Genomic DNA, 144,179 nt, shown 5'->3' with positions numbered 1-144,179 from the left:
TATCAAAAAATTCCCAAATCATAAGAAGCTTAAATATATTTCATAGTTTTCAAAATTAAAGAATAAACACACCGTTAGAAAATTGTATGTAAACATCTCTTTCCTTCTCGCTTTCTGCACATGCGCACACACACACCACCTTTTCTTTGTAATTGTGATTGCCTACTTAAATTTAATCTGATCTCTCCCTTGTCATTAATTATATTTAATGTATTCATATATGCCATTTGTTCTAAGTACTTAAGTATTAACCTAGATTAAACACATTGTCTTTTTTTATAATAGCTACTCTAAATTAATGAGTTATCTATCACAAACATGTGAACTCAAGTTGGTACTGGAATTGATTTTATTAATTAATGGAACAAGATAGTTTTTCTTTTCCTCTGACACAAATAAAACCTGATTTTTCTCAATAACATGGCTCTGGCTAATGTGGGAGAGAAGGACTTCATTTTATCCTTGACTGATAGATGCTCCATAATAACAGTAGACATAGCAAAGAAAAGCAAAATTCTTCGTATAACTTTATTGTGAAAGCCCATGATTTAGAGACTAATACAGTAGAGCTTATTGTACAACTTATTGTGAAATTTCATGATTTATTATGCAGTTCTCAGCAGCTTATTGAGTGTCCCTATTGTCACACTTCATGATTTACTGAGCCACACAGAAGAGCTTATCACATAACTTGATAGTGAGATTCTGATTTACTGTGAAATAGTTGTTCCAATCTGTTTCTACAATGGGAGGTTTATCTAATGTTTCCTAATTATAGACAAGCCTCATCAGACACTTCATTTTCAAAGCAAGTAATATCTCTAAGAAAGCTTTGAAAACATCTTTTGCAAGTGGAAAATTTCTCCCCTCAAAATGATCATTTATTCTAATTTCTGGAAGCTTTCAAGTCTGTGAGCTGGCCCTAAGAAAATGAGAGGCTGTTTCAACTTTATTTAATAATGTAGCATGATAACACATCGATTGATTATACAGTCGTTTTTCAAAAGGCTAAAGCTCAATTTTTCTAAACACAACGAAGTCGTTATCTTCGAAAGAATTGTTTCTAATCATTTTTGTAAGGGTTGGTTTATCTGTTTCTCCCTCTTTTATTTATCATCAATCCAAGTCTTAAGAAATCATTCAATAGTAAGTAGAATTGTATGTTTACCAATTGCTACTAAAATGGCACTATGTTTTGGTAATATGTGTGTTGCTGTGTGTGTCATGTTTTGGTTTTGGTTTTGTTTTTTTTGCCTCAAATAGAAGAGGAAATGTTAAAACATGGAATGTTTTTCTGATTTGTAAACACTTTTTAAAGTTATTTTTCAACTTTCTATAAGCTCAATAGCCATTAATTATCTTTAATGAGGAACATGTGATTTAGAAAGAGTCTACAGTCTTGATGTTTCATTTCACTTATCTGAAAACTAAACTATGCAAACGTGGCTTATTTCAGTTAGGCGATGCATATGCATTGATGTAAAAGTCATTAAGTGAAGATGGTATCAAATTATGGAAATAAGTATATGCCCAAATATAATGTCATTCATAGTTTCTGGAATTCCCCCAGGCACCATGCAAGTACAGAGGCATATTTTTAAACGTTTATATGTCTACTAGGAGAAGTATTAGAACTTTGAGCAGTAGGGACTAAAGAGAAAGGTGAGATCTTTGAGGAAATTTTATAGCTCGGAATAAAAGAAGTAAAAACACTGACTAAACAAAACAGACAAATAAGTTATAGACTCAAAGGCAGAATCTAGAGGTTAGAGTCTTTGGCAACCATAAACCTAGGATAAATTAGCTGTTTTGTACCCTTCGACCCTGGTAGTCAGTGGGCAATTTTATGCAAAGCTCAAAGACTTGTTATAAAATACAGCTGATTGTCTGGCAGGTAATTTGAAAAAATTAAAATAAAATAAAATAAAATAAAATAAAATAAAATAAAATAAAAAGGAAACCAAAGCAATCAGATCCAAAGAACAGCATTACAAACAGCTAATGGAATATCCTCCCCCAAAACAGTCAGTAGACTAACTACATAAGATATAGACACTATTAATTAACAATGGTGTGGAATCTATAGTGTACAATAGGTAGTGGAAAGAGTTAGTATGTAAAATAAAAATGATATATTAAAGAAAGAGAGAGGAAATTTAGTTTGATTTTTAAGCATTTGAACACGAGAACCCTACCCAGTAAAACTTAGAGAGCTAAGTTGAAAACACAAGACGCAAACCCATTGAAATGCATGTGGGATAAGGCAGCCACCAAGAAACCAGATGGCAGGAACAGGGGTGAAATACTGACCAACACCACATCTGTGATCTTTTATCAATCCCTAATGATAATGTATGTGTGGCTACAACCCAATCATGACCACATATGATATGTAGGAGTTTTTCCTACTAAAATGCTTATCAAAGCCAATTAGAAGGCATATATATTTTTATTATTTTGAACTTTACTTTTTACTTGATATACCAATTAAGGGAAATTTCATTCCCTCAAAACATACACACATGCAAACATGCATATTAGCATACACTTTAACACACACACATTCACACACAGTTCCTCAAAGGGAAACATTTAAAATGTGAGTTTTGGTGGTTGAAATTCAAAACCTTTGTTAAATGTGGAAGCAGGGGGTGGGGCACCTGGGTGGCTCAGTTGGTCGAGTATCCGACTTTGGTTCAGGTCATGATCTCACAGCTGGTGGGTTCAAGCCCCGCTTCGGGCTCTGCGCTGACAGCTCAGAGCCCAGAGCCTGCTTCAGAATCTATGGCTCCCTCTCTCACTCTTTGTCCCTCCCCTGCTCATGCTCTCGCTCTCTCTCTCTCTCTCAAAAATAAATAAACATCATAAAAAAATTGAAAGAAAAAATATGGAAGCAGGGGTGGATGGACACTAATTTATTCTACTTCATTTCTCTACACTACCTGGAGCAGAAAGTCTGAAAAGAGCTGATATGCAGACTACTCTTTCTAGACTTGCTACAGTCTCTAATACAGAATCAAAGAACAATCTTAGGAGTGTTTTCAGCAAGGGATATATATGCTACACAGGTCAAACATTTTAAACCATCTAAAACATAATTGCTTTCGGAGTCTATCTAGTTTCCACTGTCTGGCTCATTTTACAGCATTGCATCCAATATGGATTCTGTCAGAGAACACCCCAACTCAATCTCCACATATGATTCATCCTTTGAATACTGTGCCTTGATGATATCGCTCATCCAATGTCAGTTATAGAAAAATGGCTTCAATGTAGGCTTGCTTGTACTGTGTTTCTTTAACAAAGCTTTCAGAAATTGTTTTATAATTTCAAATTATTGTGAATATAAAAGTAGGCTCAGTAGTAGGCTGTTTATAATGAAAATGAAGGCCCCAAGGGAATCATACTCTCAACACTCAAGTGGTATATTGGAAAACTAATGCCATTATTGCAATAGCAATCATAGTCAACTGCAGAAATATCTTCTTATCTCATTTGAAATATGCACAGTGCTCTATGTCATGGATTTTACAAGTGCATTGTTTTCTCTCACAGCAGAGAAACCATGTAAAGAGCTAAAACTTTAAAAGCCTTGTTAGGCTTGTACTGATAGGTTATGCATTATTAGATGTATATTAGAGAAACGTGTTTTCATGAAAAGAAGTATTCTATTCAGCAGAAATGTGCTCTGCTTCTTAGACTCTACAAGATGTTTGGCTTCCTGTGGTAAGCTTTTTAGCCAATTTGTTGGAGACTTTCCAAGAACAGTCAAAACGAAATCTGCGGTTGCAGCATTTTAATATCTCCTTGAACCTAAGCATTGCTGGAGTTCTGAGAAATCTGCAAATTTACCAGCCCTCATGCAGGCCTTTGCAGAGTGTTGGTAGTTAATAAATTATTCCCTAGCCATCAACTTTGGAGTATTATGGCAACTGTTTATTTTATTAACTTTATCAAATGTTGAAATAAATATTAACCCCCACTATGTGTCCAGTTCAGTTTTTAATTTTTATCTAATTTTAACAGAAATATGAAGACATGAGTCATAAAAAAATTCATCTTAATCTACCTCTGAGAAGAAGGAAGTTTAACCAATAGAGTAGTCAGAAGTACACATAAGGCTTTTTTTATGTATTAACTGAAAATCAGTAATAGAGTACATATTGAGAACCCTGGCTGCATGACATAATAAAATAACACATTTGTGAAGGAACAAATGTGTCTACAACTGTGTAAAGGGATATATTCTCTAATTTAAAAACATGTTTGCTCTTTTGGATCTTACTAATTCAATTCGATTGCAAAGAAATATGCTGCCACATGGTTTCTTCAGATATGGGAGTATCATACATATTGACTGTAATTAAATGGATAGGTGGATGATTGTGACCTTTGACATAGAAAATGAGGCAGGGTAGCAGATATATCCTCAAGCATTTACTAGTCATGTTCTGACCTAGACATTTCGCATGCACGTGTCTTCACTCCAGCAAAGGTAGTAGTTCCTCACTGAAGTGCTCTTCCTTTGTTTTGTTCATCACTCTAGCTTTATGATATGGACTGTTTCCTAGAATATATGAAAAAAGTAAATAATTATATGATAGGTAGGTAGACGTATATGTAGGTAATTGAACTAAATATTTCAGTGAATGAATGATTTACATTGTTTGGTCTTCACAAGACACCCCCCACCCCAGTCAAATATTTCATCAAAAATATTACAAATAAATCAAAACTGAATGTTTTGCTCCAGGACAGTATCACAATAAATGTCAATCCAAGTTATAGGTTATTAAGCCCAACCTTGGTAATATATGATCTTTTATTAAAACATACTTCTTTTTTATTATTATTTTTACACAAGTGGCATGTGAATATATTCTACTTTAATAAAATTTTTACAGATATGATTATAATTTATTTGGCAACATCTTTAGTCTTAGCCCCTCTCATATCTGTAAGCTGTATGTACGCCAAACTATGCTTTAAGTATTATTGTGTCATTTTATATCAGAGAGAGACAGACAGACTGGGGGGGGGGGGTGCAGAGATTGAGCCATGGAAAAGAAAACGTTCTAAAAGTTGTCAAGTTTATAAACTTATAAAGTAGTGAACCTGGGACTTGAACTTAATGAAATCTGTCCTAGAGTCTATGCTTTCAGTGACTATGGTCATTATGCTGTATTGCCTGTCTGTAAATTAGATTTTTAAGAAGTTTTGGTAAATAGCCAATAATGCAATTCTATTATAATAATGATTTACACCGAAGAGAGAGCCATGATTAGAATACACACACACACACACACACACACACACAGGGATCTGGACAGTGCTAAAAAAATAGTTATATAGTTTTTGAAAGAATGGTTAATTGATGAGAAAATCATCAACAAAATATTAGCAAATCAAATCCAGCAATGTATAAATAGAATTATACAATATGGCTGAGTGAGATTTTTTTCAGTTATGCAAGAGTTTTTCAACATTGGGAAACTGAAGTAACAATGGAGTAAAGAAGAATAATCATATATTCTTATCAAATCGCATAGAACAAATTATCACACACATTCATGATAAAAAATATTCCTGAGAATTAAAAGCCAATGGGAACTTCTTTAATTTCATGAAATGTATTTCCAAAACTGCGACGGCTAACATCATACATAATGGTGAACGTGAATGGCTTCCTCCTCAGCCAGGGAACGAGGCATGGGTGTGGGCTTTTGCCACTCTTCAGCATAGTACTAGAAATTCAAACCACTACAAGTAAAGAATGAAGAAATAAAATTTATACAGTTTGGACTGGAAGGAACAAAAACTCTCTTTTTGCGGATGATATAATTGTTTATGTAGATAATGCCAAAGAATTCACACACGTGCGCACGCACACATGCAATCTCCTAGAACTAGTAAATGAGGTAAGACACCAGATACATTGTTGAAAGGAAGGATTTCAAAGATTTTGCCCCTATCCCAGAATTCCAGCTATGCAATATGTTACTGGTGGAAGAAATTGGGTGAAGGATGTATGGATTGTCTTTGTATTATTTTTTACAACAGTATGCGAATGTATAATTATCTGCAAAAGAGGGATAAATAGGTAAACCTTACCCCCACCAATAATTTAAGTTCATTCAGTATTTGACCACCATATTTCAGATATCTGCTGCATTATTTTTCTCTAAAAAATGAACATTGCTGTATTTGGTGCCAACTTTTCTTTTTTCCTCTCAAATGTCTTTATGAATTGGTGTGCGTAGTAAAATTATCATAACTATGTGAGGTGAATGGCATCATTTTTTGTCTTTGGTCAAAATCAATTTTATCTTCCTGTTGAGTGGACCTTAAACTTTATTTACTTTCAGTCTAAAATAATTCTGAAATTAAGCCAAGTTTTGATGAGACGTTTTCTAAAGTAATTAGATACTACACTAACATTCATTCATCACAAAATATTGATAAAGTTTATATTCAGTACTCTTAGAAAATGTGAATTAAGTAATTCCAACTCTTAAAACATTGACAGTGGTGTTCGTGCTATGTTGTGTTATTTTAAGTAGTGATTCTAATACTGGATACAGTGTTAGGTAATACATAGCTTTGTATTATTTTATGAATGTGAGTGATTCACAGTCTGAGGCCATTAGTGTGCTTTGAAGGCAAATGATAAAGCTAATTTTAAATGCAAGAGGAAAATCATATGTGCAAAATATGCTTACTAGTTGTTAATTTTATTTGGGATCAGTTCTACCAAAGTAGTTGAAGTTTACTTATATCTGAATGAAATAAAGAAATTAGGTTTAAAAAATAAATTTTAAAATGCTACATGATTATAGTTTAGATCAAAATCATAAACCATTTGTTATTTTTTTGCTTCAAAGATATTCTATAATTCTATAATTATTCTATAATTTGTATTGCAATACTTTTATTGTGAATTGGAAAGTAGAATACATTTTTCTGTGTTATCATGTGCATATGTATGGAAATCAATTGTGACTTGCCATTAATACCTCATGTAACAAGTTTTTTGTTTTTTTTTAAATATATGAAATTTATTGTCAAATTGTTTTCCATACAACACCTAGTGCTCATCCCAAAAGATGCCCTCTTCAATACCCATCACCCACCCTCCGCTCCCTCCCACCCCCCATCAGCCCTCAGTTTGTTCTCAGTTTTTAAGAGTCTCTTATGATTTCATGTAACAAGTTTGAACAGGGTTTTATTTATGATGAGTTCTGTAATTGTCTGCATAGTTATATTTAAAATATGAAACTAATAAATAGTATAAAATAAATCATTATATTTTCTTAAATACCAGGTAAAACATTTCTCCCAGGTGTGAAAATAACCTTGAGTTTTAATGAAACTGCATTTTTCTTTTGCTCACATACTTATATCATGGTCCTTAAACTACAGAATTTCTAGTACATGAATCAATTTTAAGATATCTGTAGAAATTTTACAAACAAATACAAAGCAAAAAAAAAAATGATTATGCAATTGGAAGTTATTAACCTAATTCATTGAGCCAGTACAAAAACTATAGGTAGCTTATGTAATTTTAGAAACTTGAAAAGGCAGCTCACTTCCCCCAAATAGCTTCTCTTTTTCAGCAAATTCTAGTCCCTTGTATCTATTTGAAAGCAGAATTTTTATCTTTATTAAACTGGGTGCTTTTCTAGCTAGATACATTTTGCCATTATACTGCAAATACCAGAGCATTAGCATACATTAGACAAGGAAGGGCCTTTGGGGAAAAGCTAGGGCCCTCAGTTATGGTAGGAAGAGAGAGGTTCAAAGTTAACCCTTAGGACTCTTGTGTGCCAGGCATTGGCTGAGTGCTGGGCAATGTACCAGAGAAAGATAGGTCCTTTCATTAATCTGCTTAAACAAGATGGTCTGCTATTAAACAAATTCAAAAAAAGAAAAGAAAAGAAAAACAAATGTACAAAAAAGCCACTGAAGAATATGTAGAATTTAAGGCAGAATTTAAGTAAATTTACAAATTAATTGCTCTGATTTCTGTGAATTTTAAAATTAATTCTCACCAAAAAAATGAGGCTAGTGAATGGAAACTGTTATTGAAATTTTAGGTAATTAATTTCAGGTAGAGGAAGATCAATCACACTTGACAGGAACTGGCTATTTAGTGAATCAACTTAAATTATTTAAAATCATTATATTCACATAAAGCCCATGAAGTAAAATAAGCATGCGCATATTGCTCTGATCAATATAGAAAGAGGCAAGCTGACAAGTTTTCTCATGCATTTGGGCAATTATTACCAACCTTTGAGTAGACATCATGATGTAAGAAGGGATTTGTTGTTTTTTTTTTCAATCTGTGCTAAATTTTGTCTGTAAACATAATGCTTTTTTAATGTGGTGCTAAATTTCTGCTGTTTCAGCAATATATTCTAAATGGGGAATTAAAATAATACCAAAAAAAGCGCATCTTTTTGAAGTCCAAATCTCTAGGTTAAAGTGGAACCTAAACTAAGTGTTTCAGACAGCCCTGAGGTAAATCATTGTAGCAACAAAAATTTTCTGGTTGGAAGACTAGATTTAATCACTTGCAAGTGTTAGAGACACTCTTAAAGAAGACTAAAGGTAAGTCACAAAAAGTCAAAGGATATTTCATCCTGCCCCATTTCTCAGCTATTGTGTTTTTCTCAACTAATACAGACACATGTACAGCAAAAAGTTTCAATCTTATACTTGGCTTGGTAGGGCTGACAAGATGTTCACTTCCTCTGTGTGTAGTAACATCTCAAATCTCAGAACAGAATGGAAGCTCACAATAGCTTCCAGATCACTCCTCCCTGGGAATAATAGCTTATCATAGTCTTTTAGAAATTTGAGTTGATGAATCACTTATGTACATTCTACAACCAGCAGTTAAAGAATTGGATTATTGGGTATTATACTAGGTATGATCAGCACTCAAAAATAAGTCTTCTACTAGATACATGTTTTTCACCTGAATTCTTTAAATGTTTTATTGTGGGATTAAAGCACATGGAAAAGCTCATAGAATATAACTCTACAATTTAGCCAACAGATTATAAAGCACGCAGCCACGTAAGTACCCTTGGGTCAGAAGCTTACCTTTATGTGTCTTGTCAATTACAACTCATCTTTCCACTTGTTAGATAACTACTATGACAGATATATTTTTAACATGTAGTTCATCTTCTAAGAATAGTGTCACCTGGAGACATGTACTTTCAAACAATATATATAAATATGAATTGCAAATTAAACCCTAACAAGCTATTAGAGGCTACATTACCACTATCGTATCATTTTATAATCTAGACACATTCTAAAGAAAAGTATTATTTATCCCAATTGAACCATGATGAAACTTAAATTGTTTTCCATAAAATACTGTAATTTAAAGAGTAGTTAATTTTAGAACCACGTCTGGAACCTATTCTTCATGTCTTTCTCATCCATTTTTATTCCCTGACAAACTAGAAAGAAACATTTGTGTTGTAAAAAGAAACTGAATTCAGCATACAAAGGCATGGTAATCTTCCAAGGTAGGCTATCATTTCAGCCTTGTGTACTGGGCAAATCATGTAGCCTTCCTTTGATATAGACAGTGAGTATTAAATGTGATGACATATATGAAAGTACCTAGTAAATTAAGTAACTATATAGGGTACGAAATGGACCATTTTCTTTTTCTAAACTGGAATACTAATAATGACACAAAATAAATGCTAACAATTGTGATGATAATGGTGATAATAACTATCATTTATTAAATGGTTATTAATTGTCAAACACTAAATACTGTGTGTATAGTTTATGATTTAACTGTATTATTGATTTAGTGGTAGAGCCAATAATGAAATCCAAATGCACTTGATTCAGAGAACAAGCTCTGGGTCAGCTCCTCCAAATCCACACATGGAAACACACAAATATTCATAATAAAGTGAGAAAAACTCAATATGACTTAATTTTAAAGTTAAGATGATGATACACACTGTGTAGGTGCCCACAGATGTGAATTTTAATGTGAAAAGCCACCTTTTCTAGATTTTTACCTAAATTGAATATTTCTATTATATAAAATGTTGACACCTGGGTGGCATGTGGAAAAGTTTCATAAAACAAAAGAAATGGAAACAGATTAATTTCAATGATATGGTGCTAGATATCTTTATTAAGATAGATACTAAATATTACTCTGAAAGACATGCCATCTTTCATGTTGTTTTTATTTCAAAGACTTCTTTTTTCAATATTTCTATCTTTTCAATGCTTTAATTACATTCACATGTGCATTTTGTGTTTAGACTTATGCAAGGCTTTCATTGTTGATAAAGTATCAGAAAAACCTACACTACAGAGTAATTTACTCAAAATGGAAACATATGAAGCATATTCCTTGCATTTATATTTATAGAATGCTTAATCTTGATAAGGCTGATCTATATACATTCATATACAGAAATACTTATGTTTTATTTTATTAAAATGAAATAATGAGTCAAATGGAGTATTCAAAACTAATTATTGAAATTGTTTACTTATTGACTCATTTAGTTGCTTTTGTAGGCTATTTTAAACACAAATTGATAGTTTACAGTTGCCATAGTGAGTCTGTCTGCTAGTATACTTGTTTTTATATTACCCATAACCCTGTATTTTCCCCTTTCTGTTTTTATCCTCCTATCCTCTTTCTTCCTTTTTCCTTCTTTCCTGCCTTCCTTCCTCCCTCCCTACATCCTTCCCTTTCTTCCCGCCTGACTCCCTTCCTTCCTTCCTTCCCTCCTTCCTTCCTTCCTTCCTTTTTTCCTTCCTTTCTCTATATGGATAGAACATGATGGTCAAACTTAATTTGATTAGTGAGAATTGTAAAACCAGGTAATGTTAACTATCACAGTGATTTGACCTAACATTTATCAATATTGGACTATATAGAAAATAACTATAAAAATAAAGATATAAAAAATATATGACATTGATCTATTCTCAAAATATCATGATTACTTTATGAATTTAGAAATATCATTCCTTCAGGAATACTTAAAATTAGGGGAAATGTGTATAATTTATTTTTATTTTTCTCCATTATTTTTCTAGTGATAATGTTTTTATAACTCTTTTTTTTAATGTTTATTTATTTTTGAGAGAAAAAGAGACAGAGCGTGAGTGGGCGGAGAGGCAAAGAGGGAGGGAGATACATTATCTGAAGCAGGCTCCAGACTCTGAGCTGTCAGCACAAAGCCTGGCTCAGGGTTCAAACTTATGAACCGTGAGATCATGACTTAGGCTGAAGTCAGACGCTTAACCAACTGAGCCACCCAGATGCCCCTTTGGTGATAATGTTTGACCTTTCTTTTTATTATGTCAAATGAATATAATTAATTGTCTCTGGTTTTCTTATTAGAGAGTTAAATAGACAAACTGAGAAAAGGCAATTTGAAAGCATGCTTCAAAGCACTATTTATTGTGCTTCTCTGGATTTTGTGTAATTAACAATTGTCGAGTTTGAAAATTTCCTTACACATTTCTTCTAAGGACAAACTCGGCCAGCATGTTTGAAATAGATATGAAGATGGTCTCTTTCTATATGACTCTACCCTGCTGAGTGAGATGTGAGTGAAAAGAACATTCATCTTCTCTTTCTGGTCAAACCTGTTTTAAGTTGCTTGGACTGTTCTTTTTTGTATCTATTTGAACCATGGGACAGTGAAAGAGATATTGAACAATTTAGAATCTACACTTGGATTAAAATTAAGGATTTTTCCTAAGACTGTGAAGCTATACCCTCATCAACTAAGACCTATACCTTTTCTTGGTTTTCTTTTAAGTTTATTTATTTGTTTTTTATTTTGAGAGAAAGAGAGCAAGAGAGCAGGGGTGGGGCAGAGAGAGAGAGGGAGAAAGAGAAACTGAAGCAAGCTCTTCCCTGTCAGCACAGAGCCCAACTTGGAGCTTGAACTCACAAACTGTGAGATCATAACCTGAGCTGGAATCAAGAATCAGACTCAACCATCTGAGCCACACAGGCGCCCCAAGATCTTTACCTTTCTTTAATTTTTTATTTTATTTTTATTTTATTTATTTTTTATTTTTTTTTCAACGTTTTTTATTTATTTTTGGGACAGAGAGAGACAGAGCATGAACGGGGGAGGGGCAGAGAGAGAGAGGGAGACACAGAATCGGAAACAGGCTCCAGGCTCCGAGCCATCAGCCCAGAGCCTGATGCGGGGCTCGAACTCACGGACCGCGAGATCGTGGCCTGGCTGAAGTCGGACGCTTAACCGACTGCGCCACCCAGGCGCCCCTCTTTAATTTTTTAAAGATATGATAACAGTTAAGATTAAGAAGGAAAAATACAATGAGTAAATTTTGTCTTAAAGAAAAGCAAAAACAAGGAAAATAACTTCTGAATTCAAACCTGAATCCATTTGGTAGCTACATAGAAATTTCCAAATTACTCAGTTAGCAAAATAAAATGCAAAATTCCGTATAAGGTAGACTCATTTCAGGCCTTCCAAAATATCAGAAACTGAATTTTATAGAATTTTAATAAAATATTCCAAACATTCAGGTATAGTATTCAGAGACATATATCTTAGATCATCTTAAACATTATATTTACAATCTTAGATCATTTTACAAATAAAATATAATAAACTTTATAAATGTTGGCACATAAAGTTTTACCTAATTTATTTATACATTTAATACTTTTTTTGGATGTATACAGGTACACTATAAGTTCATAAAACATATAGTATTATATAGGATTTATTATATTAAGACATATAGGATTTAGAGGATTATAGAATTATAAAACAAGGGAAAGTGTAATCCCCCCAAACGCCAATTTTTCATTTAGGGCACATTTTGCCATTCAGAAGAAATTAAATACTCTCTCCATTTATTTGCATATTTATTCTCTTTGAGCAAGAATATTGTCCTGTGAAAGGATAAGTAATTTCTAGCTCAACTTATTTGAATAGGTATTTTTGAACATCGTATAGCAAAACATTTCGTTTCATTATTATCCTTTAAATCTATAAATCAATGTCTGTATTTTATAGTCTGCTGAGAAAATAACTCAGTTTAGTTAAAACTTCCACTAAATTTTGAGACTCTCCCAATAAAACCATCCCAAGAAGATGAGAGACAGACAGAGAGAGAGAGAGAGAGAGAGAGAGAGAGAGAGAGAAAGGAGGTGCATCAGTAAATAGAGATATGTAAATGTAGATATGTCAAATACTGCAAACCTACTTTCTGGAAATACACTGACTGGATGAAGGATTAATTTGTACATTGTGTCTTCTAATGAAAAATAGAAGAATTGATTAATAAGATTCCTGTATCATGTCTAAATGAAATTTAAATTCGTTTCGACATTGTACTTTGAACATTTTTCATTGAAGATATCAAAACCCTTTTTTTGTGAAACATTCTGGTGACACTTCTTTTTTTTTAATTATTTTTTAATTCCTGTGTACGTAACATACCGTTACATTAGTTTCAGGTGTACAACATAATGATTCAGTGATTCTATAAGTTATTCAGTGCTCATCATGATAAATGTCCTCTTAATCCCCTTCATCTATTTCCCCCATCTCCCCATCTACTTCCCCTCTGACAACCATCAATTTGTTCTCTCTAGCTAAAAAGTCTGTTTTTTATTTTATTTTTTTTAATATAGGAAATTTATTGTCAAGCTGGTTTCCATACAACACCTAGTGCTCATCTCAAAGGGTGCCCTCCTCAATTCCCATCACCCACCCTCCCCTCCCTCCCACCCCCCATCAACCCTCAGTTTGTTCTCAGTTTTTAAGAACCTCTTATGCATAGGCTCTCTCCCACTCTAACCTCTTTTTTTTTCCTTCCCCTCCCCCATGGGTTTCTGTTAAGTTTCTCAGAATCCACTAAGAGTGAAAACATATAGTATCTGTCTTTCTCTGTATGGCTTATTTCGCTTAGCATCACACTCTCCAGTTCCATCCACGTTGCTACAAAGGGCCATATTTCATTCTTTCTCATTGTCACGTAGTACTCCATTGTGTATATAAACCACAATTTCTTTATCCATTCATCAGTTGATGGACATTTAGGCTCTTTCCATAATTTGGCTATTGTTGAGAGTGCTGCTATAAACATTGGGGTACAAGTGCCCCTATGCATCAGTACTCCTGTATCCCTTGGGTAAATTCCCAGCAGTGCTATTGCTGGGTTGTAGGGTAGGTCTATTTTTAATTTTCTGAGGAACCTCCACACTATTTTCCAGAGTGGCTGCACCAATTTGTATTCCCACCAACAGTGCAAGAGGTTTCCCATTTCTCCACATCCTCTCCAGCATCTATAGTCTCCTGATTTGCTCATTTTGGCCACTCTGACTGGTGATATCTGAGTGTGGTTTTGATTTGTATTTCCCTGATGAGGAGGGACGTTGAGCATCTTTTCATGTGCCTGTTGGCCATCCGGATGTCTTCTTTAGAGAATCTTCTATTCATGTTTTCTGCCCATTTCTTCACTGGATTATTTGTTTTTCGGGTGTGGAGTTTGGTGAGCTCTTTGTAGATTTTGGATACTAGCCCTTTGTCTGATATGTCATTTGCAAATATCTTTTCCCATTCCGTTGGTTGCCTTTCAGTTTTGTTGGTTGTTTCCTTTGCTGTGCAGAAGTTTTTGATCTTCATAAGGTCCAAGCAGTTCATTTTTGCTTTTAATTCCCTTGCCTTTGGGGATGTGTCAAGTAAGAAATTGCTACGGCTGAGGTCAGAGAGGTCTTTTCCTGCTTTCTCCTCTAGGGTTTTGATGGTTTCCTGTTCTCACATTCAGGTCCTTTATCCATTTTGAGTTTATTTTTGTGAATGGTGTGAGAAAGTGGTCTAGTTTCAACCTTCTGCATGTTGCTGTCCAGTTCTTCCAGCACCATTTGTTAAAGAGACTGTCTTTTTTCCATTGGATATTCTTTCCTGCTTTGTCAAAGATTAGTCAGCCATACGTTTGTGGGTCTAGTTCTGGGGTTTCTATTCTATTCCATTGGTCTATATGTCTGTTTTTGTGCCAATACCATACTGTCTTGATGATGACAGCTTTGTAGTAGAGGCTAAAGTCTGGGATTGTGATGCCTCCAGCTTTGGTCTTCTTCAAAATCACTTTGGCTATTCGGGGCCTTTTGTGGTTCCATATGAATTTTAGGATTGCTTGCTCTAGTTTCGAGAAGAATGCTGGTGCAATTTTGATTGGGATTGCATTGAATGTGTAGATAGCTTTGGGTAGTATTGACATTTTGACAACATTTATTCTTCCAATCCATGAGCATGGAATGTTTTTCCATTTCTTTGTATCTTCTTCAATTTCCTTCATAAGCTTTCTATAGTTTTCAGCATACAGATCTTTTACATCTTTGGTTAGATTTATCCCTAGGTATTTTATGCTTCTTGGTGCAATTGTGAATGGGATCAGTTTCTTTATTTTCTGTCTTTCTGTTGCTTCATTGTTAGTGTATAAGAATGCAACTGATTTCTGTACATTGATTTTTGTATCCTGCAACTTTGCTGAATTCATGTATCAGTTCTAGCAGACTTTTGGTGGAGTCTATCGGATTTTCCATGTATAATATCATGTCATCTGCAAAAAGTGAAAGCTTGACTTCATCTTTGCCAATTTTGATACCTTTGATTTCCTTTTGTTTCTGATTGCTGATGCTAGAACTTCCAACACTATGTTAAACAACAGCGGTGAGAGTGGACATCCCTGTCGTGTTCCTGATCTCAGGGAAAAAGCTCTCAGTTTTTCCCCTTTGAGGATGATGTTAGCTGTGGGCTTTTCATAAATGGCTTTTATGATCTTTAAGTATGTTCCTTCTATCCCGACTTTCTGAAGGGTTTTTATTAAGAAAGGGTGCTGAATTTTGTCAAAGGCCTTTTCTGCATCAATTGACAGGGTCATATGGTTCTTATCTTTTCTTTTATTAATGTGATGTATCACATTGATTGATTTGCGAATGTTGAACCAGCCCTGCCTCCCAGGAATGAATCCCACTTGATCATGGTGAATAATTCTTTTAATATGCTGTTGAATTCGATTTGCTAGTATCTTATTGAGAATTTTTGATTCCATATTCATCAGGGATATTGGCCTGTAGTTCTCTTTGTTTACTGGGTCTCTGTCTGGTTTAGGAATCAAAGTAATACTGGCTTCATAGAATGAGTCTGGAAGTTTTCCTTCCCTTTTTATTTTTTAGAATAGCTTGAGAAAGATAGGTATTATCTCTGCTTTAAACGTCTGGTAGAACTCCCCTGGGAAGCCATCTGGTCCTGGACTCTTATTCGTTGGGAGATTTTTGATAACTTATTCAGTTTCCTTGCTGGTTATGGGTCTGTTCATGCTTTCTATTTCCTCCTGATTGAGTTTTGGAAGCATGTGGGTGTTTAGGAATTTATCCATTTCTTCCAGGTTGTCCAGTTTGTTGACATAATTTTGCATAGTATTCCCTAATAATTGCTTGTATCTCTAGGGATTTGTTGTAATAATTCCATTTTCATTCATGATTTTATCTATTTGGGTCATCTCCCTTTTCTTCTTGAGAAGCCTGGCTAGAGGTTTATCAATCTTGTTTATTTTTTCAAAAAACCAACTCTTGGTTTCATTGATCTGCTCTACAGTGTTTTTACATTCTATATTGTTTATTTCTGCTCTGATCTTTATTATTTCTCTTTTTCTGCTGGGATTAGGGTGTCTTTGCTGTTCTGCTTCTATTTCCTTTAGGTGTGCTGTTAGATTTTGTACTTGGGATTTTTCTTGTTTCTTGATAGGCCTGGATTGCAATGTATTTTCCTCTCAGGACTGCTTTTGCTGCATCCCAAAGCATTTGGATTGTTGTATTTTCATTTTCGTTTGTTTCCATATATTTTTTAATTTCTTCTCTAATTGCCTGGTTGACCCATTCATTCTTTAGTAGGGTGTTCTTTAACCTCCATGCTTTTGGAGGTTTTCCAGACTTTTTCCTGTGGTTGATTTCTGGCTTCATAGCATTGTGGTCTGAAAGTATGTATGGTATGATTTCAATTCTTGTATACTTATGAAGGGCTGTTTTGTGACCCAGTATGTGATCTATCTTGCAGAATGTTCCATGTGCACTCGAGAAGAAAGTATATTCTGTTGCTTTGGGATGCAGAGTTCTAAATATATCTGTCAAGTCCATCTGATCCAATGTATCATTCAGGGCCCTTGTTTCTTTATTGACCGTGTGTCTAGATGATCTATCCATTTCTGTAAGTGGGTGTTAAAGTCCCCTACAATTACCACATTCTTATCAATAAGGTTGCTTATGTTTATGAGTAATTGTTTTATATATTTGGGGGCTCCCATATTTGGCACATAGACATTTATAATTGTTAGCTCTTCCTGATGGATAGACCCTGTAATTATTATATAATGCCCTTCTTCATCTCTTGTTACAGCCTTTAATTTAAAGTCTAGTTTGTCTGATATAAGTATGGCTACTCCAGCTTTCTTTTGACTTCCAGTGGCATGATAAATAGTTCTCCATCCCCTCACTCTCAATCTGAAGGTGTCCTCAGATCTCAAATGAGTCTCTTGTAGACAGCAAATAGGTGGGTCTTGTTTTTTTATCCATTCTGATACCCTATGTCTTTTGGTTGGCGCATTTAGTCCATTCACATTCAGTGTTATTATAGAAAGATATGGGTTTAGCGTCATTGTGATGTCCGTAGGTTTCATGCTTGTAGCGATGTCTTTGGTACTTTGTCTCACAGGATCCCCCTTAGGATCTCTTGTAGGGCTGGTTTAGTGGTGACGAATTCCTTCAGTTTTTGTTTGTTTGGGAAGACCTTTATCTCTCCTTCTATTCTAAATGACAGACTTGCTGGATAAAGGATTCTTGGCTGCAGATTTTTTCTGTTCATCACATTGAAGATCTCCTGCCATGCCTTTCTGGCCTGCCTAGTTTCAGAAGAGAGATCAGTCACGAGTCTTATAGGTCTTCCTTTATATGTTAGGGCACGTTTATCCCTCGCTGCTTCCAGAATTTTCTCTTTATCCTTGTATTTTGCCAGTTTCGCTATGATATGTCGTGCAGAAGATCGATTCAAGTTACGTCTGAAGGGAGTTCTCTGTGCCTCTTAGCCTTTTTCCTTCCCCAGTTCAGGGAAGTTCTCAGCTATTATTTCTTCAAGTACACCTTCAGCACCTTTCCCTCTCTCTTCCTCCTCTGGAATACCAATTATGCGTATATTATTTCTCTTTCGTGCATCACTTAGTTCTCTAATTTTCCCCTCATACTCCTGGATTTTTTTATCTCTCTTTTTCTCAGCTTCCTCTTTTTCCTTAATTTTATCTTCTAGTTCACCTATTCTCTCCTCTACCTCTTCAATCTGAGCCCTGGGCGTTTCCATTTTATTTTGCAGCTCGTTTATTGCATTTTTTAGCTCCTCCTGACTAGTCCTTAGTCCCTTGATCTCTGTAGCAATAGATTCTCTGCTGTCCTCTATACTGTTTTCAAGCTCAACGATTAATTTTATGACTATTATTCTAAATTCACTTTCTGTTATATTGTTTAAATTCTTTTTGATCAGTTCGTTAGCTGTTGTTATTTCCTGGAGATTCTTCTGAGGGGAATTCTTCCATTTGGTCATTTTGGATAGTCCCTGGAGTGGTGCAGACCTGCAGGGTACTTCCCCTGTGCTGTCTTGAATAACTCGCATTGGCGGGCGGGGCCGCAGTCAGACCTGATGTCTGCCCCCAGCCCACTCCTGGGGCCACAGTCCCACTGGTGTGTACCTTCTCTTCCCCTCTCCTAGGGGCAGGATTCACTGTGGGGTGGCGTGGCCCATCTGGGCTACTTGCACACTGCCAGGCTTGTGGTGCTGGGGATCTGGCGTATTAGCTGGGGTGGTTAGGCAAGGTGCATGGGGGCAGGAGGGGCAGGCTTAGCTAGCTTCTCCTTCGGTGATCTGCTTCGGGAGGGACCCTGTGGCAGCGGGAGGGAGTCAGACCTGCCGCTGGAGGAATGGATCCACAGAAGCACACCTGGGTGTTTGCACGGTGCCAGCAAATTCCCTGGCAGGAACTGGTTCCCTTTGGGATTTTGGCTGGGGGATGGATGAGGGAGAGGGCGCTTGCGAGTGCCTTTGTTCCTTGCCAAACTGAGCTCTGTAGTCCTGGGGCTCAGCAACTCTCCCTCCCGTTGTCCTCCAGCCCTCTCGTTCTCCGAGCAGAGCTGTTAGCTTATAACCTTCCAGATGTCAAGTCCCGCTTGCTGTGGGAACACACTCTGTCCGGCCCCTCCGCTTTTGCAAGCCAGACTTGGGGGCTCTGCTTACCCGGGGGCCGCCCCTCCACCCTGGCTCCCACCCGCCAGTCCGTGTATTGCGCACTGCCTCGCCGCCCTTCCTACCCTCTTCCATGGGCCTCTCGTCTGTGCTTGGCTCCGGAGACTCCGTTCTCCTCGTCTTCTGGCGGTTTTCTGGGTTATTTAGGCAGGTGTGGGTGGAATCTAAGTGACCAGCAGGACGCGGTGAGCCTAGTGTCCTCCTATGCCACCATCTTCCCTCTGATCCTGGTGACACTTGTTTGATATCCCTCTAAGAAACATGTTTATTTTTTATATAGAATTTACTTACAGTGTTTTGTTTAACGTTTTTTAAAAAATTTTTTATCTATTTGTACCAGTTCAATGTATCAGTTGTGGATGTTGAAACTAACACGTAACTGTATCCCACACTTTATCAACATATGGCTTTACAGAAGCTGTGTGCTACCAGATGGAAAATTGCATGTTACAGACATGGTAATTAGGTCTGAACATTCTGATAAGGCAGACATTTTCTATAAGCAAAATTACTCATTGGCAGTCTCTTAAATAAGCCATAGAGGGCATTTGGGGCCATCTACCAATAAATTTTTCCCGCCTGTTTTTTTTGCCAGTAATAGAACAGATCACAACTGCTTGGTTGAGCCCACAAGGAAGTAGCTTGTATTTAGGAGGCGTGTGAAAAATAATTTCCACTGTCTTTAAACACAGACATCACACTCAGGAGAGTGAGAATGTCACATGATGAGAGACTCAAGGTACTGGATTGAACTAAGACAAAGCAATGTTAACATCTCCCATCTCATTTCCATTCCATGGCATGTTCTCATTGAATAAAATAATCCACCACTTTAAGGACATTTCTATTACTATGCGATTCCAGTTGTCTTCTTCCTTTTCTCCCTTTATTGCTTCTATCCTTCCTTTTCTTCTACCTTTCTTGTTTCTAGGTACATATCCTTTCTAGGTACATGTAAATTAAGTTTATAACTTATGTGGTGTTAAACTAAGCTTTTCTTCTTCTTTTTTATCTATGGCACGTACAAACCAACTTTTCATTAACTCTTCTTTTTATCTCTTCTACCTGGTACTTAACGTTGAATTCCTACAACATTGCCACGTGGTAAAATAGTTTCCCATTATCTAAAAGCTGCTTTCTAGAGCAACAAATTAATTTTTCTCCAATCAGCAGTTAACTTCAATTTTAGTGAACTAAAAAAGAACACATGGCTCATGTATCAGTATTTTCCCTCAGGGCTACTTCCTTTCCAACCAACACTCCCCACAATGGGCAAAGAGGCAGCTGGGATATAAACATTAAGGGATACAAAGAATGGTGAGAGACAATTAAAAACATTAGTTGCACAAACCATATCTTTAGTCAGGTCTGTGACGATTTCACAGAAGCTCCCTTATTGTTTCTCTCTCCACTAATTCCACTTCAAAGCTGTTTCAGCACATTTCGAAGCCTATGAGCTGACAGGAGATGATGAGACACAGGAGATACTCCCTTTTCCAGTTTTTGAAGCAGAAAGTTCAAAACTTGTTTGCTTGAGTTTTCTAGTGACAACAACCAGAAAAGGTTACCAAAATAGGTATTTGGGTATTTCATGGACAATTACTCAGGTTCCTAAGACTCTTGTGAAAAATCCAATTTTCATTAGCTCAGTAGCTTTCATGTCTGGGAAAGTATTTTTTCTCCATGTGAGAAGAAACAGAGTACATACATGGACCATCACTTCTACTTTGAAATGGGCTGATAAATTTGTCCAAACCGGAATGTGGAGGAAGGGCAAATCTATATTTCTTTAATTAGAATGGAGAGAGGTCCAGGTATGTTATGGTTCTATGCCTGTGGAGAATCTTCTTATGTCAGTAATTTCAATTTAGACTGCCCACTTGCCTTCTGTCTCCTCCAACAGATGTTTTAGTGTGCCTATATGATCAAAAAACTATGAGATTTTCTTTTAGTTTTGTTATTATGTCCATCTCTTGATCTTGAATTTGCTTAAGTTGCCTCTTGCTCATTCAGTATAAACCGTCTAATTTATCCACATTCAGAATTTATTTCCTCTCTTCTTTCATGTTTTTGTCAGCTACACTGACTTGCTGACTTGCAAAGTTAGTCAGTTTTTTTTTTACAACTCATTCCACATTGTTCCTCAAGGGCTCAATGCCAAATGCTAGAATTTTCATGTGAGGGGAGCAGCTTTCTTCACAGGATATATGCGGTGCTTCTGGTGTTTGGTAGAGAAAATGCACCATATGCATCCAGCATCTAGGTGGTTCTCACAGAAAAGACTCAAAAGCTGATTGTACTTCTCAACCATAGTATGTCCTCTTGATCCCTCTGTTCAACAAAGTACCTTATCGATTTAAGTCAAATTCCTGAACTGGGATTTGCTCCTGAAGTACTTGTCTGGACAGAAAAATGGCAGACAGGGCCTGGAAAGATATTATATATCTCCTTTCAGAAAATACTGATACAGGAGTGCCAGAAGTTGTGCCCACAGTTCCTGGTCACTGGATCTTCAAGTAATCCAGCCAGATGGGGCAGCTGGACTCCTACTGGAGGTGTGCCAGCACTGTCACAAATGCCACTGAGCCATGAACAAAAAGGTAGTGTGTGATGTGATGCTGTCTTCATCAAGGCCTGCCTCTCTGGAGCTCCAGACCCACTGAGAAGTGTACCCTCAAACCCCAGAGAGTGACTCACTTCAGGCTTCACCGGCCTCGCAAGCTGGTGGCAGGCACTACAAGTCCTCTAAGTTCTGGAGGTAGCTGCCAAGAAGGATCCACAGCTTGCTGGTCCATTAGGGACCACTCATCCAAAGTTAAGTTCTGTGGCTTTCTTCTAGAAAGTAGCTCCACTCCAAGCAAGTGAGCAATAATTTCTTTACAAGGGAGACATGTAGATTATATAATACCTTCACCAATGACTAACTGATGACCTGGGGCAGGTGGCTCAGAGACTGAGGCCTGAGACCATGGAGGAGCCTCTAGCTGCAAGTGGCACAGGACACAGAACTCAGCACACTCCTGAGTACCCAAATCCTGCATCAAAGGTGATTAGTATTTCCCCAGAAGTGGCTACTGTAATTTTTTGAAGATCATCATAAGCACACCCATGCATGCATAATCTAATAGAAGCCAGGTATGCCAGCTAGAACTGGAAATGCATCCACCCACAGCCTAAAGAGAGAAGCCTTCCTCCACTGCTTTCACCCTGGAGCCACTTCAGTCTCTTTCTAAAAATAAACCAAATTAATTGAATTAAACATTGCACGTCAATCCTCCACACCAGTGATTTTCCAAATGCGGTCACTGGTCCAGCAACAATTTCTGGGGTCACATCACAGACCTTTTGAGTCAGAAATTCTGGCAGCAGAACTCAGCAATCTCTACTTTTGCAATCCCTCCAGGTGTTTCTGAGGCACCCGAATTTTGGCAGTCACTGCTCCTAAGAAAACCTTGCAGTGGCTTCCTCAGAGATAAGGCCAAAGTCCTTGTGATGGTCACAGACCTAACAATCTTTCTCCTCCAGTACCTTTCTCCTGCTCGTTAACCCTTTCAGACATATTGGTCTCCTGGATGTTCCTTGAATAAATTTTATTTTCTAACATCTCCTGACATTGTGCTTTATCTTTCTTTTGTGTAATATCTTCTCCTAGTGATCCATGTGCTTCAATTCCTCCTTCTTCACTGGACTGTCACTCTTCCAGTGAGATCTTTCGATCCCTTGCCTAAATTTACACCCTTCCACTGAGACTCTGACCACTAATACTTATTCCTCACATTAGAGCTTATTAGTGATTTTCTCTTGTAAGTCTCCCCATTTACCCAGTTTAACAAATTTGTCCTAATCACAAAGAGATAGATATGTCCATTTATTTACTCTTTCTCAGTTTGGATTCAAATTATTTCGTAGATTAATGTTTGCAAGTTTAATATCGGCACTCTTATTTTCAGTGATTCTGGCATACATGCGATCTTCCTTTCCTGTTTTTTGTTTGTTTCCTTTTCTTAAGCCTTATCAAAGAAATTTCAGAGCAAAGCTTCTCTTTAATAAGTAGATTTTCCCAAAGATCTTTTTTTTTTTCCTCCTTAATTTAATTCCTGAGATAAATGAAGGGAACGATGAATAAAGGGATGGATGGTCGGTTGTATGTGGGACAATAATATTGTCTTTACAAATGGTAAATCAAATAAAGGTACAATGGCACATGTCAGATAGCCATGGCAAGTATATTGTTTCAAAATGTTTAGGTGTTAAAATATTTTATTAGTAAGTATAGGGAATGAGAAAGCCCTTTATTTGTTAAAAATTAAAATAGCCTTTTATTTGTTCATTTATTGAGAAAATGCTTTGGGTTACAAAGCATTTTAACTGTAAATGATTTTCTTTAATTGAAATGTTAAATGGAAAAAAAGAACATGTGTTTTATATAGCTCTGAAGGCATGAGATTTCAGTTATATAAACAAAGATTGAAATAAATACCATATTAAAAATGTGTCAGTTTTATTTATTTATCAGAATTACTTGGTACCTTTTCTTTTGTAACTTCAATATATATATATTCAATATTCAATGAATAATATATATATGTGTGTGTGTATATATATATATATATATATATACACACATACACACACACACACACACACACACACACAGTATAGTTTATATTCTAGTCTCAGGGTCAGCTTTTCTCTGAGGGCACCATAGAATTTCTAGAAGTGTTGCTATTAGTCTCTATTACCAGTTTCCTTTTTTTTTTTTTTTTATTACCTCTGTATATCTTATCTGTCTGCAGTTCTCTACTTTACTTAAAGTGAACCTTGCTGTTTTATCAACTCTGGGTATATCTGGGAATATATCTGAGTATATTGGAAGAAAAAAAAAGATGAACTCAAAATATGGAATATAGCAATTTTCTCCCCTTCCCTGAATTTTACTCAGAATGCTGTCATTTATAATCCAGATAATCATGATATTTCCCATGTGGCTAATGCTCTTATCACTGCAAAAATATTCATCCATAAGAATTTTATTCAATAGACAACAGTTTTTACAGAAAAAACACCTAAATGGTCTCATATTCCATTTATTTGTCAAAAATGTATTTGTGTCTGGGAACCTACTATTCTCTCCTACTACTTGAATAATTATATGCTGAACTTTCCCTTAAATAATTAGGTGCTAAACTTGATGTGTTTATGACTCAAACTTTCTGACAACAGAATTTTTATCAACAACAAAAAATTGACAGATGATATATCTATTTTTAAATACATATACTCAATTCTTACTACAATTAATGGTGGTTGTAATAAATAGGCTGACTGTAACTTCTTTGTCCAAACAGTATTTAAAATTTGGTGTACATTTTGTTTTTGTTTAGAATTGTTTTAAAATATAACCAGATTATTTTTTCTGACAATAGAATTATTATCCTACCTATAGTTATAATTGCCAGACCTAAATAATTCATTATACATTTTTTCAAGTGTTTTGTATGTAGTGACTTTAGAGAAATAAAGACTGAGGATTGCATGAAAGAGAAAAACAATGAAGTGATATAAAGTAAAATGACTGTGGGCACACATGAACTGCTAAGTAAGGACGGCTATCACTTTCTGAGGGATAATGGCCAGTATATGAGGAGTGTGATAAACATATTGGAATATACAAAATTTAAAGAGAGGAAGACTGCATATGGGACATTTTAATTTTGGTGTTCAAAGAAGGCTCTGTGAAGAGGTAACATGGGACAATAAGGGGATAAGAGCATATGACACCTGACTCCAATGCCATGAAAGGTCAGTCAGATTTCTGGGGAGAGATTTAAAACAGAGAAAGGAGTCTGTGTAAAGGCCTATGCTGGGGAGATGCTAATTATACATGATACTGATTTTATTTTTTGAGCATGAGAAGATGAATAATTTATTCTAACTTCCTTTCTTATACTTTTCTTTTTGTCATTGTTTTGACATTGAAGACTTATTTATTTCATTCTTACCTAATAACAAACATTTGAAGGTATTAGTTTTGTGTGTGAGCATGGACTTAACTGGTCACGTGCTTTTGTTATTCAATGATTTTAAAAATTGCTTCTCATCTGTTAATGGGAGATAATGGCATGCATCTTCTAGGATTGTTGTAAGGATTAAGTGAGTTAATGTTTATAAAGGGCTAAGAAGAGGGACAGAAATATAATAATTGCTTAACATGTATTAACTATTTCTTCCTCTTTATCTTTCTCATTATTATTAATATCTGTGTTTTTGTGCATTATTTGTGCATAATTGTACATTATTTGATTTTGTCTAATGCAATTTATCGACTTATGATTTATGAAATCTAGATAGCATTTTTACTCCACTATAATATCTATAAAATATTAAAACAAATATTTCTTTCTACCTGCACTTCACTTATTCTATATTATTTCTTATTATTACCTCCACCATCCATTTTAACTTTATATGTGTTTATAAAAATTGTATTCTGTTATGTAATGGAAGCCATTTAGCATTCTCTCTATAGCTGAATGATTTACTATTTTTATTAGTTCATATAAAAATTATTCCCAAACTTAGTTACTCAATGCAGCAAACATTTGCTATCTCTGTTCTGGGGGTCAGAATTCCAAGTGTCATTTAGCTGAGTGCATCTTGCCTCTCGTTTATGCTCTCTCATGAGGTTACATTCAAGATGTCGATGGGTATAGGCTCATCCCAAAGCAGGATTCACTTCCTCACAGTTTGTTGGACTGAGGTCCTTGGGTTCTTATGGACTCAGCACCCTCTCATGCAGGCATCTCCTCAGGGCAGCTCACATTCTAAGAGATGGTTACTTCAGAACAAGCAAAGGAGAAAGAGAAGACCCAAGATGAAAGCCACTGTCCTTTGACAACCTAATCTAGGAGTTGATTTCCTCCATATTCTATTTCTGGGAAGGAAGTTACCAAGTCCAGCCCACATTTAGTGGAAGGAATTACACAAGGGAATGGATTCCAGGAGGCAAGGACGTTTGACGGAACTCTTACAGACTGCCTGCTACAAATAGATTTAGTGCTCATCTTTAGCCTAATCTTTTATATCCACAACTTCACATTATTTATATGGACACATATTGTATTTGTTCCAGGTTCTCACCATTTCATAGATTCTCTGGTTCTAAAACTTGTGATTTGAGTTTTATATTTTAGAATTTGTGCTTTATGATTTATATTTTGCCTCCCCTCCCCCAAATAAAAGGATCATAGGTCTTACAATTCTGGAATCTTTGCCCTTTTGAGATGCCTGTCTGTTGCTTTTACTTAAGCAACTATTACCCAGGCGTAAAATTATTGGCTTGTACTTTCCTTCCATTAGAACTCTGGAGATGTTATATCACTGTTTTACGGAGCTTTGTGTTGAGGAAAATACTACCTCAATTCAGCCTCATTTTCTCACTGTAGATGATTTTCCTTATAGACTTAAACCAATTCTATGGTAAAGAAGTAGAAAGGCAACAATGATATGAGGCAGCTAAAAATTTCAAGTTGCTTAGCATATTTCCTACCAGTTCTTCACAAATCAGTTGTCACTTTTACCTTGAGAGCATATTAATGATACCTAACAGGGACTTAGTGATTATTAAGACACAGACATTGAGTCAGTAACTCTGCTACATTATTTTCATTACCATAAAAATGTTTTGTGACAGATACTATTTTGCCCCAATTTTATAATTGGTATAAGAGGTTTGCAATCACTTATGCAGATAGCTTGAGCTAGATATGCTTCAGTAACCAAAATATTTCATAGAGGTGATATGATACATCTACTGTATTTTTGTCATAATTCCAGGAGTATCTACAGCATTATGTCTAATTGGACACAATGATATTAAAATATCTGCCGTAAAACATTTGGATATACATAGCAATTGGAGTTAATAGAGATTCTGTGTGTCTTCAAGATAATCAGATTACATTTTACCACCAAGTAAGTTTACAAAAAACCTACAAAAATGTTCAGTTGTCAGAGCTTTTGAATTTTGGAATTGCAGACAAGGGGATGTTGACAGATGAATTTATAGAGATATTATGCCCAAATGCCACCAATTGGCAAGTGGTTTCCTGAAATTTCAAGCCAGGTGACCAAATTCTAAGATAATATTCTTAAGTGCTACATGTCAGTGCCTTAAAGATGACCCTCAGTTTGGGGATTCTTCTTCCTTTTAGGATTCCTGCCACCTGTGGTCACATATTGATTCTGATACTAAATGTTTGTGACTTTGATCAATTGCTAACCCTTTTGATGTTTAGGGCTTTTTTTTTTTTTTCATTTGGCAAATGTGAATACTAATAAATCTTGCAGATGACTTTCATGACATTAAATATGATAATCCATAAAAATTACTTGAATTTCTGCTATAAGTTTAGTGTTTACTAACAAACACTTTTTATGAATTGTGATTTTTAATTCTCTATATTTTTTCTAGTAAGTAGATTTTGTTAGTGTAGCTAGAACTCTTCCCTTTTATCATATATATATATATATATGCTTAGAAGAATGAACAAATTTAAGGGTGCCTGGGTGACTCAGTTGGTTGAGCATCTGACTTCAGCCAGGTCATGATATCTCAGTTTGCGGGTTTGAACCCCATGTCGGGCTCTGTGCTGACAGCTCAGAGCCTGGAGCCTGCTTCATCAGATTCCATGTCTCCCTTTCTCTCTGCCCCTCCCCAACTTGTGCTTTGTCTGTCTGTCTCTCTCTCAAAAATAAATAAAAGCATTTTTTAAAATTAAAAAAGAAGGAACAAATCTAGTGTGTCATATAAAAAAAGTTTTCTATAAATACTGTATAGCCAAAGGGTTAAAATGTAGATATATAGACATAGAATCATATATATATATATATATATATATATATATATATATATATATATGAAAAAGACAAGTCTTTAAGCTTTGAAACATCCAGAAAAATAACCAGAAAATCAATTCAAAATGTTCCATTACTAAAAGGAATCAAAGGAAACATATAGCATATACTACATACTACTGGACAAGAATAATAAGGTCTTCCTGGCATGGGGTAGATACTTTCATGTGACTGATTAATCTGGCAGTTTTGAGTTCCAATCTGTGGGAAGATGCCCATTGTCTTCTTAATAGTTGAAAATTAATTCCATGCTGGAGCTCACCACTACCCACTCTCCTAGAATATTCCTTATCAATGTGAGCTCAGGGACCACTTTGTCAGGCTGCATGGGGCAAAAGTAATTACAAAAATGAGTTAAGACTTTATCTACATTTACAATTTCTCAAATCTGTAAACTGGTAACTAGACCATGGAATCCTGTGTAGACATAATCATTGAATCTGGATATTGGCAGCTTTGTATTATTAGCCATACATCCACTGCTCTGACCATCCCCAAACTGCTGATTAATGATTTCTTCTTAAATGCTGAAATTGAAAACATATGGTCTGGATGAATGAGATTAGGGCAATCTCTTTGCTGCTGGGCCATCGCTGTATGGAGAGATCTTTGAAGGGTAGTTTGTAAGCTATTTTATTTGTTTGTGGGGTGGGGAATGAATGCACAGTGAAAGACGCAAAGCTTATTTTTCACTCACCGCCCGACCCCAGGCCCGGCTCACTGGCATTGCAAACAATAACTCCAGCTTGACAAAAAAGAATTAGCTTTTGCGGTCCAAACAGAAAATAATTATTTTAGTTTGAGCCATTTGATGATTTGTTACAACACACACACACACCCTACAATGTTTTTATTGAGTGCTAGGCTCTGGGCTCTGCTCTTTGCTTCCTGTGCTTTACAGTAGAACAACTTATATTGAAGAATATTTGTGATGACCACAGTGGCAACTACTACACTCCATTATCCTGCTATATTCAACCAAGTCTCGCAAAGCTTTTATTTCAGGAGGCAAATGGTCTGAATCCCAAGATATCCTTAAACCAGATGCTTCATTACTGCCAACTTTATTACTTGCGAACTTCATGGCTAAGATAAAACCACATACAATGACTTCTACTACCAATGGATTCAGCTAACACCCCGTATTAAAACAAGTCATGTACTATTTCCAATTCCTAGTTAGTTTTAATAATAATCAGGATGGGGCACCTGGGTGGCTGAGTAGGTTAAGCATCCAGCTCTTGACTTCAGCTCAGGTCACGATCTCATTGTTCGTGGGTTCAAGACCCATGTCAGGATACACACTGAGTGTGGAGTCTGCTTGGGATTTGCTCTCTCTTTCTCTCTGTCCCTCCTTATTCACTCACACTCTCTTTCTCTCAAAACAAATAAATAAACTTTTTTGAAATAAAATGTGTGTAAATACATAAATATGAGAGTGGAAACTATTTTTAAATTAGTTCTAAAATTAAAACGTTCATTTTACAATAATCTTTATATTCTTGTATTATCTGTTTCCTTAAATTCAAATACATTTAAAATAAGAGAATATAATTTGATCACTATATTCCTGCTAGAGAAAATTGTTATATTCAGATTTTCTCACATTTGATATGAGGTTTTGTAGAAAACATACATTTTACTGACCTTTCTTTATGAACTATGACCTTCTCTATTCAACTATGACCTTTCTCACTCCTTTCCACTTTCCTTGAGAGGATTACTTTTTGAAAGCTTGTATATACCCTTTTCATGCATGGTTCTATAGTTTGACTACACACATACAAATATATCACAGCATCATTTATAGACACAAATTTTGAAAATAACCTAAATGACTGTCAAATGGCAATGGATATCCAAAATTTTAAATATACACACTCAATAATTATAATCATACGTATTTATTATTAACAAATAAATTTATTTATTAATAAAGATATTAATTACATTGTGATGATATTAAAGATGAATAATTATGATTATAGGTAGTTATCTACTATAAAGATGATATAGGGGCGCCTGGGTGGCGCAGTCGGTTAAGCGTCCGACTTCAGCCAGGTCACGATCTCGCGGTCCGTGAGTTCGAGCCCCGCGTCAGGCTCTGGGCTGATGGCTCGGAGCCTGGAGCCTGTTTCCGATTCTGTGTCTCCCTCTCTCTCTGCCCCTCCCCCGTTCACGCTCTGTCTCTCTCTGTCCCAAAAATAAATAAAAAAACGTTGAAAAAAAAAAAAATTAAAAAAAAAAAAGATGATATAGTAGTATATTATATAATATAGTATAATTATAGTGTAACATGTAATTTAATTATATGGTAATATAAAATTAATGTGATTATAGATAATTAACAATTATTTATAATTCACATAATTTAATTATTAATGTTGATATTAATATTGTTGGCTACTGTATTAATAAACATGTTTACATATATTGAAATATATATCTCATTTTAAATGTTTACAGTAAAGAAAACTTTGCCCTCTTAAAAATTCTTGTTTGCCAGTTATGCTGATAATGCTGTCAGCATTATCAAATTTTGATTAAAGTTTTTTTCAAAACAAAAAAGTTTCCTGTATTGTCCTCAGAAAGTATTCAGAATGACTATTAACTAAAACTGCAGCATTATGTTGCTAACAAAAGAAGTACAATTAGAAAATGCTGACTGTAATACAACTATGCCATAGGGCACAAATTTTGTTTTCTTTCTCCGGTAATGTAAATTATGCTGACAGGGAAGGATGGTTGCAATTTTTGTCAACTGAATTTATTTTTTGCTTAGCAAAGCTAGAAGTCATGTAATAATGTCCATCTGGCTGACCCGAGGGTTAAAGTTTAGGTGTATCTTGCTAAATAAGTTGTCTTCTGCTCAATGCCACCCATAGATTTTACAACTCTCCAGGTTCACATGGAAAATCTCAGAGAAGCATGAAGTAAATATTAAAGAAGATATTTTCAATAAATTTTCTCTTATTTACTGTGCATTTCCCAATTAACTAAAGGAGAAATTTTATAAGACCCATGATGTCAAATTTTAATTAAATAGAAAAGGAACACATTCATATTCACGAGCCTAGGGAAATCTTGAATATTTGTAATCGATGAATTCCTATACCACAGAGAAAATCATGGTGATATACATAGAAAAATAGTTGAGTTGACTGCAGATTTCCAAGTAAATGTCCTTTAAATCTTTGAAAATGAAAAGCTTGTGTTCTCTGTATCAATAATCAGCTGTGATTTTTTATAATGCCCAGTGACTGGTAAGATTATATAGTTATGTATTATTTTATATAAACAAAATGCCATTTGACATTCAGTTTTGCAGCCTCCTACCATTTTCCTTTAATTTCCTCTCAAAAGAGGACTTCACTGGGCTGTTAATTGTGCAGGATTGTCTTTATTTAGGCTAAGATTGGAACATGACCAGGCTGGTCAAAATCTAAATTGCAGCCCGACTTTGTCTAAGCAATTGTAATTTTTTGGCCTGGTCTAATCTGATTCTTACATTCCTCTGTCTTTCATGAATATAATCTAGAAGCATGGATAAAAGGAATTTTCCATTTGGAAGCAGAACCATGAAAATCATTTGAGTTATGGTAAACAAGCATTAGTGAAGATGCTGTAAGCTTTGGGTCTTACAATTGTGTTTTCCTTTGACATATATTTAATTTTAGGGTAGGCTTTTTAATTTTCTATATCCTTATAATATTCATTCTTGAAAGCCAGTATATGAAATCAACCCCTTCAATAACTAACATCACCTATTAAAAACCACTTTTGTTTTTATTGTTGGGAAAAAAATGAATTTCACTCAATATATCATAAATGGGTGAAAAATCCGACCCAAGGGTAGGTCTACCCTTTGTACAAAAGAGAGAAGTCTGCAAAGTTGGTTTATTGTGTCCTCTACTAGATATTTTTCTTTTTCGTTTTTTTTTTTCCTATAAGAAAACTTGACATCCTGTCTGAAATCCATGCTAAAATGTTTGGTCTTAAATAGTCTCCTATTTTGGAATATTAAATAGAAAGTATTAAATATAAAATTTCCCATGTCAAACATGTGCATGAAGAGAAATTTTGTGCTTGAATATAAAAATGAAAATTCTTGAAACTACTCTGGAATCAACATGTAAAAGCTTTAAACTCATACTACACAATGACACTTTATGCTGGAATACTTACTCTAGAAATATATATATATATATATATATATATATATATATCTACTTCATAATGAAAATGAATACATGGAAGCAAGTGAGATTTTGAAATGAAATATTCTTAGATCATGCTTTCCCTTAAGGAGTTCTCATTGCTTTCATGACATAAATCCCAAAGTAAAGGATTATTTAGTTTGCTGTCTCATTAATAATTATTAAGCCCCGTGTGACAGCAAGTGTCTCTATTATATAGAAAAATAAAGAAAAATACTTGGAAAAACTGCATCACAGCATAACACATTGTGACAATCATTTCTAATTGCCTACCAATGTTTTCTTTCCTTATTTGGAAGGAATCTGGGTATTTTACTTGGGCATTATATAAGCCAGAATAAAGCACATAATTAATTATTAATATCCCTTTCAGCTGTATCTGACCAGGTAACCAATTCTGGCCAATGATATGTAAGATTAAATGTTTTATGGGATTTCAATAATGTCTCATTAAAAAATGGAAAAGCTTTCCCTTCTGCCTTTCCTCCCTTGTCTGATGAATTGATTTAAGAAAGCCAACTGCATCAGAAAATAGATAATAGAAAGAGCTCAAGTTAACGCTAAAAATATGAGGCCATAAACACCATTCCTAGAAGCCTTGATCAAGAATTAAGTTTTGTATAAAGGAGTAAAAGTCTATCATGTTTAAGCCATTGTACTTTCCTAGTTGCTACAAGTAGAATGCAAGTCTTAGTTGGCACAGAATTGGGGACCTAGAGGTTGGGTTCCAAAAGTGACAGAATGTTAAAGGTGATTTGTTCTGGTGAAGGAGACGGATACATATGTATTGAAAACCCAGAATTTGCAGGTTGAAAACCTAGTAGTCCTTCTAATGTGGTTGTATAATTCCAGTTATAATGTAAAGAAGTCACCAGGATATTGAATATAGCATAGGGAATATAGTCAATGATATTGTAATAACTTTGTACAGTCTCAGATGTTAACTACACCGTCATGGTGAGCATTCTGTAATATATATGTGTCAAATCACTACGTTGTACACCTGAAACTAATGTAATATTGTATATCAGCTATACTTCAATTAAAAGAAAATTAGCTAAATCCTTACCTGTTTATTCTTGCCAATCAAATAAATTACTGGCTGGAGAAATAGCATTAAAAATTATAATGAGATATTTAGACTATTAGTACTTAGTTGTTCCTTATTATTTTTTTTTAATTTATGTGTCTTTCTTCCTTCTGGACTCTCACATGGGCATAGGGGGTGAATTCACCTTTTTGCTTATTTTCTAAAACCTTGTGAGAGATAAGGAAATACCACATAATTAAGGGAACTTCTCTCAGTTTATGGCTTACAATGTAGGCTGACCCTGATTTGGAATCTTGCAGGGCTGAGAAAGCCAAATGCTTCTGCACTTAATATCAATTAGTTAAAAATGGTGACTGTGAAATGGCACGCAAAGAAGTAATTAAGATTGTGTCCCACTATATGAAATCAAGGAATCTTCTGAAAAAGTCAATTAAAGATATGATCTATTGTAGGTTGATTACAGGTGATATATGCTAGATACAGCAAACATAAAACCCATTATTATGTATTTATGAAATAGTTTTAGCAAATATTGATGATTATTAACTAAATACACCATTTCATTTTGGAATGCAAAATGGTTGTATTTGAACTCTGTCATTCTTTCAATATTTAATGCCTATAATTCTTCCATAAAGATAAATGATGCTAATCAACTACTTGGTTACCCCAAGTGCAGTCAGTAGAGGAAAAATAGAATAAATGATTTCTATTATATATTTTTTAAATAAGTTTTAAATCATGTGTTAGTGTGTATATAATTTACATTTTTATATATCTTCATGAGATCAAAGAGTTTTATATATATGATGAGCTCCATTTTATTACAGAATTAAGCAATTTTACTGAAAAATAGTTACAACTATTCAATTAGTCATCACTATCTTAGACTATTGGTAGTCTTAGACAGGTGGTCAAGTAGCCCCGAATTTTATTGTAAATATACAGAATAGGAGAAAACAATCTGGCACCAACTCTTAGCTGGATGTAGTGTTCTGTATCCCAAGAATCCCACAGAATTAAAAAGATAACAACATTGTCCATTTTGGATTGGATAACAGGAAGGGTAGAAAAGTTTATACAGAGAAAGGCAAGTAAAGTGCTCCATCCACTGATCTCTGATCCTGCAAAAACATGTGATAAACCCATAAAATGGTGAAAATAGTAGAACGTGAATTGGTTATCTGATAAGTACAGTCTATTCCTATTGAAAAGCCCCAACACAGAAAATGGTGAATGGAGCCCCTTATGTTGTCCACTCCATGTGACCTTTTGTTTGGGAGGACAGAAGAAAATATAAAAGGTCATGGAAGATCAGGTGTCAAAACCCTCATGCATAAGATTTGATGGATAAAATATACGAGTTTTTTAAAAGAAGAAAAATAGATGAGAAAAAGGTAAAAGAGTAGGAGAACTAACTATACAAAGGAAAAGACTATAAGTCACCTGGATATATTTAGACAATTGACAAAAAATGGGATAAAGAGGGAGGTGATTCATGATATTTCTGTAAAGACTTGGTATATTATTTCTAGGTAGGAAGAGAGAGACCTATTTCAGATTGGGTGGTCATCTTGGCTATGGGGCATTTTGAATTTAACAGTATTAATTCCGGGAGGTACATTTATTTTTTTTTGTTTTTTTTTTGTTTTTTTTTTTTTTTTATTTTTTTTATTTTTTTTATTTTTGGGACAGAGAGAGACATAGCATGAACGGCGGAGGGGCAGAGAGAGAGGGAGACACAGAATCGGAAACAGGCTCCAGGCTCTGAGCCATCAGCCCAGAGCCTGACGCGGGGCTCGAACTCACGGACCGCGAGATCGTGACCTGGCTGAAGTCGGACGCTTAACCGACTGCGCCACCCAGGCGCCCCGGGGAGGTACATTTAAATCCAAAGATGCTGTCTTAGATTTTGAGAAGTAATTTTTAGAGCAAAGTGATAAATTTATTTCATTTCATAAGGAGAAAGAAGAAAAATATAATGGATATGAGGTCAGTGGCTGGAAGCAGCCTGGGAAGAGGTCACTCTGGCATCAATGCAGGAGCATATTTTGAGGTGCAGTGTCTGGAGGTGTTTTGCCAACTACATTCCTTGTAACATTTTTTTTGAAAAAAAATTTTTTTGAAAAATTTCCAGTTTGGAAATTAACTATAATTCTTTTTTTTTCTTTTTCTTTTTTCTTTCTAAAAATATCTCCTTGAAATTGTAGATTTGTTTCAAGTGTTCATAAGTTTTAAAAATTATGTATTGTCCACTATTTTTTAAAAATTACTTTATTGACTCCCAGCGTTTGTTTTTCTCCTCCTCTCCTAGGGCTTGATTAAATCCTGTCAGGAACTATATGTCTCTTAAAAACTATTGTGTATTTTAAATCCATTTTAGTGCATCATTCCAGTTTATCTTGATCTAACTTTCAAGTGTGGTTGTTCTTTTTCTGCTGTCTTCTATTTTCTATAAATCAATTATATTCTTAATTTAATATTGCACTGTTCAGTTCTGAAATTTCCATTGACTTATTTTATGTTTCCCTTGCTAAAATTCTTTTTGTCAATATCCTTGAGTATCTAAATTCTATAATTTTTAACTCTGTGTCTGATGACCCCCATCGCTGCATTTGTTATTGGTATGGATTATTATTTTATTCCTTTCTACTGATTTTTGGTCATTTGGTCCTCTTTCTGGCCATGCTTTCTGTTTTTTAATTAAATTCTCCAAACTCATACGTAAAAGATTGCAGAGTACCTGGATGTTAGTTTCTTTTTTTTTTTTTAATTTTTTTTCAAAGTTTTTTATTTATTTTTGGGACAGAGAGAGACAGAGCATGAACGGGGGAGGGGCAGAGAGAGAGGGAGACACAGAATCGGAAACAGGCTCCAGGCTCCGAGCCATCAGCCCAGAGCCTGACGCGGGCCTCGAACTCACGGACCGCGAGATCGTGACCTGGCTGAAGTCGGACGCTTAACCGACTGCGCCACCCAGGCGCCCCGATGTTAGTTTCTTCCACAGAAGATTTACTCTTTTTCACCATCATGTAGAGGACAGGACAAATGTCCATGATCCAGTTGAATGTGGGACATCCCTGATCTGTGCTTACACCTAAGGCTTCAACCTTTCCTATTTCCTATCTGGAATCCTGGAGTGTTTACAAAGGGCCCTCGTCCTGGGTGGCCCTTGAATTTTGTATTCCCCTCCTCAGAACTGTGTGGCTCTTGCATATCCGCTTAGCTTTTAGGTTCTTTGCAGCTGTTTTAGGCTTTCTTTCTCTGAGTCATCACCTATGCTTGATTAGTGTACAAATTGAAAAAAAAAAGTGTCTTACAGCAATACTGTACTCAGAATGTTTGGGTCATTTCTCTGTGGTTTTCTTTTCTCCTAGGAATCTGCTCTGAATCTTCGTGGTTTGGAAGACATAAATTTTCGGGATTGCTTTCTTAGCCCAGGAAGTGCAGAAATACGGGGTTGCTACCCTCCAGTGGCCTCAGTGTCTTGCACCTAGAATCCTCTAAAAGCTAAAAAGGAAAAAGCAGCAGGGCAGGCAGGGCTCATTGATGCCTCACCCTCCCACTAGGATTTTGACCCTCTAGTTCCAACAGCCTTTGTTGTTTTCTAAATGCCTGCAGTGATGTCTAAATATTTTATTCCTCTCTTGTAGTTCTTTTCAGCTGCAGGTTAGTCTCACACCAGCTACACCCTGCTGTTTTTCTTGTCAACAGCTTTCACACATTAACTTTCATCCACGTTCACACGTGGATGTGCGTGAACAGATGTACACACACACACAATTTATATATGTAGTATTTGTAAATTATATATATGTATGTGTGATTTATAAGTTATATATGCACATACAATTTTGAGAACTGTAGATTCTACTTTTTAATTGTATAATAGAATAACCATCTTTTGGATGTAAATCTGAATCAGGCATTTTGCAACCAATTCTACATGCATCTCTTTCCCAGAGGTTTCGCAATTTAATAAGAATCTAGGTTGTTGGGACATTTTTAAAACCACCATACTGTGCTGTATTAAGATTTGTATTCATATCATCACTGCAAAACAAATAATTTACACATTATTAAAATGTTAACTGGATGTAAAATGCATTTGTAATAATGAATATTTTCAACTTTGATAAATAAACTTTCAAAACCTTCACCTTGATTTCAAAAATCAGATGATGAATTCAGAGCATTAATATCCTCCCTGATTTTCACTCTGATGTCTCTGATAATATTGATATAAAACTGAAATCATTTTACTATTTGTGTAGGTTTTCTGATTATAAATCCAATCCACAAACAGTTATTGCTTCAATCTGCATACATGTGAAAGAAAACTTGGAAAATGAGCTATACGAATGTAGCAGAGCATTTACTGTGTGGTGAAAAGGCACCGTTCACAGAATAAAAAATGCACCTTCTCTGCAACCGTACATGTGAACTCAGCACCTTTGGGCATCTTTTCTTCATATAAATTGTGCTTTTGAGGTAGATGCTGGCATTTCTTAGTTTAGTCATTTGGTTTTCATCTTTCAGGATTACCAGTGCAGCCCCCAGAGTGAATGATAACTTTCTCAAATATTTTGTTTCCATTTACAGATTCATGAAAAATATCGTAAGTGAAAACCTCCACTTCAGTGTTCCGTTAATTTCCATTGTTTCTTTCAGTTTCACTTTTTGAAGTGTTGCTGACAAAACAGTGATTATTACCAAAAACAGCACAATTAAATAAAAGTATTTTGGGGGTGCCTGGGTGGCTCCATCGGTTGAGCTTCCGACTTCGGCTCAGGTCATGATCTCACAGCTCGTGAGTTCGAGCCCCACGTCGGGCTCTGTGCTGACGGCTCAGAGCCTGGAGCCTGCTTCCGCTTCTGTGTCTCCCTCTCTCTCTGCCCCTAACCCACTCGCATTCTGTCTCTGTCTCTCTCGAAAATAAATAAACATTAAAAATTTTCAATACTTTTAAAAAAGTATTTTGATCCCCGTTATGTAAGAAAAGACAAAAACACTCTTGTAAACCATCAGACTATTCTCAATGCGTTCTACATACTGATGCTCCACTTTTGTTTCTCACACAAATTTCTCATGCACAGAGCCTTTCATTTTCCTGGCTTCCCAATGACCCCCAAGGACTAGAGACCTTGCAGCTTTTTTCTTCTGATTGTTCCAGTAGAAACCTGGAACACAAGGTCCAGAGACCTGGACACAATTCTCTGAAGATACAGCGGAATCAAACTTCTAGGTCCCCCATCAACTACTGGGAATAGCCAGCTCTCCCTGCTGGCTTGTGTTTGAGTGCACAGTGTTCGTCAGTGAGCACCCTGCAGTCTGCCCATGCAAAGAGGTGTTATAGAAATGACGCTTCTGGGCAAGGTCAGTAAAGGAAAGGACAGGTGTTTGCTCCTTTGCTTCAAGTTTAATGATGTATTACTGTGGAAGTATTTTTGTCGCATGTGCACCTCATCCACTAATAGATGACACCATATTTAAAACTGCAAGTGTGGGGCGCCTGGGTGGCTTGGTCGGTTAAGCGTCCGACTTCAGCTTAGGTCATGATCTCACGGTCCGTGGGTTCGAGCCCCACATCGGGCTCTGTGCTGACAGCTCAGAGCCCGGAGCCTGTTTCAGATTCTGTGTCTCCCTCTCTCTGTGACCTCCCCCGTTCATGCTCTGTCTCTGTCTCAAAAATAAATAAACGTTAAAAAAAATTTTAAAACTGCAAGTGAAAATGGGAGCTATAGCAAAATCCTCCCAGCTCGTTTTATTGCAAATATAAATAAAATCTTTTGCCAAAAGTGACAAGTATTTGACAAACGTTAAACTGGAGGTGCAAAGGACAAGATATAAACCAGGACTCTCTCAGGCAAACCGTGATGCATAGTAAGTTACTCATGATACATAGGTAAAATAGAATCCATCATTTGTGAAATATTTAACGTAATTCCCTTAATTGTTCCATATAAAGTTGAAGACACATTCTACTATCCATGCCAGTAAATATTATAAATAATATACATTTAAAGATAAGAAATCAGTTCAAAATATCAATTGGGCAGGCACATACATCTCTCATATTAAGGGTTGAAAATATTGCTAAAGATCTAATAAATACACATATATCAGCCAATCGTTTAAAATCAATATGAGATCTGGCTTTGCCGTGTTTTATGAAAGGATATTTTGTGTAATAATCTGCGTAAAGCAGAAAACAGTTATTAATCTAAAATGGAACACTTTTAAGAGAGCTTAATGAGCAAAATAAGTACACAGGAACAAGCAACGCAGAGGAAAACCACAATAATGGTGTAGTACCCTAGAGTTGGTGAAAATGGAGGCCGAAGGGGGCCAAGGGTGGAAGCAGATATAGGAACTCATAAAAAGAGCACACGAGGAAGGCAGTCTATTAGGAAGTGTTCCTGGTCCAGGGACACATTGAGGATATGGGGAAAACAGTGGATATATAAATACCCTCACCTCACCCCCCTCCTTTCCTCCTGACCTTTCTCTGGGGATGCCTATTGGCAGATATTACCTGGAGGCCAGAGAGTGACAATCCAGCCTGCCTTCTGGGGACTGAAGCAGGTGGACAAGGATAAAGAATAGTTCTGGAAGGAAAGCAGAAGATGACCAGCAGAAGGTTATTTCTCTCCCTTATATAATGAAAAAATATAATTGATTTTACTTTGATTTTCTGTCTTTGCTGCCAGGAAAATCTAATTCAAGTGACATCTGTCTCTTATTAATTTATCTCAAGTATCATTTTTGAAAAGCATTCTCAAGTTATTTGAAGAATGAGGGAGGAATTATTGATTTTTTAAAAATCTGATGATTAAAAATTAATATTTGAAATATTTAACATTATCCAGAGCTACTCCTATAGACATTTTCCTTAATCATTATCCTTGTATTCTTCATAGAGAGAGAAAAACAAAACAAACAAAACAAAACAAAAAACAAAGAGCAGTTTGTGATGATCAGAGTCTGACCTGGTCCTCATAGCTAAGCCATATGATTCTATTACACATAACAATCTCACACAGTACCAATTTCAGACAGAATCTAAGACCATGATAAAATGAGACAAACAAGGCCACATTATATATATATATATATATATATATATATATATATATATATATGTGTGTGTGTGTGTGTGTGTGTGTAAGCAACAAAACTAGGTAGGTCACTGTGCAAGCCACAGAATAGCAAATATCCCACTCTCTCACTAAACAACTGACAGCTACTTTTTTACCCAATCATAAAATTGTGACTGCTTTCCGACATCATCCAATCTCAAATGAATTCCTGATTTCTTAGACCGTCCCACAAATCAACCAAACAGATTCCAAATCCGGTAATAGTGTCCTCCTAAGACCCTGTTCCCAAGAGGCCAGGCAGTTCCCTCTAGAAAGCATTCACCCTTACAGCAGAGAGTAATTAACCCCAATTGTGTTAAGTGCTACACATGGTCTTTGACTGAAGGGCACTGACAGTAGCTATCCTTGTAGAGAAACTGCTGTGGGCCTTATTCATTACTTGCATTCCAGCATGACTTTCTTAAAAATGATAACAATACTGGGTGACTGGGTGGCTCAGTCAGTTTAGCCTCCGACTTCGCTCAGGTCATGATCTCGCGGTCCGTGAGTTCGAGCCCCCCGTCGGGCCCTGTGCTGACAGCTCGGAGCCTGTAGCCTGTTTCAGATTCTGTGTCTCCCTCTCTCTGATCCTCCCCCGTTCATGCTCTGTCTCTCTCTGTCTCAAAAATAAATAAACGTTAAAAAAAAATTAAAAAATGATACAATAGATAATTTGAAAAAGCCAACTTGTTACAGATTTAATATGATCGATTATATCAGGTGCCAAAGTTGGGAAAACTTTTATGTAAGTAGATTATAATTGGCAGCAAAGCTTTTAAAATGACAATTGCTAAACCTTTTTATAGCTAAATTGTATGTTAATTATTAAAATTCCTTAATAATATTCATTGCTTGTAGATATGTTTCACTTCGGTAGAAAGTAGTGTTAACTGTAGAACAAGAAGATGACAAGTACTTAGATGCCTACCTAGAGGAATTTATGAGCTTAATTCTTATATCAAAATAGATTTGAGAGAAAAATATTTGAGAAGATAATGAGAACTGTCTATCAGATGGTTAATCCAATGTATTTCCAAAAATGGCTTTGGGAATTCACATATTAAAAACATTTATAAGTTGAAGAAAACATATATATTAAATTTTCTTTGAGTCTGGAATGTTTTTCAAATTTTATTTTCAATTTTGTACATAAAATCAATCACATAGCCACACATATTTTAATCAAAACTGTATAACAATATAATAGACAGCAGCTGTGGAAGCAGTGGCTAAATGCCTTTCCCTGACCAAAAGGGGAGTACCTCATTTTATTTTTCTTTTTGTCGTATGAAAGTTTCAAACTTGTGCTTTTTAACTGTCTCCCAGTGCTAGTAACAAAAGGTACACTTTTGCGAAATAACTTGTTTTCACCATAAGTTTTACTTTCATAAAATGATTAGTCTCCCTGGGAAACCAAGCCAGTTGAGTTAAAAATATTATCTTCCTTAGTGTAACATTTTGTGTCAACTATTGGTATTCAGTTTTCAGTATTAATCAACAATTATTACTAAAGATACAGAAGAGTGTATATGAGTTTGTTTAATCTGAGTTTGGTGATATAATTTTCTGTAGGGTGCAACAGGGTAAGCAAAAAAAAAAGTTGATAATTTTTTATCCCTCCCAAAAAGACAAAATATAATCATGTGATTATTATTTTCTTTGTAAATAAAATCTTGAATTCATATGACAGTGAACTAAGGGTTTACTTAACTTTAATTCTCATAATACCTTGAGGTCGGGACTGGTATCTTCAGTTTGTAAAATGGACTGAGAATTCAGTGAAGAATCTGAAGATCGGATTTTATATATCTTATTTCTAACCACATAGCTTGAACTGTTCTGGCTGGGATAGGAATCAGGATGTCACTTTCAGTAACACTTAAGTGATGTTGAACCATTGGATTATATAGTTCTGTACATTTTGAAAACTTACAAATATTTATAATTTTCATAAAAACTGCTTTCTATTCTATTTGTTATGTGTCTGTTCCCACAGCAAGCTGTAACCTTATTTTATAATAAACAGTATCTTTAGAGCGGGTTAACAGCATAAAAGTTACATCATACCTGTTTTTTTTTTTTTTTTTTTTAATTTTTTTTTCAACGTTTTTTATTTATTTTTGGGACAGAGAGAGACAGAGCATGAACGGGGGAGGGGCAGAGAGAGAGGGAGACACAGAATCGGAAACAGGCTCCAGGCTCCGGGCCATCAGCCCAGAGCCTGACGCGGGGCTCGAACTCACGGACCGCGAGATCGTGACCTGGCTGAAGTCGGACGTTTAACCGACTGCGCCACCCAGGCGCCCCTCATACCTGTTTCTTAAGAAAGGAATACACCGACTTGGTTTCATATAAATTAACTGTGAGTTAGTACAATATGATAGAGTAGGGATAAGAAGGAAAATGGGAAGTGCCACATGTGAAACAAACAGAGGACCACCCCTAGTGCCTTTTCTAGTATCTGGGTTATATTCATCCAAAGTCAACTTCTCTGAAAAAAAAAAAAAATCAACTTCTCATTGTTCTCAAGCAAATTGTCTTGTCTAGGGGCAGAAAATGTCCCCCGCTCCTCTCAAGTGTAAATGTAATTCATTTTCCAGGAATGAGAAAAGACTTTGTACTCTTGTATAAGGAGGTAATACATTAAAAAAATGAAAAGTCAGTACAGATTCCCTTATGGAATTTTGCACAGCACGCTTCACCTTTTGAGCAGATGAACAACAAACTTATTCTTACAGTTCTCTAAACTCAATAGCTCAATGTTAATTTTAAACTCAGGAACTACTAAGACAATATTAATTTAAAGTTCTTAAATTCCTCATCATTTCTTCTGATGGAGCAGAGTTTGTTGTTTTCTTTTTTTTTTTTTTCTTTCCAGAAGTCTTTTGTGAAAATGAATACGCATTTTGCATTAGCATAACCTTTAAACTTCATAAGCTGATAAAGTACAAAGCTCGGTTTGGTGCCGACTTCAGAAAGAGCTTTATCTTAGGAGAAAGTTTTCTCACTCAACGTTCTCTAGGGTTTCACGACATATGAGAAAATGTACTTCAGTAACTACCAATTACAGGTTTGTGATTTAGGAAAAGTCAATTAGCAATAAAGCATGTATAACATAAGAATGTAGACTTTAAACTCTTCAATCAGGTATAAAGTCATAATATTGTATGTTGGCCAACATTTTATACTCTTTTATCTTTAATTAGCATGTCCCTTTCCTCATTTGAAAGTCTAAATATTTAACAAATATCCTTAATTCAAATGTAAATCAGTATTTTATTGAAAATTGTGGTCTTTAATACAATTTATTTATAATTTTAATAAATATCTTAACAATGGGAAACCATGCCTTTTTCTTACTGATGTTGTCTTTTAAAGATTTCCCATATTTATTTTTCATTTTTATTTATTTTATCATTATGAACATGGTGTCAGTTTTAATAATCCTGAAATTCATCTATTGAAAAACATTTTGATCCCTCTGGTATGATAATATTAAATATTTTACTCAAATAATTTCATCACTCTTAATTATCTCTATCATTTATTAAAAATGAAAATAGCAAGGGCTTAAAATTAGGAAAAACTATAGGTAAGTAATAAATACATTGATATTTTGGTGCATGCGTAGCTGTTATACTACGTTTTATAGTTAAGAGACAGCAAAAAGTTAAAATTTTCATTGAATCTTTATATATTTATTTAACATAGACTATGTGTAAAGTCCTGTTCTACAAAGAGTTCACAATTTAATGCAGGAGACGACATAAATGATAATTGTAAAAGAATCCAGTACACGGAACGACAAACATGTTCTGTTAAGTGCCAGATAACAAATAGTTTCAGCTTTGCACACCATACATTCCTCACGACTACTCAGCTCCATTGCTAAACGCAAAAGCAGCCATAGACAATATGTGAGTGAGCATGGAGGGGTTCTGATAAAACTTAATTTATGACGGAAATTTGAATTTCATTCTATTTTTATACGTCTCAGAATATTATTCTTCACTTGATTTTTTTCAACCATTTTCATGTATAAAAATTAGCTGGCTGGCTATACAAAATCAAGCAGTTGGCTGAATTTGGCCAAGAAATCTGTATTATATTCCCATTGCCACTGTAGCAAATTACCACAAACATGCTGGCTTAAAACAACAGAAATTGATTCCCCCCAAATTCTAGACACCAGAAGTTTGAAATAAATTTCATGGTGTCGGTGGAGCTGCATATCCTCCAGAGGCTTCAGGAGAAACTCTATTTCTTGCTCATTTCACGTTCTGGTAGCTGCTGGTGTTTACTCCACTCTCTCTACGCTTTCCTGTGCACACTGGGTCCCTCATGTGATCCTGCCAATCCTCCCTTCAGTAAGTTCTAGTTTGCACCAAGAATGTGTTGGGGCGCCTGGGTGGCGCAGTCGGTTAAGCGTCCGACTTCAGCCAGGTCACGATCTCGCGGTCCGTGAGTTCGAGCCCCGCGTCAGGCTCTGGGCTGATGGCTCGGAGCCTGGAGCCTGTTTCCGATTCTGTGTCTCCCTCTCTCTCTGCCCCTCCCCCGTTCATGCTCTGTCTCTCTCTGTCCCAAAAATAAATAAAAAACGTTGAAAAAAAAAAAAAAAAAAGAATGTCTTGCCTGGTGATCACTCTGGCTTGCTTCACTCAGGAGAAATGATGGAAGTTTTCCTGTTGCACCTGACATATAAAGTGATTTTCCTAGGGTAAAGACACAGTTAAATATTCTGAGCAATGGGATAGTCTGAGTATAGCCACAGAGGTAAAATTAAATAAGGAAATAAATGTAATTGAAAAAATACCTTATAGCTATGGAAGAATTTTAGTACTTCTGGAGGATAAAATAATTGGAAGAAAATGGTGAGTTTGGAAGGGTAAAAATGTCAAAAGCATAATGATAAGTTAAGACTTTATTCAAATGCAGTGATTTGGGTAGGTGGAAGGGTGAATGGTGGGTTTTGCATTTTGATTTTTGTTACCATGGCTGCAATATAGAAGACAGATTTGTAGATAATTCTGGCTGCAGTCAATATCTCTTTTCAGGGCCCAGGTGGTATAAGTTGAAGACTGGGCTTAAATTAAGACATTCTTGATGTGCTTAAGAGGAAATGATGTATTTCATATATACAATATTTAGGAAGCCAAGTGGACAGGTAGTGGGTAGTATGCATTTGGGACAGAGTCAAATGTATCTCCTGGTATATATATAACTTGGGTGGAAAATATATGACGGTGCACAAAGTGTAGTAAAGACTCTAGGTGACTGTTAGGAGCTCAGCTGATCTGGGAGAGAGCCAGCTGCATTGTTAGATGTCAAAGTAACCCATTAAGCCCCAAAATGGGAACCTTTAATCACTTACCGTAAGGGTATAAGCGAGAGGTTAAAGCCAGAGAAGGTGCTGACTCCCTCTGTTCCATTTCTCCCCATGGGGCAGCACACCAGTGGAGAGTCAGGTGGGTCAGCACAGACATAGGGGTCTTCTCACCATTGGGGGAGCTCGAACAAAAGGCTTTGGCAGTCTTAGGGACCCTGGGGTGAAGAGGAGAAGGTGGAGGAAGGCTCAGAGCAGGAAAGTACTGGGAACTGAGTCAGAGTAGGGTGTGGGGAGGACGGCTTCTCCCCCGAAGCCTGTGGGTAAAGCCTTCTTTTTGCCTGAGATCAAGCCTGAAAAAATCACACCTAGACCTTTAACCAGGAGCCTAACTCCCAGTAACAAATACTATTTGGAGAGAAAGGTCATTTTAGTTTTATAAATGCTGTTTTTGATGAGCCTGTGAGACAAAAAAAATTGTAAGTAGTGTAAAGGGGAGTGTAAGTTTGTGAAGAACTGAGGTAGAGATCTCGGAATTGACAGCACTAGTTGCTAATTGGGACAAGAAATGAAGAAAATGGTCACTCAAGAATAATCTGAGTGAAAAGATGGGAGAGGCAAAGGTAAAATCTTGGCAAACGGAAACAGTCAGAAGATAGGAGACAAATCATTCAAAAAGATAGACAGGTGAGATAAATAAGTTTAAGTTTAGACCAAAAAGGATCTGGTCACAATAGAATACAAGCAGGTAATTTTGCATAAAAAGGCTATACATATAAACAAAGAGGAAGCACAGCAGCTTTACTTATAAGTAAGTCAAGTCAAAACAATGAAAACTACAACCTCTCACATGCTGCAAACTCAGCTCTAAATTTGTGCAGGTTGAACAAAGTTGATGAGGTTCTATCCAAGGTAATAGAGCATCTGTGTGTTGCAAGGCCCCTAATTCCATGTGCTGCCTTCACCTCTGAGTCTCTTTTCAACACATATGCCCCCACTTGACAGAAAAGGCTCCCTGCCCAGCCAGGTCCTCTGTCAGCTGGACCACCTGTACCCCATCTGGTCCTCAAACTTCCTTCCAGTCCAAGAAGTATTCAAACAAGTCAATCACATTCTCCTGTAGGAACCAGACAGGGCCCCTTTTCCCTGTAAATACAAGGCCTACCCACAGAGCCCTGTTTCATGCTGTTCCTTAATTCACCCCTCCCCCACTTTGTGTAGCCTTGCCTTGCACATGGTGTCCTCCTCCCTCAGGCTGTGAGTATATGTGACTAATAACTGCTACTAGCCACATCTTTCAAGTGAATATATATGACTAATAACTGCTACTAATCACATCTTTCCAGTATTCTATTTGGCCATCCTGTACTGTTTAGGATCAGGAAACCCTCTCTACCAACAGAAAGATCTTCCCCTGAAGGTTTATCTAAATGATAACAGAAATAAAGAGGGGGATTGAATTTCAATTGTCTTAGCAATGATTGAATGGAAGTGATCTATGGTCCTTTGACAAAATATTAGGAAAAGGGAAAGATAATAGAAAGATATAGTGGACAGAACTGAATGGGTGCAGCCACATCCCAGAAAACACAAAGGAGATGTTAGAGGAGTGCTTCTTCCTGAGAAACTCTTCAGAGATGTCCAAAATAAAAATTCCTTACAAATTTGAAATTTCAAATGTGAAATGTCTGCACCATCCCCATGATCCCCCTCTCCCTGACACACACACACACACACACACACACACACACACACACACCTGGATCTGCATTATTGCTTTTGGGATAAAATAAGAAAAATACCTCAAAATTATTTATTGATATTTCTGGGAGCCATTTTTTCTTGGATGATGAGCATAGAAACCAGACAAAAGCTTGCCTTATTTGGCAGTGGAATGGAGGTAGGTGGGTCTGACCCACCTTCTTACTCCTCCTTACTCATCCTGAGATAAAGTTGGTCCATCAACACACCCTTCCCCGCTACCCAATATACTGTCCTCAAAGTCAGCTCATAAATTCAGGGGAAAATATTTCACAGGGATCTCATGGCTATTGAAGAAAACCACAGCATCAAAGAGAAGAGCTAGGTGGAACCAAAAATGAAACACCAGACAAACAAAAACGACCCAAAGTAACACTGACAATTCAGAAAGAAGAATTTTAGAAGTTATATAGTCTATTTGACTTTTCCTTCCTAAGAAAACCATGTTGTTGTTTTTTTCCTCTGACAGTTTTCTGCATTTCCTTTCTATCATCATTATACTGAAATGTCAGAGGAGAGTTACTAGGCATTATTTACAAGTCCTCCTGCACAGGTTGTTCCTTTTCACTGATTTTCATCTGGATAAGCACAGGAGGCTCCCTGGCTTCCTTCAAGTCTTTATGCAAGGTTACCTCCTTTGTGAAGAGCTCCCTGACCACCCTACCTAAAATATTAACCTGCTTCCGGGACATTTTGTATCCTCTTTGTTGATGTAATTGTTGCTGTTTAGAACATATCACTTTTTAATATACTATATTTGTGTTGTTATATTGTTCTTTTCCTCCACTAAAATGTCTGCTAAGTACAGAAATACTAATATCTTTTGTTTTATCACTGTATTCTCAGCTCTTATAGTATTACTCCTAGAGTATTAAAATTGTTCAATTTATGTTTACTGAAGGAATAAATGACTCATTTGGGGGGAAAGTACAACAATGTACTATTTTATTTTATTTTAAGCAAGAACCTTTTGATAGTTGATGGAAGTGGTTAAAAAAAAGGAACTAGATTTAATAGAATTAGGCAGAGGGGAGATGAGATGTGAATGAAGAGTGAAATTTCTGGAAGGACACAAAATAAGAAAGAGTTGGAGATTTGAATTTTAAAACCTGAGATGGAATAATATGAGATGGTAACAAGATCCATGGAGAGATCTACTGTATGGTAATAAACCCTACAGGCAAGTGGGATGAGGGTGTCTGGCAAAATTATTGTTGTCTTGGAAGATGGTCAAGATGCCAGTATCGAAAAATATATCATGTACAGGAAGTGCTATGCATTAGCCAGTTCTCCAGAGAAACAACCAATGGTATCTACATAGGTATGTGGAAACAGGCTCATTTTGAGGGATTGGCTCATGCAGTTAGGAAGGCTGGAGACCCCATGATCTGCTGTCTGCAAGCTGGAGACACAGGAAAGCCAGTGGTGTGTTTCCAGTTCAATCCCAAAGGCCTGCAGATCAGGGGAGTCAGTGGTATAAATTCTCATCTAAATCTGAAGGTCTGAGAGCTGGAGGCCAATGGTGTAAGTCCTTGTCTATGTCTGAAGACCTGAGAACCAGGAATACAGATGTCCAAGGATAGCAAAAGATGGGTCTCAGTTCAAGCAGAGTAAACCTGCTCTTTTTCTGCATTTTTGTTCTATTCAGGCCCTCAATGCACTGGATAATTCCCACTTGCTTTAATGACAACAATCTTCTTTACTCAGTATAGTGGTTCGAATACTAATCTGTTCTTGAGACACTCTCACAGACACACCCAGAAATAATGTTTTACCAGCTCTCCAGGCATCCCTTAGCCCAGCCGAGTTGACACATAAAATGAACAGTCACAATCTGTAATCAGAAATTAAGAAACTGTACAATTTTGGGGTTAGAGCATAACATTGCTTAAAAAGACTGAGTAACAAATGCAAAGAAAGACTTCCCTTGCCAGTGACTTGGTGTTATTAGTTTATCAAGATCAGATCTTCTGAACATGCATTCTAGACAGAAATCCATACAATGGGAAAAAGTGAAGTTTTAAACTCAGAAACAAGGGAGGAGACCAGTTATCAAACTTGGATCACAAGTTTGGAGCTGGACACACCACAGTAATGTCTTATTGGTCAACTACCTGAGGGATGAAACAGGCACATTTTGCCCAGTTTTATGAGATAGTCCATGTAGTAAGAATTTGTGAAGCAATGCCTAACTAATCTCATTCTATGAGTATCATAACACAGTGCAGCAAATTAAGTTATTTGAAATTTGATGGTAAAGAAACCTGCTTTGTTGAACCCAGTTTTCTCTGACTATATTTAAAGAATATTATTTGAAGCATGTCTGTTAATTTCCTGTGGAACCTGTAAGAAATGCCTTCCTAAAGTAGAGAGTGAGGCTGGGGCTATAAGCAGAGATAAATTGACTCAAGTTGCTGAGATTAAACCATTTGGTCAGAAAACAAATCAAGTCAATAATATAATATGTTGGCATTGATCCATTGACACACACTTTCCGAATTTGATTCATAACCTTTGACTATGTCTATGAGAATGCAAATACCTCATTACTAGGAAGCTAATTTAAATAACCATACAATAGCCACAGTGTAGACAACTACAACAAAAATGATATTACTGGATGAGTCATAACATAATATTTTATAACATTTTTACAAAAAATGGACATTTTATGTGGCATTTCATATAATATTTAATTTCAAAGAACATAATATTGTCATCAGGGTTGTTGAATAGTGCCCCCCAGAATCCATGTATACTCAGAACTTCATAATATAAACTATTTTGGAAATAGGTTTTCATAGCTATAATTAGTTAAGATGGAAACATGCCATGAGGGGGGAAAAATGTTTGTGCATTTGCCTTGTCATCCAGTGTTACCCTTAAATATGTAAGGGTATATTTAAAGGGCACGATAAATGCACAATTTATTTATTTTTTGTTCTATTTGTTTTACAGTCCATACATTTCTCTAGTGACCTATGAAGTATTAATTTCTCAAATAATACTAAGCATACAATTTACATACAATGGCAAACTCAAGGAAACTTCTTTCAGATCCTGTTTTGAGTTATATTTTGTAAATATAACAAATTAATTTTGGTGTTTGATGTGTAATTTCCCAAGCACAGGGGTGGGGAGTGAAATTCAGTGTGTCATTTGTTCACCCCTAGTTACAATTTAATTGATTTTCTGATTGATCCCAGACATCTACACAAAGTTGTAGTGAAATTCACAAGAATTAACTTGTTTGGGTACCAAGTGTAATAAAATGTATGCTTCTTAAGATGATCATTAAAAATGAAAACCATAGTTTGATACCTTGTTCCACATGATTGGATACACTACCGAGATACACAATTTTCTGTTGTCTGTTTTTTTCTTATAATTTCATTAAGATTTGATAATTATATGGACATAATTTTAGAAATATATTCCTGGTTCTAAAGTTATTGTTTCCTTGGTTTTAAAATGTAGTAAAAACAGTACAAATTTTGAAAAAAAAATTATGTCTCTAGCTTGAAGTAGAACATTTGAGAGTCTTAATGCATAATAGTTAGGATTACTTTTTTGGTTTTTGCCCCTCACTTTTTGTGACTTAAATATCATTTAAGTAGAACTAGTAAATATTTATCATATTTTCCATCACGGTTGTAATATATATTACTTCTACTTCCATGTTCATAATTACCACCTATAGACTTATATGCAAATTGAATCTGAAATTCCAGAGCCATAAAATATTTATGGAAAATTTGATGTATTCTTTTGCTTTCTTAAACTTACTGTTGGTATTAATAAGCACAATTTAGACAATATGTTTTTCACTGAGGAAACCTTAAAAAATGACAATATAGATGGGTTTTGGGGCATCTGGGTAGCTCAGTTGGTGGAACATCTGACTTCCGCTTAGGTCATGATCTCATGGTTCCTGAGTTTGAGCCCAGCACCTGGCTCTGTGCTGACAGCTCTTGAGACCAGAGCCTGCTTCAGATTCTGTGTCTCCCTCTCTCTGTCCCTCACCTGCTTCCTCTTGCTCGCTCTCAAAAATAAATAAAAATTAAAAAAAGAAGAAGATGGATTTCAATAAGATCTGTTTTAATAAAAATAGTAATGAAAATAGGTTCATGGTATGTGAAAGGACATCTGCTTGACAAAGATCAAAAAATTGACCAAAAAATGCATAAGGCATAATAGGATTAACATTAAACAAATTAGGGATGCCTGGGTGGCTCCATCGGTTGAGCATCCAACTTCTGCTCAGGTCATGATCTCGTGGTTAATGAGTTCGAGGCCAGCGTCAGGCTCTGTGCTAACAGCTCAGAGTCTAGAGCCTGCCTCAGATTCTGTGTCTCCCTCGCTTTCTGCCCCTCCCCCACTCATGCTCTGTCTCCCTCTGTCTCAAAAATAAACATGAAAATATTTTTTGAAAAATTAAGCAAAATAAATCTCAAAACTTATTATAGAAAAATGTGAAGTTTGTTACTCCTTAGAACCCTCCAGAATTGTGAGAAATAAATTTGTTTTTTTTAATTTTTTTAAATGTTTTTGTTTATTTTTGAGACAGAGAGAGACAGAGCATGAGCGGGGGAGGGGCAGAGAGAGGGGGAGAAGGAATCTGAAGCAGCTCCAGGCTCTGAGCTGTCAGTACAGAGCCCAACATGGGGCTCGAACTCACGGACTGTGGGATGATGACCTGAGCTGAAGTTGGACACTTAACCGACTGAGCCACCAGGAGCCCTGAGAAATAAATTTGTTGTTGAAGCCACCCAGTCTGCTGTTCCTTGTTAATGGCAGCTCAGGTGGACTAATGCCCCAATGTTGTTACAGTCTAGGAAATAACCGATAAATCAAATTAGTGTCTGAATGACTTCTATCTATCAGAAATCATAAGCACTATTATCTGCTGAAGCTTTATAGTATAGGAAAGAACGTGTATAAACATTTCTGTGTATTAAATCATTTCATCTTTCAAATATACCAGTGAGCTAGGTTACACTATTTCCTTATTTTGCAATGATGAGACTGGAGCACAAAGGTGTTCAGAAACTTGACTAACGGCCCTGAGTTTGGGAAGTCTGGAATTGACACTTCAACCCACGTAAGGTAACTTTGTAGTGTGTACTTAAAATTTCAGTTAACTATCCTTTAATATAATCAGATACTTGGAATGCCATACACCATTTTTTTCCTCACCCCAAAAAACACTCTTATATACTTCTGTCTTTACTTGAGTGAGGAATGCTTTCTCTTAATAATTAGGCCATATCACAAAAGAGTTACAGGAAGTTTGCAAGCCAAGTAGAGCTTGAATCATTATTTTCCTATTTTTATCACATAATTCCATCCCATTGAAAAGTAAATTTTGTTAAACATGCCAAAAACATTTCACTTCATCAAGGCAGATTATGGATTTTTAAAAAATGGAAACTGCCAAACCTCTTTCCAAAGTTGGTTGTACCATTTTACAGTTTTTATCTCTAGTGTAGGAGAGTAGAAGTTCCTCCACAGCCTTACCAGTAGTTGTTATTTTCAAGCTTTTAAATAGGTGTGTAGTAGTATCACATTTTTGCTTTTAATTTCCAATTCCTCAATGACAGTGGTTTTCAGCATTTTTGTTGAAGTATAATTGACATTTAACAACATTAGTTTCAGAGTAATTTAATATTTTTATACATTATAAAATGGTCAGCATGATGTCTAAATACCATTTGTCAGAATACAACCTTATTATTGACTATAACTTATTATTGACTATATTCTCTATGCTGTACATTACACCACCATGACTTACATATTTTATACTTGGAAATTTTTACCTCTTAATCCCCTTTACCTATTTCGCCCTGCTCCCCCCGCCCAAATCTCTCCCCTGGTTTGTAACCAACAATTTTCTGTGTCTGAGTCTGTTCCTGTGTTGTTTGTTTGTTGTTTTGTTTTGTTTTCCAGATTCCACATAAATGTAAAATTATATGGTATTTGTCTTTCTCTATCTGAATGATTTTACTTAGCATAATACACTGTAGGGACAGCCTTGTCACAAATGGCAAGATCTCACTCTTTTTTAAGGCTTAGTAATATTCCATTGTATAAATATACCACATCTTTTTTATCCATTCTTTTATCAGCAGAACCTTCTCTTGTGCTTTTTTTTGGCATCATATCATTTTCTTTTTATTTTTAGAGAAATTTCAGGTTCCTAAAATAATTGAGGGGAAAGTGAAGATATTTCCCACATGCCATCTGCCTTCACACCTGCAGAGCCTCTCCCCTTATGAATATGACCCACCAGAGTGATCACATCTTCTATATTGAAGTATCTGCTCAAATACTGCACATTTTCTATTGAGAAATATTCTTTTATTGAGTTTTAGGGATTTTTTAATATGTTATGGATAAAGGTCTTAATCTGAAAAATGGTTTGCAGATGTTTTCCTCATCTGTCTTTTGTTTTCATTCATTTAAAATTATCTTTAGAAGAGCAAAAGTTTTAATTTTGATGATGTCAAATTTGTCACTTGGTTCTTTTATACTGTGTTTTACCTTTATATTTAATATATATTCCTAATGGCAAGGTAAAATGTTTTGATCCAGTCAGTTTTCTTCTCCAAATGTAATAATTTCAGGTTTTATCGTTAGGTTTTGTATCCATTTGAGTTGCTTTCTTTTTTTTTTTTTAACATAGTGCAAGGCATAGAGAAAATATTTTTTTTAAATATATGGGATATATCATTTGTCCAGAGCCATTTGTTAAAAATACCATCTTCTCTGCATGAAAACTGGCTTTGTACTTTTGTGAAAAATTAGTTGTTAAAAATCAGGGGGTCTTTTTACTTATTTCTAGACTATTTATTTATGTTTACACCAACACTACACTTACTTAACTTACCTTTATAAAGTTCCTACTCCATGATCCATCCATTCCACTCCTAGGAATTTATACAAAAGAGATGGAAACATATGTCCATTAAAATATTTGCACATTAATACTATTTGGAGCTTTATTTGAAATAGTCTGCAACTAGAAAGCCCATCAACAGTTGGATAGATAATTGCATATCCATGCAATGGAATGATGTTTCAATGAATAAAAAAATGAAGTATTGATATAAGTTACAAAATGGAAGACTCAAATAATTATGCTGAATTAAAGAAGCCAGACAAAATGGAGCACATTCTATTTGGCTCCACTTATATAACATTCTAGAAAGTACACATTAATGGATAGTGACAGAAAGCAAATTGTTGGCTCCCTGGAGATGGAGAGGAGGGAGTCTGACAGGCATGGTGGGAAGAACTACAAAGGCTCACAAAGAATCTTTTGAGGTTGATAGATGCATCCTATTTTCTTTATTGTGGTGATGGTTTCACTCATGTACCTGTGATACATATGTCAAAATACATAAAATTTTACACTTGAGTAAGTACAGTTTATTGTATGTGGTTTATATCTCAATAAAGCTTTAAAAAATATAGATGAAGAAAGACTATCTGTATACTTTCTCTAATTGTTCTCACCAATGATGATTTATTCACTTACCACAAATAATCTGAGATCTCAATTTTAGTCTTCAGCTCACAATTCATCTTTTAGTTACACACCCACATATGTAATGATTTACTGTACCCTTGCTACTATTCCATAACACTGAATTCTTTTTTAAAAATTTTTAATGTTTATTTATTTTTGAGAGAGACAGAGACAGAATGTGAGTGGGTTAGGGGCAGAGAGAGAGGGAGACACAGAATCCGAGGCAGGTTCCAGGCTCTGAGCTGTCAGCACGGAGCCCTATGTGGGGTTCGAACTCACAGCCATGAGATCATGACCTGAGCAGAAGTCGGACACTCAACCAACTAAGCCACCCAGGCGCCCCTCCATAACACTGAATTCTTAAACTAAACACTTTTTCCCTTAGGAGTTCAATCTGTCTCAGACAATGTTAATATCAAGAATCAAATCACTAGAGAAGAATTTTAAGGGGAATGTCAAATCTTTCCTCTTCCATGTACCAAGATTACCCAGTATCTTAGCTTTTGCATAGAAAACGTTCAGGATCTTGCTCTTATCTCCTGCAATTACCTCTTCTCCCATTAATTTTATTTTCAAAATGTAGGTGATGGCTTCCTTTCTGAACTTACTTACTAGGCTTTTTTATGTTCAGTATGTATTGTTTAATTTGCCTATAAATCTGTCCCTTTTATTTATAAGTCTTAATCCAATGTTATCATCTTTATGAAGTTTTTTGTTTTGTTTTGTTTTTGTGTTTTTTTAACCCCCTCACTAACATAGGAATTCTTTTCCCTGTGGGCTCACTGTATTAAATAAACATCTTCAGGGTCATGCCTGGGTGGCTTAGTCGATTAAGCATCCAACTTCCGCTCAGGTCATGATCTCATGATGCATGAGTTAGGGCCCCACATTAGGCTGTATACTGACAGTGCAGGGCCTGAAGTCTGCTTCAGATTTTGTGTCTCCCTCTCTCTTTGCCCCTCCCCAGCTAATGCTCTTTCTCTGAAAAATAAATAAACATTAAAAAAATTAAAAGAAAACATCTTCATTGCATTAACTACATTATTTTATTACATTTGTTTTAGGCCAAACACTAAACTTTTCTTGAGAGCAGAATGTGAGAGATACATTTTAATTTTTACATTCTTAGGATGAACACAGTCCCTGGCATATGCTTAGTATGTAATGAATTGTGTGATGTGAATAAATGAACAAGATAATTGACCATCAGATACAGTGCTCTTAATCTGCCCAGAGAGGGTTTGTCTCACTTGAATATTTTTTTTCTCTTCTGTGAACATCAAAATATAGGTTTCAGAAAGCAGATGGCACATCTATTTATTTGGCAGGATGTACCAATCTTGTTTGGTATCACATTTCATAGAGTATTCTCCATAAAATAGTTGTGTAATAAATATTTATTGGCCTAATGGATTATTAGTGAAGAGGTACATGGGTCAATATAGTATATCTAGGATGATTTTTGATTTGGTGGAAGATCTGACTAACTAAAGGAGAGCAGAAGGAGATTTATGGATTTGGACACAGCTTAAGAGAGAAATTTTTGCCCCTCACATTTCATAGACAGGAAACACTGTCCATGCAAATTCTGCTAATTTACATAATCACCTGTGAATGAAGTTAACTATGTATAACTAACATTTGAATTAACTTAGTTGGAAAGATGTTCAGTAGATACAATTGTGAAAGTTATGGACCGTATCCACTTTTGGGTGTTGCTGCTATGTTAATTGTTCTGTACATTTTTTATACAATTCCTTGTTTATTTAGGTCCCCCAAGAAATGTTAACACTTCCTGTTTCCAAGTTGCATATTAGAGGTTGGTAAATGAACAAATCACAAAAGGAATTTTAACTCACCTATTAAATGTGTTTCTCTCCACCTCTTCCTCCTCCTTTTCTTTCCTTTTCTTCCTCCTCTTCCTTTTCCTCCTCCTTCTCCTTTTTGGTCTCTTCCTTTTCCTTATTGGTCCTTCTCCTCCTTCTCATTTTTGTTAATATTATTTTTATCAATTCATTACCTTAAAGGTCATAGTCTATCATGTTTCCTTCTATGCATCCATTCTTTTGTATTAAAAACCTAAAGATGATTTAATGATGTTTTGAACTGTATTTCACCATTCATACTTTAGAACTCTAACTTTGAAATTTTATGATGTGCTCATAGTTTTTCATATTCTTAGCCAGAAAATATCATTAGCTGTGATTCACAAAAACAGATTCTCAGAATATAATTTTCTAACATAAATTAAACTAAAATTTGACATATTTTAACTAAAACATTTAATTAAGATATTTCTAAATAATTATATTAAGCAATATGCTACTTTCAATTTAAATGGCAAGATAGAATGTCACACATACATACTTACATCACCCACACTCATGTATACATATTCATATAATTCATAGACAAGGCACTAGTTATTATAAAATAATTGTTTCTATAGAATTTCTCCATGACTTTAAGATTCTTGGAGCATTGCATTATGTGAGTTCAGGTACATATGCACTAAAGACACCACTCAGCTAGATAACATTTGAAGAATTAACAGAACAAAAATACACTTCCTATGAATATTGAATCATTTAGAATATGGAAACTTGCAATTATAACTTGATATTTAAGAATGATAAGACCTTTACAGTCAATATGATATTCTGAGAAATTTTTGTTGTTATCAGGTCAATATACTTCATTGAGCACAGAAATATTTTAAAAGGAAGAAATTTAGTGTAAAAAATAACTGGAATCCAGTGAGGCGTAGATTACTTTTCACCAAGCGGTCCATCTACAGCCCAACGTATAGGTCATATGTTGAAGTCAAGCATGGCCCCCTTGAAGTTATGCATGGCCAAGTGACTAATTTTGAACAATGGGCTGTTCTTCTATGTCTACTCATGCTGTGATAATTGGCAACGTTCTGGAAAGGGGATAGCGATTCAGCTAAGGAACATTGCAGAGCACCTTTGTTCCTCTGCACGAAGGTGCATGTTTTGTCCTGTGAGAGACATAAAATATTTATTGTGCTAGGGTGCTTCTTTCTCAGTGCTGTTTTTGGTGTTATTATAACCTGCATAATACAATCAGGAAGACAAGGATTGTGCTTCATATTGTCCCTTTGATATCTTGAAGCAGTAGATGAAACCACCTGCCTGAGACAAATAACTTTTGTGGGGTTTATGTTTTCTTCTTGTTGTGATTTGATGTGGGCGTTTTAGAATGAAAATGAAGCAAGTATCCTTATGTACACCTGCACTCAGATTGTGAACTCAGGTATGTGGACAGGTGCTTTCTTCGAATCAAAACATAGAGGAATAAAGTCCATTGTCATAAGTTATCAAGCAATTGCTCCCCTTGTCACCTTCTTATTAAATGTATTTGTTACTGAAGATGTGGGAAAGGGAGTAGTGGAATAGGCTGTAACAGATTACAAATCATTTTAGCCCCCTTTTAATCTTATTACATGTTTGCTAATCTAGAAAAATGCAACTAGCAGGTTGTCATTTACCTGGGGATGTTGGAATAATACAGTAACAAATTAGTAGCCTGAAGACCAAATCGATTTCACATATGAGTTTGGTTTTACTTGGATAGTTGTAAGCCAAGCAATATTTTTAAGTAAACAGATAAAATATCGTCCCACATTTTATCAACGTGAATACCCATTTTTCTGCTAAGAAAGCATTTAAGTGTAAAGTACCTGCACCCATTTCAAAGGGTATGAACTCTTCATTACAATGGTCTTTACAAATTACCTTTTCATTCTTAAACCCAGTGGGCTTTATGTATCTTTTCTCCTGGGCAAGTGAAGATTTTTTATGTCCTGATACAGAAAATAATGTAAGTAATAGTGTACATCATTCATTGTGGCAATTAGTAATAACAGCACAATTCATTACTTAATATTGGGTCCCCTAAGTCCAATGAACTGTGTTAGATACTCCAGATATGGTTCAAACTTATAACTTCTTTTGAGATTACACCTTTCTGTTAAACCAGCTTAACAATATAAAGGAGGTGGGAGAGATGAGAAGACTGAACATTTTCATTAAAAAATGAGAACCAAAGACTCAGAGATCTGTTTCAGACCATAAATCCAGATAATTAAGCCTTTGGCTGGATGAATGTTTAATAACTTAATCCCGTGTCTGTGCATATTTAGGTATATTTTTCTGATGACTTTTAAGTCCACCAAACAGTGCCTTAAGTCTTCAACTTTTATAGTTTTAACAATAAAAGCAGTAGAAATATAAATAAAAGTGTTTCTTATACTCTAGGAATAGACTAAAATTCCTCTATTCATGATAAATAGGAATGGAAATGTTAATAGCTGGTCTTTGTTCACTGCCTCAATCAATATCTTCATTCAGTCAAATATCTCTCATGTGCCTATTCTGTGAAGGCACTATGCTAGGGATATAGGTACATCAGTGACCAAAAGAGAAAATGCTACATATACGTCATTGACTCATGCATATTCTGCTGTGCAAGGACAAAATAAAGAATATATATAATGAATAAATAATATAGTACGTTTAAATGTTTTTAATGTTTATTTATTTTTGAGAGAGACAGAGTATGAGCGGGGGAGGAGCAGAGAGGGAGGGAGAAACAGAATCTGAAGCAGGTTCCAAGCTCTGAGCTGTCAGCACCCAACCTGATGCGGTGCTTGGAGTGGTGAACCATGAGATCATGACCTGAGCTGAAGTCAGATGCTTAACCAACTGAGCCACCCAGGCACCCCAATAATATAGTATGTTTAAAATAATAAATATTTTGGAAAACTTGAGGGTTAATTACATCAGGAATGCTGGGATGGGGAGATAAGATGAGAAGCTGGTTGTCATTTCATTTTAAATAAGATAGAAAAGATAGATTTCATTAAAAGATCACATTTATGCAAGGATTTGAAGGAAACCAGGATGTTAGCCAGGTGAATATCCAGAAGAACCTTCTTGACAAAGGGAACAGCCCAAGCAAAGGGCCTCAGAAAGGACTACTCTTGAATTCTTCCAAGTTTATTAAGGTGGCCAAGGTGGTTGAAGTAATCAGGAGGAAAGTAGTAGGAGGTGAAGTTTGAGAGGTAACAGGAAGCCAATCAAGTGGGATCTGTAGGGGGGCTTGCCTCAGTGACTCAGTTGTCTGACTCTTGATTTCCATCTCATGGTGGAGAGCTTGAGCTCTGCATTAGGCTCCACGCTGGACATGGAGCCTACTTAAGATTCTGTCTCCCCCTCTCCCTCTGTCTCTCCCCTGCATGTTCTCTCTCTTGTGCCCTCTCCCCTCTCTCTCTCTCTTTCTCAAAAAAAAGTAGGATCTATAGTCCATTACAGTGACTGGCTGCTTCTCTGTGTAAGACAGGAAATCACTGGGGATGTTAGGCAGATCTATCAACTGGCTCACAATTTCAAAGTTTCACTCTAGACACTAAGGGAAGAATAAGGATGGTCCTGTGATAATCAAGGAAAGCTTTCTGTTGTCTTAGACCAAGACAATCAGAATGATGAGCAGTTAGAGTTTAGATTAGAGGTTAGGTATATTTGCATGGTACTGCCAATAACATTTGCAGTTATGTTACTCATGTTTCTGAAAAAGAGAAAAATTGAATGACTCCAAAGTTTTGTACTTAAACAAGAATGAGAATGGAATTGCCACCGAGGGAAAGGCAAAACTTCAGATGAAGGAGGATGAAGAGCGTTAAAGGAAGAAAGATCTGGAGTTGGGTTTTGGACGTTGATGGATATCTGTGATATGAATTGGTTCAATGGCTTTGCAACTCAAAACAGCAGTCTGGTCTGGAAGAACAGTTTACAATTATCAGCACATAGATAGTATTTAAACACAAAATTTTATGAACACATAAAAAGAAATTGTTTAGCTAGGCAAGAGAAGAGGATCAAAAATGGAAAACTGGAATAGCCCAACATTATTTCTCATCTGAGAAATTCACAAAGTTACTAAGAAGGCATGATTTTCAAGGTGGGCATTGCATTAGTTTTCTGTTGCTGCCAAAACAAATTGCCATAAACTTGAAGGTATAAAACAATAGAAATGTATTCTTTCAGTTGGGGAGATCAGAGGTTCGACACCAAGTTTCATTGGGCCACATTTCTTCGGAGGCTCTGGGGGGGATCCTTCCTTCCTCTGACAGCTTCCACTATGGTTTGTTCCTTTCCTTGTGTCCACGCCACTCAAATCACTGCTTCCATCCCCATGTCACCTTTTCTACGTGTACCAAATAGCCCTTTGCTTCCCTTTAATAAGGCTATCCATGGTTGAATTTAGGACCCACCTGGAAAATCCAGAATAATAATGACCTGATCACCTCCACAAAGACTTTTTGTTTCCCTACATGTTAGCATTAATAGGCTTCAGGGATTAAGAATTGCTGTTTTGGGGTAGCTGTTATCCAACATAAAAATACAAGTGTGCTGTATCTGTTAGAGCAAAAAACTAAAACCAGAAAATCGCCCATTAAATTAAGCAGTACAGAGATTTATATGTGTTCTTGAGAAGAGCAGGTAAAGTGTAGTAATGTGGGCAAAGTCTTGAAGGAGGTGGAATTAAGAGAGAAAAGGAGACAAGGAACCAGACACAAACAATATTTTCAAGGAATTCTGATGTAAAAAAGAATGACACAATTGGACATAAGGTGGATGAACTTAGATCAAGATTTTTTTTTGAGAATAAAACATGATGGAAGTAGAAAATGCAGTTAGATGATGTTTTAACAAGGGGAGCGAATATCAGTGTTGATGTTGTTTACTAGGTTTTATGGTTTGGAATCCCCCAGAAAAACACCTTAAAACAAGAATGAGTTCAAGTAGTGTAGTTTGAGTAATGGAGGAGAGACATGGAAGGGAAGGAAGCCAGGGTGTGTTATGAGAAAATTACTACTGTAGGGAATTGGTGCTCAGTACTACTGAGACCTTTGGGATACTGTGTGGAGCACAACTCAGGGTTTTATCTCTCAAGGAGCAAGAGAGTTAACGTACTTTACTCACCAATTCCTATCTGTTATTGGGTGAGGGCTGCTCCTAGGAGCCTTAACTCCAGAGCACTTCTGACCTGGCCTGTGCTTGGTCTAAGCATATCTCTACAGATGAAGTCCTCATTGAGAGTGTCACAGGTGTTAGGAATGGGAATTCTTCACTGTAGGGGAACAAAACTGAGGATCAGGGGATGATGGACAATGTATCAATAGGAAATGCTATAGAAGGGAAAGAGATGAGATCAAATCTCAAGGAGCAATGTAGTTCATTTGCATATTTTTTAAAGAGCTTTCACATCACCTACTGAGTCTACTCTACATGAGTCTATATCTATATACTTAGATTAAGTGCAAAAGAGAACTTAAATTACTACATTGAAGCCTAGAACATATCCTTACAATCCCAACATCTATCACCTTTCGAATAAATGTTAATGATGGCAGTTACAAAAATTGTTCCAAAGCATAACACACTTTACATGGTGGAAGAGACTACTGCATGACTTATATTTCTATAAATATGGTAACTAGAACCTTCGCTTCATTTAAGCAGCAAAAATATTTTTTTCAGCGTGTGCCAAAGAAGCATTGTAACCCTAGAGACATAGTTCTTAATTTTTTAATATTTGCCTTGATGATTTAACCTTTGCTAGAAAAGAAATGTTTAGTTTATATTCAAGTTATTTGAACTAACAACAGCATTATCTCCCTTAGATGAATTTACCATATAATGAGCACAGGAAGATGGACAGATTTTTATTACCATCTGTCTTTGGGAATTACAATGAAATTAAATATTGTTTGTTCTCTCCAACAAATTTACTAAAAAAGAATGTCAAGAATTATCTATGGCAAAATGAAATGTGTGTATTAGCTGCATTCCATTTCTGGTAGGTGTTTTTGTTTGTTTTACATGTGGACAATCTCCTTGAAATTGGTTGATTGTTCACAAAGAAATAAGTACATTGTGGTTTTTGAAAGCTATTGAAAGAAAAATGATTATATTCTTCTAGACTTTAATAGGTTTAAAAATGGCAGACATATTCTATTCACAATGCTAGGAGACTCAAACAATAACTATATTCAATTTCTAAACTTTTCCTTTTATATTTTTTAGATAATATGTATCTTTGTGACATGAGAACATATTTTAAAACATTATAGTCAATATACCTAGTGAGAGAAGTTCCACGTCTTCTCCTGACATCCTTCCTCTTTGCCCTTTGGAATATAGTCCAATAATCACCAATATCACAATACTATCTCTTAGCTTTAGCTTCTTGCTCTGACAAAAAAAAAATGATTTATTCCTGAGAACACCAGCACTGTATTAGTTTCAGTAAAAAATTGCCACAAACTGAGTAGCTTAAGACAATAGATACTTATTCATAATTCTGGAGGTGAGAAGTCAGAAGTTAAGGTGTAGGCAGGGCCGTGCTCCCTCTGAATGCTGTAGAGAGGAATCTTTCCTTGCCTCTTTTAAGCTTCTGATGGTTGGCAGCAAATGTGGTATCCTTTGGCTTGTGGATGCATCATTCCAGTCTCTGCCTCTGTAATTGTGTGGACCTCTCCGTATGTGTCTATATGCCTGTGTCTCATCTTATAAGGTCACCAGTCATACTGGCTTACAGCCTACCCTAGTGACTTTGCCTAAACACAGTTACATCTACAAGGACCCTATTTCCAAATTAGTTTACCTTGACTGGTACGGGGGTTAGGATTTCACCTATCATTTGGGTAGATACAATTCAACCCACAACAGTCACTGACTATTTTTGTAAGTTTACTTTAATGAGGTCTAATGTAGATTAATAAAGCTTTTTGTCACAACTCCAATAACACTGATTTGAGAAGTGCTCTCCTTCTGAAAGTCACTTTCAAAACATCCTGCATTCAACTTATACAAAAGCATGTGGCCTTGAATCTTACGTCTTCTGATTATGGAAACCATACCATCTCAATCCTTAATGACTTTAACTCACTCTAATATATTTAAGTCTATTTTTACCTAAATCTTGGTGATTTCCATTCTATATGTGGAAGGCCCTCTAAGAGTCTGGATGCTCAGCGCCTTGAATTTATCTCTCCCTATGACCTTGTCCTCCATCCTGCCAGGGCCAATGACTTCATGGTAATACCCAAAACCTGTGTCTTAATCAATGGCAATGCACTGTCTATAATCACAACTTCATGCATTCCACTTGTGGGCTATTGCCTCCTGTATTTTAAGTATATTTTCTCCAGCTTTCTCACTCTGAAGAGTTCCTCTTTCTTTTCATTTCATGAATACCCGTGGTCCACTAATTCTACCAACGGTACTTTAGCTTCAATTTCATATATTCACTTCACCTTTTTGAAAGTTGAAATTCCATGGTCAACCATCTTTTATGACTGCCTTTCATATTCTCTTCAACTCCATTTCTTTGTTCACATTGTGGTGCTCATGTGACAAAGTAACCCTGGTTAAATAGAAATTTCTGCCTAATAAACATCAAAATCTCTGCAGCAGAACTTGACTGAGGTATAATATATAACTATGCCCACTGTTGATTATAATTGGTTTTAGATTTCTCAGTATTATTAAATATTTAAATTTCCATAATGGTCCCAAATGTCTTTTATACTTTTTCAAACTTTTTAAAAATTGAAGCATAATTGGAATATAATATTATATTAGTTTTAGGCTCACAGCATAGTGATTCAGTATTTTACACATTATGAAGTGATCTGTTGGTTATAATCAGGATAACTACTTAAGTGTATCTCTAATGTAATCTGGAAATCTCAAGTGTGCCCTTACTGCTGTCCTCAAATCTTACTTTGTGTACTCATTATTCACTCTACCTCTCTCCTGGGGGACTATTTCATACCTTCTACATTCTTCCTGACCTTAAATTCTACCTCCCAGTCCATCTCATTGAAATCAACTGATTATACTGCTTCCTATTTCACTAGGAAAAGTGGAGCAATAAAGGAGGACCTGATCCGAATTCTGTCCATCTTATCTATTGAGGTAGTTGCACACACAACCATATAACATGGGATCTTATCAAAATATGGAAGGTGCACACTTGTGTCATTTTGAGTTCTCTTTGTACATTTGTGTTACACTGGTAAGTCCTATTTCATCTTGTCCCTGATTTTAGAACTGAAATAATTTTGAAAGAGGACTGACAAAGTCTTTGTCAGTGTGCATGTGTATGTGTGTGTGTTTTCTCTGAGGGGGTGTTCTAGTTTTCAGCAGATCCCAGTTCTTAACCTGTAAAGATGTCATAAAAGATTGTAGAATTCTTTGTATACTTTATTGTAAAAAAAAAAAAAGCTACACTAATCAAAAGAAATTAATCAAAGGTTCTTAACTATGCAACTGTCTACATTTGAAATTTGTGATGGGTGTTGTATGTCACAATATTTTGTTTCATCCACTTTCTTCTTTCTATGTGCTTGTATTTTCCTACCTCTGCTTATAAATTTTAATTAATTCAGAATGTTTTCCATTTTGCATAAGGACAACAGTTTAAAGATTATATGGTGGATGACTGATGCAAATTGAAAGAACATAACATACTTTATAACTGAAAAAATATTTGTTTATAGTTATTACTTTAACATGTAACATATACACATTTTAAAAATCTACCTTCCTAGACTGAAAGTTCTATAAGTAAAGAAATTGTATGTTTATCTTTGTCTACCTCACCAAACCTAGCAATGTTTCTGGATCCATTGGTTAAATTAATGGTTTTTCAATGCATGATTTACCAAAGAAAGAAAACACAGCCATTGTTTATTTAAAATTTAAACTCAACTGTGAAGGATTTCCTTATGATTTCTCATGCATTCCTAAAATTCTGAAATTTTATAAGTTTGTGCCACCATATTTTATCAAAGTGCTTTTTTGCATAGTTTATTATTGACTTTTTAGATGAAACATGTGGTTAATGAGAATAATGGAAAATAAAGCTGTCTTCTCTGTTAAGCACATGAAATACAGTGAAAGTAAAAGGTCTTCAGAAACATGTTATTCAGAACTAACATAACGTGGGATTGCTGTACTCCAACATTACACATGATTAATGGGTAGTGTAATTCCCATGTGCATTGTCACATTACCGAGTTCCATCAATCCAAAATTATATTGTTAATGGCAACGAGCACTGTGTGTAATAGCTGACACATTAGCACAGAAATGCTTCTTTTTTTGTCACAAATGTATTGTTGAAGCTGTTTAATACTTGTTTGCTTACCCATAATGGTACAAAATGCATCTATAATTACTGTCATGGGGCTGAGACTATACCATCTGCTATGAAATGGAAATGTTTGTATCTAAGCTTACTAGAGCATAATATATATTCTGAGCCATTATTGTAAAGCCATTCATTCTATCTAATAACTTCTTCACTATATAGCACAGACTAATGAGTATAAACACAGTTGGGGCTGGAAAAGTTTAAGAAAATATTGTGTTCTATAGAATATGCTTGGTCTCTCAGAAAAAAAAAATAATAAGGTTTATCTTCAACACCATTTTTGATGCTACTTGATGTCCAAGACAAAAGAAAAACAAAACAAAACAAAAAACAAAAACACATTTGCCCCAATGTATCAGAACAGTCTAAGGTTAAATAAGAGATAATTTTTCAATCTGAGTATTGTTTGTGGGTTCCCATTTTTTATTTCAGTAATTATATTATCTGAGGTTTATATTATTTCCCTTTCATCTTAGTAAAAATTATTGAAAGCCTTTTGCTTCTTTCATCTATTTGTGTCTATAGAACATCTTATTATGGTGAACATGGAGTCATATTTTTCAAAAAACAAAAAACAAAAGCAGACCAGAAGAAGATATCCAAAACCTATACAAAGAAAATCATAAAATTATCATATCCAAATATCTGACACAAAAGAGATATGAACAAATAGGAAGACAGTTGATTCTCTCAAATAGGAATGCTCAAGAGATACTAGTTTTCCCTGAGGCAATTTGTGATATAATGCTACTCATTAAAATAGCCAGAGTTGTTTTTCTGGAGATAGATAACTTGATTCTAAAAGAAGAATAAGCAAAAAAGATAATTTAGAAGAATAAGCAAAAAAAAAAAAAAAAAAGAAAGAAAGAAAGAACAAAAATACTGAGGAAAGTGTGAAGAGGAGAATAAGTAATCTTGTTTAGAGGCACCTGGGTGGCTCAGTCAGTTGAGCATCAGACTCTTGACATCAGCTCAGTCCAAGTTCCCAGGGTCATGGGATTGAGCCCTGCATGGGGCTCCATGTTGAACATGGAGCCTGCTTGAAAGTCTCTCTCTCTCTCTTTCTCTCTCTCTCTCTCTCTACCTCTCTCTCTCCCTCTGCCCCTCTTCCCCACTCATGTGTTGGCACTCTCTCTCTCTCTCTAAAATAAATAATAATAATAAAATATATTTTAAAGACTGTTCACTTACACAGGTGTGCTATTGGCACATGAGTAGACTGATCTACAGAAGGAGCAGAATAGAAAATTCAGAAAATTAATTTCTCAATTTTGTGTCTATGTGGCAACAATGTTTGCTTTTCAGATCAGTGGAGATATTGACAGGCTTAAATAACGGATGTGGAGAAAGCTGATTAGCCATAGTCAATTAAAAATTAAACCCACTCCTGTGTATGGGTGAATTTCAAATAGGTCAGAGTAAATTCAAATATCAAAACAAAACAAAACAAAACAAAAATGTAAAAGAACTGGAACAAAATATTAACAAATTCCGCTTGGCTCTTCTTTCTGCTTGGCAGTTTTTCTTTTCTGGGCTGGCCTTCACTGATCTCAGTTCAGCTTGATCACATGTCTGCAGTCCGATGATGAGTTAACTGGGAAAGGGCTGGTTTCAGATGGCCTATCCCTATGTTCGAATGACAGCTGGAGAAATATGTCTCTCAGCATCAGCGGGCTAGTCCAGACTGGGCTGGGTCTCAGTGCAGGAAATGGGTAACTCCCAATGTGCAAGCATTTTTCAGCCTCTGCCTGCAGCTGTCATCTTTACTAAGGATTCATTGGCTATTAGATTGCAGGTCATTTGGTCAACTCAGCTTAAAGGAGTGAAAATCAGACTTTTTTTTTTTTTTTTTTGTGAGAGGAGTGAAAGATTGTGATCATTTTCACAATCTACTATGCCTGAAAATAAGGAATCAACAATATTAGCTATATATCAAATCCAGAAGCACTAAGGGAAAGATAAATTTGATAAATTAACATTAATTTTTTGTAAAGTTCATGGTAAAATAAATCATAAGCAGAGTAATGAGAAATCTAATTGGGAAAATACACATTTGTCACAAATCAAAGACAAGAAGTTCTATTCCAACTGTAAAAATACCTTCTAAAAAATTGGCACACAAACACCATCAACTCTGGCAGGCTGAGGTGGAGGGGTGGTTAAAAAACACAAATTACAGAAGGAAAAAGACAGTTTGTAGAAAAAGAAACACAATGCAAATGGTTCATAAGAGAATCAAACTATGCTCAACCTTTTGATGAGAAAAATAAGTATAAAATATATTGAAAAATGAGAAAAATAAAAATAAAAACAAACAGAAAACAAACACCAAAAAAAACCTTAAAAATCAAAAAAAAAAATATATATATATATATAAATATCAATTTTCACCTAATGGATTGGCCAAAATTTAAAAGTTGAACCTCAATCTATATTGGTGACGCTGTGAGAAAATACGTCATTTACTAAATGTTGGGAACACCAATGCTACATATCTAAGGAAGAGACTTTGGTAATATTTACCAACATAACTCATGTCCCATTTGACGCAATATCTCACTTTAAGGAATTTATCGAAATGTCAACTATATGAACGGAGAAATGAACAATGCTCTCCGCTACAGAACTATGTTTCACAGAAAAAGCTGGAACCAACCCAAATGCTATTCTTAAAAGGAGTTGATTGAATAAACATCAACACAAAAATGAATTTTGAAGCTATAGAAAGTGTGAAATATTTTTATATTCATCTATCAGATGGTTATATGAATCTGTATATTAAAAAAATAAACTATATATTTTTTAAAGTTTACTTATTTACTTTTTTTTTTGAGAGACAGAGAGAGGGCATGTGACCAGAGGAGGGTCACAGAAAGAGGGAGAGAGAGAATCCCAAACAGGCTCCCTGCAGTCAGCCCAGAGGCCCACCTGAGGCTCAATCTCACAAACATGAGATCGTTACCTGAGCTGAAATCAACAGTCCAATGTTTAACCCGTAAAGCTACACAGGTGCCCCTAAACTATATTTAAAACATTAATGACAGTTATGTGACCAGATATTGTAACACTGGATATTTTAAATTATTAAGACATATTAACAAGTTATTAATTATTTTAGGGGAAAAATGGTACCCTAGCTATTTTTAAATTGCCTGTAAATTTAAAGATATATATTGTAGTATTTAAAGTTCAAATGACGGATCTTGGATTTGTTTCCATAAAAGATGATGGAAGAATGTGAAGGAAGATACTAATGATTGCTGTAATTAGTAATTTTTGAAACTAGAGAATGTATAAATGGGGCTATACTATATTATTCTTTATAATTTTTGTGTATGTATAATTTTTCACATAATATAATATTGAAACAAATAAAACAAAAATCATATCTACTTTCAAATACCATCAGGATACAAATATTCTGCATATCACTTTATACCAAAATGAATCAACTGGTATTTCAATTATTATTTTTTTTAATGTTTATTTGAGAGAGAGAGAGAGAGAGAGAGAGTCAGGGCATGAGTGGGGGAGGGGCAGAGAGAAAGGGAGACACAGAATCTCAAGCAGGCTCGAGGCTTTGAGTTGTCAGCACAGAGCCCAACATGAGGCTTGAACCCACAAACCATGAGATCATGACCTGAGCTGAAGTTGGCAGCTTAGCCTACTGAGCCACCCAGGTGCCCTTCAGCTAGTGTTTCAAATGAATGCCCTTAGATAGATTTGCTAGGGATTTTATGTTAGGAATTTTGTTTGATTTTTTTAAATAAGTTGAAAGTCTGGAAAGTTTTGCATTCTTGACTTCATGGAAGCTTAATATAGGCCTCTCATTTTTACCCCTGTACCACAAACGTTAAAAAAAAAAAATAAATAAATAAATAAATAAATTGTGGAGTTATTTAGAGGACAACTGTCAACAGAACCATTTGCCTTAATTTCAAATTTTATATTACATATTTTAAAACATAATTGGATAGAATAGATAATTATATTTCAGAGCTATTTCAGGTATTTTGAAAGCTTTAATAGTATCTCTTGAATAATTCAAATTTATTTTTATAACTCCATAAAAAAGTATGGTTACATAAGAGCACTGAGTGCTAGAGAAATAAAAGAGGCAGTGTTTATTAATGTTGCCTAGAACTTGGAGGCATAGGCCTTTCCTAAAGGGTCAGCAAACTCAGGGAAAGGGTTGGTGGAGAGTTGTCAATTTCTCAAAGGAAGAAAGAACATGGGGGCTCTAAGAAAAACTAGCAGGCTTCTACATACAGTGCCAAAACCTGGTACAGATTGGTGAAGAGAGAGCAATCACAGATCAATATCAGTGTCATTTACAAATATATACGTAAATACCCTAAATAACACCAAAGGGAATCATGTTTTAAGGAGGATTAAATATGAGAAAATACGTAAATATAATTTATAATAATAATGCATCTGCAGACTAAAAGCATGATTTTTCTTTTTTTTTCTTTTTTTAAAGCATTATTTTTCTGAATAAACATTTGACAATCATTTGGCAAAAATCAGAATACTTCTCAATTAAAAAATAAAGCCCTTAAATAATTAGAATTAGTAAATAATTTCTTTGCATCATGTGTATGTGTGTGTGTGTATAGAAAATAAAACCATAAAATCCAAGGCTATGTAAATTTTTATATAAATTGGAGTGGCACAGTTATTCCTAAACATTACTAAAAACAGAAATAACAAAATATTCATATATTTGACTATAGAAAATTATATATTTCCATATGGCCTTTAAAAAAGACAGCAATCAGAAACAAATATCAAATTAGGAAAAAAAACCAAACACATATTACGGATTAGGATTAATTTTTCAGATACAAATGGATCAGACATCAGTAAGAGCAGAGCACACATCCATTCCATTAGTAAAAATCACATAAAGGAGATAAATAGACAAGTTTTAAAATATATAAATGGTAGTGGGGCACCTGGGTGGCTTAGTCAGTTGGGCATTCCACTCTTGACTTCAGCTCAGGTCATGTTCTCACGGTTTGTGGGTTTGAGCCCCACGTCAGGCTCTGCATGGAGATCAAGGAGCCTGCTTGGAATCTGTCTCCCTCTCTCTCTGCTCCTCCCCCACTTGCTCTATCTCTCTCTTTCAAAATAAATAAATGTGGGGCGCCTGGGTGGCTTAGTCAGTTGAGCGTCCGGCTTTGGCTCAGGTCATGATCACAGTTTGTGGGTCTGAGCCCCACATCGGCCTCTGTGCTGACAGCTTAGAGCCTGGAGCCTGCTTCTGATTCTGTGTCTCCCTCTCTCTCTGCTCCTCCCCCACTCATGCTCTGTCTCTCTCCTTCAAAAATAAATAAAAACATAAAAAGAAAGAAAGAAAAAAAAACAAAATATATAAATATTTTTTAAACATCTCTCTCTTTCTCTCAAACATAGGAGAAGGTGCTCAACCTCACTCATAATAAAACAAATAATAATTAAAACTACAAGGAGAAATTATTTGTCATCTGTGTGATTAGCAAAGATCCGAACGTTGACAGCATATTCTATTTGTGAAGTCATGGAAAATCAGGCACTCTCAAATATGGCTTCTGGGAATGCAAAACAATATAAACCTCAATCAGGGGAATTTGTCATCTATTGCAATTAAAATGAAATTAAATTTTCTCTTTGATTCTGCAAGTTTCCTTCTGCAAGTTATTCTGTGTTTGTACATCATTATTTGTTAAGAGTATTCTTTGCATTGGAAAACACAAAAAGGAAAAAAAAAACTAAAAACGTTTAACTAAAAGAGACAGGCAAACCATAAAAACAGACTCTTAACTACAGAGAGCAGGGGCACCTGGGTGGCTCAGTTGGTTAGCCAACCGACTTGGGCCCAGGTCATGATCTCACAGTTTGTGAATTCAAAGCTCACATAGGACTCTGTGCTAACAGCTCAGAGCCTGGAGCCTACTTTGGATTCTGTGTCTCCCTCTCTCTTTGCCCTTCTACCACTCATGCTCTGTCTCTCTCCATCTCTCAAAAATAAATAGATATTTAAAAATTTTTTTAAAATAGAGTACAAACTGAGGTTTGCTTGAGGGAAGGTGGGTGGGGGAATAGGTTTAATGGGTGATGGGTATTAAGGAGGGCATTTGTGATGAGCACTGGGTGTTGGTATGTAAGTGATGAATCACAAAATTCTACTACTGAAACTAATATTACACCATTGTTAACTAACTTGAATTTAAATAAAAACTTTAAAAAATACTTATCTTTGAGAATCTTTTAAAATAATCTATGTCTATAACCTCTTATTGGAATATTCAATAACTATACAAAAACAATGATAAAAATCTTTTTTCTTAGAAATATTTCCAGGATATATTGCTAAGTAGAAATAGATGATATTGAACAGCACACATAATGCACTGCCTATTGTGGGAGAAGGAAGAAAAAAAACATGTTTGTTTACATACAAAAAATTAGAATAAATTCCTGACACTTAAAAAAAATTGTTCCTTCCAGGGTTTATAGATTAGGTATGGAATTAATGAAAAAGTGGGTAGGGGAAGGATTTTTCACTTTATACCATTTTATGTTATTTTTATTTTAAGATTCGTAAGTTTTTAAACAATGTATCACCTCTTTTAAAAAAACAACTTTTTAAAAGTCTCAACTCTAAATATTGGATGACATGATTAAAGGTGTATACTTTGAAAGAACCTCTAAGAATACTAGTAATTACTGAACATTGGGAAAGGGTAACTGTGGATATAATTAGTTAGTATGTTGCCTCTGTTGTGATAGAAATTGCTCCTTTGCCAATTGTTAAAATAGTTCTGTTTTGAGCATAGCCTTATTCTCAGGGAGTGATTTTGTAGTGTCTTAGTGTCACCAGCCATCATAACGCTCAGCACATTTCTTAGGCCATCAATTATTGATGTACCACCACCAGAGATGACTTCTAATTTGCTCTTACATGGGGGGTTTTATAATTACTTTATCATTTAAAGACATATTTTACATAACACTATGAAAACGACAATGCTACTAGATTTTGCTGGCAACAAATGCCACAGATGACAAGGCGCAGTGATTCAAATTGATAGGATGCTTGCTTTTACTTCATTTGGATAAATTCTGAATGTCACTCATTCTTTAAGCTGGCACTTCATCTTTAGAGTCAGCTTTGTACATCCTTGAATCTATCCTTAACGGGTGCCTGTTGATCACATGAGTCCAGCTGATATTTCTGGACTGTTTTACAACTCACCCAAACCATTTCCTGTTAACAGCTGTAGCCACTAGTGTACTGGAGGGAATAAAATAGAAACAGTTGGTCCAGAATCTGTAGAGATTTTCTAATTCGACTGGGTGTTCTACATCACAAAATAAGTAGTAAGCAAAGTCTCAGTGCAAAGCCTGAGTAAGAGATGATTTAAGAAGCATTGGGAAGGGAGGGGGGCACCTGGGTGGCTCAGTTGGTTAAGCGTCCATCTTAGGATCAGGTCATAATCCCACAGCATGTGAGTTAGAGCCCCGCTTTGGGTTCTGTGCTGACAGCTCAGAGCCTGGAATCTGCTTCTGATTCTGTGTCTCCCTCTCTCTCTGCCCTTCCCCGACTCTCTCTCTCTCTGTCTCTCACTGTCTGTCTCTCTGTCTTAAAAATAAATAAACAAAGAAACAAACGAACAAATAAATAAAACATTGGAGCACCTGTGTGCTTCAGTCGGTTGACCGTCTAACTTCAGCTCAAGTCATGATCTCACAGTTCAAGAGTTTGAGCCCCACACTGGGCTCGCTGCTGTCAGCACAGAGCTGCTTTGGAGCCTCTGTACCCTTCTCTCTGCCCCTGCCACCCTTGCACTCTTTCTCTCTAAAATATAATTAAACATTAAAAAATATTTTTTAAGAAACATTGTTATAAACTCTAGGATATAATAGTTTCTGAAGACCTGACCTGGTAGTTCGAATCCTCTCTCAATCTAGTAAATAACTGTGCACATATTTGCAACTAAGTGTATAACATGGAGGAAAATATTTGAAAACAGAAAATTTTCCATTTTCTCTATGCTCTATGGAACCTCTGAGCCATAAAAATTCCCATTTGCTCTTGGTTTTATGAATGCTTCAGCATCAACTCTTGAAAAATCCGGTGTCTAAAATATCTTGATATTTCATGCCAAAATTGATTATTTACACATTCTAAAAAGGAAATATATTCAACATATAAAAGTATAAATGATTTTAAGAGATAGAAATGTTTTTTCAACCTATTATAACTTGATTAGCAGCAAAGAGAAAATGCAAAGTTGTAGTCATTCAAAACCCATAAACTAGGACTCTTACAAAATTTTCTTTCTAAAGAGAGATACATTTATAGTCTAATATTAAATCTCTCATTAATAACATTACTATAATTTAGTAAACCTATTGGTGTTGAATCTATATTCTCACTGCTAATAGAGTAGGTCAAAATTATAATTTATACTTTAAAAAGTATTCAGGTCTGTAATTATTTTTCTCTACATACTTTCTGAATTTGTGTATGAGTACTCTCCTCCTTTTCATGATCGTTACCTAGGATTTGTCTATCTTACCTTTATTTTTCTCGTAACCTAGATTTAGTTCTCAACTATCATACTCTTTCCTAAGTCATTCATATCTGCATTTGCATTTACTATTTTGTCATTCTTATTTCCATCCATATATTTGTGTTCATTTTTCAATAATGTGAGTTGCATACTCAACGTGAGGGTTTTAACTCTTTACATTTTATTGATATAACTCTGTAGCTATGGAATTTTCTCTGAGGTTCAGTGCGTCTGCATCTCAAAGGTTCTGATATTAGTATTTCAATGACGACTCTTTTCTAGAAAAACTTAGAGTGTGGTTTGTATTCCTCATTTGACATAACGGAACAGCTGGTTAAAAATCAAGTTTTAAAAATTCCGTATGGAAGCTGGTATTTGATTTCTGACTTTTTAAAATTAATTTCTAATTCTATTATGATGAATTAAGAACATACTGCGGGGGCGCCTGGGTGGCTCAGTCGGTTGAACGTCCGACTTCAGCTCAGGTCACGATCTCGAGGTCCGTGAGTTCGAGTCCCGTCAGGCTCTGGGCTGATGGCTCAGAGCCTGGAGCCTGCTTCCGATTCTGTGTCTCCCTCTCTCTCTGCCCCTCCCCCGTTCATGCTCTGTCTCTCTCTGTCTCAAAAATAAATAAATGTTAAAAAAAAATTTAAAAAAAAAGAACATACTGCAGTAACAATTTTATAACATGTATTTTTACTTGTGTTTTTTGTGATAATTGCAATACACACACACACGTGACATTTACACCCACATTATTGGTGAGGCTTCTTAGATTTTCAGTCTTTCTTTCTTAATTTTGTTCTTGTCCTCTTGTATCACATTGGAATGAATAAAATGCATTAAAATCTTTGGTTTTATTGTGTTTCTGTCTATTGTACCTTCTACCTCCTGCTGTAAGAAAATGCTGCTCTTATATTTGCTGCATGGGTATGTATGTCTAATGTGTTTAATTGTGAATTGTAATATTTAGCAGTAGGATGTTCAACCATTGTCTCATGCAATATTTTGTTATTAATTATATCCACATTCACTCTGCTTTCTTCATTTTTTTCATGTGAATACACATATTTAATCTTTTTTTTATTCTACTCTCACAGGGCATAGTTGAGCTGTATTTTTAATTTTGAGATTAGAATATTATATTTTTCTAGAAGCAGCCCTTTTCATTATGTTTGCAATTTTAATTATTTTGAATTGTATTAAGATAATTACTTATGATTTTTAAGAATTTCTTTTGTGTCTGTAGTTGCTTTTTTCTTGATATTTCCAATTTTGCATTATTTATGCTCTTCTCTTTCGCCTTGATAACATTAAGGGTTCACCAATCTTATAAATTTTTTTCAAATAATTATTTTTTCTTCATCAGTGCTTTAGTTATTCTCTTTTCTAACTCACAGGGAACATCTCTTCTAGTTCCCCTCAGAACAACAGTCCCACCCCTATTGTCCATGAATATCACTTACTGTTGGAGTGGGATGGTCCCTGCAGCTTGCCTTGCTATTATATGCGAGGTTACCTGATGCCTGGTGGCTGCAAGCCTAGCCTCTGGCTAAGTGAAGCTCATTGATAAAAAACAGGTCCACTATGTATCAGCTCCCCTACAACTTCCTGACCCACCAGATTTTTTCTCTCCACTCTGATTCACTCTTCAAATGACTCCTCTTCTTTCCTCAAATTAAGTCATATTCAGTGTGAGGGACAAAACATTTTTGCAAGAATATAAATATTTCTCTCTCAAAAATGCAGTTGGCAGTTTCTGTCTTTGAAACCTAGATCTGGTATGTAAGTGTGGGTTAGGACAGGAAGATACATCAGGACTGGAGCTATAGTGAGAGTAGAGAGCAAGAAGAAAACAGAACAGGCAATCACAGACTAATTCTTCAAGATATAACTCTGCAACTTTATTCCTATATGAATTTAGCCATCCTTTATATAATGCATTCATATCAACTTTGAAAAACCAAGCTGTATATAGGTCATAGCTATTATTAGTGTCATTATTGATGTCATGGGGTCTATCTAATAAGTAGCGTCATGATGTTGATGTTCCCAGGGTGTCTGGGTAAGCATTCATTAGTTCCCACTAGTGCCATCTCACACTGATTTTTCTTCTTTGGTTTGACGACCTAGGGTCACCTTAAGGAAATGTGCCCTTTGTGGCTCAACAGTCATTAGTGTAAACAGGTAATTTTTAAAAGAGTCCATGCTGATGAAATGATTAGGTTTGCAAAGTGGGGAAGACCATTATGTATGCAGGAAGTGCAGGGATCATATGGTTCACAGTAAGTCATTTTGTAGTGATTATGTTGCCTCTGAGTCTCTGCTGAGTAACATTAGTATAGAATTCTAATGAAAACAAAACACAAAATGAATGATGCAAAAGTTTCATGAAAGATCTACTTATCTTTGCTATAATTTTTCTTCTTACATGCAATACCATCAACCATCTTCAAAAAGTATTAAATGACCATCAAGTGTGTATGCAGTGATATGCTGAAATGAAAAACACTTGGTCCATAGGGGATTTGGCACCGACGTTTACCAAAGCCCACTTTCATTTTATAACATACTGGTTGTAACATAAAATAAATACATTTTTATGTATAAAATTCATAATTACATAATTATATGGAGTTACAAAAACTTACATACACATACAAATACATAACTTGGTCTTTTTTTTCAAATTTTTTTTCCTGAAAATGCATATGTATGTGCACACACTCCTATTTGCATTAGAGAGTTTTTATAATCCTATCTTGAATTTCATCATGTTTTTTTTCCCCAAAAATAACATTTTAGGGAGAGGCTGGGTGGCTCAGTTGGTTAAGCATTGGACTCTTAATTTCTGCTCATGTCATGATCTCACAGTTCATGGGATTGAGTCCTGTGTTGGGCTCTGTGCTGATAGTGTGAAGCCTGCTTGGGATTCTCCCTCTCCCTCTGCCCCACCTCCCCCTCTCTCTCAAAATAAACAAATAAACTTAAAAAAATATTTCACTATGTCACATATAAATACATATCAAGAGTTAATCTAAATAAACTGTTCCATGCTTGAAATGTTTTTATTTTTGAATGACGTGTTGAACAAACATCTTAGCAAGTACATAAAAAATACTAAATTTTCCAGGAGAATGGCTATCTATATCTCATGAATAACTGTGAATCATCTTTTTCTAGAGAATATCCACTCAGGACTAATTATATATGATATATAAGATGACAAATCTATCAATAATACATCAATAATAATTTGCATGCTGATTACATTAAACTACAAAATTCATAAAGGCTTCACTCTAGGTAAGGAGTTTGTGGCTAGAATGAATAAAACATCATGAATGTTGGTATCATAAATATGTATTAATTGAATGACTGGTGTTACTTGTGTGTAATTTTGCTTCCTCAACTCCTGTTTGTGTTGCAGTCATTTACAGAAGAGACCAATCACTTCTGTCTTATTTTATGGCACATTAGGTTTTTTTTGGACACTCCTTGGACACTGTCTTTACCTCTGTCTGCTCTAACACACTTTGCTTCTATATAAAACTTAACAATGATGAGATCTATTCAGAAGGCTTCATCCTTTACGAAGATTTCAGCCAAATGTCAGAGACCCTCTCAATGTCCTAGAATCCTTGAAAAACAAAATAAAACATCAACAAAATTCATAAGTATTTTCTGGGGAAGATTTTACTCAAAAATGTAATGGACAAAATCACCATATAATTTTACCTGTATAAGAAATAAGGATCTACACTTTCTAAACAGAGAAAGACAAATATTTTATCTTCCTATTTATATGTGGAATTTTAAAAAGCTGAACTCCTAGAAATAGAGGGTAGAATGGTGGTTACCAGGCTGAGGGGTGGGAAATCTTGATCCCAAAGGTTCAAACCCCAGCTAGAGGATGAATACCTTCTGAGGATCAAATCTACAACATGGTGACTATAATTAACAATATTGTATTATATACTTGAAAGTTGTTAAGAGAGTAGATCCCAAATGCTGTCACCACAAAAAATGGTAACCATGTAGGGGATGGAGGTGTTAACTAACCCATGTGTTTTTTAATCAGGCTTTTCCTTTCATTTTATAATCAGATGCTTTTTTTTGGACAGGTCCCAGATCTTCTGTTTCAGCTTCCTCTCCCTCATTGTTCTCTTTTTCCCTTCTACTATACAAAAGTCAACACATGAAATCTATAATTAAAGCATCCGTAAAGGAGCTCTGACCAACTTTATTCAAAAGTATTTCAACCTGAAGAGATCCTGAGCTGTGCCTTCCCCCAGGAATCAGAGGGGATGGGAAGGAGGGGAGAAGAGAAGCAATTCTTTAAAATGGTAATTGTGGCTTAGCTTATTTCATACCAACATTTACATAGGAATCCAAGTGTATACCTGAAGAAAAATATCTAGTTTTAAATGCACTGGAGAGCTAACAAGGCAGACAAAGATGCCAGGGAAAATAAAAGTCATTTGACAATAGATTAATACTTTGGTGCTTTAGAGACTAAAAAGAGATGCTATTCAAATGGACAATAAATACATGAATAGGTTCCCAACCTCACTAGTCATCAGTGAAATAAAATTTCAACCCAAAATACATTACTGCCATATACACATGGCAAATGCTACAATAACAAAGACCACAAGTGCCTGGGTGGGCTCAGCTGGTAAAATGTCTGACTACTGGTTTCAGCTCAGGTCATGATCTCATAGTTTTCTTGGCTTTGAGCCCTGGTTCAGGTTCTGCCCTGGCACAGCGGATCCTGCTTGGGATTCCCTCTCTCCCTCTCTCTTTGCCCCTCCCCCACTGTCCCTGTCTCTCTCAAAATACATAACTTAAATAATAATAATGATAAAAGACCAATAATAGCAAGGTTGGTATGGGGGTAGAGCAATTCAAAGTCATACATTGCTGTCAGGATGGTAAATTGGTACAGCTACTTCAGAAAACTGCTTGGCAGTATTTACCAAAATTGTATATATGCATATCCCTGCAATACACTTCTTAAAGTTACTGACAAACATGTATATCAGTGTACAAGAAATAACATGCCTAAGAATGTTTATATCATCACTAATTATAATAGTCTCAAATTAGAAACAACCCAAGTGACTATTAGTATAAGAATGACTACATAAAGCAAGGTACAGTTATACAATGGAGTAAAACTTAGCGGTGAAAAATAAAGTTCTGCTGCACAGAACATTGATGGCTCTTACTCTCATTATGAAAATACTAAAAATAAAAGATAAAACTATTGTAAATTATGATGTTTATCTTATGTATAAAATACTGTGAAATATAATGTAATATGTATTGTTTTATAATTAAAGATAGCGATTTCTACTGGAGAGGAATTATAGAGACTGGAAAAGCCCGTGACCAGGCTGGTGGGATGCTGGCTATGTCACAACATATTGTCAAGTGATCAATCCAAAACCTTGTTTTATGTGTGTATCTGTTGAAAGGCACCTTATTGAAGCTATACTTCCAATTCATTGACATTGAGCTCATGTTAGTAGTACTATAATTCATCGTTTCTTAAAAAGTTGATTTCTTTATTTTGAGAAAGAGCATTAGCAGGCATAGGACAGAGAGAGGGAGAGAGAGAGAGACAGAGACAGAGACAGAGACAGAGACAGAGAATCCCGAGCAGGCTCGGTGCTTTCAGTGTGGAATCTGATGCCAGGGCTCAAATGGGCTCAAACTCATCAACTATGAGATCATGACCTGAGCTGAAATCAAGACTCCGATGCTTAACTGACTTAGCCACCCAGGTGCCCCTATAATTCATTAATTTTAATTAAGTCTACCTAACACAACTCTTTTCTCTATAAGGGATATCACAGCCCTCTTGTGCTCAGCAATCCCAGAAAGCACTTCAGCACTATGCTAGGAAACCATTTTAAGCATTGAACACTATTTATTTAACAGAATAACCAACAAAAAGCACAAAAATGTGAAAGGCATGGCATGAAAAAGGAAGCAAAAATGACACTTAAAACATGAGAGCTAGGGGCACCTGGGTGGCTTAGTCGGTTGAGCGTCTGACTCTTGATTTTGGCTCAGGTTATCATCTCATATTTCATGAGTTGAATCCGAGCTCTATGCCGACAGCATGGAGCCTGCTTTGGAGTCTCTTTCCCTCTCTGTCTGTCCCTCTCCTGCTCATTCTCTCTCTCTCTTTCTCAAAATAAGTGAATAGACTTAAAAAAATGAGAGATAAATTAAAAAAGGCAGAGTGTGACATTGTTGGACCCCAGCTGGGAATGTGCGCTGGAGTGACCCCTGTTTTTGCTGTCAATCAATTGTTTGAGTATGGCCTTCAAAGAACTTTTGGTATTAGTATTGGTTGGGCGGCTACAAATCAATTGTAGTCAGTAGTGAATTTCCTAATACAGAGTCCATGAGTAATGAAGATAGAATCTGCATGTGTGGGTATCTAAATATATTTGCACACACATATTTTTTTCTGATTGTATACATGAGGTTGTTTCCCGAGTGTGAACATCTTCTAACAAGCTTAACTGGCACTTTTCATTCTGATGTAGAGCAGATTCTAGCTGTTTCTCATCAATCTCACCCCGGAAAGGGATGACTAAATTCAGATTAGTTCATTTTCTTACTTCCTTGAGACCTGGAGGCAAGAATTTGGGCATCTAAGCACTCTTAACCATCAGGAATTTCTGTAGTGTTAGTTTCTATACTAATTCCTGGGTCGCAAAGTTTTTTTTTTTTTTTTTTCTCTCATTCTAAAACTTAAAATTCTCTTCCTCAAACAGTACCCAAGATTATATCACTGTTCCTTATTGCTTCTGTTTTTGACCACAATATGGTGTCAAGTCACATTTTATCTACCTGATCACTTTAGTTGCATGGAGTTCTCAGATTTAACCATCCACCAATAACAAGGGCTGGAACTAATCTCTGAAAATTTACCCTTTTCTTTGTGTCCAATCTTTTCTAAAAAAAATAAAAGACTATGCTATTCAGGGCCTTTTCCCTTCTTACTTTCCATGTTGGTGTTGGCAAAGTTAGATTTGTTCTCTGTGCTGATGGCCTCTAATAGGTCAAGAAAAAGGTAAGAATTTTCCCAACAAGTTTGATAACCAATCATCAATTAATTAATCTTTAGGGTTAAGTTTATACAAGTAAATCTTAAAAAAAAAAAGAAGTATGTGGGGCGCCTGGGTGGCTCAGTCGGTTAAGCGGCCGACTTCAGCTCAGGTCATGATCTCGCGGTCCGTGAGTTCAAGCCCCGCGTCGGGCTCTGTGCTGACAGCTCGGAGCCTGGAGCCTGTTTCAGATTCTGTGTCTCCCTCTCTCTGACCCTCCCCCGTTCATGCTCTGTCTCTCTCTGTCTCAAAAATAAATAAATGTTGAAAAAACAATTAAAAAAAAAAAAGAAGTATGTTACATTCTAGTTTGTTAGTTTGTTATTTTGTTTTGTTTCTGGGTTTTTTGTTTGTTTGTTTTGGTTTTGTTGCTTAATGATGCTATAAAAACATAATTATGTAGCCTTCAAGTGACACCACCTGTAAACTGGGCATTAACTGGCCCAGTCCTCATAGATGATACCTTTTTGAAGCTTGTTTCCTATTTTTACGCACATTTTACTTCCTAAATCTACCAAATACACCAGTGCTTTCCAATAAGCCTTGGTCAGGGGTGGGTGACTCTTTTCACAGAGGATAGCTAACCAGAGACACTTTCTTTCTTTCTTCTATATCATTGACTATACAAGATGCTATTTTGGAAATAGCTTTGTCATCTGAGAGACTTGTTGCATATATGACACTTTGATCATCAAGACATGTGGCTTAAGGATGGGAATTCAGGTTGGAATGAAAAAAGGGAAGAAGGCACTGCGGGAGAAATACAGAGGTATTACAACTCTGGCCAATTGTTGAGGTGCCCCAGGACACAGGCCCCATTCTGTTAATATCTGCTTCCCTGTCATCACTGAAATGATGGAATGTTGAAGACATGCCTTGCAGGATACCCAGCTGTGAGAAAGGAACAATGGTCAGGACATTGGTCCCTGCTTGGCTTGAGATCTCTGACTCTGAAACCTTGGTGCCCCCCCCCCCTCACCCCACCTTGCCTGATGCCAGTCCGATATAACCTACTGACCTCTGCATTAACCCAGGAGTATCTTGCTATCTTGCTTGTATCTGTGTATTTAGCTGGGAACTTGCTCACTATTATAAACTGAATAAAATGTTTATAAACATAAAAAAATTTTAAATTAAAATGATACCACCAAACAACTGAATGATTTCAACTGAATTCATTTTAGTGTCTATTTATGAGACATTTGTGTTTTCTTTCTCTCTAAATTTGCATTGAAAAACCCCACCCAAGGTTATATGAACATTCAATACATTTACTTCATAAAAATTCAATAGTAAGACCAAGTCTTTAGGAACATTTTCCTTCCTCAAGACACTTAGCAGATTTTTTCCTACTCCTGCATTTGATTGGATGACTGAAAACTCAACTTACCATTTCTACAATAATATTTTAAAAATAACTCCCCACATCTCATGTTACTATTCTTTGGGATGGTTTTCTGAAGGAAGAATTGGCCTAAAGCATAATGAATGGATAGTTTTCACCTAACGTTTGTGGAATCCACAGTAATATTCAATGTATGTTATATCCAGAAGTTTTAAAAGTTGTCTATCAGTTTACTTTACACCACAAGTTTGTTTAACTCTCTTTAATCACATGTTTCTTAAGTTCTTTTACTTTCATATGCTACACAAAATTATTCTAAAGCATCTCATTTTTTACATTCTTGTTCTGGGCCACATATTGTCTTTGGTTGTTCTCTTAACTCTTTGCCCAATGTCGATTTCCACAGATCTTTGGAGCAATTTATATCTCAATAAAGTATAATTGGAGTTTTATGACCATTAATTATGTGAAAAAGTCAACCAAGATAGCTGGAACCTGCGTCCATAACTGCAACCGTGTTCTGTCCCTCAGATCTCTAGAAGACCATTGCTGTGGAGTAAAGTGACTCTCTCTATCATGCACTGACTGACCGCCAGTCATGTCTCATGTCTAATGTCTCACTATAAAATGTCATTTTTTTTAGAGCGGTATTTTCTGAATTCCCCACTGAATCAGTCTTTTTCATTATTTTCTCTCATATCACTTTACTTTATTTTATGCATTTAACACCACTGAAAAAGAAAAAAAAGGCAAGAAAGAGGTTTTTTTATATATTGGTATCCTCACTTGGGTAAAAACTTCATAAGGGCAGATATTTTATTCACCATGTGTCTTAGTCTGTTCAGTCTGCAATAACAAAATGCCACAGGCTGAGTGGTTTATAAACAATAGAGATTTGTTTCTCAGAATTCTGAAGGCTGGGAAGTCCAAGATCAAGGTGATAGCAGAGTTGGTGTCTGATTAGAGCTAGCTCTCTTGTTCACAGAAAGCTTCTTATGGTGTCCTCATCTGGCAGAAGTGATGTAGAATTCTCTGGGGCTCTTTTATAAGGGAGATTCTTCTCATGGGGGCCCCACCCTCATGACACAATCACCTCCCACAGACCCCACCTCCTAATATAACCACATTAGAGACTAGGTTTCAACATACAGATTTTAGGGGAACATATTCATTCCATAGCATTTTGTGTACAGTTTTGTTCACTGTGGTGTACCTGTGTCCAACACAGAACCTGCCCAGTGCACAACATTCAAAGACTATTGCCTCAAAGAATTTAGAAACATAGTTTTGGTGAAATAACTATAGATGTCCACAGGACACTCACCTCTAAGCTGTTCGTACTCTCTTTCACTCACAGCCTCACCTGCCCCCTCCAGTGAGTTTCCAAGGCACCACAGCACAGAACATACTACTAGCATCCATAGTTTGATATCTACAGTGTTTTCGAAGTCTCCAGGTGAGTACAGGCTCCCACGGAGGAAACAAGGTATGTTGCTGTATGTGTGTGCGTGCGCATGCATGCGCACGCGTGCGTGTGTGTGTGTGTGTGGTGTGCAAGTATTATTTAGCTGTAAGTGGTGTAGTGAATGAGCCAAGCAAACAACACTGTATCCAGACCCTAGTTCCTCACCAGTTGTCAAAAAACACAATTAAATAAGAGTGAGACTTGCAGAAAGAAACATTTTTGTTTTCTTATATAAACTAGAATAGGATTAGCTGTCTTTCAGCAAAAGCACTTGGAAGCTAAGATGTAGGCTTCCAAGGATGAAATGATTCTTTGTGACAAAAACTGCCTCATTCAGCCCTGTCCAGGTCAACTCTATTCCCCAAAAGACAGATGGAGAGACAGAAATTACCCTGCATGGACCTCCTTTGCTTTCACAAGCTGCATTGGCCTCACCTAGTGGGTGAAAGTCTGCCATGTTTTTGTGTCTCTTGGTTTGTTTTAGAGAAATAGAGAGAGAAAGAGAAAAGGAGGGAGGAGGGGAGAAGCCGAGAGAGAAGGGGAGCGAGAATCCCAAGCAGGCCCTGTGCTGTCATCACAGAGCCTTATGCTTGACTCAAACCCACGAACTGTGAGATCATGACCTGAACTGAAACCAAGAGTTGGACCCCAAACTGACTGAGCTACCCAGGCACCCCAAAACTGATGTATTTCACGCTGTTGATCTTGGAGAAGGTTGATTTCACCCTCTCAAATTTTAAATACATCTCCACCTAGGACATCTCATCAATGGTGTGGAAGTTAGGACTGAGTTTGTATTCTGCATTCTTTTTTTTTCCCAAAATTTTAATGTTTATTTATTTTTGAGACAGAGAGAGACAGAGCATGAACAGGGGAGGGGCAGAGAGACAGGGAGACACAGAATCTGAAACAGGCTCCAGGCTCTGAGCGGTCAGCACAGAGCCCAACACGGGGCTCGAACTCACAAGACCGTGAGATCATGACCTGAGCCGAAGCCGGATGCTTAACCGACCGAGCCACCCAGGCGCCCCATGTATTCTGCATTCTTTATGGTTCCTAATTTCAACTGGTGTCTGACTCTGTGAATTCCTCTACTTTGGTAGAGGGATTAGGAGAAGGAAAAGAGTCTGCCTAGGCCCATCCCCTTAGTATCCTCTCTCTTTTAGATCCAGCTGCCTGCAGATAAAGTGGAATATATTAGCTTGCTCTTTGTGTCAAGTTTACCATGGCAACTCACCCTCACAAAGCACTTTGCATATCTGGCTTTGTCAGTGACCCTTTGAGAGAATGTGTCACACTAAAAAAAATACATTAGCCAGCTCATTGGCTCCAAACCCAAAACTGTGTCTCCCATCTGCTTGGTCAGTATTAAAGGATGTCTTCTCTTTCCATGTATTTGCTTCCCGTGCTTTTTTTTTTTTTTTTTTTTTCCGAAGTTAGTGGTGAATGACAGAGAATATAAGGGGTGCTATTGGCCATTCAGAACTGCACTGTGTACAAAGCAAGGAGAATAAAAAAAATAATGCAGAGGTATAATAGCCTTGGAATTCAAATAAAATATAATAAGGAAGGTTACCATCGAGTAGGGGATTAAAACATGAGTCTATTTTCACCAGACAAAAAAAAAAAAAAAAAAAGCAAGTGGGGAGTAATGAACAAAAAGTAGAAGCAACAATGAAATAATCTTCCATGTTCTGAGAACCAAAGTCAATTCACTTATGGCAGAAGTCTGGATTTCAAGATAATGAGAAAAGCAATTTAATGGGAAAGGCAGACAATGTGCAATGACATCTGATACTTGGAAACATTGATGTTATTATTATATTATAAAACTTATAGCAAATATCAAATGTGTTATAAAGACAGGTATTAAAAGCTTCTGGACCCTTTAGTCGAGTGCTAGCCTTGAGGCATTATTGAATAAGATTTTTTTCTCCATGTTTTCCACCCTTTTATTGCAATAAATGGATTTCATTTCATTCATCAAAAATACCTTGTTAATAAATACAAGGGGACAAGGGACAAGGATTGAAGTCCACTGGCGTAGGAAGTAAAAGCATAGTTTTGAGTTTATTTGTTAAATGCTTATTTTACTTTTGATTTTTTAACATTTATTTATTTTAAGAGAGAGATATTGAGCAGGAGAGAGGCAGAGAGAGAGAGACAGAAGAGAGAATTCCAAGCAGGCCCTGCACTGTCAGTGTGGAGCCTGATGCAGGGCTCCAACTCACGAACTGCGAGATCATGGCCTGAACTGAAACCAAGAGTCGGATTCTAAACCGTCTGAGCCACCCAGAAACCCCTGGTCATTTTATTTTTGAGGGGAGGATGCGCAAAGAGAGAGGGGGACAGAGGCTCTGAAAGCAGACTCTGTGCTGACAGCAGCAAGCCCTGTGAGAGGCTCAATCCCAGTAATCATGGGACCATGACCTGACCCGAAGTCCGATGCTCAACTGACTGAACCACCTAGGCACCCCTAAAAGTATAGTTTTAAAAGAAGAAATGATGGTTGAAAAATCTATAAAGTCTCTGTCTTTTGTTGTTGTTTATTTGTTTTCCCTGTTAAACATATTAAAAAATTAGTGGTACTAACCTAAGGAAGGTGTAAGTGAATTGGTGCCCGTTGTTCTAGACAGGTAGATTAAGATGTTCTGAGAAAGAGGTTCACAATTTTATTTAAAAGACAAAAGGTGGGGCGCCTGGGTGGCTCAGGTGGTTACACATCTGACTTCAGCTCAGGACATGATCTTGCACTTGTGGGTTCAAGCCCTGCATCCAGTTCTGTGCTGACAGCTCAGAGCCTGGAGCCTGCTTCAGATTCTGTGTCTCCTTCTCTCTCTGCCCCTTCCCTTCTCATGCTCTGTCTCTGTCTCTCTCTCTCAAAAATAAAGAAACATTAAAAAAATAAAAAATAAGTAAATAAAAAACAAAAGGTGAGACCAAATCATAAACCAAACCCTGTTATTTGCAGCTAATAAAAACATCACTTTTCTTTCCACAAAAAACTGAGGGAGTTTTCATAGAAACGATCTGTGGGTGTTATGTGATCATGATTAGGGAGGAATAGGGTCTATGGAAATAATAAGTTTGACAAAATTATTTTAAAACCTGATGACTTATGGCTATATAATTATTTTAAAATAAGTTTTCTAGTTAAGAAAAAGATGTGAGATGCCAGAGTAGCTGAGCTAAAATGCCTCTTAATAAGCATCAATAAAACAAAATGAACAAGGACAGGCAAACAGCAGCAACAAAAGTTCAATTTCAAACTTCAAGCACTAAAACAAAATATCAGAAATTAGATATCCCAGCATGATAAAACATAATCCCTAAAGGAAAACACATTTTTATGTCTATATTGGTAAATATTAATGCTATGCTAATAAGCACTATTTCAGTTCACATACTGAATTTATTCTCAAAACAACTCAGAACAGAAATATTTTTCAAAATGAGTGAGTATTAAATTAAATATAAACACAAAAATTCATTTTTTTCTATTTATATTAAGAATCTATTTTTTCTCCAGTGTTCTTGCATAATCTAAATAACAAAGAAATGTCTCATCTATTTTTTAAAAACAAACAAACAAATCTCTGAACATAATTTGCTAAATAAATAATAAACCTGTTGAGGGCGAGAGTCTCACAGAATATTAATATGAAGACAGAGACATTTTGGAAAATGTCTCCATCTATTGAGAGCTCCTTATGCAAGACATGATATTAGTATGGGTCCTGGTAAGTTATTAACTAGCCATGTTTCCTTACAGAGAGTTTTAAACAAAGTATGAAATATTCCTATTTCTTCAAGGTAGATTACATACTCTCCTGTGTGTAACCTAACTTCTCCTATGTCAAAATTGATTTTTTAACGCTTGTCTGTTATTCCCACTATATTGAAAACCATATAGTTCAGAAACAAATTCTTTGTTAGTGTTCTATTTTTAACACTCAACAAAGAACAAGAGACATAGCTGTCAGTCAAAAATTATTTTGTTTCATTAAATATGTGATTAATATGTATTTGATTTTCAACTTCAGATGCTTGAAATAAACTGGATTTTTTATTGTATAATAATGTACACAAAAATTTCATCAATGGTTTCCTTTCAAAAGGATAGTAATTGGTATATTTAATTTTGTTACAATTACATTATAAAATCATGACTCATTATTATATGGACAATTAAAGACAATGAATAAATTATTCATAAAATTCAACAGAAGGATTAAAAGGATTTAAATATAATCAAGTAAAATACTCCTAAATAAATGATATATTTAAAAATAGTACTTTTGCCACCCAAAATTATATTACAGTAATTTTTTTTATTTTTTTATTTTTTTATTTAACATTTTTTATTTATTTTTGGGACAGAGAGAGACAGAGCATGAACGGGGGAGGGGCAGAGAGAGAGGGAGACACAGAATCGGAAACAGGCTCCAGGCTCCGAGCCGTCAGCCCAGAGCCTGACGCGGGGCTCGAACTCACGGACCGCGAGATCGTGACCTGGCTGAAGTCGGACGCTTAACCGACTGCGCCACCCAGGCGCCCCTATATTACAGTAATTTTGACTTGGAAATCAATTTCTAACTTAACTGTATTTTATTTATAACACTTTTATTCATACATTAATTACTTATTTGCTATATATCACAAATTTCCATATTTATTTACAAAAATTACTCAATATAGTATAGTCAAAAATTACATTACCCATTCAAATAAAACACATTCTTAGAGGAAAAAATATATGTGTATATTTTGGTTTGCTAATTTTAATAATAAATACTGTTACCCTAATTAAAATTTAAAAAATTTAAGAGTGCATGGTACAAACTCTAGAGCTAACACTGAAAACAATGCAAAGAGGTACAACTAACAGCTAATTGAAAAATTAAAAAGATTTAAAAAGATTTTCAAATAATCCATGTTGATATAGGAGAAAATACAGAAGAATGAAAACTGGAGGGGATAAACAGAAACAAAATAATAAAAACATAGTAATAAAAGCATACCTTAATCCAAATATAAGGATGATTACATAAATATTACTGGACTCTACACTTGAATTAATAGATATTATCAGAATGATTCAAAACATTGAGATACAGTTATGTGCTGTCTAGTCGAGATGCCCATCAATGTTAGGACACAGACACTTGAAAAATATCTATGTAGACAAAGATATAACATGCAAACAATAATTATTAGAAGGCTGGGTTTGGATATTAATATCAAACATAGAGCATTATCAGAAATGATCGAGGACATTTCATAATAATAAAAAAGTGAATTATTTAAAAACACAAAATAACCATAAATTAGTATCCTCCTATTAATAGTGTTTCAAAATATATGTAGTAAAATTGACTAATACCATTCACTCTAGAAGTAATAGAAAAAATGACCAAAAAAAGGAAAAAGAGGGATGATTTGAACAATAAATGGAAATACTTTGAATTAATCTATAACTGAAATGTAGTATAAAATTATGGGATGCAGCAAAAACAGTGCTTAGAAGGAAATACATATCTTTAAATACTTACTTTAGAAATAAAGAAATGTCTAAATTGTAATGATTTTAGCTTTCACTTAACAAATGTAAAATGAAACAGTAAACTAGAACCAATATAAATAAAAATAAAAAATAAGAGATAAAATCCATGGAATAAAAAAAAAAAAACAGATAAACCACAGAAATCAATAAAGCCAAAACTTACTTTTTAAAATAATTAACAAAATTGACATATAAAAAAGAAATAGAGAACAGCAAAAATTATCAATATCAGGAGTGAAAAAAAGAGCCATCTCTAGAGACCCTATAGAAGTAGAAAGAGTGACAGAGTTTTATGGATAAAGTTATGCCAGCAAGCTTGACAAATGAGATGAAATGGACAATGTAATTTATTGAAACTACTGATGCAAGAACAAAACAATTCATATACAGCCATGTGTGTATACATACACATATACACACAGATTTAATTTTAAAGATACATTTTCAAAAAGAAATCTCCAGAACTAGGTGCCTTTCTTCATAAATTCTGTCAGAAATTTATAGAACAAATACCTTCATTCTTATACAAAATCTTTCAGGAAATAGAAGAATAACTTTTTGACATGTTTTAATAGTCCACCATAATTATAACAAAATCTGATAAAAACATGACAAAAATTAAAAATACAGAGTGGGGTGCCTGGGTGGCTCAGTCGGTTGGGCGTCCGACTTCAGCTCAGGTCATGATCTCACAGTCTGTGGGCTCGAGCCCCACGTCAGGCTCTGTGCTGACAGCTCAGGGCCTGGAGCCTGCTTCGGATTGTGTTTCTCCCTCTCTCTCGCCATCCCCTGCTTATGCTCTGTCTCTCTCTGTCTCAAAAATAAATAAAAACAATAAAAAAAATTTAAAAAAATACAGAGCAATATCTAACATGAGCATAGATACAAAACTACTGAACAGAATATTCACAAATCAATCCCAGAAATATATAGTCATATGTTGCAACATAGTAATTTTTTATAGAAATTCAAGATAAATGTCACATTCAAAATTCAGAGTATTTCACATATTAGCAAAATAAAAGCTAGCTTATAAATCGTTTTGACAGATGCAGAAAAATCATTTGAAAAATTAATATCCGTTCGTGATAAAAAAATGTCAGCAAACTGTGAATAGAAGCCTTTCTCCATCTAACATCAAATATCTATGAGAAATCAATGGCACATACTAAGCTATGAATGGTTCATTTCTTTCCCCCTGGAATGAGGCATAAGGTAGGGGGCTGATACTACTTATATGAAATACTGTGCTAGAGTTTACATTCTACAGAAAAAGATTAAAGTGCATAAAAATTAAGGAGGAAGTGAATCTCTTTCTATATTTGCAAATGACATCATTATTTCCAGAGAAAACATTTAAAAATCTGTAAAACAGCCACTGGAAATAATAAGTGAACTTAACAAAGTAATGGACTATAAACTTTATATACAATGTGAAATTTCATATTTCCATAATATTTGCATACCAGCAGACAACAATTAGAAAATAAAAATAATTTGCCATTGATGACAGCAGGCAGGGTCCAAGGACCCAGGGGCTTCCCACAAGACCAGCCAAGAGGGTCTTTGCCCTCACAGAGGATGGAAATCAAACATGAGCTAGCAGGAGGGGAAAGCAACATTTACTGAAGATATAGAGAAAGCAGATACAGTCCAGTAGCCTCTGAAAAGAAAGGAAAGGAGTCTCATCTTTGTTAAGGGTCTGGGGTTTTTTAATGGGGTTGGGGTTCTGGTGTACCTGTCCTCTCAGACATCCAGGAACTGAATAGAATCGAGTAGAACAAGGACAAGGGACCAGGTATTTTCTTTGGAGACAGCATTGAGATTTCTAGCCTTGGAGGTCTGGAATGTACATATGATAGCTTAGCCAGGTCATTCTCACCTGGTCCTTCCTTGGATATTATTTATTCTCAAGAATCATTAACTCCTTGTCCCTTACAAGGAGGACATATGCTATTTGCCTTACAAGGCATGTGTAGAGTGTAGAGTAAGATGTGGGTGCAGGTGTTAGCAAGAATAGAAGCTTGAGAAGAAGTAAAGGAATAAAACAGCTTTTCCTTTCGTGAGGTCCCTTCGATTTCTCTGTCTAACTATGGTAAGGAAATAAAGATAACTTACTACTGTAAGTTACCAAATACTATCTTAAAAACTCTTAGAGGGGTGCCTGGGTGGCTGAGTCATTTAAGCGTCTGACTTCAGCTCAGGTCACCATCTCACAGCTTGTGAGTTCAGCCCCGCATCAGGCTCTGTGCTGACCTCCAAGCCTGGAGCGTGCTTCTGATTCTGTGTCTCCCTCTCTCTCTCTGCCCCTACCCTGCTCACACTCTGTCTCTCTCTCTCAAAAAATATATAAATATTAATAAAAAAGCCTCTTAGAATTAAATTTAACAAATATGACCAAGGTCTCTACGTTGAAAATTACAACGTGTTGACAAAAGGAATCAAAGGCATTCTTAAAAACGGAGACATACACCACAATTAAGATGTTAGTCTCACTTAAGTGATCTAATGGCTCAATGCAAGCCCAATCAGTCCCCCAACAGAAGTTTTTGGAAATGCAAAGTATCAGGAATGTCTAAAGAAATCTAAAAATACAAAACAGAGTTGGAAGACTTTCAGTATATGATTTCAAGATTTAACACGAAGCCACGTTATTCAAGATAGGATAGCTATAAAATAATTATTAAACTATTTTTATTTACTGCCCACTATAATTTTATCAATATTTCCATGTTTTCAGAAGTGTAGCAACTTTATATATTTTAATGCTATTATTTATGCTGCAAAATGGAACTAAATATACAGTGCTATTTCTTCTCCTGTTTGTGCTAACATATTGTAAAATTCACCTACCAACTCCCCTTCTCCTGATATAGCTTTTCTTTTCCCTCTTTCTCTCAAGAAACTCTGTTGACTTTTTTGGTGTTTTGTTTGTTTGTTTTCTGTTTATATTTTGGGTTGATTAGGACAGTAGTTCTTGGAAGGAGACAATAGTAACAATGCATTCGTTTGTCAATATACACAAAACTAATTTCACTGTTTACTCCATCATTATTTGGTAATAATTTGGGAAGTAATCTATTGAAAAACTAGTATGCACAGCTTTCTACATTGAAATGTATTCATGAAAATGTATTTTACTTATTATTTAAAATAAAGCCTTCTTTCCTATGCAAGAAAAAATTCCCTTCACTATATGTCCAATAATTGGGCAGTATATTGTAGATGAGTTCATATTGAATTCTTAATGACCACTTTTCTCCTTTGACCTTATTTAAACAGTATCATTATTTTAATTTTCTCTGATAGCATCAAGGTTAAGTCCTTCACTTACATATTTTGACTGCTAATATGAACTTGCTAATACTTCAATTCTGTGCAAATTATGAATGGTCTAATTAAGACTGAAATTCTTTAAGATATTCAGAATAAAATGTATTGATTGACTTTTTGACTTGTACTCCAGAAAATGGTGAAGAATCCAATAATGATTAGTAAACAGGAATTACTCCTATTATCTGTTGAAGGATTTCCTTAAAACACAAGATAATACAGAAAAAATGGAGGAGGCAACTTGTCCTGTTATAATAGTTCAGCCACTATTAATATTCATGAAAACAATCTGCTTATGCAGGAAGTGAGTACACCACAGAGATCAATCTGTTATGGTTTTGAGGATTACTTTTATATTTCCAATTGCCAAAATACTAAAATTTTTAATGTGAATCAGGAAATTCAGCGCTTACTGCCTAAACTCCATACTGAAATTTGCAAATATTTTCTCCCTTGTTACTGTATTTTTGTTCATTTAACAAGTTTTTAACAGGTTAGAATGGAATATTATGTTGAATCAGATTAAAATCACAATGAAAACCTTTTATTTAATCATGCTGAAAGACAGGATAGGGGATGCAGTCAAAAGAAATATTAGAAGTCACAACTATAATTATTATAAAAAGCTTAATACAATTTATTCCTAAAACAAGCTGCCTGTATTTTGATGTATGATTATATGCAAAATCTTTATGAATCTATTAGGATAATCTATGAGGTATATACATATTAAGATTTCAATGATTAACAGAATTAGATATTCTCCCACTCCTGTTCAGTAATATATATTTTTGTCTTTAATTTCCATATAGATTTTATAGGATAAGAACTGCTCCTTTGATAAAGACCCTTTCATTTATATTTATTCCCTTACTTTAAATTCATAAGATTCAACTTCATAACTGTTTCAAATTAGGGTATTCTAACATTATTCATAATTTGGAATTATACATTCCTAATTACTGCATTGACTGGGCGTTGTAACCATAAAACTTGAATGAGAGACTCTCAAGCCAGACTTCGTAGGTTTTAATTCTCTCTCTGGCACTCACTGGTTCTGTGGACTTACTTGGGTAATCTGTATAACCACCTGACTCATTTTATACCTTGTTCCGATACAGATAATAATAGCATCTTATCCACAGAGTTTTTATGTTGATTACATAGTATAAACCCCACCCAGGATTTCATACGTGGCAGCAAAATCATTTTCCTCAATTTTTTTAGATTTTCTTTTATTTAGCATCAAGTATGTTCTGAGCATGTTCTTCTTACTATTTTTTTAATGTTTTTTTTTTTTTGAGAGAAATAGAGAGAGAGAGAGAGCGTGAGCAAGGAGAGAGGCAGAGAAAGAGAGGAGAGAGAATACCAAGCAGGCTCCACACTGTCAGCTCAGAGCTGCCATAAACATGGGGGTACATGTGCCCCCTATGAATCGTCACTCCTGTATCCTTTGGATAAATTCCTAGTAGTGCTATTGCTGGGTCGTAGGGTGGTTCTATTTTTAATATTTTGAGGAACCTCCACACTTTCTCTCTCAAAGAAATAAAAACCTAGAAAAATAATGAATCAACTTTAAAACAACAACAACAAACATATTTGTATACAGTAACCAGGCACATGGATGAAGAGGGTGGGAGGTAATAGGAAGTGTTGAGACTGTTTCAAAATGAACATACATCTTCTTTAAAGCAGGCAGGTATTAGTTCATAGTGATTCCTGTTATGTTAAAATGCTAACCCAATGTTGTCAAAACTTATTTTTTACAAGAAGCCAGTGATCTGTACTTGTACTTAAAATTCACAATTGTTTAAAGTTAGGAAAAATTAAAATAATTTAAGACACTCAATAAGCCAGCATCATACGAGACTATAAAAAATGTGTGATGGCTATGTGTTTGCTACCTTGAATTGGCATTACTAACACAATTTCACAAAGGAGCAAGAGAAAACTTGCAACTTGCATAAGGTCATGGAGCATATAAATGACTGAGCTAGTATTTTAAAGTATCATCTGATTCCACATGCTCTTTTTACAGTTTCATGGCCTTATATATTAGGGTATCTCCAGGCCAAAGTGGAGAATTCATATCCACTTGGCTACATTCTCACCTTTATTACATCTCCTAAGATGCCTCTGTAAAACAAACAAACAAACAAACAAACAAGCAAACAGACAGAAAAAACCCCTTAAAATCAGTTTCAACACATTAATATTTTTCTTACATTTTTATTTCAATACTATCGGGTACTACGCACCATTATTATTTATTTATTTTTTTTAAAGGCATTGCCTATCTTTATTTTTTTATTTTAAATTTTTTTTCAACGTTTTTTAATTTATTTTTGGGACAGAGAGAGACAGAGCATGAACAGGGAAGGGGCAGAGAGAGAGGGAGACACAGAATCGGAAACAGGCTCCAGGCTCCGAGCCATCAGCCCGGAGCCTGACGCGGGGCTCGAACTCACAGACCGCGAGATCATGACCTGGCTGAAGTCGGACGCTTAACCGACTGCGCCACCCAGGTGCCCCTACTACGCACCATTATTAAATGCAGATTCTTTGTTGAATGCTTAGAAGAATCTGCCTTACTGCATACCTTTCTACATAGGTACGACACTTACTTGTATGCAGGACTGCTAAGTAATTTTTAGGGCCCAGTGCAAAATGAAAACATGGGGTTCCTTGTGCACACAGGGAGTGTCTATGACATGCATGCCATGAGATGTCTTCTACTAATTGACCAAGTACCACATTATCCACAGATTGGGTTCAGGGCTCTCTAAACTTAGGTTAAAAATTGTTTTGGCTACACTGAGATACCACCTCACACCATTCAGAGTGGCTAAAATGAACAAATCAGGAGACTATCGATGCTGGAGAGGATGTGGAGAAACGGGAACCCTCTTGCACTATTGGTGGGAATGGAAATTGGTGCAGCCACTCTGGAAAACAGTGTGGAGGTTCCTCAGAAAATTAAAAATAGACCTACCCTATGACCCAGCAGTAGCACTGCTAGGAATTTACCCAAGGGATATAGGAGTGCTAATGCATAGGGGCACATGTAACCCAATGTTTATAGTGGCACTTTCAGCAATAGCCAAATCATGGAGAGAGCCTAAATGTCCATTGAGTGATGAATGGATAAAGAAGATGTGGTTTATATATACAATGGAATACTACTTGGCAGTGAGAAAGAATGAAGTCATTCCATTTGCAGCAATGTGGATGCAACTGGAAGGTATTATGCTGAGTGAAATAAGTCAGTCAGAGAAGGACAGATATAATATGTTTTCACTCATATGTGGATCTTGAGAAACTGAACAGAAGAGTATGGGGAAGGGAAGGGAGAAAAATAGTTACATACAGAGAGGGAGGGGGGCAAACCATAAGAGACTCTTAAATACAGAGAACAAACTGAGGGTTGATGGGGGCTGGGGAAGAGGGGAAAATGGGTGATGGGCATTGAAGAGGGCACTTGTTGGGATGAGCACTGGGTGTTGTATGTAAGCCAATTTGACAATCAATTAAATTAAAAAATAAAAAAAATATTTTAGCTAAAAAATTAAATAAATTTTTGGCTGGTTATTAATTTTTTCAGTTTCCTTGATATGTGACTGGCATAGAGCATTATGTAATTTTGTGTACATGTGATATATGCATATATTGCAAAATGATTACCACAGTAAAGTTGGTTAACACAGCCATCACCTCGCATTAGTTATCATTTATTTTTCTTTCTGGCAAGAACTTTAAGATCCACTCTATTGTGAGGTTGTTTTTTATTTATTTATTTATTTATTTATTTATTTATTTATTTTTTAATATATGAAATTTACTGTCAAATTGGTTTCCATACAACACCCAGTGCTCATCCCAAAAGGTGCCCTCCTCAATACCCATCACCCACCCTGCCCTCCCTCCCACCCCCCATCAACCCTCAGTTTGTTCTCAGTTTTTAATAGTCTCTTATGCTTTGGCTCTCTCCCACTCTAACCTCTTTTTTTTTTTTTCCTTCCCCTCCCCCATGGGTTTCTGTTACGTTTCTCAGGATCCACATAAGAGTGAAACCATATGGTATCTGTCTTTCTCTGTATGGCTTATTTCACTTAGCATCACACTCTCCAGTTCCATCCACGTTGCTACAAAAGGCCATATTTCATTCTTTCTCATTGCCACGTAGTCTTCCATTGTGTATATAAACCACAATTTCTTTATCCATTCATCAGTTGATGGACATTTAGGCTCTTTCCATAATTTGGCTATTGTTGAGAGTGCTGCTATAAACATTGGGGTACAAGTGCCCCTATGCCTCAGTACTCCTGTATCCCTTGGATAAATTCCTAGCAGTGCTATTGCTGGGTCATAGGGTAGGTCTATTTTTAATTTTCTGAGGAACCTCCACACTGCTTTCCAGAGCGGCTGCACCAATTTGCATTCCCACCAAAAGTGCAAGAGGGTTCCCGTTTCTCCACATCCTCTCCAGCATCTATAGTCTCCTGATTTCTTCATTTTGGCCACTCTGACTGGCGTGAGGTGGTATCTGAGTGTGGTTTTGATTTGTATTTCCCTGATGAGGAGCGACGTTGAACATCTTTTCATGTGCCTGTTGGCCATCCGGATGTCTTCTTTAGAGAAGTGTCTATTCATGTTTTCTGCCCATTTCTTCACTGGGTTATTTGTTTTTCGGGTGTGGAGTTTGATGAGCTCTTTATAGATTTTGGATACTAGCCCTTTGTCCGATGTGTCATTTGCAAATATCTTTTCCCATTCCGTTGGTTGCCTTTTAGTTTTGTTGGTTGTTTCCTTTGCTGTGCAGAAGCTTTCGATCTTCATAAGGTCCCAGTAATTCACTTTTGCTTTTAATTCCCTTGCCTTTGGGGATGTGCCGAGTAAGAGATTGCTACGGCTGAGGTCAGAGAGGTCTTTTCCTGCTTTCTCCTCTAAGGTTTTGATGGTTTCCTGTCTCACATTCAGGTCCTTTATCCATTTTGAGTTTATTTTTGTGAATGGTGTGAGAAAGTGGTCTAGTTTCAACCTTCTGCATGTTGCTGTCCAGTTCTCCCAGCACCATTTGTTAAAGAGACTGTCTTTTTTCCATTGGATGTTCTTTCCTGCTTTGTCAAAAATGAGTTGGCCATACGTTTGTGGGTCTAGTTCTGGGGTTTCTATTCGATTCCATTGGTCTTTGTGTCTGTTTTTATGCCAATACCATGCTGTCTTGATGATGACAGCTTTGTAGTAGAGGCTAAAGTCTGGGATTGTGATGCCTCCTGCTTTGGTCTTCTTCTTCAAAATTACTTTGGCTATTCGGGGCCTTTTGTGGTTCCATATGAATTTTAGGATTGCTTGTTCTAGTTTCGAGAAGAATGCTGGTGCAATTTTGATTGGGATTGCATTGAATGTGTAGATAGCTTTGGGTAGTATTGACATTTTGACAATATTTATTCTTCCAATCCATGAGCAGGGAATGTCTTTCCATTTCTTTATATCTTCTTCAATTACCTGCATAAGCTTTCTATAGTTTTCAGCATACAGATCTTTTACATCTTTGGTTAGATTTATTCCTAGGTATTTTATGCTTCTTGGTGCAATTGTGAATGGGATCAGTTTCTTTATTTGTCTTTCTGTGGCTTCATTGTTAGTGTATAAGAATGCAACTGATTTCTGTACATTGATTTTGTATCCTGCAACTTTGCTGAATTCATGTATCAGTTCTAGCAGAGTTTTGGTGGACTCTATCAGATTTTCCATGTATAGTATCATGTCATCTGCAAAAAGTGAAAACTTGACTTCATCTTTGCCAATTTTGATGCCTTTGATTTCCTTTTGTTGTCTGATTGCTGATGCTAGAACTTCCAACACTATGTTAAACAACAGCAGTGAGAGTGGACATGCCTGTCGTGTTCCTGATCTCAGGGTAAAAGCTGTCAGTTTTTCCCCATTGAGGATGATGTTAGCTGTGGGCTTTTCATAAATGGCTTTTATGATCTTTAAGTATGTTCCTTCTATCCCGACTTTCTCAAGGGTTTTTATTAAGAAAGGGTGCTGGATTTTGTCAAAGGCCTTTTCTGCATCGATTGACAGGATCATATGGTTCTTCTCTTTTTTTTTGTTAATGTGATGTATCACGTTGATCGATTTGCGAATGTTGAACCAGCCCTGCATCCCAGGAATGAATCCCACTTGATCATGGTGAATAATTCTTTTTATATGCTGTTGAATTCGATTTGCTAGTATCTTATTGAGAATTTTTGCATCCATATTCATCAGAGATATTGGCCTGTAGTTCTCTTTTTTTACTGGGTCTCTGTCTGGTTTAGGAATCAAAGTAATACTGGCTTCATAGAATGAGTCTGGAAGTTTTCCTTCCCTTTCTATTTCTTGGAATAGCTTGAGAAGGATAGGTATTATCTCTGCTTTAAACGTCTGGTAGAACTCCCCTGGGAAGCCATCTGGTCCTGGACTCTTATTTGTTGGGAGATTTTTGATAACCGATTCAATTTCTTCGCTGGTTATGGGTCTGTTCAAGCTTTCTATTTCCTCCTGATTGAGTTTTGGAAGAGAGTGGGTGTTTAGGAATTTGTCCGTTTCTTCAAGGTTGTCCAATTTGTTGGCATATAATTTTTCATAGTATTCCCTGATAATTGTTTGTATCTCTGAGGGATTGGTTGTAATATTTCCATTTTCATTCATGATTTTATCTATTTGGGTCATCTCCCTTTTCTTTTTGAGAAGCCTGGCTAGAGGTTTGTCAATTTTGTTTATTTTTTCAAAAAACCAACTCTTGGTTTCGTTGATCTGCTCTACAGTTTTTTTAGATTCTATATTGTTTATTTCTGCTCTGATCTTTATGATTTCTCTTCTTCTGCTGGGTTTAGGCTGCCTTTGCTGTTCTGCTTCTATTTCCTTTAGGTGTGCTGTTAGATTTTGTATTTGGGATTTTTCTTGTTTCTTGAGATAGGCCTGGATTGCAATGTATTTTCCTCTCAGGACTGCCTTCGCTGCATCCCAAAGCGTTTGGATTGTTGTATTTTCATTTTCGTTTGTTTCCATATATTTTTTAATTTCTTCTCTAATTGCCTGGTTGACCCACTCATTCGTTAGTAGGGTGTTCTTTAACCTCCATGCTTTTGGAGGTTTTCCAGACTTTTTCCTGTGGTTGATTTCAAGCTTCATAGCATTGTGGTCTGAAAGTATGCATGGTATAATTTCAATTCCTGTAAACTTATGAAGGGCTGTTTTGTGACCCAGTATATGATCTATCTTGGAGAATGTTCCATGTGCACTCGAGAAGAAAGTATATTCTGTTGCTTTGGGATGCAGAGTTCTAAATATATCTGTCAAGTCCATCTGATCCAATGTATCATTCAGGGCCCTTGTTTCTTTATTGACTGTGTGTCTAGATGATCTATCCATTTCTGTAAGTGGGGTGTTAAAGTCCCCTGCAATGACCACATTCTTATCAATAAGGTAGCTTATGTTTATGAGTAACTGTTTTATATATCTGGGGGCTCCGGTATTTGGCGCATAGACATTTATAATTGTTAGCTCTTCCTGATGGATAGACCCTGTAATTATTATATAATGCCCTTCTTCATCTCTTGTTACAGCCTTTAATTTAAAGTCTAGTTTGTCTGATATAAGTATGGCTACTCCAGCTTTCTTTTGGCTTCCAGTAGCATGATAAATAGTTCTCCATCCCCTCACTCTCAATCTAAAGGTGTCCTCAGATCTCAAATGAGTCTCTTGTAGACAGCAAATAGATGGGTCTTGTTTTTTTATCCATTCTGATACCCTATGTCTTTTGGTTGGTGCATTTAATCCATTTACATTCAGTGTTATTATAGAAAGATACGGGTTTAGAGTCATTGTGATGTCTGTATGTTTTATGCTTGTAGTGATGTCTCTGGTACTTTGTCTCACAGGATCCCCCTTAGGATCTCTTGTAGGGCTGGTTTCGTGGTGACAAATCCCTTCAGTTTTTGTTTGTTTGGGAAGACCTTTATCTCTCCTTCTATTCTAAATGACAGACTTGCTGGATAAAGGATTCTCGGCTGCATATTTTTTCTGTTTAGCACACTGAAGATATCGTGCCAAGCCTTTCTGGCCTGCCAAGTTTCAAAGGAGAGATCAGTCACGAGTCTAATAGGTCTCCCTTTATATGTGAGGGCACGTTTATCCCTTGCTGCTTTCAGAATTTTCTCTTTATCCTTGTATTTTGCCAGTTTCACTATGATATGTCGTGCAGAAGATCGATTCAAGTTACGTCTGAAAGGAGTTCTCTGTGCCTCTTGGTTTTCAATGCCGTTTTCCTTCCCCAGTTCAGGGAAGTTCTCAGCTATAATTTCTTCAAGTACCCCTTCAGCACCTTTCCCTCTCTCTTCCTCCTCTGGGATACCAATTATGCGTATATTATTTCTTTTTAGTGTATCACTTAGTTCCCTAATTTTCCCCTCATACTCCTGGATTTTTTTTATCTCTCTTTCTTTCAGCTTCCTCTTTCTCCATAACTTTATCTTCTAGTTCACCTATTCTCTCCTCTGCCTCTTCAATCCGAGCCGTCGTGGTTTCCATTTTGTTTTGCATTTCGTTTAAAGGGTTTTTCAGCTCCTCGTGACTGTTCCTTAGTCCCTTGATCTCTGTAGCAAGAGATTCTCTGCTGTCCTGTATACTGTTTTCAAGCCCAGCGATTAATTTTATGACTATTATTCTAAATTCACTTTCTGTTATATTATTTAAATCCTTTTTGATCAGTTCATTAGCTGTTGTTACTTCCTGGAGATTCTTCTGAGGGGAATTCTTCCGTTTGGTCATTTTGGATAGTCCCTGGAGCGGTGAGGACCTGCAGGGCACTTCCCCTGTGCTGTGGTGTATAACTGGAGTTGGTGGGCGGGGCCGCAGTCCGACCTGATGTCTGCCCCCAGCCCACCGCTGGGGCCACAGTCAGACTGGTGTGTGCCTTCTCTTCCCCTCTCCTAGGGGCGGGATTCACTGTGGGGTGGCGTGGCCCATCTGGTCTACTTGCACACTGTCAGGCTTGTGGTGCTGGGGAGCTGGCGTATTAGCTGGGGTGGGTAGGCAAGGTGCACGGGGGCGGGAGGGGCAGGCTTAGCTCGCTTCTCCTTAGGTGATCCACTTCAGGAGGGGCCCTGTGGCAGCGGGAGGGAGTCAGATCCGCTGCCGGAGGTTTGGCTCCGCAGAAGCACAGAGTTGGGTGTTTGCGCGGAGCGAGCAAGTTCCCTGACAGGAACTGGTTCTCTTTGGGATTTTGGCTGGGGGATGGGCGGGGGAGATGGCGCTGGCGAGCGCCTTTGTTCCCCGCCAAGCTGAGCTCTGCCGTCCGGGGGCTCAGCAGCTCTCCCTCCCTTTGTCCTCCAGCCTTCCCGCTTTCTGAGCAGAGCTGTTAACTTATGACCTCCCAGAGGCTAAGTCGCGCTTGCTGTCGGAACACAGTCCGTCCAGCTCCTCTGCTTTTGCCAGCCCGACTCGGGGGCTCTGCTTGGCCGGGGAGCCGCCCCTCCGCCCCAGCTCCCTCCCGCCAGTCCGTGGAGCGGGCACCGCCTCGCCGCCCTTCCTACCCTCTTCCGTGGGCCTCTCATCTGCGCTTGGCTCCGGAGACTCCGTTCTGCTAATCCTCTGGCGGTTTTCTGGGTTCTTTAGGCAGGTGTAGGTGGAATCTAAGTGATCAGCAGGACGCGCGGTGAGCCCAGCGTCCTCCTACGCCGCCATCTTCCCCCAGTCTCTATTGTGAGGTTTTAAGTATAAAATACACTACTGCTAACTATAGTCACCATACTGTACATTAGATTCCCCAGAACTTGTTCATCTTATAACTGGAAGTTTGTAACCTTTGACCATTTTCCCCCACTTTCCACACCTCCTCATACACACCCCCTTAAAGTTTGCATCAAAGCAAGTGCCTTATACCTGCTCCACTTATTGTGACTCTGGTTTAAATATATTGACCTAAGCAATTTAAGCATGAGACTCATATGCATAACAAACTGTAATCAAAGTGTCCACAGGTCTCTCAGTAGATTTGACTAGCTAGATAACTTAACCACTGTCATTATTGTCTTTTATTATTTCAGACATTTTAAATAATGACACAAATAATGAATGATTAATTATGAGATTCATAAGATTGTTTCAACATGTACAACTGATGGATAAAAAGGTATATATAAGTATATGTGTACATGAGCATTATAAATTAATTAAAATTTTTGGATTTAATCTATTAACTTATATGATGAAAAAACTAGTATTATTTATCAAAATATATGTTTTTACTATGAATAACAAAACACTGCCCTTCCATTAGTTATCAGAATTTATTTGTATGTTCCAATAGTTAAATAAGGTTTAAAAAATTACTATCCTTTGTTTAATATTAATTAATTACTTTTCAGAGAAAGAGAGAACGTGCACACATGCAAAAAGGAAAGGGACAGAGTGAGAGGGAGACAGAGGATCCAAAGCAGGCTCTGAGATGACAGAGCAGACCCATATGTGGGGCTTGAACTCACAAACCATGAGATCATGACCTGAGCCACAGTCAGACACTTAACCAACTGAGCCATGCAGGTGCTCCTACTATCTTTCTTATATTATGGTGAATTACAGACTTAATATTTTCAAATTACCTTAGCATATATAAAATATATTTATTGCTGATTACCAAAGGGTGCACTTGAGGGAGATATTAGACTCCACATCCCCCTTTTATGTTTTCAACCAACATAATTAATATAAGAGAAAGATAAATAATGTAAATGATTAACAGTGAGATAATGGTAAACATTCTGGCATATTTATTTAACTGAGTTTCACTATATCATTTTGAAACTAACACAAATATTAAAAGTGTTTAGGCTGTGATATTTAGTGGAAGAATAGGTATGCAGTATTATATGGACACAGACCTATATATATTTTAAACCATAAACAAAAATAAATACACCAATATATAATGGTCCATATGAAAATATGAGTAATCATTTAATATTTTCGTTAAAAGAAATTATTATCCTTTACACTATGAAAATAATATTTAGAGAGAATAAAAATGAAGAAGTTGAACACATGAGATAATTTTACACAGCAACTTCAAAGTAAAATATTGTTGATCAATGTGAAGGGATGATGTCTTTTGAAACATACTTTAGGATTATCATTGAGAAATTAAGCATATTTAACTTAACTTTAACATATTCCTCAGGGAAATAGTGGGGTTTTTTTTTCTTCTTTAAATATTAAGAGAGGTAATGATGAGCATATCTTAACAATTATAAGATTTTTACATTTGGCTCACATGAAAAATCTCCACTCCATAAGCTAAAATTGAGTGTGAATTGGTTGTTAAATACATGATATAGTTAATGTAAACTGGATGAACAGATACAATTTGTCTCTAAGCTAACTGACATTTAGTCTTCCTCATCTCTATTCTCTCAGTGTCTAGGCATTGTTCTCAAAATTATCTAGTTCTCATAAATTCTTGGAACCCTTTGTAGGTTTAAGGTATCAGTACAGAATCCTAGAAAAGAACAAAGATTTTAAACCTCTACCAAAGAAGAATGGCCAGTAAGCATTTATTTTTGGCACAGAATTATATTTTTAAAATAATTACCATAGAGGAGAGAGGAATAAAAATTCTTTTTAAATTGATGCCTTAGTATAATATAAGGAAATTACTCATCAGTCCAAATCTACCTGTCTTGTCTTTCCATAATTACTCACATAACACAAAAATAGACTCATGGTTATCCTGAAAGTTTGGCAGTGTGTGATTCCATCTCTTTATTTTTTTAGATATCACATGAGAGGCAGTATCTTATAATGTTTGAGGATATCAGACATCTTAAGGTGTGTGAGGAACACAGTATCAGTATCTTATGATGTGTGAGGAACACAGACATGTGTTCAAAGATACAAGCTACCACCCACCAATTGTTAGTCTCCATCCTTGTCAGGCTTCCAATTCATAAAATTAAGTATACACATATATTAGGTTAAAGGGTTAGCTGCCACAACCAAAAAATAATAAGGATAATAGTAATAATAATTATAATTAATAATAATAATAATAATAATAATAGAAAAACATAATAAATCAAAGGTTAAGTTAATATTTATTTCTCCTGTATGTATCATTTCATCTGATACTGATTGAATTATTAATCAGGACCATGTATATACGTTCTGTATATTGAAAATGTCAGTAAGGAGTTTCTTAAAATAATAAAAGGTGGAGGACAGAAAAGCAAGGAGAAAAAGAAGAGAACAGACAGGAGAAAGGAAAGAAGAAAGGAGGAAATAAGGAGAAAGGTGATAAAGAAGAGGAGAAAATTTATCTGCATCTTTCAAAGTATTAATATTAACACGGTTCAATATTTAGTTTGGTGAAACAATGATGACTGGTTCAAATATATTTTCTCCAGTTTTTCCAATCAACTGTGCTATTCACCTTGTAACAAAGGATGGTTGATGATCAATTAGGCCACATTCTTTCACTATTTCACTTAATGGAAATAACATTCAGGGGATCCAGAACTTATGCTGCCTTAACATTTTAGTAGCATTGAAACTATGCATCATTTTCTTTACTAAGATATGTATTTTAATGGGGAATTAGGGAGAGGAGTAACATGGAAAGCTATTTTTAACACAAATGTTTATTTGAAACATTTTTATTTCAGTTTAAACACTTGGCGAGAAGCCACCAGAACAAAGTTTACTGGCAAAGACACAAACACCCCACATACATACAGATAGTCAATAAATGTAATTAAAAACAAGCCAATGTAGTTTTTATCTCATTTATTTATCTGAATATAGCGCGGAGCTAATATTTTTGGGCTGCTAGCTTTATTTTCCAATAACAAACAACCATTGCTCAAGTGATTGAAATAATTTATTGTAGGTATTTACACTATGATTAATCAGGGGGATTGAAATAACATTTTCTCAATATTATGCTTAATGCACAATTGAAATGTTATTTTAAAAACAGCTAAAAGTATTTATTGAAAAACATTTATTCTATATATACATAAAATTTCACCAATCCATAAACGGACAGTCCACAGATAAATGTTCCTACATTCTTTCTATGTGCTTAGAATTGTATTTTAAGTTTTGAAAAATGTGAAAATTCTAAAATAAATTTTTACTATATTATTGTTAGGGGTGAGAGTGAGCATCTGTGCTAGGTGAATGGAGGTCTTGGTCTTTGGATTCCCAGGAGAAGATTTACATGTGTATCCACCCTAGAATAAAGCCAGGCAGAAGGAAAGTAGCAGGCACCAAGCAGTCAAAGTGAAAGTACACACTGAAGGCAGGAGAGTGGGTAGGTTCCCCCTAGGTTGTCCTGGAATTGGATATTAGTAGGTCTCTCTGGGCTGGGAGGAGCTGTGATGTGCAGTGGGAAGTCTCCAATAGAGGCTGCTTCCAATCATTTGGGAAACTCTTTTCACAGGTTGAGATGGAATTTTGGACCTTACAAGTTTTGCACCTCAAGGCAGCCTTTCTCCATGGTGGTGAGGGGCTACAAAACAATGCAGGTGTATTATTTTTTTTTTATTTTTTTAATTTTATTTTTTTAAATTTACATCCAAATTAGTTAGCATATAGTGCAGGAGAAGATTCCTTAGTCCCCTTTACCCATTTAGCCCATCCCCCCTCCCACACACCTAGTAACCCTCTGTTTGTTCTCCATATTTATGAGTCTCTTACGTTTTGTTCTGCTCCCTGTTTTTATATTATTTTTGTTTCCCTTCCCTTATGTCCATCTGTTTTGTCTCTTAAAGTCCTAACATGAGTGAGGTCATATGATATTTGTCTTTCTCTAATTTCACTTAGCATAATACACTCCAGTTCAATCCACGTAGTTGCAAATGGCAAGATTTCATTCTTTTTGATTGCCGAGTAATACTCCATTGTGTATATATATATACCACATCTTCTTTATCCATTTATCCATCGATGGACATTTGGGCTCTTTCCATACTTTGACTATTGTTGATAGTGCTGCTATGAACATGTGGGTGCATGTGTCCCTTCGAAACAGCACACCTGTATCCCTTGGATGAATACCTGGTAGTGCAATTGCTGGGTCATAGGGTAGCTCTATATTTAGTTTTTTGAGGAACCTCTATACTGTTTTCCAGAGTAGCTGCACCAGCTTGCATTCTCACCAGCAACACAAAAGAGATCCTCTTTCTCCGCATCCTCGCCAACATCTGTTTTTGCCTGAGTTGTAAATGTTAGCCATTCTGACAGGTGTGAGGTAGTATCTCAGTGTGGTTTTGATTTGGATTTCCCTGATGATGAGTGATGTTGAGCATTTTTTCATGTGTCGGTTGGCATCTGGATGTCTTCTTTGGAGAAGTGTTTATTCATGTCTTTTGCCCATTTCTTTACTGGATTATTTAGTTTTTGGGTGTTGAATTTGATAATTTCTTTATAGATTTTGGACACTAACCCTTTATCTGATATGTCATTTGCAAATATCTTCTCCCATTCTGTTGGTTGCCTTTTAGTTTTGCTGATTGTTTCCTTCACTGTGCAGAAGCTTTTTATTTTGATGAGGTCCCAGTAGTTCTCTTTTGCTTTTGTTTCCCTTGCCTCCAGAGACGTGTTGAGTAAGAAGTTGCTGCAGCCAAGATCAAAGAGGTTTTTGGCTGCTTTCTCCTCGAGGATTTTGAGGGCTTCCTGTCTTACATTTAGGTCTTTCATCCATTTTGAGGTGTTTTTGTGTGTGTGTGTGTGTGTGTGTGTGTGTATGGTGTAAGAAAGTGGTCCAGGTTCATTCTTCTGCATGTCGCTCTCCAGTTTTCCCAGCACCACTTGCTGAAGAGACTGTCTTTATTCCATTGGATATTCTTTCCTGCTTTGTCAAAGATTAGTTGCCCATACGTTTGTGGGTCCATTTCTGGGTTCTCTATTCTGTTTCATTGATCTGAGTGTCTGTTTTTGTGCCAGTACCATACTGTCTTGATGATTGCAGCTCTGTAGTATAGCTTGAAGTCTGGGATTGTGCAATTCAGGTGTATTCATTCCCTCCACTTCTTCTGTCTAGTTTCTACCTAACACAGGGATGAAATGAAGGAAGCAGAGAAGGGAAAGAGCTGGACTGAATTAGTTGATTTTTGGGCCCATTTGGTACATGGAAAATTTTCTCACATCAAACAATTTGAAATTCATTCAAGTCCAACTATTAAAGAAAAAAAACAAACAAACAGAAAACACCTTCAGATCTTCTAGCAAAAAGAAACAACATAAAAAGACAAGAGAATTAGAGTTCTGAAAAGCATAAAAACATCAATATAGCTGCATTTTCAAAAATCTTAAAAGAAAAGAAGCTGAACCAATAATTACTGTTCATTAATTATCAAGGCTGTAACAAATATTGGTCCGATATGCATAAACTCAGGGAAAATTATATTCAGGAAACGCTCTTGAACAAAATAGAGAAATATGATCTTCACACAAGAAATAAGTTGGCAAATCAGCAAAATCTAATGCTAAGCATTCAATATATAGACATAATTGTAAATCTAAAACTAAAATAAAGGAACACGGGATTAAAGAACGCTGTGTAGATGTTTTATGTTCAGAAATCTACAGAAATCATAATAAAATAGGAAGACAGTGAAGAAGAGAAAAAGAAAAGGAGATAAAACTCATTGATAATTGTACAGGTTATATGTAGATACCATTAAAAACTGAAAAATATTGGGGTGCATGGGTGGCTCAGTCGGTTAAGCGTCTGACTTCAGCTCAGGTTACGATCTCACGGTCAGTGAGTTAGAGCCCCGCGTCGGGTTCTGGGCTGATGGCTCAGAGCCTGGAGCATGCTTCGGATTCTGTGTCTCCCTCTCTCTCTGCCCCTCCCCCGTTCATGCTCTGTCTCTCTCTGTCTCAAAAATAAATAAACGTTAAAAAATTTTTTTAAAAGAACTGAAAAATAGACATAAAATATTAAGTGAAACATAAGAAAATAAGAACATTAAAAAATGTCAAACATTCAAAGATAAAACTATGGAAACAGTACAAAACTCTATAAATCAGCAAATTAAATGAATAAAAACAGCAGGAAGCAATTCCACAGAAAAAGAAACAGGGCTAATGTGTAAAATGTAGTAATTAAGATAAGAAACTATGATGAAAGAGTTGAGATGCAACAAAAGTCATAGTTTAATACTTCTCTTAAAGGAAAGCAAATTTCTATTTGGCTTGCACAGCAAAATTCAACTATATACAATATACAAAAGACACACATAAAAAATTTTTTAAAACTTCAAAAAAAAAAAAACAGGCAATGAAACACCAGCCAAATTCCGAAAAAAAAAAAAAAGAAAAGAAAAGAAAAGAAAAGAAACACTGTCTTTCTCACAGAGTAAGGTGGCTGGGGGACGTGAGGGGGATCTGGGGAACCAGGGTTACCAGAAAGTAAGAGAATGTCACCTGAAAAAGGAGTCCGAAAAGGCAACTACAAATTCATACACCAATCTCATTTATTTCACCCCGATTTTTATGTGTGCAAGACAAGCTAAGAGAAGCTAGGAGCTAGGCATAAAGAACAACGTTGTGAAATGATCCAGTGCCCACCTCAATATGGCAGACTGCAAGTTGAGTCTTAACCAAGTTGGGTGGTTGTTGAAACAGCAATCTCCAAGTGTTTTAGAAGACTGCAACAAAGTTTACCATGTATGCAGTATGCACACTGTATAAAAACATTTACAATGTTTAGAGTAAAAACCAAATTGCTCAACATATGAAGAGAGAAAAAAATGGGACTAGCTCTCAAGGGACAAAAAAAATCAATGGGAGGCTACCATAGGATTACCCATTAGCTGGAAATATCAGTTAGAAACTACCTAGGCTCAAAGGGTTGAAGAAATATGCTCTCACAATAACTGATAATAAAGAATAATTGAAAAAACAAACAGAAACCTTTATAAAAATAAACAAAAAACAAAATAATTAAAATAACTAAAATAAAATTTAAATTAAACAGAAGTGAAATCTCTACCTTAAAATTAAATCTAAAATATATTTAAAAAGAATCACTGGATAAGCTTAAGAGTAGAATGGAGATGACAGAAGAGAGTAAGGAAACTTCTAGATACAACAGAAAAATCTAATCTGAGGAAAAAGAAAAAAAGAATAAGTACACATAACAGAATGTCAATAATGTATGGAATAATTTCAATACATTTAACATATTTGGAATTGGAGTCCCAAAGGGGAGGAGAAAGAGAGAATGGGATAGAAGAAATAATTTCAGCAATATTGGCTAAAATTTTCTTTTTTTTTCTTTTTTTCAATGTTTTCATTTATTTCTGAGACAGAGAGAGGTAGAGCATGAGCAGGGGAAAGGCAGAGAGAGAAGGAGACATAGAATCCAAAGCAGGTTCCAGATTTCAAGCTGTCAGCACAGAGCCTGACGCAGGGCTCGAACTCACAGACTGTGAGATCATGACCTGAGCTGAAGTCGGATGCCCAGCTGACTGAGCCACCCAGGCACCCCTAAAATTTTCTAAATCAGTGAAATACTTAAATTTGTGGATTGAAGAAGCTTAGGAAACCCCAATCAGATAAATTCAAAGAGACGAATACTAGCCAAAGTGTAGTCAACTGCTAAAAAAGAAAAGTAAAGAGACAATCATGAAAGCAGCCAGAGAAAAAATAAACAACCTGGTTTCTCTGGATGTTTTCCATTTCTTCAAGCCATCAATATAGTAGGTTCTTCATATTTAATGTTCAAACTAACTGAATTTGATAATAATTTCACAAATGGTATTTAGCTGTCACATATTCCCATTTTTACTAAAGCAAAGAGTCATATGATACATGTTCAGTGGAAGACCATCATTACACCCTCTGTCTTTAGATTCAGGGGCAAATCCAAGATATTCCTCTTCTTCAAATCTCACAAGGATGAAAAGAGAAGATGAAAGAAGAAGGAGAAAGAGAAGGAGTAAAATAAAAGAGAGGGGGCATTTTCTATATCCAACAAAATTCAGGGTATAGATTCTTATATTGTGAGTGGTGACATGTTAGCAAGCAATTATTGAAATATGTGTTAGAGTATAAATGGGTCTGGGGAATTTGGGAAGACTGAGGAGTGGGACGGGTAAAGTCCAGCACTAAGTGACTGAAAAGAAGCGTAATGAGCTTTTGTAATATTGTCATTTTCTGTGACATACAAGAGGGGTGATTGGAGGTCATGAGAGAAGGGATATAGAAATAGTCATGCTGGGAGAGAGACTTTCATCATCATTATAATTACCAATATTTCTATAATTATCTTCATCTTTTTTTCCTCTTCATCATCATTCTTCCTTAGTGAGAATCAGCTTGAAGTCAGGTAAAAGGACTGGCTAAACCTTCACCAATAAGGTTTATTTATTATTTTAATCCATTGTTGCTGCACTATTACTTGTAATTTCTTAAAGAATATAACTTTGTTCTTATAGTTAGTTCTCTAAGTCATGGTTGAACTTTCTTTTCTTTTTTATTCTAAGTCATGGTTGAACTATTTTTTTAGACTTAAGATATTATGTTCAGGCATTGTTATGCTTCATAACATCTTTAACTTTAGTAATTATGAAAATGTAATAATTTTAATGTAATATCAATAAAACAAGCTAATAAAAGTTCAGATTCAGTTTAGGAAAATTTTAAACTTTTGGCTTTTTGCTTAAAATATTAAATTGATGGGCCTCTCATTTCAACTTACTGAAATAAAGAATTTATTAAAATTGGAAACTTGCTGGTAATTCAGTCCTGTTATTGGTTTAGTCTTTGGTTTTAATCATTTAATAGATTTTCAATTACTTCAACTCAACATGAAATTTCAGCCTTTTTTTCCTTCTATAATTATGTAAATCATAATAAATTCTCCTGCATTCCTGTGACATATTATCAATATTCTTTTTACTATTTAACTTCATAAATGGAATAGCCAGGCCAATGGTCAGTTATATTGATCAACTTTATTACATTTTAGAATATTTATTCAATTTTTGCACAGCTATTCAAATGAAGTTATTTTGTGTTATTAAATGATTCAAACTATATATTGTATATTTAATATATAATACTATATTTAATATACATACTTAATATATATTACATAAATATAATTATATTTGTTATAATATTATATATAATATATAATATAAATCAAATATTTATATATTGTCATAGACTCTGGGTCTAAAGCTCTCTCTTGTCTAGCAAAAGAGTGGGACACAGAATTGAAAGCAAGAGATGGCTAATGTCAGGAAAAGACAAGAGCCCTGAATAAGGGTCCTTGCCCCATTTTTATTAGGATTAGAAGGCTCACAAACATGGTGATGGAATTGCACAAAGGGACAATGAATCTGTGAACATTAACTGTGGATGTGAGGATATTTGTGGCTGGGGGTTTGGGTTAATACAAAACAAAATCTGACACGGGGCAGTCGGGAGGAAGGTTGTTTACAGTGGACATGAGGCAGCACCTCTGTTTACTTTAGCTAGCCTTGGGGATGAAACAGATAGGGGGAGGAACCTCAGGGTTGACAAAGCACCTTTTCTTTTGTTAACCATCTCCACTCTGGGCTGCTTTGCCTGTAGCACAGTGGTCCATAGTCCAATTCACCAATTTACCTAACCTGATCCTATTCTTCTGTGAAAGCAGATTTTTCTGCTATAGTACTAAATTTGGGGTGCTTTCACCCTGAATATCTAATCTTGTTTATTTCATATACCTATGTATTGGGCACCTTTGTGCCATTTCTATTTTAGGCCTTTGCCTCTCCCTCTTTATTTTGGGGTGCCTTTGCCCCTTCCTATTCTTGGCACCTTTGTGCCTCCCTATTCTCAGGGTGCCAGTCTGGTTTACCCAAACTTGGGTGTGAGCATTTTATGACTTTGTATTTCTTTATGCCTTGTTAACCCATTAATTTAAACCGGGGGATTCCTACACTTATTCCCCACAATATATGTTTAATGTAAATGTTTTAAAAAGCAAATTCACAGGACTTAATTTATTGGAACTGTTATTTAAAAAAACTGTTATTTTTTTAAATGTTTATTTATTTTTTGAGAGAGAGTGAGCAGGGGAGGGGCAGAGAGAGAAGGAGACAGAATCTGAAGCAGATTCCAGGCTCTGAGCTTACAGCACAGAACCTGATGTGGGGCTCAAACTCATGGACCAGGAGATCATGACCAGAGCTAAAGTTGGATGCTTAACAAACTGAGCCACCCAGGCACCCCTGTTGTAACTAGTTTGGTTGACAGATCAGAAAAACTCACAATGTCACAATGTTGACATAAGCTCAAAACAAAACCATGAACTAAAAAACCTTGTCCTTGAAGATTCACAATATGATAGTCTTTAATTTTATTTTATTCTTGGGATAAAAATTTATTAAGGAGAGGGCACTCTATTTTGAGAAATAATGCTTCTGAGTTCAAAGTACAATCACAAGCACTTCTCAGGTAACAATTTCAAAATTTTGGAATAAAACATCCCAACTCATTGCTGAACTTCATCTTTAGTTCAAGTACAACAAGAATATGTGAAGCTAGAATCCAGCATATGGGAAAGGGAGACTTCAAATTATTATTACGTTACTTTCTTTTCCTCTTAAACATCTTAGCCTGAAGTTGTAGATGGCCACTGTAGATGATCCTTTCCAATTGGCTATGTTAAAGGTTAGAGAAAAAAGAGCATCTAGTAACTTATGAGTTTGTCTCTTGTTATTTCAGAAGACCACTGCTGCAACTCAGAGAGGTCCTTAGAGAATGAGGACTTTCTCTGACAGCATAATTTCCCCAGTATCAAATCCATTTTGAGGAAAAATTGTCACTTTCCAGTTGATCAGGGGTCACAGGTGGAAACAGAGACCACAGAGCATCATAATCATTCCCTACAGGTGAAGGCTCAGTTGGAGTGTGAATGGCAATGGTAACAAGACAAAGAGCTTCACCACTAAAATTCCATCAGAGAAGTTATTACAGTGTTTGGCTTTATGGATTCTGTCAAAGAGAAATGACTTTAGCTGCTACCGACTGCTAGCTGTAACCCCTGCCAAGTTCTATATAGAGGCTAGTGGAACAGCTTGTTGAAATTTCAATAGAGGCTGACTCAGGGAAAAAAAAAATAGTAGTGCCATATAGTCTTCATCTGAGCTGCATTATGACTTTCAGAGAATTCAATATATAGTCTGTATTTATTTCCAAGTATAAATCCAATTTGAGAAATTCCCAATTGTATAGTTCTCCCAGGCATTTGGCTTCATACAACTTCACAATCATATAAAACTTGCCTAGTAAGTAAATATTTAAATCTAAAAGAAAACTATTTTTGCTGTGGTAGGAGGTGTGAGTTTTTTTCCACCACTTAATTAGCCTACTTATTCCTTCAGAGAAAATAGCAACTAGTCACTTAGTCACTTTTTTGTGTGTGAATTTCAGAAAAAACTTCCTTGCTAATTAGAAGTGGATGAAAGGGCATTGCAAGACCAAAAACATGGACATAAAAGAATCAATATTTTAGAATGCCTAACATACATCAATAAGATCATAACTGGGTAGAAATTTATAAGGAAGTAAATTGTCAACAGTCATGGAAGCCATCTTTCATTTCACATACAAGGTATTAACTGGTTAAAATAAGCATTTATCCAAATTTACATTTGTGAGATATTGGTCTTCAAACATTTTTTTCAGGCCCATAGTGGAGACAGTTCAAATTTTGTTAAGGCTATCAGAGAGTGTATGACCACTTATCTCACTGAATTAAAATGTTTTCACTAAAACTAAATAGATCCTTGTTGATTTTATCTTCAATTAAAATATTTAGAAAGATACACTTGAATCTGGTCCTGTACCAGAGAAAAGCCATAGGATTCTATTACATTTTACAAAGAAAGAAGACAAATAACTTTCTTTTTCAAGCATTTATCATATCAATCAATACACTCAAAAGAGGGGAAAAATGTATACATAATTAAAAGAACATTTTTGCTTATCTGTCATGATCTACTGAAGAAAATTTTGAGATAAAGAAAATAGCTTGGTTATTAAAAAAACCCACTGCCCTTTACTTCAGCTATGAATTAAATTAGCAAATCTAGATTTAATTAACAGCATGTGATAAAAACATACTACAGGGAAATCTGGTTACCTAATCTAAAATTATTTATTTAAATTTGAAGCAATAGGCAAAGATAGCCACATGTGTCCAGGAGATAACAGCTTAGATCTTTCTTTGTTAAAACATCAATTTAAATATTGTTTTCCATTCTATAAATTGCCTTTTCATTGTGCTTATTTTTTTCTTTTGCTGTGCACAAGCTTTTAAGACTGATGTAGTCTCACTTGTTTATTTTTGTTTTTGTTGCCTGTACTTTTGGTGTCACATGCAAAAAAATTCCATCGTCATGACCAATATCAAAGATCATTTCCCCTATGTTTTCTAGGATTCTTTTTTTTTTATTTCAGCTCTTACATTTAAGTCTTTAATATACTTTGAATTAATTATTGTGAATGAAGTAAGGATAGGAGTCCAAAATCTTTTTTGCATATGAATATCCAGTTTTCCTAAAATCATTTATTGAAAAAAAATCTTCTCCCATTGTGCATTCTTGGATCCCTTGTCAAATATTAGTTGACTCTTCATGCATGGGTTTATTCCTGCCTCTCCATTTTGTTCCACTGTGCTATGTGTTTGTTTTATGCCAGTAACACACTTTTTCATTACTGAAGTTTTGTAGAATAATTTGAAGTCAAGTGTGATGCTTCTAGATTTTTGTTGTTGTTGTTAAGGTTGCCTTGTGTATTTGGGATTTTTGTGGTTACATGTTAATTTTAGGGTTACTTTTTTCTACTTTTCTGAGAAATACCATTGGGATTTTGATAGGGATTTCATTGAATCTGTAGATCACTTTGGGTAGTATGGACATTTTAACAATATTAATTCTTCCAGTCCTTGAGCACAGGCTCTTTTATTTATGTGTGATATCTGATAAGGGGTTAAAACCTAAAATGTATGTGGAACTCATATAACAATAACAGAGAACAACCCAATTGAAGAATGAGCAAAGGACCTGAATAGTCATTTTTGTTTTTGTTTTCCAAATAAAACATGCAAATGGCTAACAGGTATATGAAGTGTTGAGCATATCACCAATTGTCAGAAAATTGCAAATCAAAGCCACAGTGAAATATCACCTAATATCTCCTAAGATGGCCATTATCAAGAAGATAAGAGACAGTAAGTACTGGTGAGAATGTGGAGAAAAGGGGACACTTGTGTACTCTTGGGAAGGTACTAGCATACAACCATTATGAAAAACAAAATGGTGGTTCCTCAAAAAATTTTAAATGGAACTGCTCTTTGATCCAGCAATCTCACTTCTGGGTATATATTTGAAGGAAATGAAATCACTCTCTGAAAGAGATATCTGAACCTCCACATTTATTGCAGCTTATTTACAATAGTCACGACATGGAAACAACATAAGTGCCTGAAATAGATGAATAGATAAAGAAAATATGGTGCATATATACAATTGAATATTATTCAGACAAAAAAAAGGAATTCTGCCATTTACAACAACACAGATTAACCTTGAGGGTATTCTCCTAAGTAAAATGAGTCAGAAAGACAAATGTTGTATGATCTCAGTTATATGTGGAAGCTAAAAAAAAAAAAAAAAAAGAATAAGAAAAAAGTCTATCTCATAAAAACAGAGAGAAGATTGGTGATTGTCCTCAACTCAGAGGCTGGAAAAATGGGGAGATGTTGGTCAAAGGGTACAAACTTTCAATTATAAGATGAATAAGTTCTGAGGATCTAATATATAGCAAGGTGACTATATTTAACAATACAATGCTGTGTTTTATACTTGAAATGTGCTAAGAGAGTAGATCTGAAATATTCTCATCACACACACAGAATTCATAACTATGTTAGGTGATGGATGTGTTAATTAACTTAATTGTGGTAATCATTTTACAATATATACATATATCAAATTATTACCTTGTATGCCTTAAATTTACACAGCGTTATTTGTCATATCTCAAGAAGTCTGGGGAAAACATATCAATTCATGTGTCTTTTGAAATTTGAGAAAGATATAAAATAAATAAACCTCATTAACTAGTATTTCAGTTATATTTTATTTCATGTGTGTAATCCATTGGGATTTGCCCTAAAAAATTTCAGAATGCATCCTTATATTTCATCAGACTGCAATGGGAAAAATATCATAGAAGTCTATGGAAAACAGAAGTTCTTTGGTTCTCAATGATGTTGAAGAGCTTGATGCTCTTGAAACATTATGAGGTTGAAGAGCCTAATGGTAACAATTACCTCTGGGTACTCAAATTTAGAATGAAAACTATAAAGCAAACTCACTAAACTGCATCAATCTGCCCTCAATTACAATGAAACTTACCTTGAATGTTCTAATAAATATGCTGACACCTGCTTTTTTGCATTGGTAGAATTAAATTCAGACATGATAACTTTGTAAAGGGTAAGCCAGAAAAATGAAAATGACAACAGTTATAGAAATATCCCAATTTTGTTCAAGCTGGAGATGTTTTCCCAAATGACTGAAAGTAGTTTATAATTCAATTCATTCTAAAGTTCCAAGTTTCAGTCATTTGTCAGTGGTACTCTAAATTGGTAACTTATAACAATTATTTTGCTTGGAAGGTTAGTTTTTTTTTTCCCCTTGTTGGCCTGATTATGGATTTTTTTCCCCACCAAATATCTTTCATCAGATCTAAGGCTGAACTATTTCAGCTCCAGAATTATCAGTTGTTTTACTTTCCAATAGCACAAAGACAATTATAAGCTCTCATTAACACCATCAATAATTTTGGAAATAAACACAAGTATATCTTGAAACTACAAAATATACCTACTCCTATCCCCTTGTGTGGTAGTCTTTACTAGGTAAAATTAATATCTTAAAAACTGTAATATGCATCTTAATAGGGAACAATTGTGTTCATTCCAAAGGTAAATCAGTGCACACTTTAGTGCACTTTAGTGTTATCCAGGAGAAGGGAGAGACAGAAACCATCTTTTCTCGGTTGCTAAATGATCTTTGCCAATAGTTTTAAATTCATGACAAATGAACTCAAAATACTAATGACATAAGCTTCCTATCAAAAATATTAGATGTGTCTTTGTTTGATTCTTTATAAATTCATACCTTTAGCATAAATAATCTCAGGATTATTTAAGCCCTGCATGCTTATATTCATTGTTTCACAATGACAGGACTTCATGAGCCATTGAGCAGTGAACATTTCTACCACATATCCTTACTCCTAAATCTTCCTTTTGCTGAAAAGTTTCATGTTTTAATAACAATAAGAAGAATGGTAACACAGATATGCCTTTATGTATCCTCCATACCTACCACAGGAAAAAAATATATAATCAGTTCTATTACAATGATTCTTTTGAAAATGCAAATTTGTTCCAAGACAACTGGTATATTAGGGAATGATTTGAGAACAATGCAATATATTTGTTTATGCACGATTTCATCCGTGGAACATTAAATAAATGCAACACACTGCACCTGGTTGAACGGAGATAAATAAGAATACACAAAATACACACACAAACACCGTAAACATCTACCAGGTACATTAGTTCAGCATGTGTGTTTTGACTCAGACCCATCCACATACACTGTTATAACTTTCTGTGTGATGTTCAGGTAACCCTTCTTTCACCTCTTCACCGTAACTCACAAGATACAAGTTTTCAGAAGCCCATTTCTACAAGCAAACTTCAGTTTTTATTCAAGGTTATATACTATATATATTGTGGTATTATATTTATGTATTTCATAACAAATTAACATGTATAAAAAGGTGCTACATTTTTTTTAGTTTCCTCTCTTTTTAAAAAATGTTTCCATGATGAATTATTGACTGTTGTGCCCCAGAGCCATTTCCCCTGTAAACCCTGCTGCTTTGCTGAGCAATTTTGCATAGCTTTGATAATTTTCTGTAGTGGGGTGATTTATACAGAGATGTATAATTTTAGGGCTCAAATTTCAAATTCTAGAAGAAATAGAGGCTTTAAAAAAATTGAATGTACTGAAGGTGACTCAATAGGAGAAAAAATATAAAGGTTACCAAAAATCGAACACTAAAATAACAGCAAAATTCAGTGGTTTTATATGTAACCTGAAAGGCACTGATAATTACTAAATTATGAAAATTATTCTAGAAAACAAAAATGCAAGACTAACTTTCTACCAAAATAATAAGTAACTGTGCAGTTATTATCAAAATTACACTAATTATAGCTGAAAATCAGTCCTAAATTAACTATACAGAAAAATAACCATCAATAACTTTAAAAGTACAAATGACAGACTCCAAGTTTTTTCACTACTTTTTAGAGACAAAAGCTTCTCACATCAATAAAAAAAAGATAAATAATCCAGTGGAAACACTGACACAGGCATTTGTGCAATTTATGAGATAAAAGAAATACTCCTTAAAAATATAATCAACTTCACTACTGAAAGGAAATAAACTCCACAAAATACAGTTTTTTCCTATAATATATGTAAAACATGAAATTTTTGATTGCTGGTTTTGGTAAAAATATGGAGGAGTTGTCACTAATCGATATTCGTTGTTGGTTGGGGCATAAATTTGTACATTTAGATTGAGTTTACTTAACAATATTAAAAGTATGAATTATCCATAATTCTGTTCTATTACTTTTGGGAAACTAGCATAAAAAATAATCATTTTAGGGGTAAATATATATGAAAAAATATGTAATTTCATGTCTCTTTTCCATAAAAAGTAACAAAATAATTAAAATATCTCTAACTAGAGTATAAGCTAAATAAAATATTTTATATCCATGTGATATCTCACTCAACAACAATGAAAAGAGTAATAGTTCTGTGTATATATCATATTTCATAAAATACATAAAGTATAATCTGATATTAAATAGTGTGTGTGTAAGGGTGTGTGTGTGTGTGTGTGTGTGTGTGAGCATAACATAAACAAATGTCTGGAATGATATTCACCTTTTAACACAGTTACTTCTTATTGGATGGAATTGGAAGTGAAAGAAGGAAGTAGAATTCTTACAATACATTGTTTCAAAAAATAAAAGCATTGTAACCTAAAAAATTATATTTTCATAGTTCTCTCCATTCCTAAATTATTTAAAATTGAATTAAAAAAAAAAGCCCATTAGGCAGAATTGCAATCAAGTCTTTACAGAAGAAAGAATTGGCTCTTTAACTCTTACATTGAATACAATAGTCAGATGAGTTTTTCAGTTCTCTCTGGCTCAGAAATGTAGCTTTTATATGATCCCCCACGAAAGACAATCTTTCACAGTTCATATATGGAAAGGAAAATGTTACTCAAGTAGAACTAAGGTGAGACAACCAAATCTATGTCTCCAGCCCTCCTGATACAGTTAATGATGGCCATCTGAATTAGAATCAAAATGCAGGTATTCAGGGTAGTCAAAACACAATGCTTCTCATTCTTCAATATTTACATTGACTCATAAACTACTGGTGGTAGGTAATGATTTGAGGTAAACTTTGATTATGTAAATACAGAACAAGAGACAAGCTGAGCATGAACACAGAGCTCGATCTCATGACCATCAGATCATGACCAGAGCCAAAATCAATAATCGGACACTTAACCAACTGAGCCTCTGAAGCTTGTACTTTGAAGCCCATGAGTTCATCCTTTATATACTTTGAGTATTCATATATCTGAACAAACTTGAGTGAGTTTCAATTTATATCAACCAAAATATATTGAATTAGAACATTCTCTAAGATTTTTCTCTAATTCTGTAATTTGAATAATTTCACTTACCAAACCACAAATTCATTTCTACTAAACCCAAATACGCAATGTACACAAATTCTGAACAAAAAGTGAACTAATTATCTTAGTTTCTTTTCTTTTTCATAATAACATCTGAGCCTATTATTTTATATTTAAGAAGCCCTTCCAGTGAAAAAGGTATCTGGAAGTTGGGAAAAAACATACTGAATATATTATTTAAATGTATAACTAAAATACTATTTAGAAATAAGTTTAATGTGTATTCTTGACTTTGTAAATAACCTATAATTTTGTTCAATTAATTAGTTTACTAATGTTCTGTGTCTGACAGATTATAAATACTTTTTGAAAAACAAAACAGCAAATGAACACATCTTACTGAATTTAACATCTAAATTGCAAAGATAATTTAAGAATATAATCCACCTTGTAGTTACTATAATTACTGATTTAATTATGGATAATATGACCATTTATGTTTGCATTTGAAACTTCCTCTGAATTTTTTATAAGCAAAGAATTTCAATACAAAGTGTGCAGTAATTGCCTATTGTTATATGAAAAAGCATGGGCAATAAACAGCACAAATAAAATACTTCCATATCCACAATTGATAGTAATTCAAACCAAGAAGACTCCAGGAGAACTATGAAGACGCCGATACTCTTGGATGTGATAATCTTTTAATGCTGTCTCTCTGTCTCCATCTTTTATGTCTGTAAAGAGTCTAAAAGAAACTGGTTGAAGGCACATTTGAATGAATACATTAGCGGATTTCTTATCTTTCTTTAAGGATATTTGTATTTCAATCTTTTTCATCTATATTTGAATAATGAAAGGCGCTGCATTGCTAAGAAGAGTGGCACGAACCGTGAATAGTTAAATGGAAATTTAAGGGAGGGAAGAGAACTTTCTCTATTGTTATCTACCAAGTGAAGTAGACATATTAATCCTCCACCTCCATCCAAATCAATCCTTCTTACTCTTTTTATGTACCCATCCTGTGATTTCTAAGTGCTTTCCTACTAATTATCTATCTGTGACTGTCTTCTGAGGACTGCCCTTGAGCTACTTAACTGCTGTGCTGGCAAGTGCAGTGAGCAGGAGGTAACTGTGTTGGGACTTTGCCAAGTCAAAACTGCTCAGCTTTTCCCGTGCTCTGCTCTGTTTCCTTGACTTCTTTACCAGTCTTGACTCAAGCACTTCCTTCAGAGGTACCTTGAATGCAAGCTCTTATTTAAGATGCACTTGTGGAGGACTCATCTTAAGACAACACCTCTTTTTTTCTTATGCAATACGTATACAGCACACCTACACACACACACATACAACGTGTATATGCAATGCGATGCAGCAGTGCAATGATAATTATGGTGCAGCAATAAATATACTGATGATGAAGCCCTATTATGAATAACCTTGATTTTTTTCTTGTTACCAGTATTTTTCCATTTGAGGGGTACCTGGGTGGCTTAGTCAGTTGAGCGTCCAACTCTTTGTTTGGACTCAGGTCATGATCTCACAGGTCATGGATTCGAACCCCCCAGTATCATAGGCTCTGTGCTGACAGTGCGAAGCCTGCTTGGAATTCTCTCTCTCTCTCTCTCTCTCTCTCTCTCTCTCTCTTTCTCTCTCTCTCTCTTTCTCTCTCTCAAAATCAACAAACTTTAAGTTTCCTACAAAAATACAAATATTGATAACTCAGACTCAGGATCTACTCTTCAAATGTATGTGTCTCTAAGGGTGTGTGTATGTGTGTATGCATGCTTATTATTAACAACAAATAATCAATAAATAAAATGAGTTAGATAATGCATTAGTTATTTATTGCTGGATGAGTTTTTCCAAATCTTAGTGGCTGAAAGTCACAAACATTTATATTCTCTTTCTCTTTATATTGTCTTTCATGAGGTTACATTCAAGCTGTCAACCAGGGCCGCATGCAATCTTATCAAAAGATTTGAGTGGGGGAAAGAGATGGGATTCATCTCCAAGCTCAGCCATGTGATTATTGTCAAACCTCAGTCCTTCACCACATCAGCCTCTCCACAGGAATGCATGTGGTATAGAAACTGACTTCTGTCAGGGCAAGTAGTTCAACATAAAACAAGAGAGTTCCCAGGGCATAATCCATAGTCTCTGATAATCTAATCTTGAGAGTGAAACCCATTATTTCTGTCTTATTCTATCAGATAGAAGCAAATCAAAAAGTTCAGTCCACTTTCAAGAAGATGATATGAGACAATGGCATGAATGCCAAGATTCAAGGATCACCCGGGCCATGTTAGAAGCCACCTAACTATAGTCCTTTTCTTGGTCCCTAATGACCCACATTCCTTCTATATGCAATCTATTACCCCTCAACTTCAGGTCTCCAGAAGTATCTTCTCATTACAGCATTAACTCAAAATTCAGAATCTTGCCTTCTGGTTCAGATTCAGGTGTGAATAAGTATCCTCTGCTGTAGTTCCTTAACTCTAATACATTGAGTACAGTTCCTCTTGATGTGTACCTGTCACCTTAAAGGGACAAGTCTGTTTCCTGCATGTAGAATCATGGAGCTCCAAAAGCTTCTCCCCATTCTACACTGACTGTTATTCCTCAGCACAATCTGGGAATGTTTCTGCTATATACAGCACTTTTAAGAACTTGGTGAATTTTCAGGCATGCCTGGTTGGCTCAGGCAGTTAAGTGGCTGACTCTTGGTTTCAGTTCAAGTCATGATCTCATGGTCCCAGGATTGAGTTCCATGTCTGGCTCTACACTGAGAGCATGGAGCCTACTTGGGTTTCTCTCTCTCCCTCTCTCTCTCTGACCCTCCTCTGCTTGCTGCCTTTCAAAATAAACAAACTTTAAAAAAAAAAAAGAGAGAGAACTTTGTGAGTTTTCAGAAAATTTTCTTGGAATTCCCTCCATTATACAGAAGCCATACTCACAAAACTCCTCAAGATAAACATTTCTCGAGTGGGTGCTTCGAGGGGATTGGTGAGGCATATCCTCCATGCTCTTAAAGGGCCTTTTACATGACTCCTTTCTGTTCTCATCTGATCATTCTGAAGAATTTTAAAAAGATTTATAGTCACATTAAATTTCCTTTTAGACCATGTTCTCCTATTTTCCTAGTAGTATTTTGGATTTGATCTTTGCTCTTAAGGCATTCATTAATTTTAACTTTTTTTTTTTCTTTCTGGACAGGTTGGAATTTTAGAACCATTAACTCCTTGCTCCTGTTTTATTTAAGAGTCCTTCCCTTAATCTATCTAATTCCCCACAAGAGTATATCCACTCAGAGATATATTTTTTTCATCAATGTATATAATAATGCATAGAAAATATGATAAATCCTGTAGTAAATAACTAGGCAAACTAAGTGTTTCTAAAAGTATAGCGAGTAGCATCACCTTTGGGCTTTGATTAGAAATGTTTTCTGTGCAGCAAGTGTTCATCCAATTCCTTCCCTCTTTTCTGCGGGAATAAATCAACCCTCTCCAATTTATAAGGTATAGCAGGATTCAAGGGTAAATACCATAAAACAGATTGTCAAGACTGCTGTTTATTTAGGCAAAATGATTTATTTTGATTTCTAACAACCGGCTGGGTTCATGAAGCAGAAATCAAATACAGGTTTGTGGAATTGTTGAGTTATTAATATTGGGTCGTCTTGCCTGAAGACCAGTCTGGAAGGTGGTGTTAGGGTAGCAGACTCAGTTCAGGGTGGCCAGCCAGGCAGCTATCTATGATACAATGCATATATCTTTGAAGAATTTACATGAATGATGTCCATAAACAGGGCTTCACAAGTTGCTCTTTACAGGAAAATTAAATGGCACACCTTCCAACAAATAGACCAAGCCTTATTGTGTAAATTAAATCACGATTCTCAGCAAGTGATAGCCTGTTTCTGCTAAGTAGGTTTTCAATCTGTACATACTAGTACTAAGGTACAACATGTACCAATCAGTCTATAGTCGACTGAAGTCAGCAAAGTATGTGAAGCTGGTTACCAAGAATAAATTACTAATGTTATCTGGGCTTCCAGCACTTTAATATGCCTCTCTAGAACTTGTGTGGTCTGTAATATCACAATATACAAATGAACAGAGAACGAAGAAAGGGCGGCAAACATCTTAAATTGCTGTAAGTCAGCCCTAGTGAATATTTCTTAAATGACTATTCATTTATTTCCACAGAGATTATATCTTTCTGTGTGAGTGTTATTAACACATTCAACTGCCAAGGAAATAAAAATATTTAAATTAAAAATAAACACAGAAAATATAAGTATTATTTTCAGGGTATATAATTAATATTGTATGCTTAACATAAATGAATACATAATAATTGTTAATACAATGTCACTTTTCTGTTTCTAAAATTTGGGTTCTCTAAGTTCTAAATTTTGGAAACTCTAAATGTATTGAGTTCTATGTTTTGAAGTATACATTATTTTAAATTGTATTTGTATTATTTTAAATTGGATGGCATTATACATTTGCCTCCATTTTCCATGGTGCTGTGTGGCTAGCTGAGTAGCAACATTCGCTTCAAAAATTCAGAATCTTGGTTTAAATTTGTTTATACCAGTTATGCCTCTAACATTTTATTGAATTTTGCATAAAAAGAAGTATTTTGAATCAGGGGCTAATGTGTGAGGCAAGTTCATTCAGGGCAATACAAATGGAAGTATAATGACAGTTCTTAATTTCAGTCCCCATGAGGAGAGAGATCAGTTCAAATGCATGTATATGGTCCTCTAGCAGCGATATCCTCAACCCATAAGCAAATGTGGCATGCAAATTAGTAGCTATTCTGTCTTGGGAGGAATGCTTTTTAATTTTTGTAGTCATGGTCTTAGTCAAGACCACAATTCACGAACGTATCTATCAGCCTGTTAAGCAAAGCGAGACAAGGAGGCACTGATTTTATGGAGGATAAGAGAACCTTTTTGGAATGAGACCAAGCTCACCTTAGACTGGAAGGAGCAGTAACATGCAGGTTTTGAATGAGGGAAAAGGAGTGAGTTTACTCTTTCAGGGACACTTCTACTTGATCATGTTTCTCATCTAAGACTGAGTGACCAGCATATTAATTCAGATGAAAAAAACTTCCCCACATAAAGTAGGAAAGGTAGTAGCAGAAAGGGAGATGTATTGTGTTTGCAGGATTTCAAAAACTAAGAGGAGGTGAGGTTATTTGGATGTGTGCTGGAGAAGGAATATATTATTTTCCATTGAGTCTCTGCAAAAGAAACTTAGAAGCACCAGTTCTAGCCCCTGAGAGCTGAGCAAACCTTGAGATCTTACTAGGGTTGAAATCAAACCTCGAGATCTTACTGGGGTTGAAAAACACAGAGATAAAAGTAGACTGGCACGCACACACATAAATATTGTTTAGATGGCTGTTGCTTCTGTGTTTTTTTTTTTTAAATCTGGAGTTCTGTTCAGAGAAAACACTGGGTGCCATCACACTTCTGTACATGGCAAACGCATATTCAATTCAGGAAAGTGTTACTAGGAGATAAAGATGAATGGAAAGAAAAATCAAGAAGTTTCAAATATTGAAAAAAGGAGGTAAAGGATACTATCTATTCAGAAATGCCAAATATTTAGAAATGACAAGACTGAAAATTTTAAAGTAGGCAGAAAACAAAAGAGAATACTACATTCGATGGAAAAAAAAGGCATATGTCAGTAATAGCTCCTTCTTCCAAGATGTTACATTTTAGAACCATAATTAACATGTTAAGAGATTATTTTTAAAACATTTTCGTCTTGTTATTATAGCAATAGCAGTTCATTACATAGACTTACAAATTAGTTTCCTGATGCAAGAGTTCTCTAAGTTTTAATTTCACAGGTGGTGGAGTATGGACAGCTGCCATGGATCAGGAAACAGCCTGTCAAAGCCAAAACTATTAAGCCTAATCAAGTTCAGGTTATATGAACTCATAGTACATCTCCCAACACTGCTCTATTACAATCCATTACAGTCTTAATGGGTAGTAGAAACTTAGACCCTTGAGAAAACTTTGAAACTCAGAGATCTCTATCCCCATTTTAAAAGGATTATAGAACTGCCACCACCTCAGGAAAGGGCAAGGAAACAAAGTCTCTATTTTGTGCTTTTGATGGGTAAGAGTCTTCTGAGAGAAATCAAAACCCCAAGACAAAGCTTAGTTTAACTATTAACTATTTCAATTATTCACAGTGGATGGGAATCCACAAACCATAAATAAACAAAAATCTACTTGAAATTGATTAAATATTTGTAAGGTGTAACAGAAAAATATTCTGAAACTTCAAAACCATGCCACAGTATATATTCTCCCTGAGGAATCCTCACTAAAGACTGGATAACAATTAAATAAATAAAATATAAGTTAATTAAAAAAAAGACACTGATCTTCAGTGAAAGTTAACAAGAAACAAGAAAATAGTGGAGTGCCACATTTAAGACCTTTAAAAGAAATTCATTTCTGGCAATTTCGGACTTTGCTGTTTCATCAACCCTCTCACTGAGGGCAATAGACTTCCCTGAACAAGGTGTGTGTGTGTGTGTGTGTGTGTGTGTGTGTGTTTGCCTGTGCACGTGTGTAAGGTTTTTTTTTTTCAACTTTTTTTTTTTAATTTATTTTTGGGACAGAGAGGACAGAGCATGAACGGGGGAGGGGCAGAGAGAGAGGGAGACACAGAATCGGAAGCAGGCTCCAGGCTCTGAGCCATCAGCCCAGAGCCTGACCAGGGGGCTCGAACTCATGGACCGCGAGATCGTGACCTGAGCTGAAGTCGGACGCTTAACCGACTGTGCCACCCAGGCGCCCCATGTGTGTGTGAGTTTTTTGAAAAAACACTGGAAGGTTTCCAAGGCCGAAAGAATTTTCATGGCTCAGATCAAAGAGTGAAGGTATAGCAAGAGTGAGGAGCTCAGAAATTGTATTTTCTACCCTCCATAGTACTGTAGATTTCAAAATTCGTTTTAGAGAAGTTGAATTAGCTTTAAACAGTCTCATGGGTTGGGAAGATTTAAGGAAGGGGGAAAAAATCACAGGATGCCAGAAAGGGGAGGAACTGTCAAACACAGGATTTTAGTTGGGACCTTACAGGGGCACAGCCTAGTAGTGAGATGAATTGTAAATATTGTAAAATTGTAAATATTCCAAGCGATGAAGCCCCCAGCTTAAATTCATTCGATCATTTATTGATTTGAAGTGAACCAACTCTAGCACACCTTCCTGTCTAAGACCAAAGGTGTCTAGCACCACACCTGTGGTTGGAGGGAGATGACATCTGTCAAAGTCTCAAAGTAGCTCCCCAACAGATCATATCAAATAGCTGGCAATTGTTAAAAAGAAGCAGAACTGTGTGATGAAAATAGAGAATTATAAAAAGAATAAAAATCAAACAAAAGATACACATGAAAGAGCAGATGATACAGTTATGAGACATGGACTTCAAAATAATTATATTTCTAGTTGATAGGTTCAAGGAATTGTCAGGGAGTATTTTGGCAATGACTACATATTACAATAAAGAATCCCAGAATTTGGGAAATGAAAAATATAATAAGCAAATGAAGAAAAAATGACATGTGGAACAACATAACTGAATTCAATTGAATACAATCAAATACATAATAAGCGACCTGGAAGATAGATTAGAAGAAAGTATCAGCAGTGAAATCTCTAGACTTTACAATTAAGCCTAACATATCTGTGGTATCATAATGGAAGTTGCCAGAGAATGGGAAAGAAGTTATATATGAAAAAAATAGTAGCTGAAAATTTTCAAGCTACAGAGTCAGGAATTACTATAAATCTCAAGCAGGTGATTAAAAGAAAAAAAGGATCACATCTTAGCATATCACATTAGAGCCACAGGGGAAAAAAGAGAAATTAAATTATTAAGATTGGCAAATATACATCACATATTGTAGAAGAAAAGAAATGGCATAACCAGGCCCAATGATAAGGCTGATATCTGAATTCTAGGCAGAAATAATGGAAGCGAAAACAGTTAATGAAATTTTCAGAATGGTGAAAGAAATAGCTGTTAATATAGAGTTCAAAATTCTGAAAAAATATTCTTAAAAAGAAGATATTTTCAAGAAATAAAAACAGTTAGCTTTTTTTAAACAGATCTATGTTAAAGAAAATAACAAACAATGTTTTTTTTAGGTGCAAGGAAACTCAACCAGATAGAATCTTAAATGTGAGAGGAAAACATGAAAGCAAGAAAAAGCATGAATATGAGGCTGCATATTAACAAATATTGATTGCATAAAATGACAACAAAAATCAACATAATAATCAAAACAACAACACATTGTGGATATAAAACATATATAGAGGGGCGCCTGGGTGGATCAATTAAGCACTGATTGTTGATCTCAGATCAAGTCTTGATTTCAGGGTCATGGGTTCAAGCCCCACACTAGGCTCCATGCTGGGTGTGAAGTCCACTTAAACAAAACAAAACATATATAGAAAAAATATATGTCAAAGTAATGCATAGGTACTAGCATAAAGATACAGATATATACCAATGGAACAGAATAGAAAGCCCAGAAATATACCCATATATGGTGAAATGATTTTCACATGCCACAAGAGGGAAGAAATAGTATCTCCAAGAAACAATATTCAGAGACCTGGACGTTCATATGCAAAAGAATGAAGGTGGAATGCTACCTTACAGCAAGTACAAAAATTATCTCAATATGGATTAGAGACCTAAATGTAAGACTAAAATATTAAATTCATAAAAGAAAACATAGAAAAAACGCTTCAGGGCATTAGATGTGGCAATGATTTCTTGGATAGGACACCAAAATCATAAGCAACAAAAGCAAAAGTAGACAAAAGAACTCTGTCAAACTTAAGAACTCTGTGCATCAAATGAAATAATCAGCAGGGTGAAAAAGCAATCTTTGAAATGGGAGAAAATAATTCCAAATCAAATATCTGATAAGGGATTAAAATCCAGCATATAAAAGGAATTTCTACAATTCAAGAACAAATGAACAAATAATGCAACTAGAAAATGACTTGAATAAACATTTTCTCAAAGACATACAAATAGCCCATATGCACAGACAAAAGTACTTAACATCACTTATTGTAGGAAAAACAAAGTCAAAAGCAAATGAGATATCATTTCGCACCGTCAGAATGGCCACTATGAAAAGAACAGAAAATATAATGCTGACGAAGATGCATAGAAGTTGGAACACTGAACAGTTTTGGAGGGAATGTAATATGGTACATTCATTATGGAAAATAGTGAAAAACAAAATCAAAAATAGAATTGCATTATGATTCGGTGGTTTCACTTCTAGATACATATGTATTTCCAGAGGGCAAGCATTGTGAAATAAACCAGTCACAGACAAATACGGTATGATTACACTCATATGAAGTATCAAAGTAATCAAAATCACAGAAACAAAAAGTAGGAAGGTAGTTGCCAAGGACTGGGAGAAGAAGGGTGGGAAATCGCAGTTTTTTTTGTATAGAGTTTCAGTGGTACATGATACAAATGTTCAAGACACCTGTAGCATATCCATGTCATCACTACTGAACTCTACAGTTAAAAATGGCTATAATGGTAAATTTAATGTTATGTGTTTTTTGCCATAACAAAAATAATGTAGTGAATTAGTTGAAGGAAGGTACCTAAGTAAAAATATTCTAATATTTTTGGAATTTTTGAGAAGTGGTAAAATTACTAATTTATATTGTATTTCAATAAATAAAGTAAGTACGTGGTATTCACTAATACCCACTAATCAAAGAAACTATAGGGTAAGATGGAATAACAAAATAGTCAAAAAAAAAGAAAAGAAAAGAAAAGAAAAGAAAGAAAGGTATTTAAAAACAGAAAGGAATAACATAAATAAACTAAAATGGTAGCTTTAAATGTAAATATACCAAAGGTACAAAGCAAGCATAAGTGTTAAGTAGCTAACTGAAAGACAAAATTTTCATAGTACATTAAAAAGCCATCGGGGAGGGGGGCGGTGCCTGGGTGGCTCATTCGGTTAAGCGTCCAACTTCAGCTCAGATCATGATCTCACAGTCTTTGAGTTGGAGCCCCGCATCAGGCTCTGTGCTGACAGCTCAGAGCCTGGAGCCTGCTTCGGATTCTGTGTCTCCCTCTCTCTCTGCCCCTTCCTTGCTCATGCTCTGTCTCTGTCTCCAAAAGAAATAAAAGCATTAAAAAAATTTTTTTAAAAACCTTTTGGTTGTAAGAAACAGATTTTAAATGTAAGAATACTGAAAATTTCATTGAAAACTTATTGAAGAGTTATACCAAACCCACACTAAATAAAAGCTGATGTAGCTATCTTACTGTAAGAGACTTTAAAGCAAGAAAATTGCTAGAAACAAAGAATCTAATTCATAAATACAATTATTAATAGGAATAATAGAATTTCCAAATAAAAAGGTAGATTTTCATATATATATTTCATATATATATTATATATATTTCATATATATTATATATATTTCATATATATATTATATATATTTCATATATATTATATATATTTCATATATATATGTTTATTTATTTATTTTGAGAGAGTTAGAGCAAGAGAGCAAGGGTGAGGCAGAGAGAGAGAGAGAGGGAGAAAGAGAGAGAATCCCAAGCACGTTTTGCACTGACAGCATGGAGCTGATGTGGGGCTCAAACTCAGAAACCCGTGAGATCACTTCCTGAGCCGAAACCAAGAGACAGACCGGCTGAGCCACCCAGGCGTCCCAAGAGGTAGGTTTTCTACATTAATGATTTGAGATGCGCAGTACTGCAAAGACGTTAGTTCTCTTCAGCTTGATGTAGAAATTCAATGTAATCCCAAAGAACACATGAACTTATAGGATAGGATCACTGAAGATTGTTTCTAACACATATATAAAAATGCAAAGGGCCACCTAAGAAGAACCACGGAAATAATGAAGAACGACAAAGGCGGAAACCTTATTCTACTAGATAAAACTACTTGTGAAGACACGGTATGGGGAGAAGCTCAGGTAAATGTGCCAATGGAATGATTAGGAGATTTGAGAAGTGGTTACTCACAGATACGCGCAGTTTATGTTTATGACAAAGAAGGCAGTGAAGGGTATTGGAAAATGAAAGACTGGAAACAAATGAAAACAATGCAATGGTTACTGCAGATATAAATGTTAGGTAAAATAGTAGGGCTTTGTTTATATGACAGGATACACCTGAGCCATCCCTAGGAGCATTCAGGGGAATTCACCAAGTGAAAAAGCTGAAGTTGTACCATGTCTAAGAGCATGGAGGAATGGGAGCCGGTGAAATATTCTGGAATGTAATAGTGGGGACTTTGTAGCAGGTAACTGAAAATCAGAATAAAATATAGAAAGAAAAAAATCACCAAAGTCCTGTAATATGGTTGAGAGATATAAACTATATCTTGAGGGGCACCTGGGTGGCTCAGTCGGTTGAGCATCTGACTTCGGCTCAGGTCATGATCTGGCAGTTTGTGGGTTTGAGCCCCCGCATTGGGCTCTGTGCTGACAGCTCAGAGCCTGGAGTCTGCTTCAGATTCTGTGTCTCCTGCTCTCTGCCCCTCCCCTGTTCATGCTCTGCCCCTCTTTAAAAAATAAATAAGCATTAAAAAAGGTTTAAAAAATAAACTATATCTTGGAAAGAATATGAAATACTAATAAATTTTGAGGAAGGGATTTTTCATATTAAAATGTTAAGTTTAGAAAGCTAGGAAAGCCATTCAGTCTGCAGTGTGCGATACGAGATTTTACCTACTGACAGGAGAAAAGGAAGGCATTGGGATAGTCTGTCCTTTTTTCATAAACGTTGTCTTGGTGATAATCTAGCAGGACTCCTTTAAATTGAAATAAGTATCTGTGAAAAGCAATATACTGTTGAAAACAAACAAACAAACAAAAGTAAGAATAGTGTTACCATTAGCCAGGTGTGGAAAAGATTGGTATATGTGTTTACCATGGAAAACACTGTCCGAATTGTATTTATGCCTACCTTAAAGCCCACCTGTGGCACATCCTTTGCTCTTTTAACTAAGTATTTTCCTCAATCTCTGAATTATTGTACAGTTAACATCTATGTGACTATATCATCTTGATATGTGACACCTTCCATAGAAATAAGCAGCAGATTTAAGAAGGCGTACCAACAATAAAAAGCATTAAGTTAATTTATATGAACAGTTAAGGGAAAAATAATTCCACATTTTCTGAAATGCCTCATGCCTTTAAACATATTGTCATTTGGTCAGAAAAATAACATGCCTCTGAAATTTGGGGGATTTACATTTAGGACTAGAGAAGCCTGAATACCAGATCATTTACTGTGAATCTTGACAATTTAATTCAATTTGATCAATAAGATGTAAAATGAAATGGAGGAAGGTATAAACACATGGCTGAGTGGACATATTTATCTTACTACTGCTATAATTCAGACTAAACCCATTAGCAGAAATCCCTTGGTGGCAATGGATTTAAGGTCACTCATTTTATAATCAGACCTTATAAAAATGCAAAACTCACTCAGCAGGAACAGGAGTGTGGAACAAGAGTATCATCAGCAGGAAACAGAGCTCTAGGAAGAGTATTTGATTCAACATAGGATTTGAAGCTGAAAACATACTTACCCGCTCTGGAAACAGCTGATGCATAACAAGAGTATTTCTCTTGTGATCTCTATTTTTCACTCTTCTTTCTGTGCCCTGGCTCTCTTTACATTCTTTTGATGATTTCCCCTGGTTCTCACCCCTATCTCTTATCTCTTATCCTCTCAAAAAGACTCAAATTGGCAGTCTTACTGGGGAAGACATAATCTACCTTAGGTTGCTGTTTAAAAGCTACAGAATTCCAGGGTTTAAATTGTATACAGAAAAGCAATCAAACACATCAACTGGAAACCACCCTCCCTGTGAGAGAACAGACCAGTGCAAACAGCATGCTCCACTTACTTGACTGGCAAGGCTGTAAAAAGCAAAGACAGTGCTGAAATAGCCTGTTGTGTGGCCCTTGAAAGGGTGTTTACTCCAACACAGAGAAATAGTTTGTACTTTTGTGGGGGCACAGAGTGATAGAGAATTGTTCAGTTGTTCCCGACCCTCAAAACAAGGCCGATTCTTTTACTGGGAAAGAAGCAATCATAATCTTAAAAATTGTATGTATCTTTTCCACATTACTGGGACTAACCACTTTAACCGGTACTTTTGGATCTAATTGGAAATAGATCAAATTGGTATCATGTGTGATTTGGTTCCGATGTAATTAATTAACATACACAGTCATCATTTTTGGTACCCTACATGAATAGCCTACATAACACAAAGAAGTTTCTATTTTTTATATTATCAAAAGGTAGCCAGAGATATGTCTCCCAGATTTTGGAAGGTCTGTTTGACATTCTTTGCCTCAGAATTTCACTCTGCTTCACTTTATTGGGCTTCACAGAAATTGCATTTTTTACAAATCGAAGGTTTGTGGTGATCCCGTGTCAAACAGGTCTATTGGTGCCATTTTCTTTCAACAGCAGTGGCTCACTTTGTGTTTCTGTGTGTCATTTTGGTTATTCTTGCACTATTTTATACTTTTTCATTAATATTATATTTGAAATGGTGATCTGCGGTCAGTGATTATGACTCCCTGAAAGCTTTGGTGACGGTAAGCATTTTGAACAATAAGGCATTTTTAATGAAGGTATGTACCATTGTTAGACACAATTGCATTGCACACTTAATAGAGTACAGTACAGTGTAAACATAACTTTTATATGCACTGGGAAAACAAACATTCATTTAACTTGCTTTATTGTGATATTAACTTTATTGCAGTGGTTTGGAACGAAACCTGACAGTGTCTCCAAGGTATGCCTGCATTTAACGTATGCAAAATCCACTTGGGGAAGACGCTGAAGTGTACCTCAAAGCAACAAGGATTTATCCCTAAGAATAGTGACAAACAGGGGCTCCTGGGTGGCTCAGTCAGTTGAGCATTCAACTCTTGATTTAGGCTCAGGTCATGATCTCACGGTTCATGTGTTTGAGCCCCACATCGGGCTCTGCGCTGACAGCCTGGGGATTCTCGGTCTCCCTCTCTCTTGGCCCCTCTCCCCCACACCTCAAAGTAAATAAATAAACCTTAAAAAATGAATACTGACAAACATTGATTTGTTTTTGTCTTTAAAGTAAACATTTTGGGGTGCCTGGGTGGCTTAGTCTGTTGGGCGTCTGACTTTGGCTCAGGTCATGATCTCACAGCTTGTGAGTTCAAGCCCCACTTCAAGCTCTGTGCTGACAGCTCAGAGCCTGGAGCCTGCTTCGGATTCTGTGTTTCCCTCTCTCTGTCTACCCCTCCTCTGCTTATGCAAGTTGAACATGGAACATATACAAGTTGAACAATTAAAGCAATTGGAGTAAATTTTTGTTTCTGAGTCACCATTATGTTTGTTTGATGCATGCAGTTGTATATAGCAGCAGGATGTTAATTCTCATTTCACTCTATGACTCATTGCAAGAATATACCACAATTTATTATATATCCTTGATGAACATTTGGTTTTATTTTTATTAATGGTTATAAGGAGTAAGAAGATTATGAACATCTTTCTATGTTTTTGTTTTCCCAGTACTCTTTTTTTTCTATTTAATTTATGCAACACCTTAAGATGTGTGAATATAACATTGATTTTTTTGTCTTTTTTTTGGTTATAGTCCTTCAAGGCTATCAATTTTCTTTTAATGACAAATGACAAATTTTTAAATGCTGTATTTTTATTATTCAGTTCAGAATATTTTTTATTCCTCATTGTGAGTTCTTTTTTTTTTTTTTGTCCCTTGGATGATTTTGCAGTATGTTTCATTACAAACATTTGTGAGTTTTCATGTTATTTCTCTGTTAGTGACAGCTACCTCAATTCCACTGTGGATGGACAATAGTCTCTAGTTGATTACCATACTTGGTATTTTGCTCAGACTTGTTTTCTATCCTGTGTTGTGGTCACTTCTGTAAATGGTCTAGATAACCTTGGAAACAATGTCTATTTTTGTTTCATTCAATGTAGTGCTGAATGCGTATCAATCAGGACAAATCTGTCAGCTCTGTCATATAGATATGATTTTTTATTGATCTTTTTGTCAGCTTGACCAATCAGAAACCCACAAGATGCTTAAATGTCACCAATATTGTTCTAAGTACATACATTCCTACTTATACTTTTGTTAAATTTTATTCATATGTTTTGAAGTTATGAGTAGCACACAAATTATAACTTCTAGTTGAAGTTTTATCCTTAAGAAATTTTCCTCTTGTTTCTATTTGTGTCATCTACTATACGTGATATTTAAAAAGATACACCAGCTTTATTTTCATTAGTGTTTAATGATGTATGATTTTCCCTGTTTTACTTTCAACTTTTCAGTTTTCTTATACTTAGGGGCCATGTCTTATAAGCAGTACATAATAGGATTTTTTTATTTCTAACTATATGCCAGAAATATGTGAAGAACAGAGGTTTACCACATCCCCACATGATATAATATGGCCAGTATTTTGATTCTAGCCATTTTAATAGGTATGTAGCAGCATTTTGTGATTTTAATTTGCATATACCCAATGTCTAATTATGTTAAAAACTTTTCTTAAAGATTATTTTTTATCACTACCTAATTTACAGTAAAATTGAGAGGAACGTACAGAGATGTCCCAAATACTCCCTTCCCCAAAGCCTTGCCCATCCTCAACATCCCTCACCAGAGCAGTACATTTGCTACAACTGATGAACTTACATTGATATACATCATTCTCACCCCAAATCCACAATTTACCTTCTGGTTTACTTTTGGGGTTGTACATTCTATAGGTTTGGGCAAATGTGTAATGACATGTATCCATCATCATAGTATCATACAGACTATTCACTGTCCTAAAAATCCTCTGTGGTATGCCTAGTTACCCTTCCCCTCAACTCCAACCTCTGGCAAACTTGATCTTTTAATTATTGTCTCCATAGTTTTGTCTTTTCCAGAATATCATAGAGTTGGAATCCTACAGCATGTAAATTTGCAGATTGATTTATTTCACTTAACAGTATTCATTATTATGTAATATGAAGTAATAGGAAGTTTCCTCCATGGTTTTTCAGGGCTTAATAGCTCATTTCTTTTTAGCACTGAATAATATCCCATTGTCTGGACGAACTACAGTTTATTTATCCATTCACATACTGAAGGGCATCTTGACTGCTTCCAAGTTTTTGCCATTATGAATAAAGCTGTGTAAACCCCTATGTGCAGGTTTTGTATAGACATCTATTTGCAACTCCTTTGGGTTGATGCCAAAGGAGTATGATTGTTGGATCTTATGTTGAAAGCATATTCTACCATCAGTGAATGAGAGATCCTACTGCTCCACATCCTCACCAGTATTTGAGGCTGTCAATGTTCTGGTCTTGGCAATTATAATAGATATGTAGTGGTATCTCACTCTTGCTGTTACATTCCCCAGTGACACATGATGTGGAGAATCTTTTCATATGCTTATCATCTTTTTTCTTTCTGAACAACTTTTTATGTGCTTATTGCTATTCCTATATCCTGTTTGATGAGGAGTCTGTTTCTTTTGCCTGTTTTTTAATTGAACTGTTTGTTTTATTATTGATGCCAGAATGTTCTTTACATTTATATTGTGGTTACCACTCTCTGTTACAATTTGGTGTACAAATATTTTCTCCCACTCTGGTCTTTTCTTCATTCTCATAATAAAAAGCATTTCTGAAAGCTACTTAGCTATTGAGTTCTGTTTGCTTTTTTTGTTTTCTTTTGTTTCCTACTCGAGGTCATACTTTCAGGCCTTATATCGCTCAAAATTCAGCAATTGCCCTCCAGGGAAAACCATTAAATATAGGAATTCATTTTCTACTCTATTTTCTTTGTTCTCTTGATTTTCTTTTTTACTTTTTATTCATGTATACATGTGAACATACATCAATAATTCCTATTAACAAAGTATGGAAGGTCAATTTTTGGATGTTGTCTAAAAATATTTTTACCCTGTTCATTCACTGGGTTAATATATAAGCTGAAGATTTTTAGCTTGAAAGTCATTTTTACTTAGGGATTTTGAGGGCATTTTTGTTAGGGTTATTTTCTAGTTTCCAGTGTTAAGAAATTTGATCTTTTTTTAATCGTTGAGGTCACATATTTGACCTTAGAGATATCAGGATCACTATCATTGTTGCTAAAATCAGATAATTGTCATGAGAAGAAATTTCTAGGAAGTGAACTCTGAGAGGAAGATTTGCATGCAGAAATATGTTGAAGAATATTTTCTGGCTCAACACGTATTGGGGAAGGAAAGAAGGAAGAAAAAGAGAAAGAAACTTCTCTTCAAGGCAATTGGACCTGTCCCAAGTTGTGACAATAAGGCCAAGGTTTTATAAGCCTTATATTGACCATGATCGAATGCAAGCTTCCTTAGGAAGTAGAGTAAGGTGGAGGTACTAAGGTGATAAGGTGACACACTTTGGTCACTGCCAAGGGCAATTGCCAAAAATTGGAATTCTATATGCTGTCAGCTGTCAAGGCTTACAGCCACTTGGAGAATGTATAATGTAGTCTTGAAGGGAGGGCTGTTCGGGGCAGTGCCCCCATTATAGCATTCCTCAATTTATGTCATTTTTCTTTCAATAAACTGGGAACTTGTGCTATTTGAGTTTTGAAACATATGCTTTCACCTGACAAAAATATTATTAAGTTAGTTATCTGACGATTTGTTTTCCTCTCAGTTTCAAATTTTGGTTTTTGGAATTTTATGAGTAGATCCTTTACCTTTTAGTTTTTATGTCTACACCCTTCATTTTTTGACATTTTATTCCACTTTTTAGGAGAGACATCTTCTTGATTTCATTTGCTACCCCCATTTCTATCTTGTTTGAATTTTGCCAATGACTTTTAATATTGCTTTTTAAAAAAATTTAAAAATTAGTTTATATTCTTATTTCATGTAGGCACTTTCTTTCATATCTCTGAAATACTAATATTTTTTTTTCTTTTTGCTCGCATCAAGAATCATCTACATATCTACCAGATATCTGCGTGATTGTTTGTTGTGGTTTCCTTTTCAAGTGTTACGGTAATGTTTGATGATCCACTGACCTCTTTGCACATTTAAGGGAATTCATGAGAAGGAGATCGGGAAGTTTATGTTTAATATTGGGAACTAGAGTGATTGTTCTCAATAAGGTCACAGGGCAGTGAGTGGCCTTTATAATTAAGGGAGGCCCTAAATTACAATAGTTACAGGTTTTTATCTCAAGGGTGATTCAGATTCTCCAAGGACTAGGGGGGAGTAGTGTCCTCCAATCTTTCCCTAGATGTATGTTTAGGCATGAATGCATGTGCACAAGCACTTGTGTAAACTTGGCTGTCAGAATTCCAGACAGGTGAGGAATACAGTGTAATGTGTGGGGCAATATGCGAATTGACTCACTTTCCATGGTGCTATGAACTGAGTGGGAGGCTCTTCTGTTCAATTTCTCAGGAAAAATACTCTTTTTTTTTTTCTAGGATAAGGAGGATGGAGTCTCAATCTGAGGACTCTAACTGGTTTTCAGCCATATTCTTGCCTATACTTTTTTACTCTCTCTGATTTATACCCATGAGCTTTCTTGAGTTCTAGATTTTGTGGGATAATTCGTTTCACCTTGCTTATTTCCATCCTCTAAAAACTTGTCAATATTACTAACTCATTACTATTTACCCTTCAGGATATCTGTCCTTCACATTAATATTTTTTCTACCTCTTACTATAATTTGAAAGAACTTTCAGAGGGGTGTAAAAATGCACACATGGGTGCAAATATTTAATATGAAATCATCAATATTTTGCAGATCTTTACTGATGATTTTTGTGCATTTTTTTTTATTTTAAATGTTTATTTGTGGGGGGGCATGAATGGGGGAGGGACATAGAGAAAGGTACAGAGAATCCCAAGCAGGCTCCACACTGTCAGCACAGAGCCCAACGTGGAGCTTGAACTCACAAGCCATGAGATTATGGCCGGAGCTGAAACCAAGATTCAGTCACTTGACTTACTGAACTACCTAGGTGCTCTGATTTTTGAGCACCTCTAATTCATTATCAGTATTTTCCTCTAAATTTCATACAGAAACAGTGACTATATTGACAAAGATACTACTGTGTAACAATGTTAGTTTCTCTTGTGGGCAACATAAAATCAAATTATCAGGATTCAGAAGTGGTAAAATCTGGAGAAGTCTTTATGCTAGATCTGGAAATAATTTAAAGGTGTTGTTGGATTGCCTTTTATTACTGCAATTCATAGAGAGAAAACCTGATGGAGAATTATAACAAAAGCACTCCTCTGAATAGCCCTGTAAATGGAATTCATTCAACAGATCCAAAGTCTGTTTTAAGACTTCCATTAAATGCTGCCATATATGTAAATTTGTTAAAGTTCTGAACTGAAATAACAAGTGTGCATACGTATGTATATTATATTATATATATATATATATAATATATATATATATATATATTATATATATATATATACATAATATATACATTTAGGTCATTTGAAAATTCAGTGATGTACTTTTTGAATACTAAGATTGCATTATTAGACTGGATGTTGATGCCATGTAAGCATTATCACCTGCCTTTTACTTATGGAGAAAATATAGTTTTCTCCATAAGGAAAAAAAATGCATATAATTGTTTAACAATATTTTTTCAACCCTATGAGCATGTCACTTTATTCAGTCCATGTAAACAGTATAAGAATTACATGAAATATATTTAGTATGTGTGAAGATATGTTTAATATATGCTGAGAAATATTGGGGACAAATCATTAAAATGTGTCCAAATGATGGTCTAAATGAATCATCTGCCATTTTATGTCTTTGACAATGACATTATTCTTTACCCACTTATGAGTTTAACCAAAAAGAAAATATGTTTCAAATGTTTGTCATGTATCTTCTCTCATGCTTATGGAAATTTAGCCAAAGAGTTTCATAACTAACTTATGTACAGAATCCAAACAGTGTAATTGCTGGTTTCACAGACAAAGATACATTTTTAACACAGTAATGTCATGTGCATCTTTTTGGACTGTAAGTAGTTAGAGAAACTAAGTAAATAATGAGACGAAACACAAGTTTTACTTGTGAAAAGAGAAAAGATTATGGAGGAGGGCTTTCAGTTCATAGTTCACTACTTTGATTTAGCTAAAATTATGGAAAACCTGACTAATAGCTTAATAAAAAGTTGTTATGTGGAATGTGGGGAGTATGAAGAGAGTAGTGGTTTCAGTGGTTTTCAACTTATGCTGGAGATGTTCATTAAAAAATCTAAAATTGATAAATCATTGAAGGGTTGTGTAAATCTACGCATTTAGAAATAAATGGTTGAGGGGCGCCTGGGTGGCTCAGTTGGTTGGGCGGCCGACTTCGGCTCAGGTCATGATCTCACGGTCCGTGAGTTCGAGCCCCGCGTCAGGCTCTGTGCTGACAGCTCAGAGCCTGGAGCCTGTTTCAGATTCTGTGTCTCCCTCTCGCTGACCCTCCCCTGTTCATGCTCTGTCTCTCTCTGTCTCAAAAATAAATAAAACGTTAAAAAAAATTAAAAAAAAAGAAATGGTTGAATTTGTCTCTGCAAAATATGTTGAAATATAATGGAGGATGAGGAGGGAATCCTGTTTTTTTTATTAATTCCTTGAATTATATCTGATATCTTATCTATATGTACCTCTTGAGAAAGCCTTAATTCTTTAATCTGAATGTAAAATTCAAAAAGTACATTCTTATACAACTACAAATACTTTGCTTCCAAAATTTCCATACAACTATTTCATGATATTAATTTGCTTTTATTAGTAAATATTGTCACAGTCCAGAGAATAATAAAACAATAAAAGATGTGATTTTGTTCCTAATGCTTCTGAATCTTTCACTGTAATATTTAATAACATAATTAGAAAAACATACCAGTGGATATATATGTATGTGTGTACACAAACACACACACACACTCCCTGTGAACTAATTTTCTCTAGTGAATACTTTTCTTATAAATAATATTTATATAAAGAAGAGCATGAAATTATTTCTATATTTGGGGAGGAGTATTCACTTAAAAGCATGTTTACCTATTTATTTATCTTCTTTTCTCTCTATAAAACTATGCCAAGAAAAAGTGCCAATATTAAACCGCCTGAGTAATTCAACTACAGGAACCTTAGAGGATAGACTACAGCATACCAGCAATTAATAATCAGTGTTTTTAATAGATTGGGTAGCTAGCAGATGCATGTGCGCACACACAGACACACACACACACACATAAATTAGTAAAGAGATTGAAATTGGGGGTAGTTTATGGGGAGATATATAAAAAGTATTGTTCTTCTAAAGCATTGGGTCTGTAATGCTTATTCAGAAAATGTGATCATTATGTGGCCTTCAAATATTATTGTATTTGGAAAACTACTTGCTAGACTCATGGCTAGAAAATGAGAAAGATTTCCTTAGTTGGTTCTTCAGTTATCCTGTACAGCAAGAGAAGAGAATATCAGTCTCACAAAATGGAACTAACTAGTTTTGTCCTCTCAGAGCCATGTATGACCCAGGGGAGAAGGCAAAGATTGAAAGGTGATAGCATCATATACAAGCTTCCCTCACATGATCTTTCCAGCCTTCAGAATGAAAACTTATCACAGTATATTTTGAAGTAGTTTCTTCTTCTTCTTCTTCTTCTTCTTCTTCTTCTTCTTCTTCTTCTTCTTCTCCCTTTTTTTCCCTAAGAGTTACTGCTGCATCACCAATTAATGGAGAAAATAGGTTCTTATCTGCCCGGTGATGGACAGAGAATAACGGCAGTTATTGACCGCAGTGCCCTAAGAGATGATGACTGTGTCTGGGTTATTCGAGAAAATTAGAGGGAAGAAGCATCCTGAAACATTCCCTTCTGAACCTTTGACTTCAGAAGTTGTAGTGCTTCCACCCTGTTTAATGGGCTTGAAGTTTTAATCCAGCAGGGACATAGTAGCGTCCTGTGGTCAATTGAATGGACTCATGCTGTGTACTTTGTGCTAGAAATCTTTTCATTTCTCTGGAGTATTCTTTCTCCACATAATGGGAAGCCATCAAAACCAGGGAAATCAGTTCCCATTTAAGGACATTAGTACATAAAATGGACATTCATACAAGTCTGCTCATTTCATTTGATTTTTATGTAATTCAAAAGACAGGAAGAACTCCTTCTTTCGCTTCAATTGAATTTTTGTCAGAATTAGAAGCTGGTGAGCTAAACAATCAGATTGTATGT

The sequence above is a fragment of the Neofelis nebulosa genome, chromosome 1 (genome assembly GCF_028018385.1).
Source record: "Neofelis nebulosa isolate mNeoNeb1 chromosome 1, mNeoNeb1.pri, whole genome shotgun sequence".
Classification (NCBI taxonomy): Eukaryota; Metazoa; Chordata; class Mammalia; order Carnivora; family Felidae; genus Neofelis; species Neofelis nebulosa.
This window is presented reverse-complemented; position numbering follows the sequence as displayed.